Raw genomic sequence first — 144,179 nt, 5'->3', positions numbered from 1 at the left:
TCCCTCAAAAGTAATTAAAACTGGGGCACCTGGCAGGCTCAGTCAGTAGACTGCACAACTCTTGATGTCGGGGTTGGGAGTTTGAGCCCCACACGGGACGTAAAGATTACTTGAAAGTAAAATCTTTAACATGTAAGTGATAAACCCCAGAATTCTACTTCTGAAACCAATATTGCACTGTGTGTTAACTAACTGAAATACAAATAACAATAAAAATGCAAAAGAAAAAAGCTTAAAAGTATGTGCAAAATGCAAATTTTAGAGATACACAGAAGCAGAAGGAAAAACAGAAATTCTTGGGATGTGTAACATTCAATGATGAGCTGTGCTTGCAGTATTTTGCAAAACGTGTTATTATTATTTTTTGTTTTGCATTCCACAGGAAAATATGGTAGTATTCAGGTCCGCTTTTTTTTTTTAATTTTTTTTTCAACGTTTATTTATTTTTTGGGGGACAGAGAGAGACAGAGCATGAACGGGGGAGGGGCAGAGAGAGAGGGAGACACAGAATCGGAAACAGGCTCCAGGCTCTGAGCCATCAGCCCAGAGCCTGACACAGGGCTCGAACTCACAGACCGCAAGATCGTGACCTGGCTGAAGTCGGGCGCTTAACCGACTGCGCCACCCAGGTGCCCCAGGTCCACTTTTTAAAGCTCCTGAAATCTTCTGGTGAATTAGTTATGTAGTTTTGCATTCCTTGAAATCGTAGAAGCAATAGCCTTCAATTCACTAGTTAATATAGCGCAGTTATAATTAGTTAATATAATAAATAAGACATATAGTTAAAATATAGTTCTCTAAAACAGGTAGTTGTATGTATATAGACACAATACAATACCATGTACAATATATGAATATAACAAAGAGACTCAAAGAAACATCCAGAACTTTGCAAGAAGGTTTAGGGCTCCACCTTCAGGTAAGGAAAATGAATTTAAAGGACCCAGTGTGGTGCATAGGTATTTATGGGTGGATGCAAAATTCACCATCGTAACCACATTCAGGGCACAGCTCAGTGGCACCGAGCACACTTCACGCTATTGTGCAACCGTCCCCACCATCCGTCTCCAGAACTTGCCTTCTTCCCAAACCGAGACTCTGTCCCCGTCAGTCCATAACTCCCTCCATCCCCCTCCCCCAGCCCCTGCCCCTACCATCTACTTTCTGTCGCTGTCGATGTGACTCCTCTAGGGTCCCCATGCACGTGGAATCACACCGGATGTGTCCTTCCGTGAGATGGCACCCTGTCCGCAAGGTTCACCCATGATGTAGCAGGTGCACAACATCCTTCCTTCACAAAGCTGAGTCGTACTCCATCGTGCGTATAGACCGCATTCTGCTTATCCATCCATCCACCGATGGACACTTGGGCCACTGCGACCTTCGGTCATCGTGAGGTGTGCTGCTATGAACATGGGTGTGCCAGTGTTTCTGCGGGATCCCGCTCGCAGTATTCTGGGGTATACACTGAGACACAGAGTTGTTGGGTCTTGTGGTGGTTACACATTTAATGTTTTGAGAAACCACGCTGCATCCCACAAGAGCGCCTGTTCCCCACCACTGATGCCCGATGGACCCAGTCTTTCCACATCCTCAACAACACTCACCGATTTCTGGTTCTTTGGTAGCCCGCATCCCAGCGGGTGTGAAGTGATGAAGCTTATGTTGCAAGGCCAAGGACACTGTGCAGTAAGCAACTGTAGGCCCGCACTGGAGTCCAGACACATCACTGGCACACGACCCTTCAATCGGACCACAGACATCTGGCTGAGGAGTCTTCCTTCTCTCAAGAGAGACGAAGGCAGATGTGACCACGTGGTGGGAATGTGGGCAGTCGGCCCACACTGACTTCACAACTGGTTAGGCCACTCACAAACCATCTGCGCAGAAAAGGACCCTGTGGGTTTCCTGAGTTGTTGCAGACGTCACACAGCACAACCTGAACCCCACTGCTCTCATCAGAGACCAGACCACCAGGAGTCCCCAGGGACAGATAGAGCTCGTCCTGTCCAGCCGTAAATCACTTGTATCTTCCACAGTGGGTCACATGGCCATTCAAAACCAGTAAGATTGATCAAGCCCAGAGTTCGTGAAGATTATTTCCTGTCTGCTCCGAACCCCAAAAGATGTGTGGAAGGACACCGCTTGTGGGGCTCCAGGCGTCCCTGGCTTGTGGCCACGTCCTTGTCGTCTCTGCCTCTGTCTTCATGCGGTTCCTCTTCTGTGTCTCTGTCTCCTCTTCTGTCTCTTAAAAGGACACCGGTCATTGGACGCAGAGCCCACCCTAAGTGCGCAATGGACTCATCTCGAGATCCCTGACCAGTGCCGTCTGCAAAGGCCTTATTTCCAAACAAGCTCACATTCCAAGATTACAGGCGTGCATGTATCTTGGAGGGAATCTTCTTGAACTCAAAACTTTGGGAATTCAAAAGGCGCTGAAGTGGAGAACCCATTCATCAACAGTAAGGGGACCTGCGCTCCCCCTTCAGACACCGGCATCTCGGAGACAAGGCAAACAGACCTCAGCCCCCAGAAACAGTCTGCTACGCCCATCCCGTGAAGGGGCAGTGGGTAGCTCCTGTCTTCTGGACAGCAGAGTTTCATCCCTCACCCGGGGCACTCACGTCTAAGAAAATCTCTTAGTTTTGCATTTTTCAACAGCCTTTCCTGCAGCAATACCTTTCCGCAAAATAGCGGCACTAATTTAGGGAGCTCTGGACTCTTCAAGACGCTGGAGAAGACAGACAGAGCTACTGGTAAAGACGATTGCCCGTTGGCAACGTTCCCAACCTACAGGCAGATGACACTGTCCCCGTGCTTCTTTCTTGAGGGGCAGCGTCAGACCAGGAACATCAGCTCTGTAACAGGCTCCTCCCCCGTGACACTTGGCTAAGTCGATGGCCACACGGGCTGGTGACACCGTTGTTCCCCAACAGCCCTTGAGGCGGTGAGAAATGCACAAATGAAATGAAATGGCGTCGAGAGCACTGCCCTCCTCGTTTTCATGAACTCGTGTTTAATCCTGACCGGCAGCGAGCCCCCTGCTGGGATCCACGGACCCTCCTGAGTATCAGGAGACTCTTTGTAATCAGCAGCTCCTGCACAGAGAATACCAAGTCCCTGATTAAAAAGAAGAAGAAGAAATTAAAGAAAAAACATAAGAGTGCCTCAGAATTAAGGACGGCACTCAGAGCAAGCTTCTAGAGCTCAGAAATTCCTTCATTATGAGGTGTGGGAGTGGGCTGGGGATGAGGCCACATGCACAGACTGTCACCTTGGATCCCCTGGGCTTCGAGGCAGGCGTATGGTCAACCACACTCAGGGCATGCGTAGGGCCCGGTTTTCCCGTCATTCACAGCCCTCCAGTTACTCTGTTAGTGTCATTTAAACAACACAGCTCCTCTGCTGTCACGGAAATGGCTGGAAATTGTCACTGCCATCTAGATGATCATACACATGTTATGTTGTCAAAAGAAAGGGGATGGGGAGGAGGAGAAAGCTTTAAAAGGACAGAATCATCCCACCGATGCAACGGCATGTATTAGGTGAAGACTTCACAGCATTCGGCATGAATACGTTCACTCCATTGGACCGTGAATTTTCAGGGCATATTTTAACCCTGGATTTGATTCTCCCCAAGTGGGTGTCAATTAGCACCTTAACATTTCCATTCCCATCATCTTATTCTACTCTCTTCCCAAGGTATTTGGTGGCAAGCATAGGTAGGTAGATAGATAGATAATAGAGAGCAGATATAGATAGATAGATAGGTAGACGGATAGACAGAAGAATGGATGGATGGATGGATGGATACATGGATGGAGAGATGATAGATAGATAGATAGATAGATATGATGGATGGTTGGATGGATGGATAGATAAGACCAATGATAGACAGATGATAGAGACATAGAAGATAGATAGATAGATAGATAGATAGATAATAGACAGCAGATATAGATAGATATATAGGTAGACAGATAGATAGAAGAATGGATGGATGGATGGATACATGGATGGATAGATGATAGATAGATGATAGAGATAATAGACATAGATAATGTATAGGTACATGGATACATAGATAGATAATAGATACATAGATGATAGATAGACAGACAGATAGATAATAGATAGGTCGATGATAGATAGATATCCATTTTCGATATTATTGATCCAAAGGCTTCTGTGAGCATCGCAATACTTCCCTGAGTCTCAAATCAATATGATTCCCAAGGAATCATATTCCAGATATACCTGCACACTTCCGGTCCTCTGTGAATAATTAAACATACCCTAAAAGACTTTAGACCTAGGAACGTGCCCCACTCTCACGCACAGCTCATGGGTGTGAGCATTTCCATGACTGGAGAGCACTCAGCCAACAGTGGGATCTTTTTCCACCAAAAGACATGCACGGAAGTGTTTGTTGAATCATTGGTCCTTGTAGCCAAGAGCCACAAACAACCCAATGTTCACCCACAGCAAGTGGATAAATACAGTATGACATTTTCATCCGCAGAAAGATTTCATAGCAGTGGAAAGGCGAGAGCTCTTGGGTGCATCCACCTCTACTGGAAAGAAAACAGGGCTACGTCTCAGAAGGATATGTTGAGGCAGAACCCACAGTGCCTTTCTTATGTTTCCACTTATATGAAGTTTAAGAACCAGCAAAACGAATCCAAGGCTGTAGTTTATTTATTTTTGAGAGACAGAGAAAGACAGAGCACGAGCATGGGAAGGGGCAGAGAGAGAGGGAGACACAGAATCCGAAGCAGGCTCCAGGCTCTGAGCTGTCAGCACAGAGCCCAACGCGGGGCTCGAACTCACGAACCGCGAGATCATGACCTGAGCCGAAGTCGGACGCTTAACCGACGAGCCATCCAGGCGTCCCATCAATCAATAAGTTTTTTTAATGGAAACAAACAAACAAACAAAACACAGAAAAAATAGTGTTCCAAATTCTGAAAGAGAGAGGTGAGGGTGAATACTTCTGAGGACTCTGAAACCCATTCTATATTCAGTGGAAGCAAGTAATACCCAGTCATTCTATTCATAATACATATTATTAGTGAATGTACAAATTACTAATGAATGTAGACACACATTGGCTAATTCTTAAAATCTGTCCCGTACGGTAATGATTAACTTCACGTCTCAATTTGACTAGGTCATGGGGTGCCCAAATAATTGGTCACACATTATTCTGGTTGCTTCTGTGAGAGTGTTTTTGGATGACATTAACATTTAAGTTGGTACACTGAGTAGATTTCTAGCCCTACAGTGGGTGGGCCTTGTCTAATCAGTTGCAGGACTGGATAAAACAAGTAAAGGGAAATTCTGCCCCTCTTTGGAAACAGCTGCTCCTTCTGCTTGTGAGTCTTTTCAGAAGTTTCACTTGTGAAATTCCAGGAGAATGAGAAACTCCCGGAACAGGATGAGAAACACACCCGGTCCCACACTTGGATGTGTTGACTGCCTTTCCAAGACGAGCGTCCCTTTGGAAAGCTGGTTACACGACAACGAGAGATCCACACCACGCAAGGTCAGCACGGCCCTTCACTGTGGGGGGACCCGGGAGAAGCTGGGCGGGATGGTCAGAGCCAGAATGGGAACGTAACTATTTTCCTAACGACACGTTGTTCCGAAACCCTACGTGCATGTGTGGTTCACGGACCCACAGTGACCTCCGAGGGTCGCTTGTGGGTCGTGTAACCCATCTGGGGAGAGAGTGTCCTGAAATGGACTTGCTCACGGTCCACGTAAACCCTGAGTGGGCGGGCCACCACCACGAACGGCTTTCCTTTCACAGACCGCGAGGCTCGACTTTCCTACCGTTCCCGGGAGAACAGAGCAGGAAGGCAGTGTGAATGAGCCACACGGCACCAAATGAATTCTGCAGAATTAACCCCATCTGGATGAAATTCCCTTCCCTTCCCTCAAGCGGACGGACCCTTCCCTCCTACACACACGCACAAATTTAAAGAAAAAAATCTATTTGCCTCCTTCTGTCGGGAAGTGGTGGCTTTTACGCTCATTATGCGCCACTGGTCGGGACGTTGTCTGTGAGGTGGTCCTGCGTGGGGGGAGCCACGGGCCCCCCGGCTGCCGAGACAGAAGCTGGTCAGGCACTGTGTGTGTTTTCTTGCCGTCTGAGGACTTACTTCTCCATGAAAACCCTCACTGTTTCCTCGGAGAAGCAGGGAAATGACCAACGTTTGAGATCCGACGATGAAGCGTTTTTCCGGGCAACCCAGACAACTGGGCAGGGGCCCACCATCCTCGTGACCATCGTCATCACCAACAGCAGCTCAGGATTAATGGTCTCTTGGCGATTTTTCCATGCTACTCAGGAACCAGCACAGAAATCGTCTCGAACAAGTCCGTTCAGCACCACAATCTCCAAGAGCAGTTCCAAGCAGGTGATGCCTTGACAAAAACATTCCCTTTTCCCCCCTGAAATGAAGTCCTTTTGTGTTTCAAAGAGAATACTGCTTTTTGGATTTTTTTTTTGGTTTGTTTTCTTGGTGTTTTTATTTTTGTGGGGCTCGTGGTGGCTCAGTGCCTTTCTGGGTGGGGGGCGGGTGCGGGTGAAGGATGTACCCGATAAACGGGCTTTTGTGTTTCCCGGCTCATTAGCCTTCATAAAGTAGCTTAGTCTGAAAAATGTAACGTTCCACCTTATTCGGATGAATAGTGTTGGACAAGCCACCTTCCTTCTTGAACCACATTCTGGGGCACGATTTACGGATTCTGAAACTATTGGAATAATACCATTGGTTATATTTCTATAACTATTAGACATATATGTATATTAACCATTATCAATGGTATAATCATAAGCATTGTCAATAACAGAGACTCAATAGATTTTTGCTTCTATGGGCTTTGGGTCTCTCTCCTTCCTTCTGCTGGTCGTACAACACACGCCATCCCTCTTCCTTCGTACGGTCCTCTCCAAGACCAACCTGTGGGTGACCGTGACTCATGGGGTTAGACCCCGGATCCGAGACTCTACTGGAACGAAGGCATCTGGGAAGTTGGTCCCACTTCAGATGCAAACGCTCACCAGCAGGTGAACACTGTGTCCTGGAAGAACGATGCTGGTCTCACGGTTGGACCGTGTCCCAGGCCAGGTCGTAGGTGCTGTGGACCATGAAGACGTGAGGGATCTCAGAGCAGCGGTGAGATCTTCCAGAAGCTTCTCCACTGCAAACCTCCACCCTCACCACATTCCCAAGCTTTGTGGTGAATAGTAATAATAATAATAATCTACAAAGTCCCCTAGAAGAAGAAGAAGAAGAAGGAACTACTCACGAAACCTTCTCTCCCCCTTCCCGCAGGGGTACGGACGGCTAGTGTGCTCTTTCTACTGGGTCACAGGCTTCTAGCCTCAGCCAACATCCGAAAGCAACTTCAAGGACCCGTGACATGCATGGTCCCAGGTGGTGAGTTTCAAACTTAACTCATTTGAGCGTATTGAAAAGATAAGTTTGCCAAACATGGATGGACACACACACACACACACACACACACGAAGGGTGGAAGAAAACCCAACACCTTGGGCAATGCCCTCCGAGGCTCCTGGGGGAGGAGTCACATTTAGGGAGGCAGAAAGTAGAAGGCGGGGCCAAGGGCTGGGATCAGCGATCAATACTTAGCATCTCATGGGGACAGACCTTCCGTTGGGGAAGATGGAAAGTTCTGGCGATGGACGGCCTACTTTCTGCCTCCATAAATGTGAGTCCAGCCTCCCGCCCCTGCCCCCCACCTCCCTGGCCCCACTCACCCATCGCTGTCGGCACAGCTCCCACCTCTCCCGGGAAGCCTTCCAGGATTGCACCTCCAACACGGTGCGGGTTTCTGTCTTGTGTCAAGCACCCCTTCTCGTTAACCGTGAAGCAGTGTCCTGGGTGGCTCAGTCAGTTAAGCGTCCAACTCTTGACTTCGGCTCAGGTCATGGTCTCCCGGTCCGTGGGTTGGAGAGCCCCGCGTCGGGCTCTGTGCTCACAGCATGGAACCTGCTTGGGATTCTGTCTCCCTCTCTCTCTGCCCCTTCTCCACACTCTGTCTCTCTTTCTGTCTCACCAATCAATAAATAAACGTTAAAAAAAAAAAAAGAATGTATGGAAACATTTAAAAAAAAGAACCAAAAACACGGCACTCCAACACTTCAAAGGTGACTGGAAAATTTCCCGTGCAGAGATCTTTAAACCGTGATCTACTCCCGTGCCCTGAGAGCCCATCACCCCCGTGATTAAGGGCACACAGGGTCGCCTGGGTGGCTCGGTCCGTTGAGCGCCCGACTCCGGCTCAGGTCATGATCTCACGGTTCCTGAGTTCGAGCCCCACGTCGGGCTCAGAACCTGGACCCTCCCTCCTTCGGGGTTCTGTATCTCCCTCTGTCTCTCCACCTATCTTCTACTCACATTCTGTGTCTCTCTGTCTCTCTCTAAAATAAATAAAAAGTTTTAAACCTTTTTCAAAAAGGGCACTCACGATACAGAAGCCGAATTGCAGGGCGATGTGGAATTAGCAGAAAACCCCCAGGTGAAGCTTCATCTTCATCCATGACACCGTGGCACTGGTCTAAGCCCGGAGGAAGGTGCTGGCCGGGGCCACACCCCTCCTGTCCCTGCAGAACCAGTCAAGGGCTCTTGGGGAGGTGGGGATCCCCGGAGAGATGTCTTAGGTGACCCAGGGGAATCGGAAAAAGGAAAAGACCAGAACTTTTTTTAAAGCTTATTTGTTTATTGGGGGGGGGAGGCAAGGAAGCGTGGGGGGGGGGGGCAGAGTGAGCAGGGGAGAACCAGGAGGAGAGAGACAGAGAATCCCCCGAGGTGGGGCTCGAACTCACAAACCATGCGATCGTAACCTGAGCTGAAATCAAGAGTCAGACGCTTAACCTTGGTCACCTAGGAATTTTCTCCGGGGATGCCCGCCTCCCCAAGCCACGTCCCATCCCATCCCATCCCACTCAACCCTGGGACTCTGACTGCCTTCCTTCAGGCCCCACAGGGGACCTTCCAGGAATTTAGTCCCTGTCCCAGGACAGGTGCACGGCGTTTCCCGTCTGCGAAACAAGACTTGAACAGCACAGCCGGTGTGGGGTCCGGGACCGGAGAAAGGTGGGGAGCCAGCAGATTCCCTGGGGAGCTAACGCCCCGGCCGCGCTGTCCCCCCCCCCCCCAGCGCCCGGGCACAGGTGGGACACCCACAGCCCCCTTGTGTGTGACCCCATGGAGGGGAAATGTGCAAACCAGCTGAACCCCCAGAGAGGCAGCACAGAACCCCCAGAGAGGGGTCACCGGGGGCTGGGGGAGTGATGAGTACTGCGTGTGGGGCTTCTTCATGGCGTGATGGCGATGCCCCAACACCCACACGAGTGGGGCGCCTGGGGGGCTGAGTCGGTGAAGCGTCCGACTTGGGCTCAGGTCGTGATCTCATGGCTCGTGGGTTCAGGCCCCGCGTCGGGCTCTGTGCCGACAGCTCAGACCCTGGAGCTGCTTCCCATTCTGTGACTCCTTCTCTCTCTGCCCCTCCCCTGCTCATGCTCTGTCCCCCCCCCCCCTCTGAAAAATAAGTAAACATCCAACACCCGTGGGCGGCCCGCCTCCCCACATCCAGGCCAAGAGCCAAGAGCAAACAGGAGCCGCGCGCCCGCCCGCGGGGTTGAGCCTGTCCGGGCGCGCAGCACCTGCCCCGACTCACCTCCCTGTGCGACCCCGTGAGCCCCAGACCCTGCGCTCAGGCCTCCACGCACGTGTCCTCGCGTCCCCCGAGACGCCCAGGGAGCGGGGCGAGGACGGCGGCCGGCCGAGCCCCCGAACCCCCCCCCCGTGCTGACCCCCGGTCTGTGCCCTGGAGGAAACCCAAGAGGCCGCCCCAGAAACAAACCTGCGCAGCCTGGGATCCGCGGCCTGCCGCTCGGGGCGGGCGTGCTGTGGGAGGGACCTGGGCCACCCCTGTCACCTGCAGCGTGTTTCCTTCCAAGCCCCGGGGCTTGGGGGCGGGGACCCACCTGTCTGCACACAACCACGGGCTCTGTGTCCAAGGACGGATCCGCAGGCGGCAGGTGTTCAAAGGGGGCTCTCCAAAGAGGGGGGCACGGGGTCTGCCCTTTCCCAAAGCCCCCTGCCCCTCCGGGACCCCCGTGGGAGGGACCGGGGAGATCGGATTCCCCCCCGCACGGTGCTCGCGCTTTGTCTGGAAACCTCCCCGGGGAACCCCGAGGAGCCAGGCCCCTCCTCCTCGTCCCGTCTCACCTTTCGGGCCTGGGGCCGCCGTGACCTCAATTCAGGCCCAGTAACAGGAGCTCCTGCAACGCTGTCCACCGGGCTTTGCACGGCACAGCGGGGACGGACACGCACAGCGCCTGCCCAGAAACGAGCGCTCGGGCCTGAGCGTAGGACCCCCGCGTCCCGGGGCGCCAGGAAAAACCCAGCAAATTGAGCGCTTCTGCTCTCTCTTGCCCCCCAAAATACATAAATAAACATTAAGGGTCAGATGCTTCACCGACTGAGCCACCCAGGAGCCCCTGTTGGGCACTCTTCAAATGACGCCACTATAAGAAGGCACAGCAGACCAGTGTTGCTCAAGGGCTCAGGCAAGGGGAGGGTCTGATCATAAAAGGTAGGGTGAGGGAGTACCTTTTGCCAGACCCTGACTCTGGAGATGCTTGACACAATTCACACAAGCACAATTTGATGCTTGATCAAATTCCACAGGAGGACACACAGACCTTCACGCAAAAACCCAGTGAAAACCAGCCTAACGTAATTTAGCCAATACTCCCCTACCAACATCCGGTTACTGGTTTGCACCGTCTTCCGGGGCCCAGATGCTACAGTAGCAGGTAAGCTTGAGGGAGGGGCAAGCCGGGAGCCCTGCATTATTTTTGCAAAACCTGTGAGTCTCTGATTCTTTCAAAACCAAAACCTGAAAGCATTCACTGAGCCTGATTCCTAGTCTGTCCCCACGGGGTGAATCGTATGGAGCAGAAAATACAAACCCCCGGCGACACATTCTCAGGATGCACTGGGTCCCCCCCATCCCTTCCTTCACGTCCGGGTGCAAATCGAAAGCTTGGTGGGTGTTGCTGGCGAACTGTTACCGCGGGTGCTCGTTATTCACGGCAGTGACGGTAGTTTCGCTTCATTAAGTCCCCGCGAATGCCGAATTCGCGGAAACCGAGGCGTCCCCCTGAGCCGACGCGCGGGGTTAGGTCCCTGCGGCTTCCGGTCACATTTCGTCAGCTTCGGCGCTCTCGGCGGCCACGGAGAGCAGCGAAATCACCCACGGAACGCACAAAAACGCTAAAAAAAAAAAAAACAGGGCACCAAGTAGGGATGTGAAACGTGCGTTGTTGCGGGTGAGAGCCCAAACAGGCAGGCAGAGGGTCCCGTTGTGCCCCCTCAGCTGGGAACAGCAACTGACGTGTCGTGCCGCTGGGCGCGTGCCCACAAACGTGCCTCGAGCAGGTTCGACCCACAAAGGACCTGTATGTAGCGGGTGTTCAGATGCGCAAATACAGAGTCCACTAGTAATGAGGACCTCCTGCGCTTTGGTGACCCCGGATGAAGCCTGGCCTGTGGCATTCCTATCCCTGTCTCTGCCCCTCCCCAGGACCTAGGGTGGCCCCAGGACGCAATCCATCCGGGTCTGAGCAGGGCTGGGGGCTTCCGTTTTGGGGTCAGCCTCCGTGCCGTGAGATTGAAGCACCTTGAGTTGCACCCGAGGCACACCTTTGTCCTTGGAGACGGTCACCTTGACGTCCACGACTCCATGCCCAATCCCCAGCTGCTTTGAGAGGCATCGCTTTCAAGAAGCAAAGACACAAACTACCAGGCAGCAGGCGGAAACAGCCACCAAAGAGGGGCTGCGTTTTCCCAAATCCCACGGCGGGCGTTTCCCGCCTGGGTTCGGAAGCAGGTACGCGTGCCCATCAAAGTGGCACCAATGTGGCCCTGGGGCCGGTTCCTGTATGTGCCAAAGCCTCTCCTGTCAGGTTCTCTCCTGGGCTCAGAAGGGGCAGATATTTCCTCTGTGCCCTGAAGGTTGATCAACTCAAAGTAGGTCAGAGACGGTAATTCTTCCGGAAGGGACACAAAGACCCAGAATTAGCTCGAAGGGAGGCAGAGTTTGCCCACGTATATGTCTCGAGACGTGGTCAGCACAGAGGACACGTGGGCGTCTCGGGGCCTGGCACTACCAGAACCTTCAACGCACAGGCCCAGGCACGCGAGCCCCAAATCTGTTAAACAAGACCCAAAGCTCACCGTAATGACACGGGCCCCATCCCAATGAGAAACCACGTCTACACCCTCCCCTGGGCTCCAGAAATATATACTGGGAAACACAACAGCCACGGGTCACAATGAAGTCCAGGGCACGTTACTTACGCGGCACGTTCCAGAAAAGTCGTGGTGCACACCCTGAGGCTGTCCAGGGACCTTCGGGACAGCTCAGCTTTCCAAATAAGACCAGCAATGACGTCAAAGCCGCGTTGCTAAGGGAAGCCTGTACGTTGCTAAGGGAAGGGATGCTTTTGAAGTAAGGCACCAGAATGATGCAGGCTTCCTGAGGAAGTGAAGGAAAGACACCCGTGCACATCAGTGTGGACCAAATGCGTTAGGAGTAACGCTTGGGTCACTGAAACTCGAAAGCAGGCAAATGTCCCATGGCCCACACGCACCGCAGACAGAATGACCCACAGGCAAACTCACTATGCCTACAAGTGTTCATGAAAATGGTACATCAGAAGCAAGCTCGGAAGAGCTGGGAGAAGAATGAATATCAGGGGCGCTGGGGTGGCTCAGTCGGTTAAGCGTCCGACTTGAGCTCAGGTCATGATCTCGCGGTCCTGGGTTCGAGCCCCGTGTCGGGCTCTGTGCTGACAGCTCGGAGCCTGGAGCCTGTTTCAGATTCTATGTCTCCCTCTTCCTCTGACCCTCCCCTGTTCATGCTCTCTCTCTCTCTCTCTGTCTCAAAATAAATAAATGTTAAAAAAAAAATTAAAAAAAAATGGTACATCAGAATTCCTTCCATCCCCTTGCAACCGATCTCGGGGTTCTCTGAAACATCGCCAGGGAGGAGAAAATCAACATCAGACACATGTGTCTCTCTGAACACGGTGAGAGAGGAAAATTGAATAATTGGAAATCAATAATGGATCAATACTGACTGTGAGAATAGCTTTATTCTCTACCTCCTGGTGTGAGTAGAAGGTGATTCCAATCACCTTCGGGCATTTCCAGGGTCAGAACTACTCACGTAGATCACGGTGAACCATAGTTCAGTGCTCCCGACCGCAAACCAGATTCGGGGAAAGGTCAGGCAACTGCTTAGCGATTTCAAGAAGAAAAGTAAACAGTTGGCAGGGCCGGGTTGTGGGAACTCGTAACCCAGGGCGTCCCTTCTGACAGTCTTGTCACCTTCCCATCACCTTGGGGGCCCAGGGCACACAGAATGGATGCTGTGTCATTGAAGTCGCGTCTTCACAGATACGCCCAATCCCCACTACGCACGCAGTGCGAGGGCCGTGCAAGAGGAGGTCGGCACTGCACACGCTTGTCCACACAGCCAGCTGGGTTCTCCACGTAGGCATTCTGATCTGGAATATTCCATTAAGTCAGACAGAATGTCTCTGTCGCCTCAAATGTCACTTCTCCCATTGTCAACATGCACACAGTCTTCCAAAGGCTTCGCCTGATTAGGTCAGGCCCACCCTCCTTGTTGATCAACAGAAAGTCACCCGATTTGAAAGCTGTCGTTCCACACCTTTTGGGATGAGCACTGGGTGTTGTATGGAAACCAATTTGACAATAAATTTCATATATTGAAAAAAAAAAAAAAGAAAGCTGTCGTTCCACCTGCAAAGTCTTTTCGCCTGGTATATGCACCAAGGGGTGAGAATCTTAGGGACCATCTTAGAATGGGCCCAGCACACCACAGTTGTAACGTAGTCCTTACTGACCACCTATTAACAAAAGAACGCCCAAGGCCGAGCATTTTCACGTACCCCAAAACAAATTAACAAAAGGAGAAAAACTTAAGACATCGCCTGAATCACCACATCCACATCTTCTAGAAGTCTTTTCCTTCCCGTTCCCTCCCTCCCCCCACCCCCGTTAGCTAGGTAAGCCTCTAACTGGATGGAGGAAGGAGCCCTGAGCCCATCTGTCAGTTTTCTCTCCCTGACCTCACTGCAGGTGCACAGACACGAGCCTTCTTGACTGTAGTTGGCCCGTAAGTTAAAAGCACCCCTCCCCTTGTGGTTCCAAGCTCGTTCTGTGTCCCAAAGAAGCCCTGTTCTCTGTTCCCCAGATCTTTTTTGAGAATGGAAAGAAACCCAACCTCAGTCAAGTACCCAGAGTTGAAGCCTCTGCCTTGCTGAAACTTGCTGAAGTTTCTTTTATATTCGGGTGAATCTCCTCTTTAAAAAAAAAATAATGCGTGTTCATTTTTTAGAGAGACAGAGAGAGAGGCAGGGGAGGGGCAGAGAGAGAGGGAGACACAGAATCCGAAGCAGGCTCCAGGCTCCGAGCTGTCAGCACACAGCCCGATGCGGGACTCGAACTCATCAACTGCGAGATCATGACCTGAGCCAAAGTCGGATGCTTTACCAACTGAGCCACCCAAGTGCCCCCATCAGGGGAATCTCCTCTTAACTGACACCCCATCTGAGTTGGAGAAATGGAGGTCCCCCTCCCTGGGTCCCTGTGTTGACCTCTTAAGGGCAGAGAAAGCAGATGTGGAAAGCAACGATAATTCATCTCGGTCAGGAACCCACGTACAACAGACCGATGGTTTAAAATTTCGTTGAAAATGCGTCTCCACGTTATAGTCTCTGGTTCCCACCAACACCACTCTATTTTTCAGCGGAACAAGGAAACCGAAATCATTACTTACTCAGGACACATAATTGTACAGACAGCTCTCTGTCAGCAATTACAGAGATGCACTCCGTTGAAGGCCGTTTTGATCTATCACGGCTTCTTCCTGGGAGAAATTTAATTTCCTCTACATCGAAAAGGAAAGTGCACGTCAAAAGAAATGATTTTTCATCCATTTAGCCGAGTCCAGCCACCCTCAACGCCAGGGAGAGATCGTAGAGATAGAGAAGGTCTTCAAAAAGCAAGTGGATAATAGATAAAGTCTCCTTCACAGGAGCGCCTTATTGATTTTTATATGTATTGTGCTGTCCGTAAATATTCTCCGAGCTTAATGGAAAAGGAGTTGTGGCAGATACATTTCACGTATGCTCCCTGGGTGAGTCTCAGACAGGACCCACTTCTCCTGTCCTTTTTGCACTAACAACCCCAGCTCTGGAGAATCCACAGGGGCCCTCTTTCCAGACGGGGTGTGTTGGGGCCACAGAAAGCATCCCTGTGAACTTCCTGAGGACCCAGCCATTGGTCGTCACGCTCACCGCGGACGTGGAGAAATGAAAACATGCCCTACTGTCCGCCACGGCTCTGTGTTTTCCCCCATCCCTGTTCATCTCTTCAAGACAAGGCATCGATGGTCCCGGCAAACGTTCAGCCTCTCGTTACAGGAATTTCTCCAAACACCCGTCCAGTCTTTGATGGAAAGGATCCATAGACCATTGGTGCACTTAGATCCTTTGGACTCCTCCCATTAAAACCCTCCCCTTCCTGTTCCCAGCAATCCTAGACCCTCTGACCTCCTTTCCTCGCTATTTAAACCCCCTTGTCTTGATCCCATTTCCCGACTATCACTTTACGGTGCATTCCACTAGCGTTGAGGTTCGCCTCTGTGGATTCACCCCACTTTCCACCACTGCTTTCCGTGGGACTTTCGCCAAGCCCTCTGTCTCCTCCAGCTGATCTGTGCATTTCTGCCACGATTTCTCTCACGTACTTCTCTCCATTGACTCTACAAGGTGCAACCTCCAGCATCAACTCCTTAAAATTGCCTTTTCTTTGGTTTGCGTCAACTGTTTCTGCCCTCAGTTCACATGAGTCAGCCTCCGCCACATTATTTCTGCACCTTCCATATTTGATGTGGTCTAATTGCTTTTTCCTTGAGTTTAGTTATTTATTTTGAGACAGAGAGAGACAGTGCACGCAGAGGAGGGACAGAGAAGGGGGGGAGGGAGAGGGAGAATCTTAAGCTGACTCCATGCTGTCAGCATGGAGCCCAATGTGGGGCTCGAACCCAGGAGCCATGAGATCATGACCATAGCTGAAATCAAGGGTGGGACACCTAACTGACTGGCCCAGCCAGGCGCCCCGTCGGTCCACTTACTTCTTAAAGAAGGACTCATGTACAAGTGAGTACATCTTAGTTTTGGGATGCACCATGAGCTCTCTGTTCCATCCATGACACCTGCCATGATTCTATCATTCAGACCACAGGACTCCCCACCCCTTATCTGTGGAGAATACATTCCAAGATGCCCCAGCAAATGCCTGAAACCAGACAGTACCGAAGCCTCTATAGGCTATGTATTTATACGCACGTTTTTACGATAAAGACTAATTTGTCAATTAAGCTCAGTTAAGATACTACCAACAATAACTGAAGGTAAAATACAATAATTATAACAATATACTTCAATAAAAGTTACATATGCACATGTGGTTTCTCTCTCTCTTTCGCTCGCTCAAAATATCTTACTGTCCTGTACTCGCCCTTCTCCCTGGGAAGATGTGAGTTGGCAAGATGCCCATGTGATGATGGGACGAAGGGAGGGGAATGACGTAGGCGTTGTGACATAGGCTTAACCAACTACTGACCATCTGACGATCCGTCAGGAGGATTATCTGCTTCCAGACCACGCTTGACCGTGGGTAACTGAAACCACAGAGCGCAAAACCACAGATAAGGGTGAATTACTGTACATTCAGTAGATTCAGGTCAAATACTTGATATTCTCAGATTTCAACATAATTTCATCTAAAGAAATAGAAAACAGTATCTGTCGTGGATCGAATTTGGCTCCCCCAAAATATAGGTAGAAGGCTTACTCTCTGGCAATTCCGAATGTGACCCCATTTAGAAATAGGGTCTTTGGGCTCCTGGTGGCTCCGTCGGTTGAGCGTCCGACTTCGGCTCAGGTCATGATCTCGTGGTTCGTGAGTTCAAGCCCCACGTGAGGCTCTGTGCTGACAGCTCAGATTCTGTATTTCTCTCTCTCTCTCTGCCCTTCCCTTGTTCAAGCTCTGTGTCTTGCTCTAAAATAAATAAACATTTAAAAATTAAAAAAAAAAAGAAAGAAATAGGTTCTTTGCAGATGTAATTGAATTACAATGAGGTTATTCTGGGCCAGATGGACCTGTGGACCCCACGAGTGGTGCCCTCGTAGAAGGGGAAGAGAGATTCACACAGAGCAAAGTCAGTGTGCACACAGAGGCAGACGTTGCAGTGATATCTCCACAATCAAAGAATACCACGCAATGCCAGCAACACCACAAGTGGGAAGAGGAGAGAAGGACCCTCCCCTAAAGCCTTCTGAAGCCAACGTGGCCCTGTGACAACTTAATTTCAGACTTCTGCTCCCCAGGACTCTGAGAGAATATTTTTTTTTGTTATGGTAGTTTTAAGCCGTCCAAATGTGCGTTAATTTGCTATGACGGTCCTAGGAAACTAGCACAGTACCCAATAAACTTGAAAACTGTACTATGTGAAAACGCAAAATACTTTGCCCTGAAGATTGAAAAAAAAAAAAGATGTTTCTCAAGGAGTTTGGAGAATTGGTCACTTGAGACACACTCAACTTTATAGCATTTTCAATAATTCAGAAGCAAGAGGCAAGAGCGATTACATGGAGTTTTTGAACTTGCAAATAAAACATTAAATCAAATTATAGAACTAAATACTTCATCACACAAAGACAAAACGCCCTATCTATAAATATATGCTCTCCGGGGTGGGCCCGTGTTTGCAACATCACAACATCGTATTAATAAATATTTCATAGAAACACGCCTTTGGACTTAGGCAGAAGCGTTGTTCCCGGTAGTGGCTGAAAATGGTGTTGTTTTTTTTTTTCCCTCCCGTAAAGCACCACCCCGACATCACTCCTGGTGGCTAGAAGCGGGCATGGAAAGCCATTCTCAAAGCAAAGCAAGGCACCAACGTAGCAGGAGCAGGAAAGAAAGGAGGCGACCAGGCGATGGGTTTGGGATGAAGAGATGCATTTCAGGTCCCAGTACCGGAAGATTCTATTCCCCAAGCAACTCCGGGACTGTCTCCTCCCCAGGCACAATCGGTCCTGATGCTGAGCTCCTTTCCTTCACACCCACAATTCTGCCCGTGCTGTCCTTGCCCTGCAGTTTCACAAGCTGAGTCTCCCAATAACCCGCACTGCATGGAACGCATGGCCGAGTCAGCCCCGGGGAACCTCCCTTTGCCCCTTCCTGGGAGGTCCCCTCCTTTTCTTCTCCCAAGAACGGTGCCCCAGTTTCTTCCGTTTCTTCCTCGCCCGCCTCATTTGACAAGACAACCGTTTCCTTCACAGCACCGTCCTCACAACGAGCAGTCTCCCGTTAACCTCACTCCCCTGCACCTGCAACAACACCTTTCTCAAGAAAGCATCCCATTCTTCAGACTTCCGCACCCTCCCTCCAGCCTTGCTTAGTTAGCGCCCACCCTCCTGCCTTCAGGATTCGCTCCGGCCCGATGGGGAGGCCCTCCCCCAAATCTGAGAGAATCGCTCCAGATTCCCCTCGAGGGCGTTTCTGCATCGTTGACCTTCCTGGAACAGCCCACGGGAAGGCTTCGGTGTGTGCAACCAAGTGCACGCCATGTTTTGTCACGCTCGAGGTCTACACAGCAGCGTGAGATGCAGAGAAACCTTATTTACCCAAGCATCCAAAGGGACGTATTGAATCGCACACGCTCCCACAAGGAGCAAACTTTAATTCCCAAGTCGGGATGCCCTTCGCATAAAGAGGAGAACCATAGTTTTCATGGCCGAGCTCCTCTGGGAAAAGCCAACGCTAAAACAGTGCTTGGGGATCGGGGCTTTTATTTCCTCTCGTTCCCTGCCTCTGTCCGTTGCTTCCCTTCTAACCTCTAGGAAACAGGTGGCCTTCTGAGCCTCGTATTCGAAACGGGCTCCACTCGCTCAAATCTATTTCCGTTCCTTCAGATAAACACAGGGGAAGCTTCCACTTTGTCCCTCCAAGGACGCACTTAAGTTGCCAGTGGAAGACGACCCCTCAGGCTCAGACTGGGGACTTATCATTCTCTCAGTCGGACATGTAACAGGACGAAACTCTCCTTTGCAGACCCAGCAGCTCAGATGCGAAATCCTTGAGCACGTGGCACTCGACAGGATAACGGAAGACTGCTGTTCGGAAAACCTGTCTACCTCAGTAGAATATGTTTTCGGTTTGGGGAGAGAAAACATACCCACTCGTTAGCTCATTTTATACCACGATCACAGTGGTTAAAAAAGAATCACGAGGGGCGCCTGGGTGGCTCAGTTGGTTAAGCGTCCGACTTCGGCTCAGGTCATGATCTCACAGTTCGTGACCTCAACCCCTGCATCAGGCTCTGCACTGACAGCTCAGAGCCTGAAGCCCATTTCAGATTCTATGTCTCCCTCTCTCTCTGCCCCTCCCCTGTTCATACGCTGTCTCTCTCTGTCTCAAAAATAAAATAAAACATTAAAAAAATTAAAAAAAAAAAAGAATCACGAGACCTTCTAAGGCAGTGGTTTTCCAAGGGGGTCGTTGGGCCAGCAGCATCAACACCCCTGGGAACTTATTCCAGATACAAACCCTCAGGACAGACGCCAATCTCTGGACCCATAGAATCAAAGCCTGTATTTTCACAAGCCCCCTGGGCGTTTCAGGCACACAGTAAAGCCTGAGAACCACGCTTTAAGGGTGCTTTTCTCCTAAGTAGGTTAATATCCTATTTGGTGTCTGGCTTCTGGAATCACAGTCATGTTCAAACCAACCACAATGAGCAGCAGCCACTGTCCAGATAATGACTCTGCCGTCCGTGTGTCTGGTGAGATAGACCGAAACAGACCACCCGGAGGGAACAAATTCTCAGGGAAACGATACGTGACCTCTTTTAGAATACCGAGGCACATCAAATTGCTTTTCCCGTATGAAGTGTCATCTGGAACATGATGGGTTTGCCTTGGGCTTGTCTGCGAGGACATTTGGGATGACACATCAAGAACGGTCACCAGTATGGCCCCCTGAGCACACTCACTCCCCCGGTGAGCCGACGGAGTCTGCAGACTGGGTTAGTCTCCCTTGGCCTGGTTCCCCTAACTTCAGCCCCTCCTTTTAAATGAAGAATGCCGGGTGTATACCCAACAGAAGTGAAATATGGACCTCAGAGGGATATCTGCACCCCTAAGCTCGCTGCCCCATTATTCACAACGGCCACGATACGAAAGCAACGTGTCTACTGACAGGTGAATGGATCAAGAAATTGTGGTCTAAATACACAGGGGACTATTGCTATTCAGCCTCAGAACAAGAAGGAAGTCCTGCCATTTCCAACAACAGGGATGAACCTAGAAGGTGTTATGTTAAGAGGAATAAGCCACACGCAGGTGCCACTTACACGTGGAATCTAAAAACGTTGGACACATAGAAGCAGAGGGCACCATGGCAGTTGTCAGGAGCTGAGGCTACGGGAAACGGGCGACGTTGGTAAAGGATACGATGTTTCGCCCGCATAGGACGCATAAGGTCCGAAGATTTAATGGACAGCATGGTGCCCATAATTAATTAAACTGCACTGAATATTGGAAATCTGCCAGGGGAATAGATCTGAGGGGCGCTCATCACACACACAAAAATGATAACTATGTGGGTAGATGGGTGTGTTAATTTCTTGACCGTAATCATTTCACGACGTATAGGTCTATGAAAACACGTGGAACGCCTTAAATATATACAATTTTATTTTAACAAGAGGAACAAAAACATTTAAAACCTAAAAAAAAAAAATACAATGACTACAGAGATATCATTTGCATTTGGATTAGACTTAAAACACCACATCAACTTAGTATTTTGCATTTACCCCAAGATGATGGTTCCATTGGAGAACCTTCTCTCACCAACATTGCACGAAGACCCATCACTTTGGCCCCGGACCGCTTTGAAGAAACGATCCCATTGTCACCTCTTCCAAACCCTCATCGTGACTCCACTCTCAAAGGGCATTGAGGAAAGCGAACCTTCCACCAAATGGTGCTTTTCAGAGAGCTAAATTATTCCTTCAGTTCTGCTTAAAACACCCTCGAGTAGAAGCCATTAAGAGATATGTATCTTTGGAGACTTTAGCCCACAGAAACAAATGTTCAAATACACATTGGGTGACACATTCATATATTTTGTTTTATTACCTAGAAAACTTTCGCCAAAATGTATGTCGTGGGAGAGACACTTGAAATTTTAAAATTCTAAGAACATTTTCCCTGGAGCTGGAGTCAAGGTTAACATATGACTTAATAAGAAAAGAAAAGAGGGGCGCCTGGGTGGCGCAGTCGGTTGAGCGCCCGACTTCGGCTCAGGTCATGATCTCGCGAGATCTCGCGTGATCTCGCGTGAGTTCGAGCTCCGCGTCGGGCTCTGGCCTGATGGCTCAGAGCCTGGAGCCTGTTTCGGATTCTGTGTCTCGCTCTCCCTCTCTCTCTGCCCCTCCCCTGCTCGTGCTTGCTCTCTGTTTCCCTCAAAAACAAATACACATTAAAACAAAGTCTTAGGGGCGCCTGGGTGGCTTAGTCGGTTGAGCGCGCGACTTCGGCTCAGGTCATGATCTCGCGAGGTCTCGCGTGATCTCGCGTGAGTTCGAGCCCCGCGTAGGGCTCTGGGCTGACGGCTCGGAGCCTGGAGCCTGTTTCGGATTCTGTGTCTCACTCTCCCTCTCTCTCTGCCCCTCCCCTGCTCGTGCTTGCTCTCTGTTTCCCTCAAAAACAAATACACATTAAAACAGAGTCTTAGGGGCGCCGGGGTGGCACAGTCGGTTAAGGGTCCGACTTCAGCCAGGTCACGATCTCGCGGTCCGTGGGTTCGAGCCCCGCATCGGGCTCTGGGCTGATGGCTCGGAGCCTGGAGCCTGTTTCCGATTCTGTGTCTCTCTCTCTCTCTCGGCCCCTCCCCCGTTCATGCTCTGTCTCTGTCCCAAAAATAAATAAAAAACGTTGAAAAAAAAATTAAAAAAAAAGAAAAGAAAAGAAAAGAAAAGAATCCTACCATTCTGTTTCTACAAAAAGTAGCTTACGGTGAGGAATTGGTGACCATTTGTAGACCCGGGCGGAGTCTACGCTTAGTTCTACATTCACTAATTACCGGATACGTACTACCATCCCATGCGACGCTAGACAATGATTTTTGTCCCCGAAATAATCAAGGAGCTGAGATCCTTGCTTACCATCTTTCTGTTTCATTCAGCGTAGAGGGAATACTACACGGAAACACTACATGGTTAGCACAGTGATGGACATTGATGTGTTTACACTCAACACAACAGTGTTTCTCTCTCTTTTTTCTACTCCTGAAATTAACACACAGAGGATCCCAGGTGGACGCTACATCCTGAGCCGCCTGGCTTCACATGACTTACAGCCCTGAAAGATCCACATCTTATCCCCATTCTGCAAGTGGGAAAGACGGTGTTTCCTATGTGACTTCCAAAACCGTCCACCTTACGTACATCATTTCCCTCGATAATAAACCGCCTGAGGGGGTTGGGGCTCTCCAAGAGGGAAGCGCAACAGACCGGCTCCCCAAACCACTAGACCACACAGCACTTTGTCAGGGGACGGGGTAACATCTTCACGAAATGTACATTCTCAGGGTCCGGCTGTCATAATATTGAAGGATGCCTCCAGCTCTAAAGTGTTGTCTCTTTCCACTCAGCTACGAAAAAGTGCATCCTGCCAGCCTTTAAAATGATTCGAGGTACTTCTTCATTGCCATAACTATTGAGATCGGAAATCTCAGTGTGAAATTGCATCATTAAGGGATGTAGTTGTTATTAAAAACATTGGCTGTCTTCCATTGATCTGTGATTGGCTTCAGATAATAGCATCACGAAAGTTCGTCTTTCAAGGGATGGCATGTATTATTCTATGAGAGAAAAGGGAAATCTAGTCTAGGAAAGAAATTGATATTTCTTTAAATCGGCAACACGGACAAAATGAGCCACCTGTGAATGGCCTCTCACTGGATACCTGTGCATGAGAAGATGCTTCTCCAAATGAAAAAGCCGTCTGTATCCAACACGAGGTGGATTCAAAGAAATGTTTTAAGTCGTTCTATACAGAGTGACAGGTAAAACACCAAGTGTGACATGTGGTGCATCTCTGCAGAATTGAAGAAAAGAATAATAACATCACGTGGTATTGTAGTTAACTGGTTTCATCCAAGTTAACCGTAGTCATCGAATCCATTGATGCTATTCACCCTTTCCACAATGGTGCATACAATTTGGACTCCTGAGCACTGTCTGGCTGGCTCCGTCAGTAGATCGTGTGCCTCTTCATCTGGGGGTCGTGCGTTCGAGCCCCATGCTGAGCACAGAGATTACTTTAAAAAATAATTCAAAAAATAAATCAATAATTGTTTTGACTTCTGAGCACTCGCTCAACGATGAGATTGCTCTGACACACACAAGCGAAAACGAGTGAAGGCACAAACAAATGAAAATCAAACATCTATGTGAAAGAAAAGGCCTAACCATCTTTGCTGGGTGTCTCCCACGTGCCCTCATCATCCATGGGGACTCAGTTCGTCTGTCTCCACTCTGCTCCAAGCTCCCGGACAGTTCCTTGGATCAAAGTGTTCCCTTAGCTCTCGTTTCCAGTCGGTCAGAAGGCTGGGAGATACCAGCAGAAGGCAGGAGCGAGAAAGAAGGGGGAAATTAGTCCCATCCCTCCCGGTCGAGTGTCCTTTCCCACGCACCCCACCCAAGCGTCAAGATTGTGGTCGGTCTTCTTCCCCCTGCTCCTTTGTGACTCACTTTCCTGCACTCTTGCCTCGGGGTTCCCTACATCCTTCCCACACCCTTGCAACTGGTTCTTTTTATTTTTTTTTTATTTTTTATTTTTTAACGTTTATTTTTGGGACAGAGAGAGACAGAGCATGAACGGGGGAGGGGCAGAGAGAGAGGGAGACACAGAATGGGAAGCAGGCTCCAGGCTCTGAGCCATCAGCCCAGAGCCCGACGCGGGGCTCGAACTCACGGACTGCGAGATGGTGACCTGAGTTGAAGTCGGACGCTTAACCGACTGAGCCACCCAGGCTCCCCACAACCGGTTCCTTTTAAAACCCATCCTCAAATCACAAAACTGGAGCATGTCATGTGTTCCTGACCAGGACCCAGTCTGAACTCTACGGCTCTTTTGGAAGGAAATGTGGAAGTTGATTCAACTTTGCAGACCCAGGCTCCTACTGTTACTTTGGTTCTTAAGACCAACAGGTCAAAGGTAGGGATGTGAAACTTTTGACCAGGTGCAAGAACACTTGGGAAGACCATCGCTGTGAGTAGGAGGAAAACATATAGCACTGGACAAATTTGAACAAAGTTAAGGAACACAAGTATTTTCATGCTCTATTGTCAGAGAAGGAGAGCTCCTACTTAAAGAAGCTTATTTAAGAAAATAAGCTTACGCAATGATGAAATAAATAGTTTCTCATTCCCTCATGCAATGAACACTAGCAGGACCCAGCCTTTAGTTGATGTCACAGCCGCCATCACTCCTCACGTTGGCCCATGGCATTATGAAGGCATCTCATTGCAGGTGTAAAGACATGGGTGGAAGGTATTGGGGAAAAAAAGGTGCATTTGAGGAAAAAATTCCTCCTACAATATGAATGTAGCATAAGCAAAGTGTGACGTGTTGGTGTGATACGACCAATTTCATGTTATATAGAAAATGTATCGTTGAGTATTGTCAACATGGCTTGGGAATTTCCCAAATGGCCCAGATGTCAACTTAAAATACACATGAAATAATTGCCCTTCGGGTCCAGGATCACAATTTGAAGTGAGGTAGGAAAAAAGAAATGAAAATGCCTGCTCTACGACATGTTTCTGAAAAACCTTACGTTTTTCCTGACACGCAGCCGAACATTCTTATCTGAGGTCCTCACTTCTCTTCCAACATCCCAACATCAGCTGATTCAGGGCTGCTAACCTAAAGTCACCAACGGGAAAGGGAGACATAGCGGGGTTCGGAGACAACATTCTTCTGATTCTAGATGAAGTTAAAACTTACAGAAACCATCATGTTATTGGTTATTTTCAGACTCAGATTCGTTGCCTAACCAGGTTACTCAATCACTTCGTGAACCATCGGGATGTAATAAATCCCAAAAAGAATTAGTGAGGGACTTTATTACAGTGGATGGACACATACGATCCTCTCCCTCCAGGTCCTCAGCTCTTGGCTTTCAAATTTCTCTTCCACCCCTTGGCGACTAAACCAGAGGGAATGTGGATGACTCGGCACCTGCTGGTGTGGGAGTTCAGGAGTCTCGGGGCATCTCCGCTGCCCACTGAGCTCTGGGAAACCAAGAGTGGGCAAGAGGGTACTAGAAATAAGGTGAGTACAACAACTCCAGGCAAGGGACGCGAAATGCAGTGGGATGTATGTGAATGCCGAATTTCATATAGACGGTGGTAGGAATCCCAGGTCAAAATGCAAACAGCAGAAGGAGCAAAGTGAACGTGGAAGTGGGCAGATGGTAGAGAAAAACAGTAGGCAAGGGTCAGCATCGGAAGCCAGGCACCTGCTGGCAAAGAGGTGAGGAGGCCAGAAGTGTAGGACACACAGACAGACCATGGCCAGGGATCTTTCCAGAAAAATGGGATCTACTGACTAATCAAAAATGAATTATTATTTTCAAAATATGTGAAGAGGACACATAAAATTCTAGGCGAAGTGTTCAGCCAGGCTTTCTTAGAAAAAACACCAATTTAGGTGGAGTAAACCTGAAATCAGCCAGAGAAAACAAAACACGTGGGCTCCCCAACATTTAAGTGACCTCTTGTTTTGTTTGTCTTTGTCACTTCAAAAACAATAATGATATATTCCAAGGAAAAATGAACAGTAGGAAGAAAACAAGTTTCAAGCTTTCCACATTAAAAGTGAAATTTTCCCAAGTGATGATTTTAAAGCTCTGAAGCCACAGGCACATGAAGAGTCTGTCAAAAAGGCTGCCAAATTCACCAGATAGAGACAGTTTTGGCAAATGTCTTTTGAAAGGTCCAAAAAGTTCAATGCTTTGGGCTCCATGAGCCACAGGATCTCGTTTGAAAATACTGAACTCTAGAAAAGAACAGGAAAGACTGAATTCTGTCATTGTAGCAGGAAAACACCATGGACAGTACCAACATGCAAATGAATGCATACGGCTGTGTACCAATAAAAGTTTATTTATAAAAGCAGACCGTGGGCGAGATGTAGCCCTCGGTCCGTGAATGACTGACACCCGAAACAGAGCAATGCAGCCATTTCTAGAAGTCTATGTGGCAGTCTCATTTGAATCATCCCTTCCCCAAATTCTCAAAGCAGGTGTCTCTGCGTGCATGCCACACCTTCACCATAAATCTACTTAAATTTTTAATGAGGAAGGTTCTGGAGACCCTCCCAGATGAGCTTTGGTGGCCTCCTTTGTTTCTGCATTAGTGACCACAGTTTTTCCAATAGTCTTCTGGGACAACGCCCTGCTCATTACCAGAGATTGAAATGTCAGCTCTAAGTGTTTCGTATTGAGCAATTAAAGTAAGCCCCATCAAGGAAAACGCAGGCCTCTGCTTGTGCCCTGCTCATTCTCTGTCTCTGTCTCTCTCAAGTAAATAAATAAATAAACATTAAAATTTTTTTTAGGGGCGCTTGGGTGGCTCAGTCGGTTGAGTGTCTGACTTTGGCTCAGGTCATGATCTCACAGTCTGTGAGTTCGAGCCCCGCGTCGGGCTCTGTGCTGACCCCTCGGAGCCTGGAGCCTGCTTCGGATTCTGTGTCTCCCTCTCTCTCTGCCCCTCCCCTGCTCGCATTCTCTCCCTCTCTCTCTCTCTCTCTCTCTCAAAAAATAAATAAGCATTAAAAAAAATTAAGAAAAAAAATTTTTGGATTCCCGACAAGACTTCTATGTCGCCAGAGGACAACCCGTTTTAACCCTGTTAAAGGGACCATCCGTGACAGAAGTCTCCCCGGCTTGTGCTGAAGCCAAGTCTGCCAGGCCAGCCCCCGTTTCCAGCCCTGGCAGCTGGTCCCCACCCTCGGGATGGAAGGACACCACCACGGATGGATGCGTGCTCCTCTCTGTGAGCCTCGCCCATCAGCAAATGAATGGCTCCCATCAGCATGGGTCGGGCTCTCGTTACATTTCCTCCTTTCTAGAACCTTGGATCTTAAGCACCCGGGTTATTGGTGCCAAAGACACCACTTGACTGGTCCCCTTTGTATGACTATCGCCCCACATCGATGATCTTCCTCAAAGACTGTGTGGCATCCCACAACCACACAACATTCACAGCAACAACAGGGCAGACCAGAGTCAGCAGAAAACCGTCCATAACAGGACCCATGGATAGTAGTCTACACCACCCCCACTGCCAAATCCCCTTTAGAGAAATAGTAGACACCCTGCATTTGTTAATTTTCTCATGCCAACAGCAATTATTGGAGTTGGGGCTGAGTGTCTAGGACTGCACCTGATGCTAGGAAATATAACAGAAACAGCTCAGTACTCCAGGAACAAAGTTCAGATAAAGAACCGACTTTTGTCCACTGCTTTTGTCTCTATCTGTGGTGTTTATCATCTTCTTCATAAACAAGAAACTGGACACTATTTTCATATGAACTCGAAGGACCAGCTATGCACAAACACACACAAACACACACACATTGAGATATACATGAGATGTGTGTATATGTAACTTTTATTCTTTTTTTTTTTAAGGCTTTGCGGACCATTCTTTTTTTTTAACGTTTATTTATTTTTTCAGAGACACAGAGCCTGAGTGGAGGAGGGGCAGAAAGAGAAGCAGACACAGAAGCCAAAGCAGGCTTCAGGCTCTGAGCTGTCAGCACAGAGCCTGACGCGGGGCTGGAACCCACGAACCGCGAGATCATGACCTGAGCTGAAGTTGGATGCTTAACCGACTGAGCCACTCAGGCACAACAATATGTTCTTGAGCACACATTCTTTTATCTGTATATGTGTGTGATATCTATGTGTAACTTGCATCCATGTGAAACACATATATATGGACAAAAGAGCGAGTGTTTGGGGACACCTGTGTGGCTCAGTCACTAGGGCATGTGGCTCTTGATCTCATGGTTGTGAGTTCAAGTTGAGTGTAGAGCTTATGAAAAAAAACATTGATTCAGATATAGATATAGATATATAGATATGTAGATATATATACATATTCATAATATATATATGTAGTACATATAAACATATAAAAGAATAGGTTTATATACATGTACATATGCACGCATTCTTTTATATATTTATAAATATTATACATACACATAAAGTATTTATAAATGAATATATTAAATAAAAATAACATACATAAAAAGAAACATGGTAGATACGTAGATAGATGGATCGATGGATGGATAGACAGACATGACGTATGGGTAGATGGATGGATGGAAGGATGGATGGAAGGATGGAAAGATGATAGATAGATAGATAGATAGATAGATAGACATGACATATGGGTGGATGGATGGATGGATGGATGGATAGACAGACATAATGTATGGGTAGATGGATGGATGGAAGGATGATAGATAGATATATAGATAGATGGATATGATAGATGGATAGACAGATATGGATGGATGGAGAGATAGATAGATAGATAGATATGACATATGGGTGGATGGATAGATAGATAGATAGATAGATATGATGGATGGATGGATAGAAAGACATGACGTATGGGTAGATGGATGGATAGAAGGATGATAGATAAATAGATAGACATGACATATGGGTAGATGGATGGATGGATGGATGGATAGATAGTCAGCTAGATAGAACCCCTCGTTCTAGGTGAGGCATTCTCAGCCTGAGCTGGGAGCTGGATGACAATGCCACGTGGGGCCTGCTGACCACTGTGGCATGTTTTGCAGCATCCCATGGTATCTCCCCACCCCATGCTGGGAACACACATTCAGATTTTGCTCTCAAACCAAGGAGTCTCTGGAACCCGCCCTGGTGTGTTCATGTTCTTCAGTGCCCAGCGTCCACCCTGCCATCAGCCATCAGTGTGTTAACAACCACTGTCATCTCTGTGACAGTGACACCAGCACCCCGCTTTGCAGAGACAAGGAGACCGTGGCAGAAGGGGGCTAGGGTGCCTTCCAGGGGAACCTAAACTAGCCAGGATTGCTGTACAGATTCATTTGGTCTCTCTGCTTTGCTATTTTTTTTCCTCCAGGGTGAGATGTCATTCACTCAGAGCTGCTCAGGCTCCTGTAGAGGCTGGCTCTGTAAAAGGGGAACAAGTGTCCCAAGTGGTGAGCGCCCTTGAAAGTGGCCATCGTTCCTCGGCTCCTGAGCAGAAACTCTGAGCTCACTCCCAGCTCCCATCTGCCCTTGAACCACCAGGCTTCCTCGGCAGACAGGATACAGCTGTCCTGTCCCCGTCCCAGCCTCACTTTGGTCCTTCATGGTGCAGGGGGACGGGGGAGGGGGCAAACTGAAGGAAGAAGGTCGGGCCGGATGAGCCCAGAGCCAGCTCACGGGAGTGGACAGACTGCGCCAGGGCAGGGGACAAGATACCACAGCGACTCACCAGCAGGGCCATCTGCCCTCGGCCAGACCAGATCGCTCGCCAGCCGCTGACATCAGCCACGAGAGCAGCGGCTGCCTGCAAGTCCTGGAACACCGACAGGCAGAGCTGAGGTGGCCGCAGACAGCACCCGGCAAGCTGCCCTCCTTGCCCCATTCTAGAAGCCACCGAAGTCCCCTAGCAGAGCCCAGATGTCACTCGGGGACGGCGGGTTCCCTGACGGGATTGTGTCAACGCATAGACTGGACTAAAGTAACCTCATTAGTGAAATTCTAATTCTCTTGTGCATCTAGGATGGGTCACCCAGAGACACACATGTATGCATGCATATACATGCACACCACACACTGCACACATGTGCGTGCACACACACGCACACCATACAATGTGTGATGATGTGTGGATAAACAGGTACACATATAGATGATAGATAGTAGAGAGAGAGAGAGATGGTAGATAGATAGATACGATGGATAGATGGGTAGATGGATAGATAGAGGTAGATAGAGACAGAGACAGAGACAGAGATAGAGAGACAGAGAGAGAGACAGAGATAGAGATAGAGACAGAGATAGAGATAGAGATAGATGGATGCATGGATGGATAGATAAATAATAGATGGATAGATAGATAGATACATACATACATAGATACATAGATACGTAGATAGACATGATGGATGGATGGGTAGATAGATATGATGGATGGATGGATGGATGTAGGGATGGAAAGATGGATAGATGCATGGATGGATGGATGGATGGATAGATGATAGATAGATAGATAGATAAATACATACATAGACACGATGCGTGGATGGATAGATATGATGGATGGATGGGTAGATAGATATGATGGATGGATGGATGGATGGATGGATGCAGGGATGGAAAGATGGATGGATACATGGATGGATGGATGGATGGATGGATAGATGATAGAGAGATACATACATACATACATACATAGACACGATGCATGGATGGATAGATATGATGGGTGGATGGACAGATTGCATCCACACACTACACGTGTGTGTACATGAACACGCATGCAGACACACATACATACCACACACTGTACACACATACGTGCACACATGCACACCACAATGCATCCAGACATCACAAGTGCATGCACACGTACACGGTAATCCACGCTGCCCATGTATGCACAAGCACGGCACATATGTTTGCACACCACACATGCGAGCTGTGCGTGTACCACATGTGTGCATACCAATGCACACACCACAAATGCAGGCAGACGCCACAACACGCGCGTGCCCACCACAGATGCATGCACGCACACACGATCATGACACACCACTTGCACACACACCCCACACAGGCACATGAGCACATGAAAACACATGTTCCACGCACACGTACAGAAATGCACACACATACACTGGCTCACCGCTCGTCCCTGGGAGGATCACATGATCTCATCTTGCCTACACATCTGAACACTCCTGAGCAAACACAATGACGGGGGATCTGTGAGTAACGCAGCCTGAGTCTTCCTTCCTCATGACACAGAGGACGCTCTTCTGAGACGCTTCCCTCCTTGTGAAAATCGATAACCACGCTGCTATGCCTGCAGTTGTGAAGACATGACTATACCAACTAATGTCAAGCAGTCTTGAGCCTCATGTTAGCTTTTCTTTCTTCTATGTAATCCAAACAGAAGATTTCACGGAACGATCCACATTACCCATCAAAAATCATCTTTGTGACTATGCTCAATCCTAGAACCCTCGAAAGCACATCCTAGAACCTCGAAAGCACAGGCTAGAACACTGAAAAGCACATCCTAGAACCCTCGAAAGCACATCCTAGAACCCTCAAAAGCACAGCTTAGAACCTCGAAAGCACATCCAAGAACCCTCAAACGCACAGCCTAGAACCCTCGAAAGCACAGCCTAGAACCCTCAAAAGCATATCCAAGAACCTCGAAAGCACATCCTAGAACCCTTGAAAGCACAGCCTAGAACCTTGAAAGCACATCCTAGAACCCTTAAAAGCACATCCTAGAACCTAGAACCTCTAAAGCACATCCTAGAACCCTCAAAAGCACATCCTAGAACCTCAAAACCACATCCTAGAACCCTCGAAAGCACATCCTAGAACCTCAAAATCACATCCTAGAACCCTCAAAAGCACATCCAAGAACCTCGAAAGCACAGCCTAGAACCCTCGAAAGCACGCATTCAATACATACACAAGAACCGTCGTTCACTAATACGTTACCTGTCCTCAAGGCTGTTTCTCCTGCTTGGCAGATGAAACACCTCTAAATGCAAGTTCTATATTTTTCCATACCCACATAACTCATCTTGTGTTGCGGGTGCAACATACAAATACATACAAAACCGTGAGTTACTTATTGTAAGGATGTCACCTGAATTAAAGCACACACACACACACACACACACACACACACACAGCATTTGAAAGTGCTATCTCGTCCAGAGCTACAATGACAGCAAGCACCCAGACACACAAAGCCACGCACGTTTCGCTTGGGCATATTTATCTTGCCCACGTTGGGGACTCAGGCCTGATCTCCATCTGCCACGAGCACCCGGCAGACCCAACAACAGACCCCCGCCCAGCAGGGCTGGTGCAAAGGCTCGCATTTCCATCTGCCGCGTGGGCACCAGTGTCAACAATGGGCAGAGAGCCCAAGGCCCGCCTCAGTGACAAGGCAGCGTCCCATCGCAACCAAGGCAGCGAAAGGCAGGGACACAGGCTGTGGCAGAGTCTGTGTGTTTCGTGTTCTCCCTCATCGGGCGTTGGGACGACACCCATTTACCGTGATGGATCGAGATCACTTCATTCAACATCCCGATAACACACTTCAACCTCATGGGCAATTTTGTATAGATTTAATTTGTTTAAAACCAAAGACAGTAAAAGATCTGTGCTTGCCAGGGATCCTGGGGACCGAAGGACGAATTAAAAAAAAAATACAGAGCAGGTGTTACCTGGTTGGCTCAGTCCGGCGAAGCGTCCGACTCCTGCTTTCCGCTCAGGTCATGATCTCACGGTTCATGAGTTTGAGCCCCACGTCAGGCTCTGCACTAAAGAGCCTGCATGGGGTTCTCTCTCAGTGTCACTTTCCCCCATCGTGCGCTCTCTGTCAAAAATAAACATTAAAGGGGCGCCTGGGTGGCGCAGTCGGTTAAGCGTCCGACTTCAGCCAGGTCACGATCTCGCGGTCCGTGAGTTCGAGCCCCGCGTCAGGCTCTGGGCTGATGGCTCGGAGCCTGGAGCCTGTTTCCGATTCTGTGTCTCCCTCTCTCTTTGCCCCTCCCCCGTTCATGCTCTGTCTCTCTCTGTCCCAAAAATAAATAAACGTTGAAAAAAAAAATTAAAAAAAAAAATTAAAAAAAATAAACATTAAGAAATAATTTTAATAAATGGAGCACAGGAGAATTTTAGCACATTGGAACTATTCTGTACGTACAATCATGGCGGACAGATATCAACATCCATTGTTTGGAGCCCATAGGGTATAGAAGACACAAGCGAGGGACCCTAGTTAATAATAGTGTAGCAATTGTACCACATGCACCACACCGATGCAGATGTTAGAAACAGATAAAATTGGGCGTGTTTAGGAAGAGGCAGGGCATATGTAAACTGTCCATACTTTCTGCTCAGTGTTTGTATAAATCCGAGCTCTGTCGATAAATAACACCTATTATTTTTTTTTTTTAATTTTTTTTTTCAACGTTTATTTATTTTTGGGACAGAGAGAGACAGAGCTTGAACGGGGGAGGGGCAGAGAGAGAGAGAGAGACAGAATCGGAAACAGGCTCCAGGCTCCGAGCCATCAGCCCAGAGCCCGACGCGGGGCTCGAACTCCCGGACCGCGAGATCGTGACCTGGCTGAAGTCGGACGCTTAACCGACTGCGCCACCCAGGCGCCCCAACACCTATTATTTTAAAAGTCGAATAAAGCTTTAAAGTAAAAATAAGTAAGTCATCCTCTCAATCTCTTTATTTGCCCTCACAAAGCTTTGATGTTGAAAGGAACATATTGGATCAACACAAGAGAGAAGAAATTGGAATTCTGGGTGATGATGGACGTTCTCCACATTAACTGTGGTGATCCTTTCTCAAAATACACAAATACTGAGGGGCGCCTGGGTGGCTCAGTCGCTTGAGCATCCAACTTCAGCTGAGGTCATGATCTCACAGTTTGTGGGTTCAAGCCCCACATCGGGCTCTGTGCTGACAGCTCAGAGCCTGGAACCTGCTTCGGATTCTGTGTCTCCCTCTGTCTCTGCCCCTCCCCTGCTCACACTCTGTCTCGCCCTGTCTCTCAAAATTGAAAAAACATTAAAAATTTTTTAAATATACAAATATTGAATCATCATGTTATACAAATGTAACTCATACAGTGTTATAGGTCTATTACAGCTTGATAAAGGGGCATCTCTTAGTTAGCAAATACATGAATTCTCTGCAAATGCTGCTATTTCTTTTTTTTTTAATTTTTTTTTCAACTTTTATTTATTTTTGGGACACAGAGAGACAGAGCATGAATGGGGGAGGGGCAGAGAGAGAGGGAGACACAGAGTCGGAAACAGGCTCCAGGCTCTGAGCCATCAGCCCAGAGCCCGACGCGGGGCTCGAACTCACGGACCGCGAGATCGTGACCTGGCTGAAGTCGGACACCTAACCGACTGCGCCACCCAGGCGCCCCGAAATGCTGCTATTTCTAAATACTATCCAGTTATTTTTTACATTCAAGTCTCCATGAACTTTAAAAGAAAATGTGCTCAGCACACAACATCCTTAAATTTCCTAAATGGTGTTCCTCGTACTTAAAAAAAAAAAAAAAAAAAAAAAAAAAAGATCTATTTTTTAAATTATCTTTTTCTATCCAGGAATGACAAAATGCTTAAAAAAGGAAAAACCTAAAGGATAGTGATCTAAAATGATTACGCCCGCCCCCCCCAACCAGTCTCCTTTATTTCCACACATAAGTAGAATGTGGGTTTCAGGGACCTTGAAGGGGCTCAGATATAAGTACAGATTAATGAGGAATAACGTTTGTAGTTCTGTAACGCAAAGTAATTTACCTATGCACGTGTTAACGTTTCTTAAGAAACAGGAAGTTTCGGGGCGCCTGGGTGGCGCAGTTGGTTGGGCGTCCGACTTCAGCCAGGTCACGATCTCGCGGTCCGGGAGTTCGAGCCCCGCGTCAGGCTCTGGGCTGATGGCTCAGAGCCTGGAGCCTGCTTCGGATTCTGTGTCTCCCTCTCTCTCTGTTCCTCCCCCGTTCATGCTCTGTCTCTCTCTGTCTCCAAAATAAATAAAGGTTAAAAAAATTAAAAAAAAAAAAAAAAAGAAACAGGAAGTTTCCAAGCAACTCACAGTTGATCTGATCATATTTGGCATAATTAAAAAAAATTGTTTTTAATGTTTATTTATCTTTGAGAGAGACGGAGTGCAAGCAGGGGAGGGGCAGAGAGAGAAGGGGAGACACAGAATCCGGGGCAGGCTCCAGGCTCCCAGTTGTCAGCACACAGCCCGACGCGGGGCTCGAACTCACAAACCGGGAGATCATGACCTGAGCCGGATGCTTAACCAACTGAGCCCCCCAGGAGCTGCGGATCCTCACTTCTACATAACAAACAAACAAACAAACAAAAACAGACCACATTGCAGGAAGTTAGCAAGGCAAGGCGTAGAAAGAGAGGCAGGCGTCATGCCTGCAGTAAATGACTCGCCCCAGGGAACTCAGGGTCAGGGTTGCACAGGCTTGTTCCAAAGTTGCTATCGGACGCGGATCTGTCTCTTAGGGCCACACGCCCCACACAGGCTCAGCTACAGCCTTCATTGCATTGAAGAAAGCAATGTTTGTGTCCAACAGTGGCACAGGTCACGTCTTCAGGAGAAAGAACCCAGAGGAAACACTGCGGGGGGTCCCCGTGGGCTGGACTCCTATGTTACCCATGACTTATTATCATGCCGCAAATCCCTTCTGAGCTCACGGGTACATCAGGACTCATCCACCCCAACTCACAAGTACATGAGGGTTTTTAAACACAGCCTCCCGGGACCCTCCAACCTCCTGCTTTATCTGGCTTTGTGCTTTTTAAGATGCCCCGCAGCTGTCTTCTTGGAACTTGCAACTTCTAAGTGCCTGGGTCTGGGTCCCGGATGCCCCTTGGAAGACCTTGAACACATGACAGTCTCTCCATGACTCGTTTCCTCTGGCTGGAAAATGGGCATCTACTAATACGTTATGGAACGACATTATTTGGCATGGTGTTGTGTGATCTATTATATTCCACGGGTCCGTGCCTTGCATGTGATCCCTACTTTCCGAGCACCGGGACTCAGTTTTGCCGTCCCAAGAACCCCTCCCCCCCCAACCGAGAAGCTTCTCACCACTCTCGCCGAGCAGCCATCCTGCTCCCTGCATCCCTTGTCTCCCTCATGCTCCCTCTCTCTGTCTTCTCAGACTGCATCTTCCAGTATATTCCAATCAATTGCGCAGGTGCAGGGGAGGTTCCACCCTGAGGCGGGCATCCTGCACCCGAGAGACCAGCCGCCTCTGTCTCCTGGGGAGCCCCTCCCGTGGCATCACCGGGCTGAGTGTGCCGTCCCGGTGTTTGCCCTGCAAAACGGTGACAGCATTGACTGTGGACTTCGGGTTTCCAGCGCCTCTGTCCCACAGTGCAATCCCCTGTTTCTTTCTGGACTCTTTGCACGAGTCTTTGTCTCTCACTGCCTATCATTCCAGGTTTCCTTCGGGCCCTGAAAGGCCCTTCGCGCCTCCTGGCGAGGCAGACCCCCGGGCGTTCTCCTCCATTGCAAGACTTTCCAGACATTCTCCTGCTTCCACTTCCATCACAGGTACAGGCAACCTCGTTGTACTTTGTCTAATCTTCTGGGCAGCAAGGTCAAGGGGTACGAGCCACAGTTGGACCTCTGCATACTAATTAGGTCTGACGTCTACGGATGGCGCCCATCCATCTAGGGAACACGTTCTGATGGCGGAGGTTGTGAGGCTCCGGGGGGACAGGGCGCGTGGAACCTTGCAGGTGCCCTTGTCCCCCTCTTCGTCTGTGAGAAATTATGGGAAACGCAGGTTTATAACCAGAAAAATGGGGAGCTGCTGTATTAAATGCGGCTGCTTAATATTTATTCCCTCTCTCTCCGTCTTGCAAAACGTACATACGTTGGCATTAAAGAGGAAACTGAGGACAGACGGAAGGAATGTGTGAGGAGGTAGCAGATAATAGATGATCCCGGGAAAGCTATAGCACGAATTGGACCCAGGGCGGTTGTCAAGGTGCCAACCGAGGCTGGGCTGAGAACAAGGGAACTTGCTTGAACCTCCCCCACCCACGCTCCTTGCAGCCAGGCGAACACGTCTTTCCAACTTTGGCAAACTACATACAACGTGTTCTTTGGAATCGAGGACAACTAGGCAAGGATATGGACAAGGAAAGAAAGCCCGCCCCTCCTAGGTAGATGCGTCCACAGCACTGAAAACAGGGTCTCTAGCAAGCACGCACATACATGCATATTCGGAGCAGTGGTACTTGCGAGACGCACAAGGTTGAACCAAGCCAAGTGTCCATCCATGGATGAATGGAAAAACTCAGTGTGGTCCATCCGAGCTGTGGAATATGACTCAGCCATGAAAAAAGGAGCAAAGGCCTCACACCTGCTACCACACGCACAGACGGACCTTGTGGACATGGTGCTCCGTGAGAGACACGGGACACACAAGACAGCACGGTGCATGACTCCATTTATATGAAACATCCAGAAAATTCATACAGTGAGAAAGATTAATGGGTGGGCAGTGTCTGGGAAACAGGGCACAATTACCTAACAGATTCCTGGTTTGGGGTAGCGATACGCATTTTCTGGAACTAGATCACGATGGTAGGTGCCCAACACTGTGATTGTACCAAATTCCACACAATTGCTCACTTTGTAATGCTTACTTGTACGTCATGAATTTCACCTAATGAAAGGAAGACAGAAAGGCTGCAGATTGCACGTTGAAATACCCTGTCCCCTCGTCCTCCTGGGCATTCAGAAAGCATTTCTGCTATGAGTTCCTGCTCGAGGAAGTGACTGACCCATAGTGTTCACTACGAATTGGACAGCAGTAAAAGAAAAAGAATGGAGTATAAGAAAGAGCTCTTGGAATTTATAACGCATGGCAAAAACAAGTATTCATAACATGTCTGCATGATAACAAATAAGCAAATCATCTAGAATAAAAGGAAAGAAATAACACACAGAGACACAGAAAGTCGGAAAGAAGAGAAATCGAGTTGGCCTCACATCTGAAAAATGGGAGTTTCAGGGAAAAAAAAAAAAGAAAGAGGCAACAGAGAATTGGAATGATGAATTTGACAGTCCAATAAAATATTCCAGAATGGAAGGATTTGAGTGTGGACTCAAGGGGCCCATCGTGACAGAGAGGAAGTTAGGTGCGACCCGGAGCAGATGGTAAAGAGAGGTCCAGGCGGCCCCCACCCAAGCCAGAGAGCCCGCATCACCTGCTCCACTGGGACAGAATCCCATTCGAATGCTTAGAAATTTGGTGCAGAAACAGCGTTCACTTTTTTCTGCTTCAAACGAAGGCAGTTCAAGGTGGAAGACAGACAGTGAATATATCCCCTTTGGTGAGATCTCTGTTTTACCCAATTCAAGATATTTCAAATAAAAACAACCAAAAAAAAAAAAAGGATGAGTTACTTGGTTGCATAGGCGTCTCCATATTTTCAAAGATTAATGCGAATAGAGTCTATCCGTGCAGCGTGTGAAGAAGGTTGCTTACATACAGGCCTCCGTTCCCAACAACATGGAGGCACCAACGTGTCTGTCATCGTTCTCAGAAATGTCACAGAATCCCTTGGAGAAAAGTCTCTGCTGAAAGTTGCTTTGGTGTCTCTCGTTCGCCAGTAAGGTGTTTGTGTGATTTCATCAATAATAATAATTGTGTTACCATCCAGCCATTGCACGGGCAGCGGCCTTTGTAAATGAAACGAGGGGACAGCCGCTCTATAGAACGTGGATCCCAACACGGATGCAACCCTCCAAAATACAAGTCCCTGCCCACACGTCAAGGTCTGCATGGGTTTCAGACCCAAAGACTCCATGGGGTTCCCAATCTGCCACGGGTGACTCAGCACCACCCACCCAGTGTGACCCAGCAGCGTTTGGGTCTTTGGAAAAGTACCAACCAACCAACCAACAATAGACCAAGTCTGTAACGACCGCCATGTCATTTTCCAGCGTGTGACTCACAGGTCTGATTGAAATGCAAACGTGTCTCCAGCTCAGGACAGAGCCTGTGACCAGGGCCTGCCTGTCCTCACGGAACCAGATGCTTTTGTGGGTTGTCACATGACCATATCCCCAAGATCTAAGAACAATAATGGTGTGAGCTATGGTCAGGGCGTGTTCCAGCCCAAGGAAAACACCAGGGGATGGTTGTGGTGAGCACAGGGGCATAAGCCCAATGTCGTCCTGCCCGGAAGATTGAGGGCAGAGATAAGGAAAGAAAGGTTCACATTTGAAAGATCTGATAAACACAAAGTCAACAGGATGTGGTAGTAACTGTGTTCTGAAAACTAGAAGACAGAGATCACTTCTGAGTTAGGACCCGAGAGGTTTAAACAGAAATGTGTGTTTTTTATTTGTTGTTCTGCTTTTTAACAACTGAGAAAGGGAACCAGATTGGTCAGGGGAAGATGGGAAGAAATGAATTCACTTTTTATTATTTTCTTACTCTATAAAATCAATTTTAGACCCTGAGCACGTGGAAAGAAATAATAAGAAGAAAGAAAATCTTGGAAGCACATTCTTCTTGCTGTAATGTTCAAGAGTCAGGTTCCACCACGACCACATAATATGCTCCGTTTTGGGTATTCGCTGAATTTTAGGTTATCTTATTAACAGGTGGAAATAATGCAAAAGTGCACTTATCAAATGAACAGTGAATTGTTTTCACTTTGACAAAGCCAAAACACTTCTAGACGAGCTCATGACATGAGGTCGGCTTGACTTCTTGCCTAGAGAAAGATCAAAGTCAACACACTTGACAGATGTCCAGTCGCATGTGGGGTATGTTGAAAGATTTAGTCAGATTCCATTAATTTCATTTTTTTAATTTGTTCTTTAAGTTTCTTTCTCTCTCTCTCTATTTTTTTTTTTTTTTTGAGAGAGAAAGAGAGAGAGAGAGAGTGCCAGGAAGGGGCAGAGAGAGAGACAAAAAGAAATAATCCCAAGCAGGCTCCACGTTCTCAGCATAGAACCCAATGTGGGACTTGATCTCATGAACCATGAGATCATAACCTGAGCCTAAATCAGACCCTTAACAGACTTTGCCAGCCAGGTGCCTCTTAATTTGTTCTTAATTTCACGAATCGTCTTTACTATCTATTACTCCGTTGTGTGGGTATTACTCAATGACCATTTGGATGGTCTTTGATCTTTTGCTACTACGAACATCGAGGCCATGAGCGTATTCCTATATGCTTCTTGGCACACCTTTTAAGAGTTGTTAGGGATAAGTCATCAGCAGAATGGCTCGTCCTCACTAACGAATGCCACATGGTTTCCCCAAAGCGCCGTACCAACGGGCCCATCTATAGGCAGATTCTGTGAGTTCCCTGCCTCCACGTGTGTGCCCTGCTTTGCTCCTCTCCAAATTGGCACTTGGGGTTTCACTTTTGTATCCCCTGCCTACCACCTCTCAGTGAGGCACGTCCATCTACTGGTGATTTCCACTTCCTCTTCTTTGAAATGCCAATTGGAGGCTCTCATCTTTCTGCAACTGGGCGGTCTTTTCACATCGACCTGGAGGAGTTCTTTATGTACGAGGAATACTAGCCTTCTACTAATTCTTTACAGCAAATATGTGCTCGCAGTCCATGCCGTGGTTTCACTCTTTTCCTGGAGTCTTGAGGCAAACAAATTCTTAACTGTCACGCAGTCAACCATATCACTCTTTCCAGTGGCTTCTCCTTGTTCGCCCTTGGTTGAAGAAAGTCTGCCTTAATGCAATGTCAGAAATGTTATTTGCCTGTCTTCTTCTCTACCAGGGTTTGACTTTAGCCTCTCATACCTAACAGCTCAACCTGGATAGCTGAGAACTTTAAAGCTTGGTCCTGGTCCCTCTGGATAACCCACTGTCCAAACGCCATGCTGAACAGCCCATCGTCTTCCCACCAAAACACCAAAATGCCTTCCAGTAATGGTCTTTAATCCCAGCCACCCATGCTGCATCACAATCAAACGATGGCTTCTTGAATGGAAATAATACCGGCCGTGATAGTCTCCACCTGATTTTTTACGTATTTTAGCAGTATTGGCTATTTTATTTTATTTATTTTATTTTATTTTATTTATTTTACTTTTTAAGAACTTTAAGTACTCTCTACACTCAACATAGGGCTCGTACTCACTACCCAGAGACCAACAGTCGCACCCTCCACCCACGGAGCCAGCCAGGCTCCCCTGCATATAAATTTCAAGGTCAGATTCTCAAGCTTTGCAAAACAATACTGATGTAACTAGGATTAAAATGACAGAAAGAGACAGAGAGAGGGTGTCCCCATCTTTATGTGTCTTCATGCTACTCAATTTGTCAAACTTTGAATATGATATGTTTCAGCACATTAAGTAAAGAGGTTTGTAGTTTTCTTCATTTGTTCTTACATTTCTTTAGCTAGAATAATCCCATTATAGTTATTATACATTGCTTATTTTCTATTATAAAATATAATAATTATTATCATTTATATTACATACTATAATATATCATATATAAAATAACATAATTATATGTATTACATAGTAACATAATTACGTTATAATTATGTATAGTATATGTCATATATTGTATATAATTCTAATTATGTTATATATTATTGTATATTATATATTGCAATATATAATATAGCATGTATTATATAATATTACACTACATATTGTAGTATACGATTATATATTATATAATATATTATATGTAGTATAGTATATGATGTATTTTAATTATATTGTATAATATATTATATATTACAGTATAATTATATATAATCTAATATTATCTTATACTAAGCATTCTTGTGTGGCTATATTAAACGGAAATTCACTTTATTTGATGATTTTATAAATGACAGTTTGCTAAACTCTGATTAATTCTATGTTTTATCTAGAAGTTGATTTGGGGGGGTAATGGTTTATACACATATAGAAAATACCTTGTGTAAACAGGTATTTTCCAACTGGTGATTTCCTTCTTTCCAACGCTTGTATTTATTGTTTCTTGTTCGGTCTGACTGCACCGTCTACAGCCCCCAGGACAGCATCAGGTTGATATGATGATAAGAGCTATCCTTGAACTGTTCCTTACTTTTAAGGAGATCGCTTCCAAAATTTCACTAATATATGTTGCACAATAAGTTCACTGGTAGAAAGCGTTTCCCCAAGTTTTTTGGATTTTTGTGCGTGTGTGTGTGTGTGTGTGTTTTTACTGGGCTTTGGTGTAAAAGTATTTCCAGCCTCATAAAATACCGTGGAGATGTTATTTCTTTTTCTCTCGCCTGGAGGGGTTCAGATAATACTGGCATTTTCAGCAACCTGATGAAATCACCCAGGGCTAGCATTTTCTTGATGGGTAGCCTTTTAACCACTGATTCAATTTATGAAAATGCCATGATACTATTCTGGTCTTATATATCTCCTTGAGTCAGTTTTGGTTGGGTCAAGTTTTTAAATGTACCGGGACACTTACCAGTAACATTATCTCATTTTCCTTGTAAACACAACTGCCTCTCAAGTTATGTCTCCTTTTTATTCCTGGTATTATTCATCGGCACATTCTATTTTCTTTTTCTTTTCTTTTTTTTTTTAATTTTTTTTTTAACGTTTATTTTTTTTTTGAGACAGAGAGAGACAGCATGAACGGGGGAGGGTCAGAGAGAGGGAGACACAGAATCTGAAACAGGCTCCAGGCTCTGAGCTGTCAGCACACAGCCCGACGCGGGGCTCGAACTCACGGACCGCGAGATCATGACATGAGCCAAAGTCGGCCGCTTAACCGACTGAGCCACCCAGGTGCCCCGTTTTTCTTTTTATTTTCAATATTGCCAGAATGTTGTTGCTTCCACTATTTCTAACTTATTTACTATATTTTAATTTTTATGACAAATTAAAATTTCATGTGAAAATAAAACCAATCTGTTAAAAGTAAAATGTAAAAAAAAAAAGAAATTTAAAAAAACTTTTAAAAATGTTTTTATTATTTCTTTTTGAGAGAGAGAGAGAGGGAGAGAGAGCATGTGAGCAGGGGAGGGGCAGAGAGAGAGGGAGACACAGAATCGGAAGCAGGCTCCAGGCTCTGAGCCATCAGCCCAGAGCCCAACGCGGGGCTCGAACCCACGAACCGTGAGATCCTGACCTGAGCCGAAGTCAGACGCTTCGCCGACTGAGCCCCCCAGGCGCCCCCATGTTATTAAAATTTTGTTTAATTATTTTAAGTATCTTCTTCGGAAACCAAGCTTGTGTGCGTAAATACGGGGCACATGGGGTCTAAATGATAAACATTCGCCAGGTGCCACGGCCACTCCATTCCACCTTCTCTGCGGTGCCTTTGGAAAGAAGGGACGCTTTCTCAGGCTTTCAGGAAAACATGTGGGCACGGCGGCTGGAGGCAGGGACAGGATGCCCTGAGTCCCTTAACTCACGGGCACTCCTGTCACTCAGCGAGAAACCAGCAGACAGATGGATCTCGGCGCCTTTGGCTTTGTGCTAAAAGTATCTGTCACCGTGTGGCTGAGGGACCCGAAATAGCACCAGCAGGACCCAAGTGGGAGAACGCTCCAGAAGAGAATTAGCCTCCCTTCCTGTGGGTTCCAGCGCTCGGGGGAGACGCTCCGTGCCCCCAGCTTCCTCCGGGTGGAGGACAGGGGTCCCTGCTGGCTTCCAAGGGGGACCGTGGGGGCAGAGGGCTGCAGGAAGGGGCCCGGGCACAGACCACTGCAGGGAAGCTGGGCTCAGTGTCCCCGGGAAGGTCCTGTCCATCTTCGGACTGCTGCAGCACCCCCCACCTGTGCTTCCCCAGCAGCACGAAGGCACAGAAGGAACCAGCCTGGCCCAGCATCCCGTGTGGGTACCGATCCTGACTTTGGATCCCCACGCTGGCTGGGGGCTCCTTCTGCATGGACTCGTTGCTTTGTTGACATCCGTTCTGAGTCTTCGTAAAAAACATCGCATTAAATACAACCTGCAGGGGGGCGCAAATCCTGGGGGGACGGGCAGGTGCACCTTCGGTGGGGAAAGACATCGCGCCCGCGATGCTCATGCCCCTTGAGCCCAGCTTTGTGACGACACTCGGCACGTGGTCCAAACAGCGGAATAAAGGACGGCGAAACCAACCAATAAATCCAAAACCAAACAGGCAAAGAAAAACAAAAAAACAAAAACAAACCCCTCTCCTCCCCCCCGCCCCCCACCCCAGAAACCATTCTCACAACACTGTGATTGCTTTGTGAACGCCGGGGACACAGCTCGACTTCCTTTCCTCGCAGAGAACGTGCTCCCTTTATCTGGAAAACTTCTGATTATATACTCATTAGATTCGTAATGGCACTTGCATTATGCGCTAGATTAGATGGTTCGCGTAATTATAGCAACCGTTGAAATCTGTATTAAAACCATGTAATTGCTTGGGAAGGGCCACGCGGGACCACAGCCGATTCTCTGGGAAAAGTAGATACTGAAGGAAACCCTCCCCCACCCTCCAGGACGCCCGTCCCTGACACGATCCTTTCGACAACAGAGGAGGGGTCTCAGCAGTGGCACACTGCCCAGAGGAGACTTTCCCAGTAAAACAGGAAGCAGGAAGAAAAAAAAAAAAATTGGCGGACGGCAGAGCTCTGTGTGCGCGTTTCGAGTGTTTGGGTGGTCGCAGAGAGTCAAGCAGGAGGCTGGGCTCTGAGTCTGTTTGAAGAAAGCATCCGTGTATTTTACGCGTTAGTGGAAATGCACGCTGCAGAAACACGTTTCTGCTTCCTTGTCAGCAGCCACACCGAAGGCAGAGGGTGTGGCCAGTGGAACCGTTAGAGGGCCCCATGTGGAGGGTTGAATGCGTGGCCCCCCAAACGTATGTCCCCCCGGAACCTGGGAACGGAACCTTATTTGGAAACAGGGTCTTTGCAGATGGGAGTAAGTGAAGGATCTGGGATGAGCCCATCCTGGATCACGGGGGACCTAAATTCGATAGCAGGTGCTTTAAGAGACAGAAGGGGAGAGACAGAACAAAGAAGCCACGTGAAGAGGGAGGCAGAGACGGGAGGGAGGCGGCCACAAGCCCAGGGACGCCTGGAGCCCCAGAAGACGGAGAGGCAGGAAGGACCCTCCCCTGGAGCCTCAGGAGGGAGCACAGCCCTGCCTGGACCTCAGGGGTCCTGCCCCGCCTAGGTCTCAGTGGTCCTGTCCCTCCTGGATCTCAGGGGTCCTGCCCCTCCTGGATCTCAGGGGTCCTGCCCCTCCTGGATCTCAGCGGCCCTGCCCTGCCTGGATCTCAGGGGTCCTGCCCCTCCTGGATCTCAGTGGCCCTGCCCTGCCTGGATCTCAGTGGCCCTGACCCTCCTGGATCTCAGTGGCCCTCCCCTGCCTGGGTCTCAGCGGCCCTGTCCCTCCTGGATCTCAAGGGTCTTGCCCTGCCTGGATCTCAGTGGCCCTGCCCCTCCTAGATCTCAGCAGCCCTGCCCCTCCTGGATCTCAGTGGCCCTGTCCTGCCTGCATCTCAGTGCCCCTGCCCTGCCTGGATCCCACTGGCCCGCCCCTGCCTGGATCTCAGTGGTCCTGCCCCTCCTGGGTCTCAGGGGCCCTGCCCTGACTGGATCTCAGCGGCCCTGCCCCTCCTGGATCTCAGTGGCCCTGCCCTGCCTGGATCTCAGGGGCCCTTCCCTGCCTGGATGTCACTGGTCCTGCCCCTCCTGGTTCTCAGCGGCCCTGCTCTGCCTGGATCTCAGCGGCCCTGTCCCTCCTGGATCTCAAGGGTCTTGCCCTGCCTGGATCTCAGTGGTCCTGCCCTGCCTGGATCTCAGCAGCCCTGTCCCCCTGGATCTAAGACGTCTGGTCTCCAGAGCTGGGAGACGACCCATATGTGGTGTACCCTCTTCCTTCTTTTCTCCTTCCCGTGTACTTGTGTCTGCCTCCCAACAACGTTGTGCCCGTAGCATCACACGCCAGCTGCCCTCTGTATCTTCCGCACCTTGGAGTCTCCCAAGTGGCCTTGTGTGGAGAATGCTGTTCCCCCAGTTCGAAACCCCAACCGAAACACAAATAATCTCTTTTCCTCTGTTGGGGATAAAACCCCCACAGACTGGGTGGTTTCAACACAGAAATTGACCGCCTCCGGGTAGAAATCCCAAATCAAGATGTAGCTTGCACGGCTCATTCCTGCTGGAGGTTTTAGGACACAATCTATCCCAAGCCTGTCCCCAGCTTCTGCTGGTTTGCAGACAACGCCTGGCGATTTTCAGCTTGGACGTGCCTCCCCCCACACACCACCCCCCATCTCCTCCTGTGTCCTCACAAGGGCCTCGCCCTGTGTGTGTGCGCGTCCCTGTATCCAGGGCCCCCTGTTTATAAGGACACCAGTCCCGTTGCATTGGGGGGGGGTGCCCTGATGAACTCACTTGAACTTATTACACCTGCAACAGCCCTATTTCCAAATCACGTCACCGTCTCAGTAACTACAGGTAGGAGCTTCAACATACAACCATGTGGGGAAGCTAGGGGGCAGGGGGGAGACGCAATTAAGCTTATAACATACCCTTTGATAAAGAAACCCCTGACGTTGACATAAGCAGGCTGTCAGCGACCCAGGAGCGAACCCTCTTCCGGAAGCTCCTGCCACAGGGAAATATCCCCAAACCGAAAGCCCCAGCAAGGCAGCAGATGGCCTCCTTTGGCCGTTTCTTCCAGCTTGTACATTCCAATCGCCCCGGGGAGCTTGTTAAACACAGCAGCCTGGGCCTCACCCCTACTTCTATGGAATTGGAAGGCCCTGGGGTGTGGCTATTTTAAACAAGCCCCAGCTGTGAGCTCCCAGGTCTGAGCAGCAACCCCTCTCCCACCCCCGGGTGGAGCGCCGTCAGTTGGGTGAATGATCCCGGCCTGGAGACACCCGGGTCATTGCAGGAGGTGGGACATATAACGAGACGTACAGACCAGACGTGCCTCTTACCTGGGGCCTCCGGGTTGAATTAGCGGCTGCTTGATAGACAAGAAACAAACACCGTTGCCACAGAAATCCAAATTTTCAATCGGCGAGGATTAAAAAGGCCTCACTTGCGGGATGCGGTGTTAGAACCTGTTTCTGTTCATTTCCTATCGTTTGGAAGTCGGAAAGAGGTGACCCAGGCTGTCACTGGGTCTGAGGTGGACGGGTGCTCTCGGCGTCCAATTCCCTGCTCGTCGATCACGTGAGAACCACGGTCCCTGGTTCAAGGGCCGGTGAGCCCACGGAAGAAGAAAATGCCTGTAATGTGCTCGGGGCCGAGTCAACAGGGGTTTCCTCCTCAATCGTCGGCTTTTTCCTCAGTGGACCCTGCGTCCCTTCTCCGTCTAAGAGAATCCCAGACAGAAAGAAGCCCACATCTGTTCCACCGGCAGCCTTTTTGTCCAGACAATCTGTTCTAGGCCATAATCACAAGGAAACGCAGAGTTGCCCGATGATGGACACCCACGTGCGGACATGGAAACTCAGGGATCTTGAAAGTTTGCCCAAATGGACAGCTTGTTGATTTCTCAGCAAATGCGTTGGCAAATGCCTTTGCCCGATGTCACCGCACCCACCCCTAGAAACCACACCTGGACCCACGCCTGGACCCACATCTAGAACCCACCCCTAGAAACCACACCTGGACCCACACCTAGAACCACATCTAGAACCCACACCTAGAACTCACACTTGGACCCACGCCTAGAACCCACCCCTAGAAACCACACCTGGACCCACGCCTAGAACCACACCTGGAACCAGGTTCTCCAGCACATCTCCCTCAGAAAGTGTCATGCCCAACCCCACACCTTAGGCCTAAGAGCAGGTAAGAACACACTCCTTCCTGACTTAGAGTCAAGCTCTGTTGAGGGGCTGGTGCCCCGACCTATTTCCTTTCACACGGTTCTTTGTACTTTGTCCTCATAGATGGCGCAGTTCGCCCATGGCCCTGGTCCAGCTCTGCGTGCCTAATCTTCTAGACCCTGAGTGCCCTTCCTGCACGGCCTGTCTTATACCTTCTTTCCAGATCTCAGTGTCCACAAACTCAACACCTGCTGTTTTGTTCGTCCTTCCCCAATACACTGCCCGACACAAAAATGAAAGGAACCAGACATTTGATTAAAATGCCCCCAAGAACACCACCTCTCCCAGACGGGCGGCATTGGTTCCCTCCCTACAAAAGCTGTGGCTCAAAGCTGACAATCCCCAGTTGCCACGGAGATATATTTTACCCACATCACTTCTTGACATATACCTCTTCCAATTCTGCAAGCAACAAAGGGTCATAGAAACCCTCTGAGAACATCGTAGACAAGATTCCTAATCTACCAAAACCTGTGTGTTCTAACAATTCTATGCAACAGAAATGGAAACACAGGTTCATGCACAAATTCATCCATGCATGTCCATAGCAGTACAATGCCTAATAGCCAAAGTGTGGAAATCACCCTAGGGTCCATCAACGGACGCATGGATAAGCAACACGTGCCCCATCCGTACCCCGGAATATCATTCAGCCATAGAAGGAATAAAGTTCTGTCACCTGCTACAATACGGATGAACCTGGAAACCACGATGGTCGGCGAAAAAAAAGCAAGTTCCAAAAATACCCTGTGACATGTGTCTAGTAATATGAAAGCCTGGAATAGGACAATCTGGAAAAGCAGAACACAGAGTGACGGTGGCTTTGGGCTTGTGGGGATGGGAAGGTGGTAGCTGAAGTGCAGCATCGGTTCCGCGCAATAAAAATGTCCCATATTGACGTTTATTTATTTTGGAGACAGAGAGAGACAGAGCATGAATGGGGGAGGGTCAGGGAGAGAGGGAGACACAGAATCGGAAACAGGCTCCAGGCTCTGAGCACAGAGCCTTATGCGGGGCTCGAACTCACGGACCGCGAGATCATGACCCGAGCCGAAGTCGGCCGCCCAACCGACTGAGCCACCCAGGTGCCCCAAAAATGTCCCATTTTGGACTGTAGTGATGATTGCTCATATCTGTGAAAGTCCTAAACACCAACCAGTTGTGCACTCTGAACAGGTGCATTGTACAGAATGTGAAATACAGTTCCTTAAAGCTGTGTTTTAAAGAAAGCTTTAGGGGCGCCTAAAGTTGGCTCAGTCAGTTGAGCCTCCGACTTCGGCTCAGGTCACGATCTCACGGTTCGTGGGTTCGAGGCCCTCGTCGGGCTCTGAGCCTGGAGCCTGTTTCAGATTCTGTGTCTCCCTCTCTCTCTCTGCCCCTCCCCCACTCACACTCTGTTTCTGTCTCTGTCTCTCTCTCTCTCAAAAAGTGAATAAACACTGAAGAAAGAAAGAAAGAAAGAAAGAAAGAAAGAAAGAAAGAAAGAAAGAAAGCTTTAAAAAAAGCTTAAAAGAAATATATACATTTTGGTCTTCATTTCTCCCCCCACCCTCCTCTGGCACAGAGCTCCTAAAACGCTTGGAATTTCTAAGTGATAAGATCGGAAGGTGTCTTTTGTTATGTGAATAAGGTGACTTTTGGAAAGGCCCCAGGGATGGGGGCCGGTTGCCAGGGGAACCAATTCTAGGATTAAAGGCATAGAACTTTCTGTCCCGCCTGGTGGGAGGGAGGGGCTGGAGGTTGAATCAATTACCTGAGGCCCAGGATTTAATCAATTCTACCTACACTGGATGAAGCCTCCAGAAAAATCCCAGAAGGACGGGGTTAGGAATCCTTCAGGCTGGGGAGTCGGAATGCTTCCACTCGTCTCTGTGACCGACCCCAAGCTCCATGGAGACAGAAGCTGCTTTGTTCTGGACCTCAGCCTGCGGGTCTCTGCATGGGGCAGCTGACTGTTACCCTAATAGCCTCTGTCCCTTTGTATTAAACCAATAGATGACCTACTGGGTAAATGAGCTCCCTGAGTCACTACAGAATTAATGCAACCCACAGAGGGGGTCTTGGCAAAGTCCCATCTAGAGCTCCAGGTAGACTGGGTCACATCTGAGGTGCATTGAAGATCCCCAGCCGGTGTCTGAGAGCCGGTCATCTGGGGAAGCCGTCACCCCACACGTAGGAAACGGCAAGGATTCTTGTGACAGGTGTAGTTGATGATGGGGTTTTGGGGTGATGGTTGGCAAGGATTCTTGTGACAGGTGTAGTTGATGATGGGGTTTTGGGGTGATGGTTGGGGGGGTTCAGAGCCAAAGGCCAAGAAAGAATTCTTGAAGATGTCTTTGGTGCAAAATGTGATTTTATTAAAGCACGGGGACAGGACCTTGGTGCAAAATGTGATTTTAGTAAAGCACGGGGACAGGACCTTGGTGCAAAATGTGATTTTAGTAAAGCACCGGGACAGGACCTTGGTGCACAATGTGATTTTATTAAAGCACGGGGACAGGACCTCGGTGCAAAATGTGATTTTATTGAGGTTCTTGTAGGAAGGAGGGTGGGGCGAGGGCGTCATTAGCAAAAGGAAAGAAAGGCTTGTTCCGGACAAGGTCAACTTCTCCCAGGGGACGGGCAGGGGTTTTATTACCTGGATCACCTCACCTCTCTTTGGAGGGGAGCAGGACGGAGAGGGCCCAGGGGACAGATGCCCCCCTTGCTGTTTGATCAGAGAACGCATTCCCAACGGACCAGTTAAGACTTCATTTCCAAGGGAGGTTGCAACTGGCATCTGGACAGGTATTGAGCCCCAGTTTGGGGACTTGGACGAAATGGCTCCATGCGGGGCTTTAACAGAAGCGTGCCCCAAATATCAGCTGCCCCGTGGCCACGGCCCCGGCAAGAAGACACAGGTGAGAGACAGGAACCCAACCAGAGAACCGGAAACCCGCCCCCCACAACCCAGGTAACTCAGCTAGGATCAGAGGTGATGATTTTCAGATACTCTGAACATAGTGCTCACCTCTCCAGAGCAGTTATTCACAACCGAGGCTCATTTTGCTCCCAGGGACACTGGCAAGGTCTGCAGGTGTTTTCGTTGTCACAACTATGGGGGAAGGGCGTGTTCCTGGCTTATGGTGGGTGGAGACCAGAGACGCTGCTCAGCACCCTGGGATACACAGGGTGTCCTACAGCAGAGAGCACCGCCCCCCCCAATCTTCACAGCGCTGAGGTTAGCACTGACTCACACGCTGCGCTCACCTCCTTCTGCCAAGTGCAGTGTTTTAGACCTTCCTGTCCAGAGATAAAATGTCTGTGCAACTTTCTCCACCGCTCCCTACAGAACAAAGACAACACTGGGGTCATAAGGCGCCTTCCACAAGGACCATACAAAAATACTTGAAATGTGTGACGCTTAAGCATGCACAATTTAGACTTTTTTTTTTTTTTTTTTTTTTTGTCCGTTGCTTGATTTGTTGGAAACATTTGATTCCACTCGAACATCCAAACTGTGTTTTCGGAAATGCATTTGGGTTTGCAAATGAATTTTCGTAATAAGGAGAAGGGTGTCTGAGTAGAGCTCACGAATGTATTTCTCTATGCAAAAATAGACAGTCAAGCCACTGGGTGAGATCACACAATTTTTCCCTCATTAGTCTCGCGGCTATTAAATAATTTGGATGAGCTTTTGAAATTCCCAGAAATAAAACATTAGCTCCAGACAGTTTTGTAAACAACACCAAACACACTCTCGATAAAAACAGACCGTTTCAATAGGTGCAGAATATTTTCACAAAAGCCAGAATTATTTTATGAATATCATTCTTAGCAACCTCAGAGTGGGAAGGACCCTCTTCATCCAGTAATCTAGTTTTCTTTTTTCTTTTTATTTATTTACTTATTTAAAAAAATTTTTTTTAACGTTTATTTATTTTTGAGACAGAGAGAGACAGAGCATGAACGGGGGAGGGTCAGAGAGAGGGAGACACAGAATCCGAAACAGGCTCCAGGCTCTGAGCTGTCAGCATAGAGCCCGACGCGGGGCTCGAACTCACGGACCGCGAGATCATGACCTGAGCCGAAGTCAACCACTCAACCGACTGAGCCACCCAGGCGCCCCTAGTTTTCTTTTTTTTTAAAGCAATCATTTTCCTTAATGGGAGGGCCATTATTCAAATCGCTTCTAGGTAATCAATACCTAACTGGGGGGCTTGGCCGGAAGCCCATCCCTGTGCTATCTGGTGGTGTCCACGTTACTTCAAGCACAGTCTCCACGGCGCAGTTGAGGTTTCTTCAAGTTAACAAAAAAAGAGAGAGTGTTTTAAGAATATTTGAATGAATACTGGAGTCCCAACAATCTCAGACCATTTGAGAGGATAAAGCCTCAAATCCGGGTTACAATCCCAGTATGCCTCAATTCTACCTTCTTTACTCAAGGAAGGAGTATCAATTGTAGCAGCGAATTCCATACTTACCACACCATGTGCCTCCGTTACCCCCATCGTAACTAAAGTCCACTTAAATAGCAGAGTCCAATCACACATTGTTCTATGAGTAGAAGTGCTTTATTGCAACCATCGGCATAATAACCACTATTGAACACAGAACTACTAAGCCTTGTGTTTCTTCCTCTAAAAAAAGCACGTTTCAACAAAATATTAAATGAATGTAGGCAGCAATGTCGCTTTGCGCATAGAATTTGGGACTGCTTTTTCAATTTGTGGCATGTGCACATGTGGCAAGGATTTCCAGGTCAATAAAAGGCAGATGAATGAGAATGAATAAATGTTTCCAGCTGCATCATGTTGGGACAAGCAATCCTGTTAGTAACTGTCAAGGCTGTGCACAAAACCATCATGATGCCCAGGATGTGTCCACTGGACACACGATCCCACTGGAATCTCGTTCTACAGACAAGATCAGAATTCCATGGGATGAACTTGACTTTGCCTTTCAGTGAAGTCGCTCTACCCATCCACCCATCTGTGCATCCATCCATCTGTGCATCCATCCATCCACCCATCTACCCATCCACCCATCCATCCATCCATCCATCCATCCATCCATCCATCATATCTATCACCTCTCGTCTCCATTCATCCATCCATCCATCCATCCATCCACCCATCCACCCATGCACCCATCCACCCATCCATCCATCCATCCATCCATCCCCACCCATCCATCCATCATACCTATCACCTCTTGTCTCCATCCATCCATCCATCCACCCATCCACCCATCCACCCATCCATCCATCCATCCACCCATCCACCCATCCATCCATCCATCCCCACACATCCATCCATCATACCTATCACCTCTTGTCTCCATCCATCCATCCATCCACCCATCCATCCACCCATCCACCCACCCATCCACCCATCCATCCATCCATCCACCCATCCACCCATCCATCCATCCATCCACCCATCCATCCATCCATCCATCCCCACCCATCCATCCATCATACCTATCACCTCTTGTCTCTATCCATCCATCCATCCACCCATCCATCCATCTATCATATCTATCATCTATCATCTCCATCCATCATCCATCCATGATATCTCTCTAACCATCATCTATCTATCTATCTATCTATCTATCTATCATCTATCTCAGCCTCAAAGTCTAAACACCTAAAGTGTATTCATTATCTTGCTTCCACTTCATGTTAAGGTGTTCATTCATACAAAGGCAGCATATATTTGCAGCAAATTATTACTTTGGAAAGAGCACTTTCAAGGTTTTCCACCTGCTGTTCCTGGAGAAAAGCTGCATTTGGGGATTCCTTTCCAAGACATGTTCTTAGTTTCTGCATTAGTCTGCTGATGTTTTAAGAAACTGTTGCTATGAGCTTGAGAAAGCTGTCAAGGAACAAATCCCATAAGTTTCTCCAGCTTCTCTAAGAAACCAGACCAAGGCAAGGCATTCCCATATATGCAACGCTGTAATCATGCTACTCACATGGTTACAAACGAAAATAAGTTAAAATCAGAACAACTCCTCACGCCTACAGAGCTTTTACGACTTAATACAAATGTGCCACAGTTTTTAATTTTTGTGCTTTTTTTTTTTTGCCACTGTGATTTCTGTATTGGATTTCTCACTATCCTATTTTCTGTACAAAAATAACCTCATCTTCCTGGAATGGAGTTTCTTTCATGGATTCACAACGCAAAGGAGAGTTTCACAACTCGTGGCCAGTCTGCATTGTCAACTATAGACTGGAAAAATTGCTTCATTGGGTTTTTTTTTGTCACAGGACACATATGTGGCTACTTGCTCACTTTGTAAGATTATTATTTAAGATTAAATGGAAACCAACCCACATTAGGATGTGTTTTCTTCAAATGGAAATTGTAGCCAGATTCAAAAAGGTAAATATGACCCTATCTAAGAAAATATGTCTAATATATAATTGGATTAGAATTTTCTATCTATCCATATGTATCTATCTATCTATCTATGATATTTATGTATCCATCTATCCTTTCATCCATCTATCTATCCATCATCTATCACTTATCTATGTGTGTATGTATGTATGTATGTATCTATCCATCCATCATCTATCCAAACACTTATATATACACACCCACACATATAAATTAGGTCTATGATCGGTGTTGGATGTAAATTATACATTGTACTAAGACAGTGGTTCTCCACCAGGGACAACATCCTTTCCCTGCAGGGGCCATTTGGAAATGTTGGGAGGCATTTGCTTGTCACAACTGGGGGTGGGAAGATGCTACCAGCATCTACTGAGTGGACACCAGGCATTCTGCTCGACACCCCACAATGCACCGAATAGCCCCCTGCAGCCAATATTTATCTGTTCCCAAATGTCAATAGTGTCAAGGTTCAGGGACCCTGGGCTAAAGAGTAGGGAGGAAGCATTCAGCATGATGCATTAAACACACATGGAAACATAACCCCATCTACTCCCTATCTTACATGAGAAATAACAGACCGTCCCTAAACAATTTTTAATGAATTTCTAAATAAACGAATGTTTTCTTTAAAACCGTTTTTTAATGCCTAAAAACAATGAAACCCATCCCGAACCCCCAAAACCTCAAACCACACCTTGTTTGCACATCAAGAGATGGGTTTGTCTGCACACAGCAGCAGGAAGTGCTTGGGGTGGGGTTGGCTGTAGGTGGCAAAAGTCCCGGTGCGTGTGGCTTTGACAACTCTAGGAGGTGACGTTCTGGAAGGTGGACGAGGGGAAGATTCTTCTGGCTTCACTCGTGCAGACTTCACTGTCTTCACTGATCGAATGCATTTTGACGTAGTGTGAGTACTTTACGCAAACTATGACTTGCCACTGTCCCCTGGAAAAGAGGCATGTGGAAGACAGCATCCCTGACTGTCTTTCCCAGAGAGGACCTGACATGTCCCATGACACACGTTCTTCTCCTGCCCTCCCCAATTAAGAAGTGGGGTCAAGTCAATGTCCTTCCCCCGGACGTTGAGTCGGCCTCACCCTGGCCCCCATGGGTGATCTCATTTCAAGATCACTATTGACATCTACAAAGACCCGTTTTCCAACTAAGGTCCTATTACCAGGTTCCAGGTAGGCACATCTTCTTTTTGGGGGGGGGAGGGGTGCGGGGTGGGCTAGGGAGGTATCCACGTTCAGCCCAGAACATGGTCTATTAAACACAAGATTCAGAGCCCATGTCCATTGACCTTGCAACAACATGGCAGAAGGCCGACGTTTTGGCGAAGGATTGGTGAATCCGTAGTGGGGATTCACGTTTATGCAGAAGCCTTCGGATTCCTTAATAACGACACTGTAGGCATTGTAGACCGCTCAGAAGGGCTTTCAAATTCGATCTATACCCACCCCGCAGTCGAGATGGCTTCCTGGTCTGCATTAAAATGCCCCCTGTCCTCTCATAGAAGGCTAGGTCCATTGACAGACCAGTTTCCCCCAAAGTGTGCGACTCAGTGCACTGAACGCTGTTTTCAGTCTTGAGGAAATCTGAGTCTCTTTTCACGGTCTCTGGACAAACCCACAGATACCCTTCCCGTTTCATAGCTAAAGCCCTGCAGTACAGAGTTTTGTGAACTCCGGCCTACAGAGCAGATAAATCCATTCCTAAACCTGTGTTTATGTCCGTATTCCTCAGGGATGTGACAGCACGGAAATTCCTTATCCCATGAAGGTCTGTTCTCTTCATATTTACCCAAGCTTCTCTGCAAAGCTTGCATCATCTTTCTTCCAACGCCTTTGGCAAAATCCCAAACAAGATACACAGCACTCCCCAGCACTCGTTTGTATAATGAGCTGCTGTTTGTTATGTAAATGCATCCTGCCCTTGGTGGTGCTGATGGCCCCGATATATACACATGAGGCACAAACTTTGTTGTCCCATATCTGGGTTTGATTCCAGCCGTGAGCTACGGGCTGATGCGGGATCTCTCTCTCTGTTCTTGCGAACGATGGGGTGGGATGTTTTCAGGGCACCTGTTGGAAAGTTCCAGTATTATCTGCATTTATTGAGGACTATGCCCCTGTTGCCTAAGGCTGTCCTGAAATGGACTTCTCGGGGGTCATACCGACTGCCTAACTGTGGTGCACAGGGACACCTCAAAAGGAAAGAAAGCAAATCCCTTCTGTATCTGCCCCCTTCTGCAGAGAACACTATTTCAGACACAGGGACGTCTTCCAAGATGCAGTCAGGGTCTCAGCCTTCCATGGGGGTGCGGGGTGGGGGGCTGAGTGTGGACCCTTGTGGTAACAGTGACCCCCAGAAGCGACCTCATCCCAAACAGGCTGTGTGCCATTGGCAGGGTCTGTGTGCTGAGAATGCAGATGTCCACAGTCTCGTGGCCCTTGGCTGCTGGACCACGTCCTTCATCTTGGACACTGGGACTCTCCCCACGGTGCTGTTGACTCAGGAATACGTTCAAGGTGCTTCTTCCCTTCCCTCTTCCCAGACCCGTTTCTTGTGGGAACTTGACTCTGGACGGGGAGGGCTCCAGAGTTTCATTTCTGCAGTCCTGAGGAAGCTTAACGTTTCCGCAGCTCTATCGTATACCAACAAACCCTCCCTGCATCCCAACACGCGGCTGAGCTCCGTGGGTCCCTGGCCTCGGCCCCCAGGTCCCACCTGGGACACACAGAGTTGATGTCTTTCACACTCTTGCGCAAGAGCACCCTTGGGCATCATCTTTGACCCCAGCCTGGTGCGTTCCTGAGGAATACGTTACCTGCAACGTCGTTTCGTCTAGTCCTTACGAATCTCAAGGCATCTTACAGTGACAACTGTTGTTATAAATGCAAAAAGAAAGCAACAGTAATTAGTGGCATCAGATATTCCCAGCCCATCATCTGGAGCCCCACGTGGGTTGCTCTAATTACACCCAAGAAGCCACAAAACATCGGAGTGGGCAGATGTTTCTCTCCGTCGAATGTGGGACCTATCGCGTTTGCTACAGGGGCCTTATTTTTTGTTTTATTATTTTATTTTATTTTATTTTATTTTGTTTTATTTTATCATTTTATTTTATTTTATTATTTTATTTATTATTTTCTTATTTTAGTTTATTTATCGTTTGATTTTATTATTTTATGTTATACTATTATTTTGTTTTATTTTATCATTGTATTTTATTATTATTTTATTTTATATATTTTATCATTTTATTTTATTTTATATACTTTATCATTTTATTTTATTACTTTATTTTATATATTTTATCATTTTATTTTATTTATTATTTTGTTATTTTATATTATTTTAGTTTATTTATTCTTTTATTATTTTGTTTTATTTTATCATTGTATTTTATTATTATTTTATTTTATATATTTTATCATTTTATTTTTTATTATTTTATTTTATATTATTTTATTTATTATTTTCTTATTTTAGTTTATTTATCGTTTTATTTTATTATTTTATGTTATACTATTATTTTGTTTTATTTTATTATTTTATTTTATTATTTTATATTAATATTTTGTTTTATTTTATTTTAGTTTATTTTATATATTTTATCATTTTATTTTATTATTTTATGTTACTTTATATTATTATTTTAGTTTATTTATTGTTTTATTTTGTTATTTTATGTTATACTATTATTTTGTTTTATTTTATTATTTTATTTTATTATTTTATTTTATTTTATTGTACATATTTATAATTTTATTTTATTATTATTTTATTTTATATATTTTATCATTTTATTTTATTTATATATTTTATCATCTTATTTTATTATTTTATTTTATATATTTTATCATTTTATTTTATTATTTTATGTTATACATTATTTTGTTTTATTTTATTATTTTATATTAATATCTTGTTTTATTATTTTATTTTATTTTATTTTATTTTATTTTATTTTATTTTATTTACTTTGAAAGAGAGAGAGAGCAGGGGAGAGGCAGACAGAGCTCGAGAGAGAGAATCCCAAGCTGGTTCCGAGCTCAGTGTAGACCCCCTGAGATCGTGACCTGAGCCAAAATTAAGAGTCAGATGCTCAACTGACTCAGCCGGCCAGTCTCCCCTCAATTACTATATTTAAAAAATAATTACACAAGAACATCTTCTGTTCAGAAACTCAAACTGAACAGAAGTGGTTGAGTGTAATCCCTCCCACCACCCTGAACTGATTTACCCTCCTCAGAGCAAAGCCCTGTTTTTCAGGATCCATTCAACACTGTCTGCAAAAATCATGTACGAACCCCAGAAACGCTTATGCTTTTACACCCTTATAATGAAAGAATTGTTCATTGTTTATTTGCAATTCACACTCAAGTGGTTATGTAGTAAGTACCTCCCTAATGCCGTATTCTGCATTATACGGAAACAATTATTAACTGTTTACCTGAAATGCAAATTCGTCTTGGCGTTTAGCAAGAGTATGTCCCAAATATTGCATGGGCACATATTTCATACATATATTATCTGACATTCAGATTTAAGTGGACATCCTGCATTTTTTAAAGATTTTATGTTCTTTATTTTTTTAAGATTTTTATTTTTTTTTAAGTAACGTCTACAGCGAAAGTGGGGCTCGAACCCACAACCCCGAGGTCCAGAGTCACACGCTCCACCAACCGAGCCGGCCAGGTGCTTCTCATGTTGTACTTTTGTTTGCTTCTAGGGACACACCTTGTGTGTGTCCCTGCTACCCTCCAAGGTCAGGCCACACTGTCCCTGTCACTCCCCAGACAGGTGCTCACGGACTCCCTCCCTCCTTCAGGTCCTTGTTCAAATCCCAGCATCTGGGATAGACACACACGTACGTCCCCCTCTCTATGTGGACATATTCCCATGTCTCTGCACACACAGAAAACCGTATGATACATACGATTACCATACACTTATATCCATGTAATTATATGTACCCAGGGCATCTAGGCGATTCCTGACTTGCAAACCCTCCCCTCCCCCTGGCTCTCCACCTTGCTATTTCTGGTTTTCCAGCCTCCATGTCACATCCTCTAACCATCCATGGCTGGCCAGTGGAATCTGACCCCATGAGACGGGGGGATCTTGGCCGGCTCACCTTGGCTTCATCCAAGTGCCCACATCAGGAGTGCAATCTTTTTTTTTTTTTTTAATTTATTTTATTTATGTCGAGAGAGCGCAGAGAGCGAGGGAGAGACAGAGAATTCCAAACGAGCTCTGTGCTGTCAGTACAGAGCCCAACGCGGGGCTCGAACTCAGGAACCATGAGATCTCCACCTGAGCCGAGATCAAGAGTCAGATGCTCAACTGACTGAGGCCCCCAGGCGCCCCCAGCGTTTGGAACTGGAAACTCTGTTGCGGTGGCCTGTCTCCCCCAGACACCTTCACGCACCTGGGCGCATATCCCCACACGCAGTCGGACGGAGCAGCATCTTATAGTCCTACACAGCGCCCCGTGTAGGTTGCGTCTCTGGGGACCACCACACCTTCCAAGTCACAGTATGGGATTGAGGGCAGCAGAAAGGGCAGAAAGGTACCTTTCACGTTAACATTTGCCTTCAAAATTGGCTTCTGTACTTTTAGGGGCACCTGGGTGACTCAGTCGGTCAAGCCTCCGCCTCTTGGTTTCGGCTCAGACCTCCCACGGTGCGTGGGTTCAAGTCCCACATCGGGCTCTGCACGAACTCCCCCCCCACCTCAAAATAGGCAAAGGAACTTAAAAAAAATAAGTAAAAGGAGCTTATATACTTTTAAATTATGTATACTTCAAATGATTATAAATATAGGTGTAAATACATATATACCAACCTAAATATGTACAAAGATGTGTACTTGTGGCTTTATACATATTTAGGTTGTTACAGATTTATGTATGTGTACATATTTGTCTACTGTGCATACATATATGTATATAATATACATAATATACATATAATATATAACTATGTATAAATCATATATGTATATACTATGTATAAACTATACATATAAATTATATATAAAGTATATATATATACTATGTACATATAATATGTAACTGTATAAACTATATATGTATATACTATGTATAAACTATACATATAAATTATATATAAAGTATATATATGTACTATGTACATATAATATGTAACTGTATAAACTATATATGTATATACTATGTACAAACTATACATGTAAGTTACATATAAAGTATATATATATATACTATATACATATAAAATATAACTATGTATAAACTATATATGTATATACTATGTATAAACTATACATATAAATTATATATAAAGTATATATATATACTACATATAATATATAACTGTATAAACTATATATGTATATACTATGTATAAACTATACATATAAGTTATAGGAAGTATATATATACTATATACATACTATATATAATATATATACACTGTATATATACTACATACAAACTATATATAACATACATATACTATATATGCATATACAGGGCTCCTCCTGTTTGAAAACTTGAAATCCCCACGCCCTGGCCCGCATAACTCCAGAACAACGCCTTTCTCAATATCTTTTCAGCTGCAATACCAAACTATTTTTAAATTTTTTTTAATGTTTTTTTATTTGTTTTTGAGACAGAGACAGAGCATGAACGGGGGAGGGTCAGAGAGAGGAAGACACAGAATCCGAAGCAGGCTCCAGGCTCTGAGCTGTCAGCACAGAGCCCGACGAGGGGCTTGAACTCCCGACCGTGAGATCATGACCTGAGCCGAAGTCGGACGCTCAACCGACTGACACACCCAGGCACCCCACTAAACTATTTTTAAAGTCCCCGCTTTATCGGGACAAAACCTCATGCCCACGTCATGACAGTTCTCCGTTTCTCAGAAACCGAGAATCCTGGCTCTCACGCGGGTTCTTGCTCATAAACATTAACCTCTGTTTGCGGGTTGTGATGCACGCTTTGGGAGGACGATGCTGGCCCATTCCGGAGGCATTACACTACCGACAAGGCCCGGGAGGTGTTTCTCTTTACTCACACCTCTGGCACGGCCATCACCCCACTTCTCAAGTTTTCGTCCTTATGAGTTTTGCCCTGATAAGTCCTGCAGACTGAGTGAAACCATCCAGTTTGCAGACAAGCCCTGATGGCCCTCCTGGAAATGGTGATTAATTGTAAAACCACAGCTCCTGACCAAGGCCCAGGGTGACTACATGCACATCTATCACTTTGCAAAAACTGGTTTCCAAACCGCTCCTATTTCTTCTCTTAGTCCGCTTCCTCATTACAAGGAAATTTGGGAAACATTGAAAAAAATTATAGAGAAATTATAATCCAGACACAAACTTTTTGACATTTTCCTACCTTTTTTTTTTTTTTTTCAGGTCATTTTGTTTTGTGACGAAGATTGGAGTATGTGATAGCATTTAGATTACCACCTAGATTACTTAAAATTACTTTTTTTTTTCTATTTATCAAGGGTGTGATATTTTTCTCTATCGTTAAAAAACTGCCTTAAATAATGGATGTGTTAGATTGCCATAACAGAACACCACAGCCTGGGATTAACACAACACACATATTGTCTTGGGGTCCTGGAGGCTGGAAGGTTGAGATACAGGCAGGGCTGAGGCTGGGAGTCTGAGGTCCAGGCAGGGCCGAAGCCGAGAGGCTTAGGTCCAGGCAGGGCCGAAGCTGGGGGTCTGAGATCCAGGCAGGTCTGAGCCTGGGGGTCTGAGATCCAGGAGGGGCTGAGGCTGGGGGGTCTGAGATCCAGGCATGGCTGAGGCTGAGAGTCTGAGATGCAGGCAGGGCTGAGGCTGGGGGTCTGAGACCCAGGCAGGGCTGAGGCCGGGGGTCTGAGGTCCAGGAGGGGCTGAGGATGGAGTCTGCGATCCAGGCAGGGCCGAGGCTGAGGGTCTGAGATGCAGGCAGGGCTGAGGCTGAGGGTCTGAGACCCAGGCAGGGCTGAGGCTGGGAGTCTGAGATCCATGCAGGGGTGAGGCTGGGGGCTTGAAATCCAGGCAGGGACGTGGCTGGGAGTCTGAGATCCAGGCAGGGCTGAGGTTGGGGGTCCGAGGTCCAGGCAGGGACGTGGCTGGGAGTCCGAGGTCCAGGCAGGGCCGAGGCTGGGGGTCCGAGGTCCAGGCAGGGCCGAGGCTGGGCGTCCGAGGTCCAGGCAGGGCCGAGCCTGGGAGTCTGAGATCCAGGCAGGGCTGAGGCTGGGGGTCCGAGGTCCAGGCAGGGTCGAGGCTGGGGTTCTGAGATCCAGGCAGGGCTGAGGCTGGGGGTCCGAGGTCCAGGCAGGGACGCGGCTGGGAGTCTGAGATCTAGGCAGGGCCAAGGCTGGTTCCTACTGAGGCCCTCTAGAAGTTTATGTCTGTGTCCTAATGTTCTAAGGACACCAGTCCTATGGGATCAGGACCCCCCACCTGACCTCATTTTACCTCAGTCCCCTCTTTAAAGACCCCACCCCGAATAGAACCACATCCTGAGGTGGCTTCCACGTGTGAATTTTGGGGGACGCTATTCAGCCCATAGCCACGGGTATCTTTGATCACAAAGCTTTCGACGTTCTCCAAAATTTAATTTTAAACATAAATTTGTAGACATAACATGACTGGGCCAAAATGTATGGTCATTTCTAACTACATTTCTACATCCTTCTGCTAACGGACATTACAGCTAAAAGTGTGTGAGAATTCTCTTGTGGGCAGGGAGTAACCCATGCTTGTAGTATTAGATGGATTTTCAAAATCAGCCGCCACGTTTGTTGTTTGATACATTTCTTTTTCTCCCTCTGTGAATGCCCCTTATCTATGCATTTCTTGGGGGTTAATTGTGCGTTAATACCCTTTGACCACATATCAGTCGGCTTACGTCGCGTATACGTTTTTAATTTCATTTATATTTCCATAACTTTCTTACGTGTTTGGGTGGTCATATCTTTTTTTTTTTAAATTTTTAAATTTTTTTTTTAATTTTTGTTTTAAATGTTTCTATTTAGTTTTGAGACAGAGAGAGACAGAGCATGTGCAGGGGAGGGGCAGAGAGAGAGGGAGACACAGAATTAGAAGAATGGCTGGTTGAAAAGCGGGCTGTGTTTTGCAGGGGAGAGCAGGGCGGGCCGGGCACGAGGGCCAGTGCGGTGACCCCAGGGGTATGTCGACGGTATTTTCAAGTTCACAGTTCTTCTCATGTTGCTTTGTCAGACTCTCGAGTTACTTCAAAGCTTCAGCGACTAGCCCGGGAGCAAGGCGTCCAGGCAGAGCTATGTGACCCAAGTGATCAGGGCAGGCCGTTGGTTTGCATTTTGCCAAGCGTTATGCAGCTCTGTGCGCTCCACAGCACGGCTTAGATTTTTCCAGAAGCGTCTCCAGCATCTGAGGACCGAAACCTCTCACGCACATCTCGGGCGAAGAGTGAACTCAGCAAAGTCTAATTCCAGGCTGGTGCGGCCCAGACAGCGTTACCCCTCTCTGCGCTTCCTCTACGGTTTCCTTTGAAATCACTTTCTAGAAGCCTCGGACTAAATAGGCACGTTCAGAAGCGTTATTTTTAGAAGTGTGCGCTCCATGCAAGAATAAGCCTGTCTGCTCAGATTTTTAACTTTACTTTGGAGAGACGGTGCCTTAGGGTTTGGCTTGACTTTAGTGATTGATGATTCATTGATATTACTTAAATGCCCAATTATCGGATTGCTCATGTTTCTACCCAGTGAGTTAATTGCTGTGAGCCCATTTGGAACTCGCGACCTTCCTGCCCAGGGAAGGGTTTGTGAGGTCTCCAGGGTGAAGCTTCATTTCCATCACCAGCCTGGGTATTTATTTCTTTTTTCTTGTTTTTGTTTTTCATTTATCTTTAAAAAAAAAAAATTTTTTTTTTTTTTTAATGGGTATTCACTTTTGAGAGAGAGAGGGCAGGGGCACAGAGAGGGAGACACAGAATCCGAAGCAGGCTCCAGGCTCCGAGCTGTCGGCACAGAGCCCGACGTGGGGCTCGAACCCACGAACCGTGAGATCGTGACCCGAGCCGAAGCTGAACGCTTACGTCACTGAGCCACCCAGGTGCCCCGGGAGTGGCACTTCCAGATCATTTGGTTTCAAGACATATGTTGGGCCAGGGCGGCATTTCTGATACAAATGTGGGTGTAACATGGGGTCCCCCGACCCCCGAGAGCCAGCTACCGAAATACAGCCCTGGGGTGTCTATGCAGGCTGCTTGCGGAAGATGGTGACTCAGCGGGGCTCACACTGGAGCAAGCCTCCGTGACTGTGGCCACACATACAATTATAAAGCAAGTGTCATCATGTCTGATTCGTCACCAAGGGTCCGCCTCCATGCACACAGGCCCAAGTGTCCGGGGTGGTAAGAGAACATGGCCCACGAACTATGAATTCCCATGAATTCCCAACGCATTAAACCAACACAGACCCCCCAGGGGCCGTCCAGTGACCGGGAAGAAACCAGAAGCAGAAGATTGCAAAGCTAAGAGCAGTAAATTCTGGCCAGTCCTGGAGACCCTCCTTGCTGGCCAAAGGGTCATCGGTGACCAGCGAAAACTCGCAAACCCCGATACATGGCTTTGCCACAGCTCATCTGAGAAAGTGGGGAGCAATGTACTGACGATGGAAAATGACCCTGTTATATTCCTAGTAAACACAGGACACCTGGTACAGGGCCTCGCCTGACTTACAGGAAAATCTAGCTGCTGAAATCTGAAACCCTAATCCCGTAGCTAAACATCCATCAGAATTTTCTGCCTGCCCGCAAAGAGCAAACCTAAGTGGGCATATTTCCAGGCATCCAGCGATAGAAATATTTTCATCCCTGGCTGCGTCCACATTCAAAGCATTCCTACGTTGTTGAAAGGATTGCTTTCCGGAAGTCCTGGGAAGGCTTCTTCCAAGCATGTATTAAAACCCACCTGTATACTTCCAAAGTATGAGTTTACCTGAGTGAGAGACGCTATACAGACACGTATTTAACTCAAAAGTATAAATATGTATTTTTTGCATATATAAATATGCTTATGAATATAGACTGCCATTTCTGTAAAGGAATGCTTGTTGTTTAGAATATATGGATTAGAATTTATAGTAAAATACATTAGAATATATATTAAATTTTTTTTTTTTTTCAACGTTTATTTATTTTTTTGGGACAGAGAGAGACAGAGCATGAACGGGGGAGGGGCAGAGAGAGAGGGAGACACAGAATCGGAAACAGGCTCCAGGCTCCGAGCCATCAGCCCAGAGCCTGACGCAGGGCTCGAACTCACAGACCGCGAGATCGTGACCTGGCTGAAGTCGGACGCTCAACCGACTGCGCCACCCAGGCGCCCCTAGAATATATATTATACAATATTAGAATACAATGTATAATACATATCTAACATTATATATAACTTGTAACGTCTGAAGGCAGCTGAACATGTTTTTTTACTTGTTTAACTATCAATTTATTTTTTATTTTATTTAAAAAAATTTTTTTTAACGTTTTTATTTATTTTTGAGACAGGGAGAGACAGAGCATGAACAGGGGAGGGTCAGAGAGAGAGGGAGACACAGAATCGAAAGCAGGCTCCAAGCTCTGAGCTGTCAGCACAGAGCCCGACACGGGGCTCGAACTCACGGACCGCGAGATCGTGACCTGAGCCGAAGTCGGCCGCTTAACCGACTGAGCCACCCAGGCGCCCCTCAATTTATTTTTTAAAGTTTATTTATTTTCGAGAGAGACAGAGCGAGTGGGAGAGGGACACAGAGAGAGAGAGAGAGACAGAATCTCAAGCCGGTTCCAAGATGTCAGCACAGATCCCAATGCAGGGCTTGGACTCACGAACCATGAGATTATGACCTGAGTGGAAATCAAGAGTCAGACGGTTAATTGACTGAGGCACCCCAACGCCCCTGAATATGTTTCTTAGAATAGAAATGTTAGAATGTATAATAAAATATATTAAAATATAAATAATAAAATACATTAGAATATATTACAGAATGTTAGAATATATATAATACCCAATATTATATATATATATATATATATATATATACATACATATATATATAATGTATATTTATGTACATACAAGTTGTAAAGTCTTTGAAGGGCCATAAGCATGTCTTTTAGAATATACATAGTAGATGGGGCGCCTGGGTGGCTCAGTCGGTTGAGCATCTGAATTCGGCTCAGGTCATGTTCTTATGGTTCATGAGTTCGAGCCCCGTGTCGGGCTCTGTGCTGACAGCTCAGGGCCTGGAGCCTGCGTTGGATTCTGTGTCTCCTTCTCTCTCTGTCCCTTCCCCGTTCATGTTCTGTCTCCCTCTCTCTCAAATATAAAACACAAAAACATTTAGAATATATATAGAATACATGTCATAAAACACATTAGAATACATATTATAGAATATATCCGAATATAACATACACAGTATGTAATATAATAAGTATAAAGCCTGCAAAGGTAACAATATACCTTTTAATTAAAACAAAATTTTTTTTAAGTTTGTGTATTATCTTTTGAGAGAGAAAGACCGTGAGAGCAGGGGAGGCACAGAGAGAGAGGGGGAGAGAGAATCCCAACCAGGTTCTGTGCTGTCAGTGCAGAGCCTGATGCAGGGATCAAACCCATAAACCGTGAGATCGCGACCTGAGCTGAAACCAAGAGTCGGACGCTTAACCGACTGAGCCACCCAGGCGCCCCCGTACTTTTTAATTTTAACTCACTATCTCTACACTCATACACACACACATCACACATACGTAAACACACACATATGTACAAGTATAATACCTAACTCTTCCAAAAGAACGACACGTATCTATACTCCCGCTGGCTTAGAAAACTACACATTTATTCCTCTTGCATTGAACACCTGGACGGGGTGCTGCGTTAACCTCACGGTTCACGGGACTAGAGACAGGACCTCCTTGTTTGCACATGACAGAGTTCAGTGTGCCCTCCCCGCACCCAAACGTCATGGCGCAGCCCAGAGGCTGTACTGACTCCTTAATGCCTAGCTTACAGGGTTTTGTTTTTTTTCTTTCTTTTGTCTTTCCGAGTCATATGCTGTGGTTTCTGAAGAACTTTTATGATCGTCCCGGATGAAAGCTGCTTTTGTACAGCAAGGTGTTGCCGAAGCTGGCCAGGATATTTATAGGAAGACGTAGGTATGTGGTCAGGCTCAGGGGTGGGAGAGGACCGAATCACGTCAACTGGGCCACCTGGCCTTATAATGATCCTGAAAGTTTTTCTGGAACCCTTGCTGCCTGGGTGCAATCGGAAAGGAAAAAAAGCATGTCCCTGATTGACCCAGACTTGACCACCAAGCTTAGTCCCCTAGCACCATCGCAGGGGCAAGTCCCCCGGGGACCATCCTGAACCCCCCAACCCCTCCGCAGGGCAGGGCCAGGCAGGACCTGGTGCCCAGAGCCCCTCCTAGTTCCAGCCCGGTGCCCTCGGCCTGCTCAGGGCGCGCATTTTTTTTTTTTTTCCACCTCTCTGGCAATAAGCGACCAGACCCAGCGCTCTGCCTAATGCCCTGGGGAAAATGCCACCCACAAAGTGTAGACGAAGGGTGGGGCGAAGCTGGCAGCCCGGGGCCAGAACACCACACCCAGAGCCGGGTTCTGGTTTCCTGTCGCCCCTCCCACTTGGCCAAGCCCGGCAGGCATGGCCTAGTCTCGGTGAAACGCTTCGCTTCTGACTTAGACGTGGCCTTGCCTTCTGGACCGGCCGCCCCTGCCCGCCCCGAGCGGACAGGGTGGCCAGACACAAAACAGGACGCGCCGTGACATTCCAAGTTCACATACACACTAGTCGTTTACTCTGGAAGTGTGCCCACATGGGATCTCGGACACGCTTAAACGGGGGCGGGTGGGTGGGAGACGGAGCTGTAAATGCAAATGGCCTGGGGCGCCCTGCCTTCCTTCCCCACACTGTGCCTGGTGTCCTGAACACGGGGAGCCATCAGAGTTGGGGGCACTGCCTTCGGGCGTCCTAGCTCTTAAGTCTGGTTCTGGTTGCTTTTGTTTGGGAAATAATCATGAATTGTTAGCAAAGCTTACGGGAAACTCACGGGGGGGGGGTCCTGCGCGCTCGCCCCCGTCCCTGCCCACCCCTTCCCCTCCACTCCCGCCAGCATCTTGTACCAGTTTGGCTCCCCCCCGCCCAGGAACCAGGAAGCCGACCTGGGCGGGGTCTTAGGATTCGCCAGACCCGGCGAGCGCCCCAGGGGCCGCGCGGGCCGCGCGCCCTGGGCGCACTCAGCTCCGGCTCCAGTTGGATCTTTTAAGTTTACTTTCGTGCCGGCCACGCCCTCCCGGTGCCCAGCCCGCCCCGCCTGCCAGCCTTCCGGGCGAGCTCGGCGGGGACCCCGGCCCCCGGGGGCGCGCGAGGGGGCGCGGCCGCCACCCCAGCGCCGCACGCCCGCGCGCCCCGGCCTGGCGGGGGCGGCTCCGGGGCGCGGCGGGGGCGGAGCGCGGCGGCGGCGGCGGCGGCGGCGGCAGCGGGGACGCCCCGGTCCCCGGGCCGGGCGCGGGAGGGCGGGAGAGCGCGCGGCCCCGCCCAGGCCGCTTCCGCCCGGCCCCCCCTCCCTCGGCGCGCACGCTGCGCCCGCGCGGGTGGCCGCGGACTCGGGCGGCGAGGGATGAACCGGGACCCCGCGTCGCCCCCGCCGGCCCGGGCCGCGCCCCCCGCCTCGGCCGCACCGCCCCCGCCCCCGCCCCCGCCCCCGCCGCCGCCGCCGCCCGGGCCCCCGGGCCCGCCCTCCGAGGCCGCCGGCTACTCCCACCAGCTGCTGCTGCTGCTGCTGCTTCAGTGAGCGCCGCCCCGCGCCCCGCCATTGTCCCCGCCGCTCCGCCGGGCCGCGGGGGACGCGCATGGGTGGACGCCGCTGATGCCGCCGCCGCCGCCGCGCCGCCCTCCGAGGCTGCGTCCCGCCGAGCCCGGCCCCGCGCGCTCCCCGGACTGGAGCGCGCCCCCATGGAGGCGCCCGGGCTGGCCAAGGCGGCCAAGGCGGCCAAGGCGACCGAGCCCGAGGCCCCGGGGGGCCGTGCCGACGCCCCCGACGGCGCGCCCGCGCTCTGCCCCAGCCCCGAGGCGCCCTCGCCGGAGCCCCCCGCCTACCGCCTGCAGGACTTCGACACGCTGGCCACCGTGGGTGAGTAGGGCGCGCGGGGGACCCTGCCCGGGGGGACGCTGGCATCAGACAAAGGGCGCGCGTGTGCCGTCGCCCGGCCGCCCCCCTGACCGGCCCTGGCCGCTCGCGTCTGCGCGGGGAGTCCCGGCCGTGCGCCCCTGGCCCCTGTGGGCGCCCCGAGACCCGGAGCCAGTCCCCTTCCAGCCCCCCGCGAGCCTCCCCGCCTGCGGGGCGCCCGGGCCCCGCGCCCCAGAAACCCCTTTAGGTAGGACTCCCGTCCTCCCCGGCCGCCCCAGGTGTCCGTGGCACCCGACGTCACGAAAGTTCCCGGGGGGGGGGGTCACCTCACGTTGGGGTCGTCGCCCGCCCTCCCAGCCAGGGGCCCCGAGCGACCGAGGCGGCGGCCACACGCACCTGCACAACTCTTTCTGGGCAGCGTCCCTGTGCCCAGCGTCAGGATGCTTCCGCGTAGACCTCACCGGGTGCTTGGCGGGGACAGGTGCCCCGGGGCGCCCGTCACGGGGCGGGCGGGGGGCGGCGAGGGACACGGACGCCTTCAGCGCCTGAAAGTTGGGGCTCCTTCCCGGACACTGATTTCCCTTTGTCCCGTCCCTTTGACTTGCATGTAATTTCCAGCGAGTTCCTTGGGCGCGCGGATCCCCGGACGCGCTGGCTTATGGGGCCGCCCCGAGTGGGGTCAGAAAACCCCGACCGCCCGGCGGTGCCGGGTTCAGGTTGTGGACACCCATCACCTGCCTGTGGCTACTTAGCACGTCTTTCCTGCCCACAGGGTTCGGGGGACGTGCGCTTTGTCAGAAAGCGCGTGGGGAAGGGGCCGTGTCGCCCTGGGACAGGGTGTTCGGGGACTTTCCTGGGTCCCCTAAGCCTGTTTTGGAAAGGAGGAAGCTGGGCGGGGAATCAGGAAGCCGTGAACTCGAGGTCGTGTGGCCTAGGGTCGGTCACGCCGGCAGACGCAGCCAGACCTTCTCTTTTCCCTCCGGGGCCTCCCCCTGCCCTGTGCACTCGGCTGTGAGGAAGGGTCTCCAGGAAACCCGATTTCGGGCGGACGGCCCGGGTGGCACGTCCTCTACCTCTCCTTGCTTGCCTGTCGCTGTTTCCCTCATCCTTCTGTCTGTCTCTCTGTGCCCGTCTCCTTCCCTCCCTCCCGGAAGCCGGCTGGTGGAAAAGCGGGCTGTGTTTTGCAGGGGGCAGCAGGGCGGGCCGGGAACGCGGGCCATTGCGGTGACCCCGGGGGTATGTGGAAATCCGAGTGAACAATGGAAAGTTGCTGGGGGACCCGCGGAGCCTTGGCACGCAGAGCCACCCATTGTATTGCTTCTGGGCACAGGCATGGCTCTATTGTCAGACGGGCCCGGGCCACGGGCCAGGACCCGCGGCAGGGTGTGGGCGGGCTGTGGACCTGACCTCTCCTGCCGCCTGCAGTCACGCGGGGCCCCGTGGGCATAGGTGCCCAGCCGGTCGTCTTGTCCTTAAAAATAGAAGGTCGCCGCCTTTGGGGATGGAGAGGGGCGGCTGTGGGAGGGTGACTGCTTCCCTCCAGCTGCCTCTTGGCCTCTCCTACTGGGGACGAGGCTCCTTCCTCAAGGATAACTTCCTGCGGGCTCCAGGGGTGTGGACGGAGAGCTGGGGGCGCGTGTCCAGCTGTCAGGTTACAGAGTGTGGTCAGGGGCCCAGGGGTGTGTGTGTGACAGAGAGAGACAGACAGACAGACCCAAGTATGTGTATGTGAGAGACCCAGGGGGGTGTGAGTGATGGAGGTGTGTGTGCAGTTTCTGTGGTGTAGTAGCTAACCTTGTGCTTCAATACTGAGGAACGTGAACCTGAGCCCTCTCGGCCCCGGAGACTAAGCCTGGAGGGACCCCCCGGCCGTCCCGCCCCGGCCGTCCCACCCCGGCCGTCCTGCCCCGCAGCCCGTGCGTGTCCCTTCCAGCTCCCGACGTAAGGTGCAGTGGGTCCCAGGGGGACGAGCAGCTGGGCGACCTCACGGGGCCCCAGGCCACACGGGCACCCATAGACCATCTCTATGCGCTTTTCCTCGTGAGAGAGCAGTCCTTCGTGACGGGAACCCACCCTACACCCTACACGCGGAGGGAGCGCTCCCCAGACACCCCCAAGCCCTCCGCACCTCTGTTTTCCACCACCGTGCCCACGCCCAGAACCTTCTGTGCAGGATGATTCGGGACGGGAGGGCACAGCCCGGCTCCGCCCCGGAGGAGGTTTCCCTTCATGGTCGTGGCACACAGTGTGGGTTCCCGTTGCCCGTCTCCCCTTGGGTGTGTGACTCACTCTTGTCCTCCCCCCGACCCTGCCGTGTTTTCACCCGTCACTTGTGCCTGCCAGCTGGGTGCTCCGGGGGGGCCGGGGGCGCCCACGGGACAGGACTGCCGAGTCCCCGTCGCAGGTCTGACTTCGGCTCAGGTCATGATCTCGCGGTTCATGAGTTTGAGCATCAGGGCTCCGTGGTGACAGCTCGGAGCCTGGAGCCTGATTTGGATTCTGGGTCTCCCTCCCTCTCTGCCTGTGTCCCGCTTGCCCTCTGCCTCTCTCGCTTTCTCAAAAATAAATAAAACAATAAAAAAGTAAAAAATATACATACGTTTTGAAACAATTATACACTCGCAGGGAATCCCCAAATCCGTCCCGTGCACCCTTGGCAAAGCTTCCGTGCATCCTGATTGGCCCAAGATCCCAACCAGGATGTTGCCTTTGGTTCAGTCGGAGAGACCGTGGACCCTGTGCAAGGCGTCCCGGTTTCTGCAGGCACGGCTTTCAGATTCTGCGGTGGATGCATTTCTCTCCAGTTTTACCCTGTGCGTTTATTCCCCTATTTATTTATTCATTAAAAAAATTTTAGTGCTATTTTTGAGAGAGAGCGAGAGCAGAGGAGGGGCAGAGAGAGGAGACACAGAATCCGAAGCAGCTCCAGGCTCTGAGCTGTCAGCACAGAGCCGGACGCGGGGCTCGAACTCACGAACTGTGAGATCATGACCTGAGCCGAAGTCAATGCTTAACCGACTTAGCCACCCAGGCGCCCCCATCCTGTGCATTTCTATGGCGACCAACACCCCCAAGTGGAGGCCAGAGCGAATTCCCTTCACACAGCCTGGGGGCTCATGGTCACCACCTGCTATGTGCTTAGTTCACACGTGGCACAATCACAAAGTTGTATTTCCTTAAGATCGAGGAGACCTTTGTCCGTGAATCACTGACTGTAGGCGGATCTGCCTAAAGTCCTGGCAATCATTTTGCTTCCCCACCGATAGGACTTTCTCCCGCGCTCTCGCTTCCCCCAACTTGGCCCTATCCCGCTCCCGCTGCCCTGGGCTGTGTGTCTCCCATAAGGGAGCTCATCGCAGCCCCGGGGGGACCCCAGCGTCACAACCTCGCCTAATCTTAAACACATTCCGAAGGCCCACCTGCAAATGTGAATGCCCTGACGCTGGGGGGCACGGCGGGGACACAAACATTCATCTGCGTCAGTGCGTAACTCCCTCCATCCCCCTCCCCCAGCCCCTGCCTCGGGACGGGGGGGACGTGGGAGGTCATAGACGACTCAGCACGGCGCTCGCTGCCTCTCGAGTTTACGCTGCGCTGAGACGGGTGCACGGTGGGTACCATTGGCGGGAGGAGAGAGCAGCGTCGTGGGATCGGGGCCACGGCACGCGGAGGGCACCGTGGGGTCCGCCGTTCCCAGGAGGAGATGTTTGATCGTGGCTGGTCCTCAGGCTTGGACCGCGTCACGATCCCCTGCAGGGCCGAGGCCGGCCCCGCCCTGGAGATTTTTCCTGGGTCCCCTCCCTTGAGCCGGAGCCTGTGACTCTGCATTCCTCACAAGTCCCCAGCGATGCTGCCGGTCCAGAATGTGCTCTGGAACCCCAGGGCCACGTCGGGGCCCCGTGCACGTGTTCCAGAAGCTCTCAGGAGGTCACTGTGGCCGGTGTGGGGCCGGGCAAGCCGGGACCGGGAGGCACAGAGCAGGGCTGGCTGGGTGTGAGCACTGGGGGAGGGGCTGCAGGATCTTGAGCTGTGACCGCATCTCCCGTGGGTTCAGAGGTTTTTGTTGGGGCTTGTTGGGGGCAGAGGCTTGGGAGCATGCACCCTTGAGGATGTGGTGGATGGTGGTGTTTAGAATCGGGGACATCTTACCAGGTGCTCAACTTCTGGGACCATTTGGAGGTTGAACCCAGACGATTTGCTGTGTGAAAGTGACCGTATTAGCCCAGTAGAGCCGCTGGGAGACATTGCCACAGAGTGGGCGGCTTAAACCGCAGACCTTGGTCTCTGGAAATTCTGGAGGCTGAAGGTCTGAGGTCAGGATGCGGGCTGATTGGGTTTCTGGTGAGACTTTGCTTCCTGTTTCGCAGATGGCCATTTTCTCATCGTGTCCTCACGTGGGCTTCACGTGCAAGCAGAACGGGTAGGGGTGGGGACAGGGTGCGTCCTCCCGTGTCTCTTCCTACAGGGACACTTAGAAGGGGTTCTGTTGGGTGAGGACCTCACCGTTAGGACCTCATTTCACGTTTGTTTCTTCCTTAGAAACTTCGTCTCCAAATACAGTCACACTGGGATTTATGTCTCAAAGATGTGAATTTTGCAGGGGGGGAGGGGACGCAGACATTCCGTCTGCAGCAGTGACTTAGAGAACTAAGTCATGAGTAGCTTCAACTCCAAGGTTTTTGGGTTAAATAATGGGAAAGCTGGTGCTGCATCAGGCAACGCAAGGTGGGCTGTGGATACATCTGTGTTTGAGAGAGAAGATCACCACGTCATCACCATCACCTCTGTCTATGCTTGTCCCTGACACCTGCCCACATCCTACCTCCTCCATCATGTTTATCATCTTAACCACCACCATCGTCACCAACACCATCATCATCATGGCCACGGTGACCACCAACACCAACCCTATCGTCATCATGACCATCATCATCATGGCCATGGTGACCACCACCGCCAACCCTATCGTCATCATGACCATGTCACCATGACTCACGACCACCACCACCAACCCGATCATCATCACCAACACCATCATCGCCTCCATCGTCACCAACACCATCATCCCCACCTTCCCTTCAACACCTGCCTGCATCCTCCCTCTTTGTACCCTCTTTGTCATGATCACCGTGGTCCTCGTCACTTCCGACACTCATGAAACTCTTTTTAATTGAAATTCACGTGACATAAGATAATTTGGCAGTGAACAAACCCGAGAGCATTCGGCACATTCCCAATATGCAACCCTCCCTTCTGTCTTGTTCTTAAACAGTTCCGTCGCCCCAGAAGGACACCTTCTATGCATTCAGCAATCACTCTTTGTTCCCCTTCCCCCTGCCCTTGGCAACCACCCATCTACTTTCTGTCTTGATGGGTTTGTCTATTCTGGACGTTTCATGTAAACGGAATCATACAGGATGGGGCCTTTCTTAATTTGTTTCTTTCACTTGCATGATGTTTTTGAGTTTCGTATGTATAGGTAGTATATTTCAGTATTTCATTCTTGTTTATGATCAAGTAATATTTCATGGGATGGATAGACTACATTTTTTTTTTTTTTTTTTTTTTTACCCTGTCGTTTGAGTTTGCCTAGAGAAACAGCACTGCAGATGGGCGGCTTCAGCAACAGACATTTATTGCTTCACAGTCCCGGAGGTCCCAGAAGTCCAAGATCCAGGTGTGGGCGGGACCGGTTTGTTTTGAGGCCTCTCTCTTGGGCGTGTAGACACCATCTTCTCTCTGTGCCCTTACATGGCCTTCCCTCTGTGTGTGTCTACGTCCTAATCTTCTCTTATGAGGACACCTGTCCTACGAGGTCAGGGCCCGCGATACTGACCTCCTTTTACCTGAATCCCCTGTTTTAAGACCCCATCTCCAAATACAGCCACCACAGCCCATCAACCCTCAAGGTGCCTTGTGCATTCAGGTAGCACCTCTAGCAAAACTCTGCATGGGGTGTGGACGTTCTTTAGTCCTTGGGAAGGGATGGCTGGTGACAGGTGTTACTGGTTCCCGGGGACCCTGCGTGCCACTTGTGGATGTGGGATGCTGCGTGTTCCAGGGGCTTTCCTGGGGCACTCTGTGGGTCTCCTTCACGCTCCACCCCATCTGGTGGGATGTCTGTGGGACCTGGTGTATAAATCTGGGTCCCTCCACGTCTTGGGAAGTCACCTTCCGTGACTTCCACGCCGTGTGGTTGGGCAGCCCAACTTTCTCATTCTTTTTTTTTTGTTTTGGAAAACGTTAAATTTTTTATTTTTTATTTTTTTTAATTAAAAAAATTTTTTTTAATTAAAAAAATTTCTTTTTTTTATATCTATTGTCTTCATGTTTATTTATTTATTTATTTTATTTATTTTTTTTAGCATTTGAAGTTTATTTTTTTTATATATATATATATATGAAATTTATTGACAAATTGGTTTAAAAAAATTTCTTTTTAATGTTTATTTATTTTTGAGACAGAGAGACAGAGCATGAACAGGGGAGGGTCAGAGAGAGAGGGAGACACAGAATCTGAAACAGGCTCTGGGCTCCGAGCTGTCAGCACAGAGCCCGATGCGGGGCTCGAACCCACGGACCGCAAGATCATGACCTGGGCCAAAGTCGGACGCTCAACCAACTGAGCCACCCAGGCGCCCCTTTTTTTTATTTTTGAGAGAGAGAGACACAGAGAGAGGGAGACACAGAATCGGAAGCAGGCTCCAGGCTCCCAGCCGTCAGCGCAGAGCCCGCGGGGCTGGAACTCAAACCGTGAGATCATGACCTGAGGCCAAGTTGGACGCTCAACCGACTGAGCCACCCGGGCGCCCCTCTAATTCTTTTTTTTTGAAAAAATTTTTTTATTATAGTGATATAACATAAAATTCACCATTTTAACCAATTTTAAGCGTACAACTCAGTGGCATTAAATTATTCACAGTAGGATGCAACCATCACCACCCCCTACTTCCAACACTCCCGTCGCCCCCAAGCGAAACCCCACACCCATTAAGAAGTCACGCCCTCGTGTCTCCCTTCTTGAGACCCTGCTAACCTCTTCATCGTTTTCTGTCCCTATGAAACCCCTGTTCCACGAACTTCCTATCAGTGGAGTCCTACGGGGTTAATCCTCACGGGCTGCTTTCTTTCTCTCAGTGTAACGCCTTCAGCGGTCATCCACGTTGTAGCCTGTGGTAGTGCCTCATCCATGCTTTCGCCCTGCCTGTCTTCTTCTTTCACTACTGGAGAGTGGTCAGTGCACTTACGAACCAACAGTGTGTTAGGGTTGGCGCTCAGGGTCCTGGGCTGAGTGACCGGGACAGAAACCATGCCTCCCCAGCACCGTATTCCCAGCTCCGTATTCACTAAATGGGGTAGAGTTTCCTGATGCCTGTGGACCTGGCTCTTCATCCCCACATTTTGCCCACATGGTCCTCGAGCAGGGGTCAGTGAAGGGCTGGGACGCTCCGTGGTCGAGGCGGTCACGCGCCAGATTCACTTTTTCACGTAGTGCGGTGGGTGTGTGTTGGGTTTTATTGTGTCCTCTGAGGAGGGCTGCGGAGCTTCAGCCATGAGCACGAGTGTCTGCTGTACTTTGGCATCAGCTAGGAAGTAGGCACGCCTCACCAAGGCGAGCATCGCCATCATCATCGTGGCCATGATCATCGTGGCCATCATCATCGTGGCCATGATCATCGTGGCCATCATCATCGTGGCCATGATCATCGTGGCCATCATCATCGTGGCCATGATCATCGTGGCCATCATCATCGTGGCCATGATCATCGTGGCCATCATCATCGTGGCCATCATCATCCTCATCATCGCTTCCCAAGCGTGGTGCAGGCTCGTCATTTCAGGGACGGGTGGTGGTGGTATTTGTCTGGATTTGGAGCTTGTGCCATTCAGTAGATCTTGAATCTTCCGCATATGCTTTTCTTGAGGCCGCTGAAGAGTCTTCACCACCACCCCCTGCCCCGCCTCTTTGTTCCATCTCCTGGTTTGGGAGTTGGGGTGCGGGGAGGGGTCCCAGAAAGCCCACCGCAAGGTCATCTCTGCTTACTCTCCCATTGTGATCACTCTCGGGGGCCTTGTCTCTACATGAGTCTTCCATGACTGCTCTAACAACTTACTTCACACTTAGTGGCTTAAAATAACACGCATATTTGGGGCGCCTGGGTGGCGCAGTCGGTTAAGCGTCCGACTTCAGCCAGGTCACGATCTCGCGGTCCGGGAGTTCGAGCCCCGCGTCAGGCTCTGGGCTGATGGCCCAGAGCCTGGAGCCTGTTTCTGATTCTGTGTCTCCCTCTCTCTCTGCCCCTCCCCCGTTCATGCTCTGTCTCTCTCTGTCCCAAAAATAAATAAACGTTGAAAAAAAAAAAATAACACGCATATTTTAAATCCCACAGCTGTGCAGGTTAGGAGTCTGAAGGCGGGTGCCCCTGGGTTCACATCAAGGGTGAGCGGGGCTGCGTTCCCTTCCGGAGGCTCCAGGGGAGAGTCCGGTTCCTTGCTTTCTACAGCTTCTAGATGCTGCCCGCCTTCTTTGGCTCATGACGCCTTCGTCATCTTCTAGCGCAGCATAGTTGGGTCAGGTCTCACGGTTCCGTGTCTCCGGTTGTTGCTTCCCCGCCTCCCTCTTCCACTTGTAAGGACTCACCCACCGCACCGACGATCATCTCCCTATTTCGAGTCAACGACTTAGCGTGTGTAATTAGCACCGGGAAACTCAGTTTACCCTCTGCCATGTAAACTAACATTCACACGTTCTGGGGATTTGGGTGACAGGTAGCACGTTGGTGGTGAAGGCATTACTCTGTCTCCAGCACCCGCTTAAGTCGCACCGCTTAGAGAGTGGAGTGGGGTGGGGCGGCTGTGCTCCTGCCTGGCCTTCCCCCTTCTCCAGTCGCACCGACTTCCCTAAATGGACAAACCGCATTAACAATAAAAACTCTTCCATTAGGAGGAGAAATGCTAGGTCTGATTAGCTATGCATGACGTTCTAAGTGGGGTGTGTGTGTGAGTGAGAGACGGGGGCGGGGGGGGTGGAGAGACAAGGGATTCATTGAGTTAATTGACCATCTTACCTCTGTGCCCTCCTCTGCCTGGACTAATTGCCACCTCTGTGGGACCCGTCCCCTGCGCTGGGCAAGCAAAACCAGTTCTCCTGTTACAAGGGAGCCTTGGTGGTGGCGTTGCTCAAAGCGGAGGTGACACCACCTTCCCTTCTAGAAGCTTCAGTCCGGTCCCGGATGCACAGTCGGACACGCAACTCTGAACCGGACGGAAGGCTCGCCACATGGCATCCCGGAAGCAGAGCTGGTGTCCACCTGGAGGAGTGAGATCAGGAGCACAGACACGATTGTTGGCGAGGAGTCTAGAGCTGCTTGACTGATTTGATAACACGGACACTTCTTTTGGCTTCACTTGCCAGGCTCTGTTCTCCAAGTTAGCTCGTGAGACAGTAACACCACCAACACGAGGAAAGCCTGTAAGGAGCTAATTCCGGGAGCCTTTTCCCCTGCTTCCTGTGGGTAGGGGTCTCCGCGTCTATGCCGGGTGGGATGGACCCCATGGGCCATTTCTGCCTCAGCGTTAGGGCACTTACATGGGAGTCCAGTTGGCATTCGGATTCCATTTGGAGAGGAGACAACGCGGTCCTTAGCCGCCCGATGCCTTCGAAGTTGGCCAGCGATTTGTCCTTTCAAGCCTCCCGAGCTCCGAGACGCGGCCCAGCAGGGCACCTGTGTCAGGGATGTAAGTGGTGCACATTCCGGGGTGCAGATGCCTCCCTGCTCCTCCTGCCCGGACGAGGCCAAGCAGAGACGTTCTTCAGGGTGGGGGGCTGCCTCCAGCCCCGCGGGTCAACCGTGTCCGGGTGTAGGAGTTTCCTGTGGGACCCTTCTGGGCGATCCTTCCAGCTCAGGTGTCCCGTGGGCTCCCCAAGACCTGCTTGGAGCTTCCCATGCCGCTCAGGGCGGGAAGCCTGCCGAGGCTGGACCTGGGGCGTCCCAGGACACCTCCCACCTGGGTGGTTCCATGCTTGAGACAGACATCCACCTTGGGTACAGCGTGTTCTGTGCCACAACGCGTGGAACTTCAGGGACATATTGAAATTCATACTGGCCTTTCCGCCAGTAGCCGAGGAAGGGTACCGTCCCCCAAGATCCCTGCCGAAACGGACGAGTTGCTGCCCGCCCGTCGCACCCGCTGCCCCATTGTCTTGCGCGGCTCTCGTGTGCGGAAATTACAGTCCTCGCCTTGAGGTGGTTCGTTTGGACATATTCTTGACGAGGCAGCTCATCCAAGCGGTTCGGAGGGCAACCCCCAGAGAGTTCTTTTAAAGTGGTTGACGATTAATTTGGCGGATGATTTCATCCTGTTGCATCATTATCTCGGGAGCCACTCCACGGAACAGAGGGCCGCGCGCATGTGGGGCCGGGTGTGGCCAGCAAGAGCTGGGGCTCCGAGAAAGAGGGCCTTTGTCACGCTCGGGGCCCCCGGGATGGGACTGCGGAGGGCGGACAGAGGCAGGACTGTGTGTGTGCCCGGGCGTGCCTGCTGGGGGGGCGTGTAGCTGGGCCGTCGGCCGGAGGATTCTGGGCCAGCTTATGTTTGGGGACAACCTCAAAGGAAATCATTCTGGAGAGTCGGAAAATCCAGCTGGGAGTGATTACTCCCAACCGAAAGGGCGTTAAAATGGTAACGTGTCCAGAATTTCCTCTTCCTGGGCCCCGGATCCCGTTATCCTTACACTTTCAAGAAAAAGCAAGGGTATGTACAGAAATAAAATTGGCAATGAATGGGGTGCCCGTGTGGAGGCGTTGGATAAGCATCTGACACTTGATTTCGGCTCAGGTCGTGCTCCCGCGGTTCATGGGTTCGAGCCCCCCCCCCCCCCCCCCCCCCCCCGCGTCGGGCTGTGCTCTGACAGCTCAGAGCCTGGAGCCTGCTTCAGATTCTGTGTCTCCTCTCTCTGCACCTCCCGTGCTCATGCTCTGTCTCTCTCTGTCTCTCAATAATAAATAAACTTAAAAAAAAAAAACCCTAAAATCAGTAATGACTCCCCAGTCCCCGAATAGTCGAGTTATATTGTCAGGTGATTTTACTTATGAAGGCTTTTCTGTCTTTGGTCGGTATCTTTTTTTTTTTTTTTTTTTATTTATGATTCTACTTATTTATTTATTATTTTTTTTAATTTTATTTTTTTGGTTTACATCCAAGTTAGTTAGCATGTAGTGCAACACTGATTTCAGGAGTAGATTCCTTAATGCCCCTTCCCCATTTAGCCCATCCCCCTTCCCACAACCCCTCCGGCAGCCCTCTGTTTGTTCTCTGTATTTAAGAGTTTCTTATGTTTGGTCCCCCTCCCTGTTTTTATATGATTTTGGCTTCCCTTCCCTTGTGTTCATCTGTTCTGTGTCTTAAAGTCTTCCTATCGTGAAGCCGTATGACGTTTGTCTTTCTCTGACTAATTTCACGTCGCATAATACCCTCCAGTTCCCTCCACGCGGTTGCCAACGGCCTTTGGTCGATATCCTTAAACAGTTCAGTCTTTTATTTTGGGAACAGAGCCCAATGTGTCCATTGTATTGATCTTTTCCAAGAACCAGCTTGCTTTTTCTTCGATTCCCCGCCCCCCCACAGTCGACTTCCTGTTTTCAATTTCATGGATTTCTACTTGCTTCTTGTTACTTCTTTTGTCTGCTTGGCTTGTCTTTCCTCTTCTATCTGTTGTTTTCTTTCTTCCTTCCCGCTTCCTTGATGGCTCTCATTTTTCTATGTTCTCTCTGCTCACCCCAAGTGTCTTCTTTTGATCAAGATTCTGGGCTGCAAGAAGATTGCTGGGAAGATTGCTCAGAAATGCCCAGCCCTTCCTGGATTCACACCGCCTCCCGGGCAGCCCCTTGGTGCCCCGCCTCCTGTGGGGGGCTCAGAGTCTGCTCCTTGGAAGCTCGTGGCCCGTTGGTTCTTTGCACGGGGCCGTGCGTTCTCGTGGGGCTCGGGGTGTCCCTCCCAGCTGGGGCTGGCGTCGGCCTGGCTTCCTGCCACCACACAATTAACCACCCTCTGCTGCTTCCCCCTCGCACAAGCCGCGAAAGGGGGTGTGAGGAAAACAAGTCAGCGGCCACCTGCTCCAGAAACGTGTCCCCAAATGCGCTGCATCTCAGGACAGCTGCTCTGAGTCCCGGGGGGCTTATCTTCCTTCACAAGGAAAAGTAGAGGGGCGCCTGGGGGGGCTCACAGTCAGTTAAGCGTCTGATTTTGGCTCAGGTCAGGATCTCACGGTTCGCGGGTTCGAGTCCCGCGTCGGGCTCTGGGCTGACGGCTCAGAGCCTGGATCCCTCTTCGGATTCTGTGTCTCCCTCTCTCTCTGCCCCTCCTGCACACACTCTCTCTCTCTCTCTCTCAAAAATACATAAACATTAAAAAATTAAAATAAAAAAACAAAAGAGGAAACAGTTGAGTAACACTGCCATCCGGCTGGAGTGAGTCTAGGCGTGAACTTGAGAACACCGTTCAGAGCTTGCGATGTTGGCGGCAAAGCCATCAATGGGAAGCTTTGACAGGTGGCTCTGTGGCCTGGATTCTTTACCTCTTGTATCAGCAGGTGGGGGTTCCCTACCTTTAAAGGTGAAAACCTACCGTTTTTTGTTAAGTTGGGTTAGGTATTTTGTGGCGTGTTTTTCTTCTCACGTTCGTTAGCGCACGGGACGTGTGCACACGGTCTTGAGTGGAGGATACGCAGCTGGAAGGGGTTTGGCTGATTGGGTGACATCCCTTCGGGCACTCGGACATACTGTCCTTCTTCGGATTTTGGCCAACAGGGCGGCTCCACCGAGACCGGCTGCCACATTATATGGGGAAGCAGCGTCCGGCTCCAAAGCTGGGTGCCCGGGGTTCTTCCTCAGCAGAACAGGTGGTCCCCTGCTCCCCCCCAAAAGGTGGCTTGGAAATTGTGCCTTTGGACGGTCCTTGTTCCCGAAGCGGTGTCCCATACCACGGCTGGGCATCCGGGCTTCTTCACTGAACGTCACACGCTGGTAGGAAAACATACAGCAGGAGTTTGATAAAATTCGCCATTCGCCAAGGGAATGAATAACTCCGTAGTGCAGAGAGCAGTCCTATTCGATGCGTTTGCTTGACAGATGGCACATGTCACGGGACGGGGGAGGCGATAAGACCAGGTGAGTGGGCATATCCAAACTCTTGAGGGAATTGGGATATTGTCTCTGAGAGACGGTTGTGAGGGGGACGTATTTGCATCACATTCTCCAGGGGCACCTTTGGTCCCGGAGGAAAGGTTGTGCTTTGACGCGGGAAGCCTTGGGAGCACTCTCCGTGGAAGGCATCCTGCATCCGGCTGTGATACGTCAGGGCGCGTGCTGTTTGCTCGAGACTTTCTGAATGCCCGGATTTCGTGCGTGGGGCCCTTTGACGATCGCCACGGACGTGTTACCGCAGGGTGACAAGGGCGCATCGTAAAACCTTACAAACGTTTGTGTCCTTTGCAGAGCAGAAACTAACCGATATCGAACATATACCTTCGTCGTGTTCGCAGTACTGTGCCGTGTGCAGAATACTCCCATTTAACGCCCCTTGGAGGACCTTGGCGGTTGCATGATGGGTCGCCATGGGGAGCCCAAGATAGTTTTCCAAGTGGGGCCCGGGGACCCGCGGGGCTCCCCTGAGAACGTCTCAGGGAAGGGCATGGGGTCACGCCTCCGTTCATCATAGCACGAAAATATCCTTTGCCCTTTTCTCTCTCCATCTTGCCGGGGAGTGTCTGGTGGTTTCCGGAGGCTTCCTGAAGGGTGCTGATGTCATCTCTGGCCACCAGTGGGGTGCACTAGGTCGCTCTTGTGTTTTCTATATTTGTTTTCCTCGCTGATATGGTTACGCTCTCCAGATAGTAACACCCGCAGGCCAACAACGCAGGCATCGTTTAGAGTCCTTGATCTGTTGCCAGGGTGCCGAAGAATCCCGAGATCAGGGCGTTTGACGACTGCTGTTCCAAGCCAACGACCCGGTCTCAGAGGATCTTGAGTGGGCACCGGATGCAATGACCGATTCATGGCGATTTGCGTATCTGGTGACTCTTCAGAACATGAAATGCTTCCTTGCGTCCAAAGAACGTGCGTTGAATTTGTGGGTTACATCTTCCGCCAACCAGCCGACGTGGTCACTGGTGCTCACAATTGGATCCTACCCGATTGCGTTGCTTCCTTCCAGCCCTGGATGTCCCCAATGCATCGTAGGTTTGGAGTTCGCTTCACAGAGGCGTTACTTAGAGAAAGCGGTTGTTCGCACGTCCTTGTCCTGCGTGCAAGGAACCGTAACGCTTCATTGGGGGACGCGAAAACACAGGATTTCAAGAATCGCACGAACGCAAATAGCTCTAAGAAAAGGTCAGTGTTGGAAGGATTATAATCAAGGTGCCAAGAAGGAGCTAGCGATTTGATAACACGTGTTCAGTGCCGAGTAGGATCTGGGTAAACACGACCGCGGCGGGGACGCAGGGCTTCTGGGCGCTCCGAGATAATGCTTTCGCTCTGAGAGCCACCCCCGCTCCCCATGCGCACTCCCTTGCGGAAACTTTGAGAGTCACTCTCTCTGGTATCGTCTCATTCTTAAACGGGGCGGTGGAGGAGGGGGGGAGACCGCAGACCTGATGTTTATCAGCAGGTTGCACTGTGCGAGGCATTAAGATAACAAAAGACATGTGATCCCAGCAGAAGCCCATCATTCAGGGAACCCAGGAGAAGCTTGATTAAAACAAAAAGAGGAACACGGGAGACGTTTGACACATGAGACTTACGTGGAGTCCCCCTTTTAGAGAAGTTGAAGATACTGTTCCCATCAGCGAAAATAGGATGTGACCGTAAAAGAGAAGCAGCTTTAAATAGGATGGCTGAAAATTTAAATGATTAAAGAAGAAAAGTCTCAAAGATCGAAGGGTGATCTTGGCCATGCTTGCGACTTCGGTCGGTGGGAGCCGTGGGCTCCCAGATGCACACCTGTAACCTACATCTTTCTCTTGAGTGAGCACTGGACTGGAGAGCGTGTGTCCAAAGCAACGCCCGTTGAGGGGTCCTTGTCTCCCCGACATCCAGGAGTGTCTTCCTGTGGCCCTCCTAGCAAATCACTGCGAACACACAGATTTGTGTTCCCACGGTTGTGGAGACCAGAAGCCTGAGATCCAGGCGGGATAGGGTTGCGGTGATCCAGGCAGGGGGGCGGGGGTGGGGGGCAGAGATGCTAAGGTCCAGGCGGGGCAGGACCACAGTCCCTCCTGAGGCTCTAGGGGAGGGTCCTTCTCGCCTCTTCCAGCTTCTGGGGCTCCAGGCGTCCCTGGGCTCGTGGCCGCGTCCCTCCCGTCTCTGCCTCCCTCTTCCCGTGGCTTCTCCTCTGTGTCTGTGTCTCTCCTCTTCTATCCTTTATAAGGACACAAATATTGGATAAGTGCCCACCCTACTGGCGTCCTTTGATTCCATCTGCTCCTTCCCTTCCTCCCTCACCCCCTTCCCTTCCTCCCCCACCTCCTTCACTGCCTTCCCTCACTTCCTCCCTCACCTCCTTCCCTTCCTCCCTTGCCTCCTTCCCTTCTTCCCTGTCCCCCTGCAAAGCAGCCTCCAGCCAGAGCCACCCTCCTCTTTCCATTTTGAAACTTGACTTCCTCGAAAGGGAATGTCTTTTCTGACCCCTGACCCCAAGGTAAGTTCCATCCTTTTCTTCCTCCCACACCTGTCTGACAAAGTCACAGAGCCTCCACAAGCTCAGGAAACCCCAGTAAGCTCATCAACGTTATTATTGCTATTATAGCGAATGTTTGCTGCCTGCCCGCCCGGCCTTGTTGTAACTAAACTGAGCGAACGCAGGAACCGCCTTTATATTGTGCCTTCCTGCATCAGGGGCGTGTGAGCGTCTGACACACAGTGAAATACGAACCGCGGTGGAAACAACAGCTGGCCTCCTTGTATTGACTCTGTCTTTGTTCAGAGACCTAGGTTGTATTCATAACACGGGTGAGCTGAATGGTAGAACTTTATTATTCTTAAATAGTTATTTATTTTTGATACAGAAAGACAGAGTGTGAGCAGCGGAGGGGCAGAGAGGGAGGGAGACACGGAATCTGCGCTGATAGCTCAGAGCCTGGCGTGGGGCTTGATCTCATGAACCACGACATCATGACCTGAGCTGAAGTCAGATGCTTCACCCACTGAGCCACCCAGGCGCCCGTGAACGGTGGAGCTTTAAAGCAGTCCAATATGGTAGCCACGAGCCACATGCAATACAATACTAGCATGGTCTCATCAGCTGGTCTCAATAGCCACATTTCAGATCCCCAGTAGCCCCTGTGAGCTTGTGCCTTCTGTGGTGGACGGCAGGTTGTGGAAGGTTCCTGCCCCACAGAAAGTCCTACCTGCCAGTGCTTGCTCCATGGCAAGGGTTCGTAACTAGGGGCACTTCCGTTCCCCCTGGACACTTGGCAATGTCTGACCACTATTGGTTGTTACGACTGGAGTTTGGAGGGGGTGTGGCACAAGCGTCTGGTGGGTGCAAAAAAAGGGATGCTTTTCAACATTCTACAGTACTCAGGACTCCCCAGATATCATTTATGCCAAGGTGGAGGAAACTGTGGCTTAGTGTGAGAGATTCTCTCTCTCATTTGTCTGCCTATGTATGTATGTATGTATGTATCTATCCATCCATCCTATCTATCCGTCCTATCTATATCTATCTATCTATCTATCTATCTATCTATCTATCCATCAATCTATCTATCCATCCATCCTATCTATCTGTCCTATCTATATCTATCTATCTATCTATCTATCTATCTATCTATCCATCCATCCATCCTGTCTATATCTATCTACCTATCTACCCTATCTATCCATCTTATCTGTCTATCCATCCATCCATCCCTATTTTGATCTATCTATCATCTATCTATCCATCATATCTATCCATCCATCCATCCATCCATCCATCCTATCTATGCATCCATCCATCCCTCTGTCTATCTACCTATCTATTGATCTATCTATCCATCCTATCCATCATCCCTCCATCCTGTCTATATCTATCTACCTATCTATCCTACCTATCCATTTTGTCTATCTATCCATCCATCCCTATTTTGATCTATCTATCTATCTATCTATCCATCATATCTATCTATCTATCTATCTACCTACCTACCTATCATCTATCTATCCATCCATGTATCTATCCTCTATCATCGTAATCATGTATCATGTGTCTATCATCTATCAATCAGTGGTGGTTGTTTTCAACCATTGGTGCTTTCTGTTTCTCCACACACACTTGACAATGTCTGGGGACATTTCTGGTTGTCACACCTGGGTATAAGGGTTGCTCCTGGCATCTGGTGGGTGGAGACCAGAGATGCTGGTCAGCACCAAATGGAGCACAGGACGCCCCGCCCCATAGAGTTGCCCAGCCCCAAATGCCAAGATAGTCCTGAGGCTGAGGAACCATGATCTATAGGGCTGTACATTTGGGGGCATTTGAGGGGTTTCTCTGACACACGCCCATCCCGTCCTGGATACAGGTTAGGGCTGCGCCTTTAACCTGGCCAGCTTGTATTGTGAACGTGTGAAGACCGAGCTTTGTTCATCTTGGTACAGACTCAGCCGAGTGACATTAAAAGCTGCAGATCTCCTGCTTATAGGAGCACTGAAGCCGAGCCAGGAATTCAAAGCATTTCCCTTGTGGGACATTTGCTCCGGCTGGGGGCGCGCAGGAACTTCCTGTGTTTCTGTTTTCGTTCGTGATTACCTATTTTGTGTCTTTGATGGGGGAGAGGATAATTTAGTAAACAATTTGTAAATAGGAGAATTGTGGTTCTAAAATGTCTGTTCTATTTTTATCTTTTAAAATAGAACAATGTGAAATTGAACGTGGCTTGACTCAGCAAAGTTTTGAGGGAGTTACTTGTTTAAAAACACAAAAAGCTGTCTAGACAAGCGATCTCGCAAAACAACCCCCTCCCGCTCAGTGCTGAGCTGAATTCGTCCAGTTTTTTTTTTCTTTTTTCAGCTGATCTTTGAAGTAAATATTCCAAGTTAAAACAAAGAACCTTCATGAGATTGTCCAAAGTACACCTTTTCTGTAAGTTTGCATACTGAGAGATACATAATTCACAGACCATAAGAGTCACCCTTTCAGAGTGTCCAGTTCTGTGTTTTTAAGTTAAATCTCAGAATTAGCAGACATTTTTTTAAGGGCTTTTTTCCCCCATAGAACAAAAGTCTGGCTGTACTTGTCTGCAGCAGTAATTTTCAGGATTGCCTTTTGAAAGGAGAATCGCATGCGTTAGACATTTATTATTTCATACATTGTAGCTTATAATCTTTTCTGATATTACCAAGAGGGGGAAAATGCAAAAAGGAAAGGAAATGGGTTTTGTGATGATAAGTTCATATATTATGATGTAGTAATTATAGTTGACTCTCGAATAACATGGGTTTGAACTGCATGGGGCGTCTTATATGTGATATATATATATACATATATACGTATATATATATTTACAGTAAATTGAGTACAGTACTGTAAATGTATTTTCCTTAGGATTTTCTTTTTAAAAATTAAAAAAAATATATTTATATATTTCTGAGAGAGAGAGAGAGAGAGAGAGACAGAGTGTGAGCAGGGGAGGGGCAGAGAGAGAGGCAGACACAGAATCCAAAGCAGGCTCCAGGCTCCGAGCTGTCAGCACAGAGCCCGCCGTGGGGCTTGAACTCACAGACCGTGAGATCATGACCTGAGCCGAGTTGGATGCTTAACCGACTGAGCCACCCAGGCACCCCTTCCTTAGAATTTTCTTAATCACGGTTTCTTTTCTCTAGCTTACTTTATTGTAACAATATAGTATGTCATACATGGAACATACAAACCGTGTGTGAATCAACTGTATACGTTATTGGGAAGGCTTCCAGTCAGCGCTAGGCTATTAGTAGTTAACGTTTTGGGGGAGTCAAAAGTTGCACGTGGATTTTCAACTGCATGGGGGGCGGTCCAGTACCCCGAGCCCCCGGGGTTATTCAAGGGTCAGCTGTATTTTGCAATAATTACTTAATGCATCAATTTCATGTAATTGATCCTTATGTAGATAAAACGTTTCTATACTTTGAGAATAAAAAAGAAAAAACTAAGAAAATGAAACTGTGAAATGCATCTCTGTTTTTGTCCCCGGTCTGTCCTCTCCCGTGACCCCCTGGTCCCCATCTTAGCGTCCTGTATCTTTTCACAGACATCCTTTCAACACATAGAAGCCACCAACACTGTAAAGCGGGGACAGATATTTTAATGACCAACAGACTGAATGCTTTTGGCCTCCTTAGCAGTTGTATGCTTTTCAGTTGCTTTACACATTCCCAAGCTGGTTTCACCAGGTCCAAATAGAGTTCCGCACTTCCCGGTACAGGAGGACGCCGCTAACTGGCTCGTGTGGTGTCCCCTGGTGGGAAGGGACCCTCCCCAGATTTCTCAGGATGTCCAGTGACTCAGGTGAGTCCGAGATCCTTCCCGCTGTGTACCAGCCTCACGTTAGGAGTCTGCTGAATTCCTTCAGGCCACGTGGCATGCCGGGTGAATTAAGGGTGCATCATGTGCTGCCACGTCCCTGTCATGCACACTGGCTGCATCTGGGGGACACAGGGCCTTGAGGACAGGGGTTTCTGATCCTCAGGCAGTCTTGGGTGTGAAGCACAGTCCAGACCCTCCTGTAGTTGCTTACGGTGGGGTGGGGGTCACCCAGGGAGGTTTCTGGTCGCTGCTCCTCAGTACATACCCCCCTGTATCATCCCATGTACCTTAATGTGCTGCGTGGACGGATGAGGAAGGAACGTGTTCCCTCCCAACCCAGCGTGTGCCATAACTGTCTGGAGTAGTTTGGACTGTCCCAGCGTTGTGTGGGCTGTTAGGAAATCAAGTTGGACGTTATGGGTTATTGCCAGGTGGGTTTTGGCAAAGTTTTATTTTCTATTTGGGAAATAAGCTTACAAAGTAAATAAATGTCTAAAGTTAATTAGTGTCTATCTGTTCATCTTTCTATCTATTTATCTACAAAGCTAGTATCTTTCTGTCCATCCATCTGTCTTATCTATCTCATTTATCTTCTCTATTCTCTATCAATGTATGTATCAGTAATCTATTTATTATTGGTCTATGTCTGTAGAGTCTATTTATTTATGTGCTAGCTCTCATCTATCTCATCTGTCTTATTAGATCACTCATGTGTCTACCTATCAGTCGTCTGTGTATCATCTTTGTGTCTGTTTATATCTATCTGTCCATCCATCCATCCACCCATCCACCCATCCATCCATCCATCCATCATACCTATGTATCCATCCATCCATCCATCCATTGATCTATGAATCCTGTCTGTCTGTCTATCCATCCATTTGTCTGTCCGTCTGTCCATCCATCCATCCATCCATCATACCTATCTATCCATCCATCCATCCATCCATTGATCTATGAATCCTGTCTGTCTGTCAGTCTATCCATCCATTTGTCTGTCTGTCCATCCATCCATCTATCTATCCATCCATCCATCCATCCATCCATCCATCATACCTGTCTATCCATCCATCGATACATACATCCATACATCCATCCATTGATCTATGAATCCTGTCTGTCTGTCAATCTGTCCATCCATTTGTCTGTCCGTCTGTCTGTCCATCCATCCATCCATCCATCCATCCATCCATCCATCCTGTCTATCTATCTATCTATCTATCTATCTATCTATCCATCTATTATCCATCCATACATCTATGCATTCTATCTATCTGTCTATCTATCTATCTATCTATCTATCCATCCACTTACCCACCTATCCAGTCATCTATCCATCTATCTATCATCTACCCATGGATCTGTCTACCTATCATTTACTGTGCATCTATCCATCTTTAACTCCTTTTGTGACTCTTCTTGCCTTGGGATCAGGGAACACATATCCGTGTTACCCAGTCAGAGTCTATTTCATGGCACAGAATAAAACTGTATTCTCATATCCCAAGTAAATAAATAAATGAAATGGGATTTTATATTTGGGTGTGCCTTTGGGGAGGAGGCAGGAGGCCCAAATACAGACACATTCACATCAAACCCAATGTCCAAGTCCGTCTTTGTCTTTGTTTCAAAGGAAACGCCTTCATGCAATTACTTGTTTGAGTGTGAATACTTTTATACAATTGCAATTGGTACTGTTTTACTCTTACCTGTGTGGGCTGGCTTGTGGGTTTGTTAGTTCCTCTTGGGACCTATTATTACCTTCTCCTTGTTCTTTTCCACAACGTTTAAATGGTGAGGTCGTGGCTTAGGTATTTGACATTCTGTGCCAGGTCTGAATGTGCTTACGGACCTGTAGCGTTTTGTGGTTCTTGTGTGTCTGTTTGATTATGAACTCCTTAAGAACTGAGAAAACCTCCTGTTTGTAGTTAGTTGTATGTTTGTAGCAGAAAACACCATGGGGTGCCCATTAGTGAGGAAACTTTGTGTAAAGGGAGGCTGGAGAGAACACAGTTCTGTCTCCAGGAGCGTGCGTTGCGGTTGGGAACGGAATTTCATTTCCCTCTGTTTTCTTCATTTTTACGATCACCAGCAGTCAGTCAAGTTTAGTGGCACCAGGTACGATGGACCCGTCAGTGGCATTGGCTTAAAAACTTACAGGGTCAGCATCAAGGACATCGTTAAGAGTCTTTTAGAGGAAACTACAAGAAATGCCTCCTTTCAGTGCTGTCAAAAAACGGTCAAAAACCGAAGCAGAACAAAACAAAAAACAAGTAAAGCAAAAGTTAGAAGAAATAAAGTAACCGAAAGAAAACTATCCAGGAAGGAAAGAGTCACAGCTGGCCCAGTCACCTCTGACAATCGCTGGATTCTAAGGAAGCAGACTGAACAGATGACTTTGGAGGAAGAGACCTTCTCACAGACGCTTTTACCAAAATATCTGCGGGCGAATCCTGAACCTGTGCATTTAGGGTGTAGGCCTTCTTGAATATGGTCACACAGGATACTCAACTTGGGTTTAAGGTAGAGATGATTTTTCCTAAAATTTCTTACAGGAAATAGTCCGACTCTCCATAACGTAAGACTCTTCAGAATTTGTGAAATAGTGGACAGGAGACTCCCCATGTGCCCTCACCCCCAGGGATAATATCTTCCATAATCAAAGGACATCCGTAAAACCAGGAACTGGCTTCTCTGTGATCCCATTAACAACTGTGTGGACCTTCTTTGCGTTATTGTGGATGGACTTCCTCAATTTTTTTTTTTTTTTTTTTTTTTGGCAAATATATGGAGGTACTTTAAATATTCCTTGTTGCATTCCCTGTGGAATCGGAGCTATTTAGGGCCAAAGGTGTTAGTACCATACACAGGCCTGAGATGCCACCCTGGGTTGTCACCTTCTCCTCATTCCTGCTTCTCAGTCTGGGCAGGCTTCTCTCACTTTGTCCACATTTATCAAAGGACTTTCTAGTCTTCTGTCTTCCTGTAGCAATAGATTTGTTCCCAGTTCCCATGCCCTGTGTGGGATCCTTTCCCCATGAGATATATTCTACCTTTCAATTGAGGGTTGACGGATGTCTGTATCCAGGGCCCCAAAGAATAATGGGTGGAAACAAATTCTATCTCTGTTTCATGGAGCTTACTTAAAAAAAAATCTGTCTCAGCCCAAATTTTTTCATGTGGGGGTCAGTGTTCTTGAGGTATAATTTACAACACAATTCACCCATTTTAAGTGTTTGCATTGATGAAGCGCTCTCTCTGTCTCTCTCTTTTTTTACACAGATGGAAAATTCATTTATTACATTGGTTGAGATGCTGTGTCGTGTGCCCTGTGTGTGTTATTTTATTTAAACCCTGTTGGGGTAGAGTTTTGTTTTTGTTTTTGTTTTTTTCAGTTTTATTGAGGTGTTATTAACAAGACTGTATTAGTTTAAGGTGTATAGCATTATGACTTGAGAAATACATATATGTTGAAATAATTGCCACTAACTAGTTAACGTGCGTCTTCTCATACAGTTAACCAAAATTCTTTTTCTTGTTACGAGAGCTTTTCGGATTTACTGTCTTAGCAACTAGTACCCTGCAATTGTTACGTTGACCGCCTTCAATGCACAGAGCACAACGACAACGTGAGTGGTGTTGGCTATAACTCATAAGGCCGTTCTTACGTACAACAAAGCTAAAAACTGGAAGTTTTACTTTCTTCTTTAAAAATTTTGTTCTTGTTTAACATTTATTTATTTATTTTTGAGAGAGAGAGGGAGACAGAGCAGGAGTGGGGGCAGGGGCGGGGAGAGAGGGAGAGAATCTGAAGCAGGCTCCAGGCTCTGAGCTGTCAGCACAGAGCCCCACGCGGGGCTCGAACTCACAGCCTGTGAGATCGTGCATGACCTGAGCTGAAGTCGGACGCTCCAGGGACTGAGCCAGCCAGGCGCCCCTGGACTTTTGTGTTTCCTACAGGCAGACACTGAGAGCTGGCGGTGTATGTTGGTGAGCTTCCCAGCACCAGGTGGGAAAAGCCCTGTTTGCCCATTTCTTCCCACCACCTTGATGAGTTACAGCCAACACCACTCACATGGTCGTGTGTTCTGTGCATTGAAGCCGGTCAAGGAAACAATTGCACTGTAGTGGTCTCGTCCCCCTCGAACAAGACTGTTTACTTGGTCCTGGAATCCGATGGCGTCCGGGGACTGCCCGCGTCCAACAGGGTGGCATGGGCTTTGGCTGTCACGCAGAAGTCCCCCGTTTTGAGTTCTGTGTGTTTATGGCTGACACCGCTCAGAGGGAGCTTAACGCAAGTGGCCGGGAGAGACACAGAAAAATCTGGGTCATAGCTGGTGTGTTTCACGTACGTGCGTAGGCACAGACAATGTCCAGGTGCAGATCCGACTCAGGTGCTGAGAAGCCAAAGTATCATCTAGTAAATGCAGTCCAGGGACGAGTAGGGTTCTTCTCGGGGGCAGTGGAGAAGCATGGGCAGAAAGCACGGTAGCAGAGTGTAAGATCTAGGCACGCAGCCTTCTTTCCATCATGGGCGTCTACCCAGTGGTGTGGCTGTCCTTTTATGTTCCCCTGAGGGCTACCTGTCCTGTTGGGGAGGTGAACAACAGAGGCCAAAAAGGATTAAATGTGTTTGTGCGAGTTCACGGATCACATAAACGGCGAACCTTGCATCTGACCCAGTGGAAACATCAGCGTCGTCCTAAAAACGAGTCAGCATTGCCAGTTCACTCTCTGTACAGCCTTCCTCCCCACACGCTTCGTGCTTTTGTCTGGATGGTGCAGAATTTCAGCAACACGCTCCTGCCTTAGTTCTTTACAGTTCTGTGTTTGCTTCCAAATTCTTCTGATGAGCAAATCTACTTTGAAAGTGGATCAGCCCCTCATCATTTCCTTCTTCTTACACAGCACTTTCTTTTCTTGGCTTTTGTTGATCACTTTCTGTTTCTCCCGTGGTCAAATATTCATGATCGGAAACTGCATCTAAAAGCCAAGGTTACTACTCACTGTGCCTTCTCCGACCCCCACGAACCCCCGCCCGGGGGGGCGAGGAGATTTATTTCACAGCTCGGCAATTCTAATGTGTAGAAAATGCTAAAACCAAATGTCTTGCCTGACTGGGACTTTGTTCTCTTTCTCACGTCACCGTGTGCGATTCCAAACTCTGTAGGACAAAAAAGGAAATCTGTGGCTGTGTGGTTATGTTGGCGGAGAGAATCCCTTTTCTTCTCAGCATGCCTTGAATTTCTTTCTCCCTCTTACCACATTAATTGGCATTATTCCAACCAGAGAGCCCCAACTGTTGGCCTTCTTCCCCGGGAAGACCCCTTCCTCCTCATTATTGCCTAGACAGACATTGATGGAAAACACAGCCGCCATTGATAAGCTCCGTGGGCACCAGGTACCTGGAGGCTCACAGGTACAGATTTCCATTTTTCTCTCCCATCTTTACATCTTTTCTGGCTGTCGATAAAATGCCCTTGGATCTTTGATGTCATATTTGCATTAAGTGGTTGCCAGCCTGGGTGAGGGCTCCAAGGTGGCCACCATGCCCCCCTAGGAATAGAAGGGTCTGGAAGGGCCGGTGGAGGTTGCATTTGGGTTGGGAAGGTCCTGCCAGGGTATAAAAGGTTTGATTTCCTTGCATATTAGTAGGGATTGCAATTTTTAAATTTCAACCCGCTCTCACACTCTAATCCTTTATATCCTACCTGAATACGTATATATTCCCGTATCCTATTGGTATCTGTCCCATATTCCAATCCTCTGCATATTTTAACATAAAGACCCAGCTGATGAGTGTCGCGTGCCCGATCCTTTGTCTTTATTCAGAAAGTCTTGAAGAGGAAAAAACACGTTGAAGAAATGCCTTTACTGAAACTTTCCCTTTTTTTTTCTATTTCATTTTATTTTATTATTTTTTTTAACTTTGTAATTTAACTTTATTTTTTTATTTTTTAAAATTTACATCCAAAGTAGTTAGTATTTTGAAACTTTCCTTTCTGTCTGTCCCCGTCCGTGTGCGTGCGTGTGCGTGCGGTCTGTGGGATGACTCATCTACAGAAACGATGGCCGGCTTCCCCACCCCCCCTCTCCACCCCACACTGTCCCCCCGAATTACAGAACATTTCAGAGGCAGGTGACTGACTGTATGCACGTCACATGTGCCCTCCCTTGAAGCTCCCAGAAGGCAGCTTGTCCTAGATTCTCAGCCCTCCCGCTGTATCCTCGGGTCGTGAGCTTTGAAGCTACTGGAATTTCCTCAAGGTCCTGATGCAGCCTTGTGCGCTGTCCCCCCTCCTCCAGGCACAGGGACGTTCGGGCGGGTACAGCTGGTCAAGGAGAAGACGGCCAAGCACTTCTTCGCCCTGAAGGTCATGAGCATCCCTGACGTCATCCGGCTGAAGCAGGAACAGCACGTGCACAACGAGAAGTCGGTGCTGAAGGAAGTCAGCCACCCGTTCCTGGTCAAGCTGTGAGTCCCTCCCCACCGCCCCCTGCCGGTCCCCACCCTGTCTCAGATCCCAGGTGCTGGGCGGTGAGGTCACAGCTGGCCCTCAGTCACCTGCTCAGCCTCATTCGTGCAGGCCACTCGTTGGGTTTCTAGTGGACGATTCTGTGTCTCCATTTAGATGCACCACAGACCCGTCCAGTTGAGCATGCCCAGCACTGAACAAATACATCTCTCTCCTCTCATGCTCTTTGCTAGCAGAGGGTAAGACCATTCTGCACCCAGGTGTCAGAGGTGGGATGCCCAGACGTGGCTGTCTTTCCATGCGGCACCCATGGGTGTGGGTACCTTCCAACCAGCGTCCATGTCTTCCTTTCTGTCGTCTTCCTCTTGCTCCTTCTTATTCCCACCCCCCGCCCCTGCCTGATCCAGGCCCCCTGTCTCTTCCCTGAGTTTTGACACGGATCTCGCAGCAGGTTTTGCCCTGCAGGGCCTCCTTCCCGCCAAGGCGGTCTCCATCTCACAGCTGCGGAGGTCGTCCCGAGAGAGCTCTCTGGTGACCTTCGTTGGCACCTGCAGATCCTCAGGGAATCCTGAGGTCCCCAGAATATGGCCCCAGTGGCTTAGTGTCCCTGAAAGGCTCCTTGTGCATGCACCTCTGGCTTTCCCTTCTGCTTGCTGTCTCTTTCCTACACCCTGTCGTCCCCTGACCGATCGCAGAGCGCCGCCTGCAGGAGAAGGGGTCCACGCCATCGCTCCCCCGCGTCCCTCGGGCCACCCCTCCCCTGCAGTGCCTCCTTCCTGTGCATCTCCCCTCTGGACACCCCTGCACCTGAGCAACTCCTGCCCTTCTCTGATACACCTGTCTGCACACAGACACAGGAACCGTTCGCCACGGCTCCAACGTTTATTTTTATTTTTGGGACAGAGAGAGACAGAGCATGAACGGGGGAGGGGCAGAGAGAGAGGGAGACACAGAATCGGAAACTGGCTCCAGGCTCCGAGCCATCAGCCCAGAGCCTGACGCGGGGCTCGAACTCACGGACCGCGAGATCGTGACCTGAACTGAAGTCGGACAGTTAACCGACTGCGCCACCCAGGCGCCCCCGCCACGGCTCCAAAGCATCTCGTGTGAATCCCGACTTAGGGACGGACGCCTCCAAGCACGAGGCCGCCAGGGCCCCGTCCTCCAAGCCCAAAGTGGCACCTTACCCAGAACAGGGCCATGTTGCGTGTTTAACGAGGAGGAGAATGGAACCGGTTGATTTTTTTTTTTTTTTTTGGTTTTACGTTCCTTTTCTGGAGGTGCAGGTGATTCTGTGCCGATGCGGAGGGCTGACTACCATCTCGTGGTTTCAGGTCACAAAAGTCACCAGTGATTCAGGGCACTCAGTGCTGCCCATTCAGTCAGTGGTGAGCCTCCCATTTGGTCCTCGGGGCCAGAGCGGTTAGAAACACGAACGCACGTCGATCTTCCTCTGGGATTAACGGAAGCTTCCAGTTCTGTCCCTTGCATAAACGAAAATAGCGATTCCCGGGAAGAAAGTTTATTTATTTATTTTTGAGAGAGAGAGAGAGAGAGAGAGAACACAAGCAAGGGAGGGGCAGAGAGCGAGAAAGGGAGAGAGAAAGAGAGAGCATCCCAAACAGGCTCGAGATCACGACCTGAGCCGAAATCAAGAGCCCGATGCTTCACCGTCGGAGCCACCCAGACACCCCTAAACAAATATTAGGGAGACCTGCACTCCTTTATCTTACTCCCGGGCTGTTCTCCCGTGTCTTGGGCTTCCTTCCAAAGGTAGGGAGTTTCCAACCAATCTTGCGGTTCACGGGATGCAGGGACCATGTGGGGACGCGGGGAGCAGCCTAGATACTCTGGGGTCTGGACTGGCTTTGCGACTCGAGAATCTAGGTCAGGGGACTTCCCAAGATGGAATCCTCGAACTTGCGGAAATTGAACAAGCACGCGGAAAGACGGGAGCTCGCACGACATAGCTGTCTTGAGTTCTTCCTGCCTCCTCCTTTCACCCCTGACTTGTTTCCATCACACATTCTAGAAGCCTAGATTTCGGCGCAATACAGGCTGATCCTGGGTTATCCAAATAGCCTTCTTTTGCTTTTTATGGAGTGTGATTTCTCAACAGCCCAGGAACAGGTCACACAGTCAAATGTCGTCTTTTTATTTTTATTTATTTATCTTTAAACATTTTACTTTTTAAGTAATTTCTACACCCATTATGGGGCTTGAACTCACGACCCCGAGATCAAGAGTCGAATGCTCTATGCACTGAGCCAGCCGGGCGCCCCCAAGTGTGGTCTGCGTATGTCAAGTTCAATGTCGGGTGTGGCTGAGAAGAAGGGAGTTCTTCCTCATCTTTAAATCTACGTGGAATTTAAGGAACATTTAGATATTCGTCTTGGAGGGCTTAAACTCACAGGTTTGGGGAAAAGGTGGCAGGGCCTCATTTAAAAATCTCTCTACTGGTTTCAGTCAGTTTTGGGGTTTTCCCCACAGTCCTGAGATGCACAAGACGACGCCCGTTGTCGTGTGGGCTCTCCTGGAATGCTCAGGATCTAGAGAAACGATCATTAGCGGTGGATCCCCTCAACACGTAATAGCAATCCAGATTTGCAGGCGACCCTTATCAAGAATTCTAGAGAATAAGTGTGTGCGTTTCTGCTGCCATGGCGTCATCACAGATGGGGTGGCGTCATCAAGGGACGTTTATTCCCTCCCGGACCCAGAGGCTGGGAGTCTGACGTCCAGGTAGGGTTGAGGCTGGGAGACCGAGATCCGGGTTGGGCTTAGGCTGGTTCCTCCCGAGTCCTCTCTCCTTGGTGTGTAGATGCCATGTTATCCCTGTGTCCTCACGTGGCCGTCCCTCTGTGCGTGTCTGTGTCATCATGTTCTAAGGACCCTAGTCCTGTGGGATCAGGACCCATCCTTCTGACCTCATTTTACTTTAATCCCCTCTTTAAAGACCCATCTCCAAATACAGTCCCATTCTGAAGTCCTGGGGTGAAGGCTTCAACATGTGAATTTTATGGGGACATCATTCAGCTGTGACACCTACTTAGTGAGTTGCTAAGAGTAGGTCTTTAAGAGCATAGCACAGAGGGCACGCTGTGCCTGGATGGGAGCCACAGGGTGTCCCAGGGCCACGTGATGAAGGACATGTCTTCCTGGGACAGACCATTAGTGGAGAACGGAGAACGCATTGAAGCCCTCCAGCTGGGCACTTTCTCTTGTGAATGAGCGTCGCGTCACCCAACATCTGCTTCCCATACTGTCGGGAAACACGGAGGGGGTTTTGCTTGCATGTCTGGAGGCCGCGTGGAACACCGTCTGGCTCCAGATATCAGGCTGCACAGCGACTGTTTGGAGTCTGACGTTCCAGCCGAGTGGTTTGGCAGCTTTACCCGTGGCATCGTCCAAGTTCAGTATGTGAACTGCTCCTTCGGTATGTTTGAGAAGAGGCCAGGGCGTTCATTAAATGCACATTAGAGAACACGTTCTATTTGGGGATAAAGCCCTTCTGAAGGCCAGCTCAGCCCGTGGAGATAATTCTACAAGAGCTGAGTAGCTCACTGTCCGGGGTGCAAAGTCAAGATTTCCCTGAGACCAAGGCTGGGGGTGTGCCCAAACACCAGCGTCCCGTGTCTGCTTCTCATCCTTTTGGGCATATAGAAGTCGCTGGGGTCCTAGAGTTGTCTGACCCCGGAACAGGGGTCCTCCGTCTCGGCACTGTTGACATTGGGGAACCAGATCATGCTGTGCGGTGGGGCTGCTGGTGTGTGTGCTGTCGCATCCCTGTCATCCTTCCTCTCACTGCCCCTGTAGTACCCTGTCCCCAGTGGTGACAACCAAAAATGTCCCGAGACATTGACAGAAAACCTCCTATGGGGTGAAATAGTCCTGCATTGCAGACCACCGCCATAGAGCTATAGACAGATACTAGATAGCGATGCATAGATTTGATGGATGGATGGATGGGGGAAGGAAGGAAGGAACGGAGGAAGGAAGGAAGACAGGATGGATATATAGGATAAAAGATAAATGATGTGTACGTAGATAGGTATTTGATATAGAAAGATTGACGATATAGATAAATATATGGACAGATAAACAGATGATAGATAGATAGGTGATAGATACATAGGTGTGTAGGTAGGTAGATGATAGATGGATAGATAGATGATAGATAGGAATTTGATAGGTGATTGATAGGTAGATCAGTCGATAGAATGATAGATAGATTACACAGAGATACATCATAGGGACATAGGTGGGGAGGGAGGGAGGTAGATAGAGAAGGTCCCATGCTGAGGAAAACTTCTCAGCTTCCGCACTGCTGACATTTGGGGCCGGTTGACTCTCCCATGTGGGGTGTCCTGCATGCTCTAGGGGCACGAGCGGCGTCCCTGGTCTCTCCACCCTCTACATGCCAGTAGAACTCATTGTGACACCCAAAAACGTCTCCACGTTGCTGAGCGTCCCCTGTGGAGAACCTCTGCCCTTGGGAGATTGACTGCTACGAACCCGGTCACCGCAAGGCGATGGGTTAACCGGAAGGCCACTTGGTCAGGGTCCAGGAAGACAGAAATCTGGGGAGGGTTGACTTCCCTGCACAAAGAGTGGGTGCCAGCAGATTAAGGAGGGCTCTCCTTGCCTGTGGTGACCGGCTTGGTGAGACAGGACTCGGGGACATCGTCGTGACAGCAACCGGCTGAAGCTGCCATGTCTGCTCTGGGAGACACCTCGTGAGGGACGCCCAGTGAGGCCAAGCTGGCCTGAGGCTGCCCCCCGGTCATGCACCTGCAGGGGACGTGAGTTGTCCACTCCTGCACTGAATCCCCGAGGCCCCCCGGGTGTCCCTCCTCCCCCCCTGGTTCAGGATGTACCTCATCCTGCGGTTGAAGTCGATCAGCTTGAGGTTGGTCAACTCGCTTCTCATATGGAGTCTCTAAGTTCTCTTTCGGAAGTGCTGTGCAACGGACCCAAAATTAAGACATGGTGGCACGTCGTAGCCAGAAGCTCTTCCCTGACACCTGTTGACCAGCTGAAGCAGGTCGGGGACCACAGGACACTTGTCTCCTGCCAGCTGCCTGCCCCTTTCTCTGGCCGATGCTGGTGCTAGCTTCTAGGTTCTCAAGTCTACTGCGTCCCAGGACAGGGTCCTCCCTTCCTTCTGGCTCAGATGCTTGCTCTGCAAAGAAGCTTCCAGCCGGACCGGGCCTGGGATGACCCCACTGGATGCCTCCCATGTCCCTATTGTGTGCCACCTCCAGTGATCTCCACAATCTGCTTAAGTACTTGTATGTCAGATACAATTCCAGTGAAGGCATTAATTCCGAGAAATCAAGTCAAACCAAGGAGTAGCTGGCTTTTTAAGAACATTGACTTGATGGAAGTCAGTGAACATATAAGAAATTCAGGACAGGGGTACCTGTGGGCTCAGTCAGTTGACCGTCTGGCTCCTGGTTTCGGCTCAGGTCATGAACTCACAGCTTCGTGAGTTGGAGTCCCACATCAGGGTCTGTGTTGGCAGCATGGACATTGGGATTCTGTCTCTCTCTCTCTCTCTCTCTCTCTCTCTCTCTCTGTCTGTCTCCCCCCCTCCCCCACTTGCACTGCCTCTGTTTCTCTCAAAATAAATAAATTAAAAAAAAAAGAGGGAGGCCCCTGGATGGTTCAGTTGGTTAAGCATCCAACTTCGGGTCAGGTCATCATCTCCTGGTTCGTGGGTTCGAGTCTCACCTCAGGCTCTGTGCTGACAGCTCGGAGCCTGGAGCCCGCTTGGGATCCTGTGTCTCCCTCCCTCTCTCCGTCCCTACCCCGCTCACGCTCTGTCTCTCAAAAATGCATCAACATGTAAAAAAGTTGTTTTTAGGAATTCAGGGGGAAATTGCATGTTACCTTTGGGTGCCGAGCAGTCTCTCTTTATACACATGTGATCGCGCAGAGAATTCAGCATTATTAAGTAGTTGGCGGAAAGGTACCTACCTCCCGCCAGCCTGCATCTTGCTGGGATGTGATGCTGCTAAGGTCTGGCCCTCCTAAAGCTATGTAGGGAGCAGATGTCCATGCCAACCGAAGTAAGTAATGTAGCTCCCATAGGGGGCAGCGTGTAGGGGCTCTGGAGGGAGACTTGGTCACGCTCCTCCCCAGGAACCCCGAGAGACACCGCAGGCAGACGCGGGGAAGGGAGCTTCCCTGGACCCTCACTGTCCATCTCTCCTGCCCGCCTGTCTCCTGCTAGCTCACCAACCCTCAGACGTAGCAGCTCACTCTCTTTGTGCCTAGAAAGGTGTGTGGCCCATGGCAGGTGTTCAGACTCAGGGATGTTGAGTACGAGGACGGAGTTGGTGGTGGGGGTGGCATCCTGGGTACGTGAGACATCACGATCCCGACGACCAGAACAGAGAGGCAGATTTGAAGGGATCGACTCTCTCAACTGTCCGACTGCAAGCTGGTGACTCAGACAGGGTTTTTATATGGTAGACAAGTCCACAGGCAAAAATTCCCTCTCCCTTGGAAACCTCATGATTTTTTTTTGGGGGGGGTGGGGGCGGTGGGGGCTCGTAAGGCCATCGACTGATTAGACGAGGCCCACCCATACAAGAGAGAGTCATGTGCTTCTTCTAAAGTCAATTGACACTAGGTGTTAATCACGTCAAAAAAAAAAAAAAAAAAGAATCTTCATAGCAATATCGAGGCTCGTGCTTGATCAAATGTCAGTTTTGTCCTGGTCCGTTCCGCCCCTCGGCTGGTCCTCCCGCGTTCCCTCCCCGGCCAGCGTCTTTCAGGCTGCGTTCTATCCACGCCCGAGCCACAAGGGCTCATTCTCTCGCCGCCTTCTCTCGGATGCCTCGTGCTCACGAACGTGGTTCGGATCTGCTTACACCTCCTCGTGGGGCATCGTGGGGAACCGTGGGACAACGGTGAGCGGTCAGCGAGCAGGGATATTTGGGACGGTGCCTTCTGCCCAGCTACAGGTGTGCCGTGCTGTCTGCCATTGCACGGAGTCAGGCTTGCAGACGGTCACGGGGGGCTGATTCCGCCCATTAGGGGCATTATTCCGGAAGCCTCTTTCTGATGCTTGCGTCCTGTCTGCCGGAATGGGAAAGAGTGCATGGCACGGCTCGAGGGCTCCGTCCGTCTTTCCCTCTTCTTTTTAAATGTTCACTTATTTGAGAGAGAGAGAGAGAGAGAGAGAGAGAGCGCAGAGTAGGGGCTGAGCGAAAGGGAGAGAGAGAATCCCAAGCAGGCTTCGTGCTGTAGAGCACAGAGCCCGACGCGGGGCTTGAACTCAGGAACCGTGAGATCACGACCTGCCCCGAAATCAACAATGGATGCTTCACCGACTGAGCCCCCCAGGCACCCTGTCTCTACCTCTTCTTCTTAGTGGTCCCGGGGCTTGGGCTTTGTCCCCATGACGTTGCTGCTTCTGGATTGCTCCGCCTGGGCACTGCTCACATCCGGGGGCGGATGGCCGTCTGACCTGGGGCTTCCTGTGCCCTGTGGGTGCTGACCGACATCCCCGGTCTGCACCCACTGATGGCAGTGTCCCCTCCTTTCCCAGTCGTGAGCATCACAGTAGCCCTGGGCGTTTGCAGGGAATGCTGTGGGCCCCCTGTGCACTTGCCGGGGACTGGCTTCCAGGCAGCCCCGGGAGGCGGTCACCCCGTCTCCGGCTGGCAGAGTGGTGTATTTGGGGTGGGCACACGCCGAGCAGGGTGGGCGGGTGATGCTGTAGATGCCACTTTGCCGACGAAGAGGACGCAGCTGTCTCTGCACGGAGGAGGCGCTCAGACCCCTCAAGGTGCCGTCAGACCGAGCCACCGAGGGCGGGTAGGGGACCCTTGGGGAACAGAGCTGGAGGACACCCTAGGCTGGGGGATGAGGCAAGGTAAGGGTGCCTCGGGGCAGGGCTGGTTGCCATGGAGCCTGGGTGGAAAGTGGAAGGAACTTTCCAGAGCCTCAGGTTGCACAGAGACATGAGTCCAAAGGGCTAGGGTGATGCCCAGGGATGGTGTCTGCTTTTCTTGTTTTCATGGTAGAAGCCCAGCTTTATACCTCGGCATCGGGAGACAGGACGACAGCCGTTGTTAAATGAAGAAGGCTGACTTTCGAATCGGCTACGACGGCCACACGCTTTGCAAGGGAAAGACGGTGGGGTGGTCGGTGTCAGAGGTCGAAGGTGTTGCTGGGGGTTGTGGTCAGGGTCAAGCTGCGTTTGCTTTTCGTAGATTCCCACGTTCTCTGGAATGCATTTCAAAACGATCATTTCTTCATTGCGCTAAAATGCACCTGAACCGAAAATTGGCCATTTTACCTATTTTTCAGTGCACAGCTCAGTGGCATCGAGCACATTCACGCTGTTGTGCAAGCATCCCCACCAGCATCTCCAGAACTTTCCATCTCCCCAAACTGAGACTCTGCCCTCTTAAACACTGGCTCCCTTCCTTACCCCCAGCCCCCGGTCCTACCATCTACTCCCATCTCTATGGATGTGATGCCTTCAGGGACCCCGTATACGTGGAATCACGCAGAATTTGTCCTTCTGTGTCTGGCTTATGTCACTGAGCATCAGTTCCTCAATGTCCATCCTTGTGGCAGATGCAGAACATCCTTTTTCAAGACTAAGTCATATTCTACTGTGTGCATGAACCATGTGGTGTTTATGCATCTGTCCACCCATCCATCCATCCACCCATTTTCCATCCATCCATCCATCCATCCATCCATGCATTCATCCATCCATCCATCCATCCATCTGCCAACCCAACCACCTATCCTTCTATCCATCCACTTACCAACTCACCCATCCATCAACCCACTCATCATCCATCCATCCATCCATCCATCCATCCGTCCATCCATCCATCTGTCCATCTCTCCATCCATCCATCCATCCATCCATCCATCTGCCAACCCAACCACCTATCCTTCTATCCATCCACTTACCAACTCACCCATCCATCAACCCACTCATCATCCATCCATCCCTCCATCCATCTGTCCGTCTCTCCATCCATCCATCCATCTATCCATCCATCCATCCATCCATCATCCATCCGTTCATCATCCATCCATCCATCCATCCATCCATCCATTGACACTTGTGTTGTTTCCACGTTCTGGCTCTCATACTTCGTGTTAATGCCAAGTATCTGTTCATGTACCTGCTTTAACTGCTTGGCTGCATTTTCCGTGTCGAGTTATATCTCCTTCCTGTTTGTGGAGGAGCTGAAGCATTTTCTCTTGTTGGTTTTCTTTTCTTTTTCTGCTCCCCTTGTGTAGGGCTTTCCTTTGTCTCTTCTTCCCACCCTCCTTCAGTGCCAGGTAATCACACGGACAGTCTGATACAGATCTTTGTGTCCTTAAAGCGCACACACACACACACACACACACACACACACACACACGACTCAGGCTCTGTGCTGTCAGGGCAGAGCCCCACACGGGGTTTGAATTCAGGAGCCATGAGATCATGACCTGAGCCGAGGTCAAGAATTGGACCCTCAACCGACTGAGCCACGCAGATGCCCCTACATACTGAATTTTCGACCCAGGAATGCCTCCTTTTCTCATCCCACTCGTGATAAACCCACTTAGTTCTTTTTGCTCTTGCATTTTCATTGTTTTTTAGCCTCTACTCGAGGCGCGGAGCCCCGCAATGAACTGGTATTAATTAACAAGCGGATTGGCCGACATGATTCATCCTGTTTCTCCTTCTCTAGGCTCAGATTTTAAGTCGTTTGTGGCCACCTGGACCCCTCGTCTCTGCCCGCAAGCCCCAAGGGATGACTAAATACTTGACATTGTGTCTTTGAATATTGTGGCTCTTATCAGTAACCCCCCACGCGTTGCCCATTCTCTCCATACGAGAAAAGCCTTAGTAATGGAGGTTTGAAGGAAAGATGAGCCAGGGGCACCAGGGCCCTCAGGATTTTTTTGTTTTTTTTGTAGCCTTGTTTTTCGACTACTTGGGGAGTACTCCACAGCACACTTGATATATAGTGACTTTCGTAGGATTGTTATTGATGCTTTGTTGGATCTTATTGAGAGATTTGTGGGACAGATGTGTCTCCATATATCCATACACACCACTGTCCTGTGCCCCACCCAGTCGTTAGTGTGTGACATTTGTCACTGTGATGTTGGGATTTTTGGCAAGAAATAGATGTTTGCTCTTTGTCCCTGGCACCGAGGCCCTAAAACCCTTGGAATTTCCTAAGTGAGCAGAGTGACAAAGGTGGCTTTTGTTATGTGAATGAGGTGACTTTTGGAGAACCTCCCCGCCCCCCCCCCCCCAGGGCAGAGGGCTGGTTGCCAGGGAAACTAATCCTGTAATTGGAGGCTTGGGCTGCTCAGACCCACCCCACATCTCCGGGGAGGGGAGAGGGGCTGGAGCTCGAGTTAATCCCCAAAGGCCAATGATTTCATCAACCTCGCCTACTTGATGAAGCCTCTATGAAATCCCAGAAAGACGGGGTTTGGGAGTTTCCGAGTTGGTTGGTGAACTTGGGGAGATTTGGAGGAGACTGCTCACCTGGAGAGAGCACGGTCGGTTCCCCACACCTGACCCCCCGCTTCTCTTCCATCTCGGCCATTCCTGGCTTCTATCTCTTTATCTTAAGCCGGTGATTTACCTAGTTACGTGTTTCCCCTGAGCTCTGTGAACCACTCTAGCACATTAATGGAACCCAAGGAGGGGTCTTGGGAACCTCTCGTCTCTAGCGGGTCAGTCACAAGCACAGGTGACAAGCCGGACTTGGAATTGGCGTCTGCAGTGTGTGTGCTGGGCCATTGTTTTAGGATTGCGCCCTTCTCCTGTGGGATCTCTGTGGTCTCCAGGTCGACCGTGTCAGAATTGAGTTGAATTGTAGGATGCTGGGTTGGTGTCCCAGAATCACTTCATGGTGTGGGGGAAAGAACAGCGATGCGTGTTCAAATTGGGAGCAGAAGGGTAGACACTAAGTCCTATCTTTGCCCAGATATGTCTATATCTCAACCTACTCGTGCCCCAAATTGCAGTTCAGCTGGAATGCAAGTGACAGACTGCTATCGTTGACCCACTCCTTCTGCCTGGATCTCCTGGTCTCCACCCATACAGTCCTTGGGTGTATGCACCTTCCACTTGGCTGATTAATCCCAAAAGCTCCCTTTCATTCCTTACCACTGGCTGTCTCTTGGCCCTGTTCTAATCTCCCCCATTGTGAATTCTCTCCTGTGCCTTTGAAGGGTGAAATCAGGTTGCATGAAAACATGGCGATGCATTGTTCTCTAGAGCTGAGAAACGATCTGCGTGGATTTTGATCCTGGCTGTGAATCGTAGGAGCGACAATAGGATGTATCCACAGAATGGGTGCATACTAATTGATGAAGAGACTGTGTGCGCATGTGCGTGCACATGCATGCACGTACTTACGCATTTGAGAGGTGGGAAGGTAGGGTTCTGCGTATTTTTTCAGCTTTTCAACCAAATTCACAGCTGTAGAACACGCTAGTGCCGTGACCTGTGTAGTTTTGGCCACTTGGGGTCTTTTCAAGGGCTGAGCGCCATGCCCAAACTCCGGAACACCATGCTTTTTCCGACGGGTTCTAGCCAAATTTACCACCCGTCCTGTTCCAGAGAAATCCAGAACGTCAGGGGCTTACATACAGGTTTCATTCTACACGTGTACCACCCAGGTGCTATCTGGAGCCCAGACCATATTTGCCCACCAGAACGGTGGATTCATTGTTGGATCCCCACGACAGCAGAGTGTGCCTGCCATATGCATTTGTGACACCGAGCCTTGGTAGTGAAGCCTCCCCGGAAAGAATGTTCTTGCTGTACTAATCAAGAAGTCAGTCGGTGGCCCAGTCGGTTAAGGGTCCGACGTCGGCTGGGGTCATGGTCTCGAGCCCCGCGTCGGGCTCTGTGCTGACAGCTCGGAGCCTGGATCCTGTTTCAGATTCTGGGTCTCTCCATCTCTCTGCCCCTCCCCTGCTCATGCTCTGTGTCTCTCTGTCTCTCAATAATAAATAAACCTTAAAAAAAATGAAAAAAAAAAAGAAGTCAAGGGCATGTGGCCGCAAGGAAATACTCCTCTGGACTTTCAACGCTAGAAAGAACGTGGCCGTCTGGTCAATCTGGGTCACTGCAAAAAGATTTCTCCAGAAAGTCTGAAGAGCAGCAGAACAGGACCCCCGCCCCCGCCAACACCGTTCGCGCTCCCCGTATGCCTTCACGCCTCAATCCCGCACATCATGGGCCTCCCAGCGGCAGGAAGCGAGAAGGGGAAGCAGGAGACCCGGGCTCGGCTCTCAATAAGTGAAACGGACTTCCTGCACGTCCTCACGTCCGCACTCCCTGTACCAGCTTGGAGAGAACACGGCATCCGTGCAGAGGCCGCGAGCGAACAGGTGCCGTCCCGAAAGGCATCCTCACCCCGAAGGCGCTGTGCGTTTGCACACGCATTTCATGGACGCCTTTTGTGTATACGACTGTGGCTTGGTAGCACGTGTACCCATCAATGGTCAGCAAAACGAACATGCATTTTAATTTTGATTTCATTTCTTATTTTTCTAACGTTCGTTTATTGTTGAGAGAGACAGACAATGAGCAGGGGAGGGGCAGAGAGAGGGGGAGACACAATCCGAAGTAGGCCCCGGGCTCTGAGCTGTCAGCACAGAGCCCGATGTGGGGCTCGAACTCACGAGCCGCGAGATCGTGACCTGAGCTGAAATCGGACGCTTAAACGACTGAGCCCCCTGGGCACCCTGGTGAGCTCATTTTACCTTAATCCCCTCTTTAAGGACCTTATCCCCTAATACGATCACATTTTGAGGTCCTGGGCGTAGGGCTTCTGCATATAATTTTGGGTGACAGAATTCAGCCTGTGGGACACTTTGTTATCACAACATGCTCTTGGGGCTCAGTTGGTGAAGTGGCTGACTTCAGCTCAGGTCATGATCTCACAGTTTGTGAGTCTGAGCCCCTCATTGGATTCTCCGCGGTTAGCACAGAACCCGCTTCGGATTCTGTGTATCCCTCTGCCTCTGTCCCTCTCCCGTGCGCGCGCTCTCTGTCTCAAAAGTAAAATAAACAGCAAAAAACAAACAAAAAACATGGTAACAGATTACATCTATATATGCATATTCAAGCATCTGTTCCCCTATATGAATATCTCAATATCTAAGTATATGGCACCTTCCCTTTTTTAAATTTTATTTATTTATTTAGAGAGAGAGAGTGGGGAAGGGGCAGAGAGCAAGAGAGAGAGAGAAAGAATCTGAAACAGACTGTTTACTGCCAGTGCAGAGCCTGATGCAGGGATCAAACCCATGAACCACGAGATCGTGAGTTGAGCCGAAATCAAGAGCTAGATCCTTAACCGACTGAGCCCGCCCCGCGCTCCTGTCCATATGGCATCTTACTGTCCGTTCACGCCCGCGCCCTGACGTCTGTGTGTCCCTGGCGCAGCTCTGACTCCCATGTGCCGTCCCGCAGGTTCTGGACGTGTCACGATGAGCGCTTCCTGTACATGCTCATGGAGTTCGTGCCTGGCGGTGAGCTTTTCAGCTACCTGCGGAAGCGAGGCCGCTTCTCCAGCAGCACCGGGCTGTTCTACTCCGCGGAGATCGTCTGCGCCATTGAGTACCTGCACTCAAAGGAGATCGTCTACAGGGACTTGAAGCCGGAAAACATACTGCTGGACAGGGATGGCCACATCAAGCTCACCGACTTTGGGTTCGCCAAGAAACTGGTAGACAAGTAAGTGACCGTTTTCACGCATTTCAGCCCGCTCGCCCGGTGCCGCGTCCGGAGGCCAGCGTTATGTGCTCCGTGGCCGCGAGTGTGTAAGTGACGTCCTGCTCTCTTTGTCTTCTGTGCCGGACTTCCCTTCCTTGCATAGCGGCCTCAACTCCATCCGTGGGGTTGCAAATGGCGGGACCTGCTTTTTCGGGGCTGAATAATACTCCCCCTTGCACCAGGGTTCCCCTTTCTCCGCATCCTCGACAACACCTGTCCTGTCTTGCCTTTTTGATTCCAGCCCTTGACAGGTGTGCGGGGGTGTATGTCGAATTAGTGATTCTTTTTATCACAATCATACAGGTGCATGTGTACTGTGCATGGAGCTCTCTCCCCTCCCCCACCCCGGCCATTTCTTTTTTTAAAAAAAAATTTTTTGAATGCTTATGATTTTTGAGCGACCACGAGAGTAAGAGCACAGATGCTGGGTCGGGGGTGAGTTGAGTTCCAGGAGCAAACAATTCTATAAGGTGAAATCTTACGCAGTTGGGCATACCATGCCTTTTTTTGTGTGTGCTTCGCCCCACGATCCGCAGTGCTCCATTTAGCTGAGGACATGTTTGGACCTAGTCTGTACGATTATAGAATATACAACGTATAAACGTCCAGCCTTTAGCGTAAGTGAGGCTAATGCACTTGTAACGCCCGTGTGTGTTGATTTCCACGGGTCTTTAAGTGCCGCCAATCACAGAGACCATATTCTCTCTCCGTGAGGAGTAATTCAGCCTTTATAGATACAATTCAAGGCAGACAGTACCGTAAATCCCATGCATTTAAGCCCGGCGCATTCGTGGCATATTTCATCAAAGATATCTCATCAGATATTTCATCAAAAATATTTCATCCAAATAACCTGAAAACAAAAGAAACAAAAAAACCCTACAAAACCGATGTGCGATGTGATGGGAGTGTCTACACAGCGTGAAAGAAAATTTTCCACACCCGTCTCTATATCCTTCCGCCTCACGTGCCTCTTTGGACTCAGAATCTAAAATTCTATCCAAAACCAAACCTTTAGACCCCGACAAGCCCACACACTGAGTCACCCAGGTGCCCCAAGAAGCCTTGTTTTAAAAAGCAAAATTTTAATAAGATAGCATACTTAACCCACTGCATCTCAAATATGATTATTCCAACACATAACCCGTGCAAACAGTTGGGCGCGTTTACGTGAATTTTTGGTGCATCTCAGGGTACTACGTTTTCATCAGAAACACTTGCTCTGTGCTTTAACCCATAAAATTTACAGTTGGGAAGATAGATGCACGTGGCCAGGCTTTCCAAAAATACTGGAAACTTTCTCAGCAACTGTAGTGAGTATTGGGTTTTAAATTTAAGTGTAGGGGCACCTGGGTGGCTCAGTCGGTTGGGCGTCTGACTTCGGCTAAGGTCATGATCTCGCAGTTTGTGAGTTCGAGCCCCGCGTCGGGCTCTGTGCTGACAGCTCAGAGCCTGGAGCCTGCTTTGGATTCTGCCTCCCTCTCTGCCTACTCCCTCCCCCGCTCGCACTCTGTCTCTCTCAAAAATGAATAAACATTAAACAAGTTTTAAGTTTAAATTCATTAAAAGTGGATTAAAATTTCAATTCCATAGTCATTCCAGGTCATGATCTCAGGGTTGTGAGTTTGAGCCCCATGTTGGGTGTAGAGATTACTTACAAATAAAATCTTAAAAAAAAAAAGAAAAGAAAGAAAAGAAAAATCTCCCCATATTTTTCCATTTCTTGATGACGTGGGGATGGCTAAGGTGATAATTCTATTCCTCATGTTGTGGAAACGTCTGCATTTATGAGAACGTTGATTTTGGTCGGGAGCAGTTTTGCACGTTGTGATGCGGTCAACTTCCATCTGATTATCCCCTGTGGAATTTCCCGTGTTCCCTTTGTAAGAATAAGGCCCATAAAAGCAAACTGGTCTTCCATACCCCTGTGAACGGAGACCCTATTAACACATCGTAGCTGGTTTAGAATATTGGGGCCGTCCCCCGTTGGCATCACGTCGTAGAAAGTCCTTACACCCCCTTCTCCGCTTTTCGTTTTGTTTAAGTCCTTTTATTTGGAAGTCTGGTTCCAACCATCCCGCCTTAAAATGTTTCACGCATTCGCTTGCTTCTAAGTTTGGCGAGCGGTGTTCCTCTGCAGTTAACCCATCGTGTCCATTTAAGACTAAATGGATGACGGTGGTGTTGTAGATAACGTCACGCAGTTAATTTACTTAAGACGTTGAGTTCGGGGAAAGAAGGCCTCATTACCATCTCGATCTATTGCTTTGACAAACAACTTCATTTTTTTTTTAATTTTAATTTTTTTTAACGTTTATTTATTTTTGAGACAGAGAGAGACAGAGCATGAACGGGGGACGGTCAGAGAGAGGGAGAGACAGAATCGGAAACAGGCTCCAGGCTCCGAGCTGTCAGCACAGAGCCCGACGCGGGGCGCGAACTCAGGAGCTGTGAGATCATGACCTGAGCCGAATTTGGACGCTCAACCGGCTGAGCCACCCAGGCGCTCCTGCAAGAATGGTTTTGAACACATAATGTGGAAAAGTGTGTTTCTCTTGTCTTTTTAATAACATCGCGTGCAGTGTGGTTGAGCACGTAATTCGGTAGTCCATCTGCTTTCGTAGTGACTTAATTTTTTAAGCTTTCCCTCGGTTCTCAATAGCAGGTGTATTTTTTCCCTCCTGTGTCTTAATTTTACAGAACTCTTATTTTCTTAGGGTGAGTTCTTTTTACACTGGTGTTTCTTATTGTTGCGTGAAACTATTTATCACACACTTTCTATTATGCACGTAGCCTTCCTAGCAGATGAAGGGGCATGCTAGAATTATTTTCCAGTTTCTGAAGTGATCAAAAGACAATACTGACACATTTACTTCAGTTATTCTGTTGTAGTTTAAAAAAAATTTTTTTATGTTTATTTTTGAGAGACATTGAGAGAGAGAGTGAGTGAGGGAGGGGCAGAGAGAGAGGGAGACACAGAATCTGAAACAGGCTCCAGGCTCTGAGGTGTCAGCACAGAGCCTGACGCGGGGCTCGAACTCACGGACCGCGGGATCATGACCTGAGCTGAAGTCGGACGCCTAACCGACTGAGCTACCCAGGCGCCTCTGTAGTTTTTAAAATTCACATGTTTCATTGAGTGCCGTCCTTTGGATTTTCGTGCCTGACATCTTGCTAGTAATAAGTAACATTGTTCCCAGTCTTTTACAATAGTTCCTTAACATTCTCAAACACCCACCAGAGGGGAGAGAATTGTTGACCTTGAATCCTGTATGCCTCTCACCCAGATTCAGTGGGCATCAAACCTTTGCCACCTGATTTGAGGGTTTTTTTTTTGGGGGGGGGGGCTTTATTTATTTATGTTTTTTATTATGAAATTTATTGTCAAATTGGTTTCCATACAGCACCCAGTGCTCAACCTGATTTGAGTTTTTACCTCTCCCACATTTTTGTTTCTTACATTATTTACTTTTTATTTTTTTAAACTTTTTTTTAAGTTTATTTATTTTGAGACAGACAGAGCAAGTGGGGGAGGAGTAGAGAGAAGGAGAGAGAGAATCCCAAGCAGGCTCTGCTCTATCAGCACAGAGCTTGACTTGGGGCTTGATCTCATGAACTGTGAGATCCTGATCTGAGCCAAAACCAAGAGTCAGATGCTCAACTGACTGAGCCACCCAGGCGCCACTGTTTGTTACATTATTTTAAAGTAATTACTCACCACGCTATCTCTAATGGAGAGTGATTTAAAAAAATAACATCAATACTTTATCACATTTTTTTTGATGTTTGTTTATTTTTGAGAGAGAGAGATAGCAGGTGAGGGGCAGAGGGAGAGGGAGACACAGAATCCGAAGCAGGCTTCAGGCTCCGAGCTGTCAGCACAGAGCCCGATGTAGGGCTTGAACCCATGAGCTGTGCGATCATGACCTGAGCCGAAGTCTCACGCTCAACCGACTGAACCTCCCAGGCACCCCAATGCCCTGAGGATATTTGCCATCCATTGCTTTGCTCATCGGTGAAGTGAAAATTATTCCTACTCCTTAGGATTGTTGCTAAGAATGGATGGATCTGCTAATTGGAAAGTACATACTTAGGACAGTTCCAGGCACATAGTAAGCACTGAGCATACATATGTTGCTTCTGACTTTATCATCCCTGCCATCAGTATCACCATCATTATCACTATGACCATCCATTGTCATCACCTTCATCACCATCACCACCATTATCATCATCACCTTGACCATCATGACCACCATGATCACCAGGATCACCACCATCACCATCACCACCATGACCATCATCACTATGACCACCATCATCATCACCTTGACCATCATGATTACCAAGATCACCGTTGTCCCCATCACCACCCTGACCATCATCACTAAGACTGTCATCATCACCCTGACCACCATGACCACCATGATCGCCGAGATCACCACCATCACCATCACATCCTGACCATCACCACCATGATCATCATCACCTTGACCATCATCATCACCATGACCATCATTACTGTGACCGTCATCATCACCTTGACCATCATCACCGTGACCGTCATCATCACCTTGACCATCATCACTGTGACTGTCATCATCACCTTGACCATCAACATCACCATGACCGTCATCATCACCTTGACCATCATCACTATGACCGTCATCATCACCTTGACCATCATCACCATGACCGTCATCATCACCTTGACCATCATCACCATGACCGTCATCATCACCTTGACCATCATCACCATGACCGTCATCATCACCTTGACCATCATCATCACCATGACCATCATCATCACCTTGACCATCATCAATATGACCACCATGATCGCCGAGATCACCACCACGACCATCACTGCCATGATCATCACCACCATGACCATCATCACTATGACAGTCATCATCACCATCACCATCATCATCAATATCATCACCATCATCATCACTGTCCTCACCATCACAACCATCTCCATCACCACCATTACTGTGCACTGAATTATGTCCCTCCAAAATTCATATATCGAAACTTTAACCCCCCGAAGTGACTGCATTTGGATACACTGCTTTTAGGAGGTACTTGAGGTTAAACGAGGTCAGGAGAGTGAGATCCTAGTATGATAGGATTGATGGCTGCCTCCTCACCGTGTCCTCACATGGTAGAAAGAGATGTCTCTGTCTGTCCCCCTCCTTATAAGGACACCAGTTACTGAGTTAGTCTGTCTTCATCCAATATGACCTCGTCTTAACTTGATTCCATCAGCAAGATCCTATTTCCAAATAAGATCACATCCACGGGCTCTGGGGTTTAGGACTTTTGGGGGAAGACCGTTCACCTCCGTACAGGTGCCATGACGAGCGATTCGAGGTGCGCTTTGCAGAGTCGTGTTTTTCTTCCGTTAACGCGCCCACGGCAGTGGAAGTGATAGCCGTGCTCAAACTGAGAACCTCGGGTGTCCCCTTGCCTTCTCTCCGAGAGCCGAGTGAGCTGAGAGACATGAGACCAGGTGCATAGACAATTCACAGCCTGCGCCGGCGGTCTCTGCATAACATCCAGGGCTGTCTGTCTGTCTTTACCTACTTACTGAGGTCCGAAGCTCTCTGTTGCTATTTACGCCTCTCTGTGCAGCCAAGAAGCACTAGATGCTTTAGCCGGAGGCTCTTCCTCTAGAGAGGTGTCCGCCTACCCCAGGCCACTTAGAAATTCCTCTGTGCCCCTTACGCTAGGACAGAGCCAGAAAGATACTCCCCTTTCCAAGTGGAAGTGGAGACGCTGTACCTAATGTATATATAATGCGGCCACCTGTGCATTTAGGAGCTCAGAGCCCGATTGCCAGCTGGCCTCAGGCAGCCTTGGGAGCCCGTAAGTTGGCAAGGTGGGCAGAGGTGTTCTGGAGATGGGCTCAGGGTCTCACGTGTCAGAGTCTTAGTGGGCGAGGGGTCGTCAGCCATCCAGCGAGACCACGTGGGAGTCAGTATGACCGTCTTCTGGACCTCCAAACTTGGGTTTTCAGAGGTTTTCTGTTCCCTGCCATCAGTTGGCTTATGTTCCCTTAGACGACACACCGTGTCCCGTAGAACGTGCGGGTCCAGCCCGCAGGTGTTTCAGAAGGAAGGTTCTGCGTGTGAGTGGCCGGCGTGGGGAGTGCGTGCCTTTCCCACGGCTGCCGTAACAAAGCACCGCGACCGGGGGGCCTCGGATGACGACATTCTGCGGTTCCCTCACTTCCAGCCCACGGTCCTCTGCGCGGGGCTAGAAGCTAAATTTTTGGCAAGTCTCACCTCCTCTGTGGAGAAAATCCTTCCCAAAGCCCCCCCTTGCTCCATTTCAACCCCAAATATCCCAGGGTCCCTTAACCTCAGGATTTCTAGAAGCCACTGGGGAGAGTAAAATGACCTTGAGCCCACAGACACCTTGAAAACACGTCAGATCTTTTCGGGAGCAGGTGGAAAGTTCACAGCATTTCCTCCCTGAGGCCAGAAGTACTTTGTTGCTGGGGGCTCTTGATGGGACCCCCAAGACAGGAGGTTATGAACGAATTCTTGCATTTGTTTTCTGTATCATTGCCTAGGAAAACCGGTACTTGTGGCTTTTTTGCGTTTCGAGTAATAATGGTGAAGCGACAGCCAACGGCGGGTGGTGGTCATACCGAGCGTGTATTTTTGCTTGTATCGGGATAGATGAGTGTTGGTAAGGGAACGAATCCTGGTCCACAATGCCAGTATGTCTGTCCAGCGCGGTGTGTCTGCGGGATGGGGAGGGACATGGCTGTGATGGCCGAAGCCATTGTCACGCGTGGTCCTCCTGAGACGCACACGTTCGCCAAGCACAGCTAACTCTTCTGTGCGTGCTGTTCTCTGTCCCCAGGACGTGGACGCTTTGTGGCACGCCCGAGTACCTGGCCCCCGAAGTCATCCAGAGCAAAGGCCACGGGAGAGCTGTGGACTGGTGGGCGCTTGGCATCCTGATATTTGAGATGCACTCGGGGTGAGTAGGGCTCCCGTGGAGAACAAGGAAGTCCACTTGCTGACGGGGTACCTCCCTTTCCTGCTTCTAGAACCGTGCTTTCCGCTGGCAAATACCTGTGCCGGTTTCCCAGTCAGTGCCAGCATGACCACGGGGACCCACAGGTAAGTGCGCTTTCGTAAGAGCAAAAGCGCCCACCACAAGCACCGGCCGTTGGGACCTCTACCCTGTGTCTAAGTGTTCCCGCCTCCCGTGAATATAATATGAAATCTTCCGCTTGGACCCTTTTGGAGCAGTGGACAGAGCTAAGCAATTAGAGCACGTTTCGGATGGAAGTAAATAAATCCGCATGGAGTTCAGGACGTTATGAAGGGGCAGCGAGCCAGTAAGCAGAGAGCGTGCCCATGGTCGCTTCGCGTGAGGTTTGCGAAGTCACCCTGTCCCGTCGTCCGGATGCCAGAGGTGTGTCACATGTTACCAAGGCATCGTCATGGTGAAAAACTCCAGTCTGGCTTAGGCGTGGCGCGGGTGTGATCCTCTTTTACCAGAAGCCTAAAGCAAGCATCGCACGCTTAGCAAGTGTGGACGTGGGGATTCCTCCTGGTCCCATGGAGGAAAGCTCTTCTCTGATGGTGCGGACGACGGGCATCCGGTGTGTCAGGTGCCAGGAGACTGGCCGGGGGCTCCTGGATGCGCAGGCCTCGCTCCCTGTCCTTTGTCCTCTGTCTTTAGCTTGCTTGTTTCCTGCTGGGGAGGTCAGCAGACGCTCGGCCAAACCTGGACCCCATTCCACACCTGATATCCCTGTAGGGCAAGACCAGAGCTTTTTGCCTGGAAACCTTCCCCTTCGGCTTGAAAAAAAATGATGGAAACGGGTGTATTTCTGCACGGAGGGTGTGGCCAGCGTGGAATCTGTGAAAGCCTGAATTTCTTTGTGTGTCTATTGATTATCTCAGTATTTATCAACTGTTTACCCATATATTTATCATGTTTTAGCTATCATATGTCTGTCGTCTATGATCAGCTCTCTATCTACTAGTCTATCCATTCTGTGTATCTATCCTATCTGTTTGTGTATCCAATCCACTTGTCTCTATATACCTACCTGACTGTCTGTCTGTCTATCCATCCATCCATTTATCCAGCTCTCCATCTATATTTATCTATCTCTGTATCTATCTATCATCTATCAACGTGTCTATCTGCCTACCTATCTGTCTTTCTGCCTATCTATCTATCTATCTATCTACCTACCTACCTACCTGTCTATGTATCTATCCGATCTTTCTGTCCATCTGTCTGTTTACCTGTCTATCATCTGTGTATGTATCTATCTATCCATCTATCTCTCCCATCTCTCCATCCATCCATCCACCCATCCATCCATCCATCACCCATCACCTGTCTGTCATTTATCTGGTCTTCTGTATTTTCCATTAACTCTTCGCTCAGACGTCTCTAGCAAATCGCGCAGAAACAAATTTCTTAATAGACACCCAGCCCGTGAAGTGCCAGGCAGACCAGAAGGTTAATATGAATCACACACAGGGTTCATCCGTCAAGAAGATAAAACGGTTGTGAATATTTATACGTCCAAATTCATCAGATTCCCCTCAGATGGCCTGCAGCATATATTCCTTCCTTCATAGTATTGACCGCTAGAGGTCACCATTGCTTAACAATAAATGAACCTTGGCGTCCAGGGCTTTAATAGATGAGGTTACGAGCAAGGTTTTCTTTGTATTACTAGGTACGTGCTATTAGGATACATTCTACTTACAGAATTTAATAATGGGAAATATTGTTAGTAAGTACAGTTTTGGAACATATTGTTGGACTATAAGGAAATTATTGGAATTAAGTAGAATAAAATAAAATTAGATTATAATAGGACATATTCGAATGAATATATTAGGATAATTATGTAAATAATTATTGGGATGATTAAAATACTATTAGGATATATATAATCCATTCAAATATTAGAAAACACTGTATTAGAATATTAGAAAATAGAACGTTTCTCTTTTTAATGGAATATCATCGATTTCTAATATATTTCTAATATAATATCAGGAGTAGAATAGAAAATAGTGCAGGTACGTATGCGTTTACATTAACATATTTCTGTTTTACACATCTCCAGTTGGAGTGAGTCTGGGTTTTCTGGAGGGATTTCTTTTACTTTTCTTTTCTTTTTAATATTTATTTATTTATTTATTTATTTTGCTTATTTATTTTTGAGAGACAGAGAGAGACAGAGCATGAGCATGGGAGGGGCAGAGAGAGAGGGGAGACACAGAATCTGAAGCAGGCTCCAGGCTCTGAGCTGTCAGCACAGAGCCCCACGCGGGGCTCGAACTCACAAACCGCGAGCTCATGACCTGAGCCGAAGTGGGACGCTGAACGCACTGAGCCCCCCAGGCGCCCCTGGAGGGATTTCTTGACAGTGATGAGTGTCTGTGCCACAAGCCTGGCTGATCCCTCCTGGGCATTCCTCGGTCCCTGCAGTTGTACGAGAGTCCGCCCTCACCTGGACCCGTTCTGAATTTCCTCCTTGCCCCCTCCAGCTGCTCCCTGTGTTGGCCAGGGGACATTTCCCTGGCAGGAGCTGGAGTTGTCCCCCCCACACACCAACCAGGGCACCACTGCTGGAGTTGTATGGGGAAAACAAAAACAAAAACGTATGCACATTCAGCTCTGCCGTCAGAAAAAAAAGGCCATCGCAACACTCCTCAAAGACGCTTAAGGAACCCTAGGGTTCCCTGGGACCCCATATTGAGAATCGTGGCCAGCCGGCTTCACCGAGTGCCCCTCAGACTCTTTCTTACCCTACACTCGGCCCCTCACCCCCTCACACAGCCCAGCTCGTTGTCTTTGCCCCTTTTGCTACAGGACGCACGTTTTACGTTTTCTACGCAAGTCCCGGGTCTTTGAGGAAAAGCAGCGAAAAGAATGGTGAACGGGTCGCACCTGCCCTTTCTGTGTTCTCTGCAGAAAAGTTCTTTCTTCTTGACAGACTCTTGCCTCGAACCCATGTCCCCCAGGCTCGGCCCCAGTGTGGTTTTCTAAGAGGGTGATGGGGAACGTGACGTTGGCACGATGTGGTGCCTCTTTCTGGACGATCCATTCTACTGGAAGGTGTAGGTGGCTGGGTCGGATCTGGAAAAGGCATCATGCAGCGATGATCTTCTTTTTCCGCTTGTTAAACTCCTGCTGACATAGCTTCCCGGTGACGCGGTCCTGTAACGCCTGCTTCCTGAGAACACTTTGTTTCATGCCGTCCTTAAACGTCGTTAGGTACGTATGACACATTTTCTCCTGGTGTCGGACGAGCGCGTTTCCCCGATGAAATCATACGGCCCGGTGTCCTCAGATGGGCCCGCCACCCAAGAACGGACGACGACGACTCTCTCAACCCTGGTTACACAAAGCATCTGGCAGACGGGGGAAGGTTGACTCGGGAGCTGTTAACTTGATAGGCGTAGTCGGATGGTGAGGCCCGACTGAGAATCTGCGTGCGTGTAGACCTTTCCTCCCGAGCCTGGTCTGGCCGGGTTCTCAGTACGAGGCAGCTCGTAACTCTGGAAGAAGCGGTGGTCGGAGGAGTTGGAATCACGAAACCCTAATCACCGGCCGCTCCGAGACACGGCGCTTGTCTGCACGACGCTGAGTCTCTGTTTATGGATCTGGAACGTCACTTCAGAAAACAACGCGATTTCATGCCTGCATCACCCACGGCCACACGTTCACCTTTATGCAGCGTTTTCCACGTCCCCTTCTCACCTGCCTCCTCTCCCTCAACGTGCCCATTCATTTCCTTTTTTTGTACGTTCTGTTCTGTTGTTTTTTCCATTTTCCACTTCTCTGGAATATACGTGCAGAGGTAATGGGTCTATTCTGTGCATCAGTAGCTGGCAAGACAGATGGCTAAAACCAAGGTGGCTTGGGATAGGAATTTATCGTTTTTCCGTTCTGGAGACCCGAAGGTTGAGATCCAGGCACGGGCAGGGCTGCTGAGATCCAGCAGGCTCCAGGGGACGGTCCTTCCTGCCTCTTCCAGCTTCTGGGGCTCCAGGCGTCCCTGGACTCGTGGCCGCGTCCCTCCCGTCTCTGCCTCCCCCTTCACGCGGCTTCTCCTCTGTGTCCGTGTCTCCTCTTTTGTCTCTTACGGACATCTGCCGTTGGATTCAGGGCCACCCTCAACCAGGATCGGCTCATCTCCGACCCTTCACTTACCCACATTTTCAAAGAGTGTCCAAATAAGCTCATATTCACAGATTGGCAGGGTAAGAAGGTGAAAAAAATTGAAAAAAATAAAAACAACTGTACTCTTTTGTTTTCTGTCATTTGTTTTTATTTTTTTCAATTTTTTGTTTATTTTTTTAAATGTTTATTTTTGACAGAGAGAGAGAGACAGAAACCATGAGTGAGGGAGGGGTAGAGAGAGGGAGGCACAGAATCAGAGGCAGGCTCCAGGCTCTGAGCTGTCAGCACAGGGCCCGACGCGGGGCTCGAACCCACGAACCGCGAGATCCTTAACCACTGGTTGTTTCACTTAATTAGAGGTTCCACTTCTAAAGAATCCAATTAACGGTTATACTTTTGAGTTGAGGGTCTTAGCCTTGGGAAGGAACTATGAGCCCGTATCCAAAGTACAGCCTGTGCCTCGGGCATGTAGGTAGGGATCTGGGATTTATTTCTTGATTAACTTCTGGATTTTCTTGGATTTTTTTTCCTCCTTGCAGTTTTAACTATATTTCTTATTTACTTGTTTCAGATTTTTTTTTCTATTTCAAGATATTAGAGAAGATACATGTTGCTTTCTCTTTTTATAAATTAAAGAAGGTTTTTTATGTTTATTTTTGAGAGAGAGACAGAGAGATAGAGTGTGAGCAGGCGAGGGCCAGAGAGAGAGGGAGACACAATCCGGACCAGGGTCCCGGCTCCGAGCTTTCAGCACAGAGCCCGACGTGGGGCTCGAACCCACGAACCGTGAGCTCGTGACCTGAGCCGAAGTCAGATGGTCAACCAACTGAGCCACCCAGGCACCCTGTGATGGGGTGACATTTTTAATGCCAGAGAACGACCCCCACCATCGATCACGTGTGTCCCAAGATTCCGGCGTCCCCAGCGCGCAAGGAAGGAGTCCATGTGCAACAAATTGTGCCCTGCATGTGTGTTGAGTGGAAATCGTTAGGAAGCAGGATTTTTTCTGTGCTTGCTCCCCGCTAAAAATAGATGTTTATTTTTCTTACAGGTTTCCTCCGTTTTTTGATGACAACCCATTTGGCATTTATCAAAAAATTCTCGCGGGCAAAATAGATTTCCCCAGACATTTGGATTTCAGTGTAAAGTAAGTAAACCGTTTTCCCCCCTCCTGGTGGGGGTGGTGGGGGCGTGTTGATTTGGAAAGGACATCAGATTTCCCAGACACGGCATCTGCCCAGCGGGATAGCATCTTGCATTATGAATGTGTCGTGACACAACTCTTTGGGTCATTCTCTTTTCCCCTGGAAGGGAAAACGTTGTCATTATTCTCGTATAATGATGCTTCCCCTTTTCACGACTCTTGGCCGGATTTTATGCCTTTTGAAAGAAATGACATTTACAAGTAGCCAGTGAAGGCATTTGTTAATTGCATTTACTAAGAGAGCCCTTCGGGTATTTGACGAGAAGGGTCCCCCCTCCCCGTCCGGCGCCCCCCCCCCCCGCCTCCTCCTTTAGCTAGTTTTACGGTTGGCAGAAACATGGATGGCTTTAGCAACGTTTGTCTTTTTTTCTCCTGCTTGAATTATTTTCCTTCCTAAATTCTTTCTTTCACGCTGAAATTTAGACTGATGAACATCTGCTGCAAGAACTTTTCTGTGGGTTCAGTGTTAGTAACTTTGGGAATGCATTTCATGAAATTTGTGGCGGTGGGGTTGCGGAAAACTCAGTTTTTAAAAACACAAGAATGGTTTCTTTTTAAATTTACTTTTCACGTTTATTTATTTTTGAGAGACAGAGACAGACAGAGCGTGAGCAGGGGAGGGGCAGAGAGAGGGAGAGACACGGAATCCGAAGGAGGTTCCAGGCTCCGAGCTGTCAGCACAGAGCCCGACATGGGGCTCGAACCCATGAACCGTGAGATCGTGACCTGAGCCGAAGTCGGACGCTCAATCCACTGAGCCTCCCAGGCGCCCCTCCAGGCAGGCTTTAAAAGACTAGCAAGAGGAGGTTCCATTTAAAAATACCATCCAGAAGGGGGACACCCTGTGCCGTGAATACGAAGACACGGAGATGCCAAGACAGATACAGCACGCAAAAAGGTTTCTTTTCTCTCGAAAGAAATGAAAAATATTGTATAGAATTTCCATCCCATGGTCCAACCAGGGACCCTGGGGCCCTGGACCATTACATAGATCACCACGGGTCTTGGGATCTCAGCCGTCCCAGCTGGTCACGGAGCCCGGGGTGCGGTGTGAGTCTGGCTATGTGCTCCTGAGCCCGGGACATCAGGCACATCAGGAAAGCTTAGTCACTGAAAGCTGCATCATGGAGTTTTTGAATCTGGGCTGTGGGTCTTTCGATTGGCCTGGGGGGTTTCGATATCTGTTTTTTTTGCGTGTTATATTAAAAGGCTCATTTTCTGCACAACGATTTTTTTAATGTTTTGAATGTTTTCTTTATTTTTTTTCATAATTTAAATCCAAGCTAGTTAACATAGCGTAATAGTGATTTCAGGAATAGAATTTAGCGACTCATCACTTAACGACACTCAGTGCTCGCCCCAGTAAGTGTCCTCCTTAAGGCCCATCATCCATTTAGCCCATCCCCCACCTACCTCCCCTCCAGCAGCCCTCAGTTTGTTCTCTGTATTTAAGAGTCTCTTATGGTTTGCCTCCCTCTCTCTTTTTATCTTAATTTTCCTTCCCTTCCCCATGTTCATCTGTTGAGTTTGTCAAATTCCACATATAAGTGAAATCTTATGGTCCTTGTCTTTCTCTGACTAATTTCGCTTAGCATAATACCCTCCAGTTCCATCCACGTGGTGACAAATGGCAAGATTTCATTCTTTTTGATTGCCGAGTAATACTCCATTGCGTGTGTGTGTGTGTGTGTGTGTGTGTGTGTGTATACACCACATCTTTTTTTTTTTAATTTTTTTAATGTTTATTTATTTTTGAGAGAGACCGAGACAGAATGCGAGTGGGGTGGGGCAGAGAGAAAGGGAGGTACTGAATCCGAAGCAGGCTTCAGGCTCCGAGCTGTCAGCACAGAGCCCGACGCGGGGCTCGAACTCACGAGCGGTGAGATCATGACCTGAGCCGAAGTCGGATGCTCAACCGACTGAGCCACCCAGGCGCCCCCCACATCTTCTTTATCCATTCATCCATCGATGGACGTTTGGGCTCTTTCCATACTCTGGCTATTGTCGATAGTGCTGCTATAAACATTGGGGGGCATGTGTCCCTTCGAAACAGCACGCCTGTATCCCTTGGATAAATGCCTAGTCGTGCAATTGCTGGGTCGTAGGGTCGTTCTATTTTTAATTTTTTGAGGAGCCTCCATTGTGCTTTCCAGAGCGGCTGCACCAGTTTGCATTCTCACCAGCAGCCTGCACAATGATTTAATCCACGTTTCCTCAGCCCTGTGATCTCTGTGTAGCCCACCCAGCTTTGCATACGTTACTTAGAAGCTGATAATCGGTTAAGAAACAAGGGCTAGAAAAGGTTGAGGCCAAAGGGAAATTGATCCTCTCTCCAAATGCCGACCGTGTGGCTGTGGCCATCCTGTGCTTGCCCGGTTCCATATCAAGATGTGTATACTTTCTGTCTCTTTCCCCCCAATAGGGACCTCATTAAGAAACTGCTGGTCGTTGACAGAACGAGACGGCTCGGAAACATGAAGGTCAGTGTTTGTTTCCGTACATATCACCACTCTTTGCCCCGTCACTTCTCACCATACATCCCTATGTATGGAAACAAAGGCACGGTATTGGTGTTTGATGATTGGACAGATTTCAGATCTGGGTGTCTGGGTGTGCCCCGTCCGACTGGGTCTACACCCCATCCCATTTCTCTCCCAACGAGGAAATGACTCAACCGTGATCTCGCGGCTCTCGGTATTTTGCTGGTTTGTTTCTGCTTTTCGAATAGCGTTACTGACCTACACGTCACATACCGTATGCAGCCATCACCACATTCAATGTTACAGAAATTTCCTTCATCTCAGAAAGAAACCCCATACCCTTCTGCTGTCGTTACGCTATCCTTCTGTCCCTCCTGCCCTGAGTAACCACTAATCTACTTTGTGTCTCTGTGGATTTCCCCATTCTGGGCTTTCCTGTAAATGAATCACACCATCAGTGACCTTTTGTGTCTGGCTTCTCTCCCTGAGCGTCACGTTCTCAGGGCCCATCCGTGGGCTAGCAGGTGTTAGTGCTTTATTCCGTTTTATGACTGAGTCACACCCTGATCATGGATGGACCCCGTTGTGTTTCCCTATTCGCCTGTTGATGGACACTTGTGTTGTTCCACCTTTGGGCTGTTGTGAATGGCGAGATAAACTTGGGTGTGCACATTTGCGTGCGAATTAATCATTTGAGGTGGACCTTGTGTACGATTTCCACACGCTTTTCATGTGGAGGGCAACGTATTTAAGGGATTGTTGCATAAAGGGTATGGTATCTTCTATGCATGTTGTGGTTGTGTTATGGGATCTCCGAGCCTAAGAGAGTCTGTGAACATCTTCTTAGCTATTTCTAGTTCTGGATGTCCATGGAGGAGCTTAAACTTGGGCCAGGGCATTGGCCTTGTCTGCTCTAATCTTGGAGGACACAGACCCGTGTGTGAGGCTTGGTCTCCAGCGAGCTCTCGGGATGCTCTGTGTATGTGGGTGTATTTGTGTCACTGTGGCTGCTGCAACAAAGGACCAGAAGTTTGAGATCCAGACGGGGCAGGACCACTCAGATCCGGGCAGAGCAGGGCTGGGCACCCTCCTGAGGCTCCAAGGAAGGGTCCTTCCTGCCTCTTCCAGCTTCTGGGGCTCCAGGCCTCCCTGGGCTTGTGGCCGCGTCCCTCCCATCTCCGCCTCTGCCTTCACATGACTTCTGCTGTGTGTCTGTGTCTCTCCTCTTCTGTCTCTCATAAGGACACCTGTCACTGGATTTAGGGCCACCCTGATGACCTCGTCTTAACTTGTTTACATCTGCAAAGACCCTATTTCCACACAGTTACACTGACAGGTACCAGGGCTAGGACTTCGATGTATCCCTTTTGCGTAGGGCACAATTCAACCCATAACAGCGGTGTCATTTGTCCTTCACATCATTCACGGACACTGGCTCCTATGTCCACGTCTCCAAGGAGGGTCTTAAATGTTAATTTATGGGATGTTACTGGTGCAGGGAACACATCCACGAAACGGATTAGTTCTCCGTTCGATCTTACTGCCGTTTTATGACAAGTCGTATGAAAATTGTCTGATGGATTCACAGCTAAGCTCCAAGACCATGCCTTGCTAGAATTGCTTGCCATGTGATTTCTTTACGTTGCCCGATTAGAAATGGTGTGATGGGCTTGTGAGGGGTGTTATCCATAAGAGGCTAGCGCCTAGGACTCTAACTTGAACAACCAAGAACCCGGCCACTGCACGTGGTAGTCGGATGCCACAGCCACAGAGTAGTAGTGAGGGGAACCCTCCAGGATCAGAAGCTCTCCCTACTCTTCCTCAACCTGAAGTTTTAAAAATAAATGTTGCTTTTTCAGAAGAGTTTTAGATGTGGAGAAAAACTAAAAAGATAGTACAGAGAGCTCCCGAATACTCACACCCAGTTTCCCTCATTCCGAACATCCTACTCCAGCGCGCCATGTCTGACATGATTGGCTAAAGTCCAACTCTGTTCGATGTTGTTCAGTCTCCCCCAATGTCTTCTTTGTGTTCAGGAATCACATCGGTATCCCATACTGCATTTCGTCATCATGTCTCCTTTGGTTTTTGTCTTTTTTTTTTTAATGTTTATTTATTTTTGAGAGAGAGAAACAGAGCGTTGGTGGGGGAGGGGCAGAGAGAGAGGGAGACACAAAATCCGAAACGGGCTCCAGGCTCCGAACTGTCAGCCTAGAGCCCAACGCGGGGCTCGAACCCACGAACCATGAGATCGTGATATGAGCTGAAGTCAGTTGCCCAATCGACTGAGCCACCCGGGCGCCCCTCCTTTGGTTTTTCTTGACCGTGGCCCCTTCTCAGGCTTTCTGTGTTTCTGAGGATCTTGAGAGTTTGAAGACTTACCAGTTATTTTGTAGAATTCAGCTCTACTGGGATTTGTCACATGTTCCTGTCAGGATTAGCCTGGGATTATGGGATTTGGGGAAGATTTCTCCCACCCAACTAAAGACCCCCAAACCCACAGAGATAAATTGGATTTTCTCTGTTCCTTTCAGTTCCTATAATTTCATGTCATCACTTTGGTCTGTCACATGCATTTTGGAGGCGGGGGGGGGCGGATATTGCCTGTGTTTGTGTTTTCAAGGAGGCTCCTCCCATGCGAGGTGTAATTGACATAACATTGTGTTGGTTTCGGGCATGCGTCATAACGACATGACGTTTGTTTGTTTCCTGTAAGGAGCAAAGATAATTCTTTCACGTGGACATCTCGCTAAAAACGTAGGGGCGGCGTGTTGTGTGTCCTAGAAAGTCTTCGGGACCTGCTTCTGTGTGTTGACATCCAATCAAACACAGCTCTGGTGACGGTTAAAATGTACAATGCATGTGTCACTCGCGTCCCTGGTGCGCCGCATCCAAATAGAGGTAGAGGGGGCTGGCCTGCTGTGCTTCCCTAGGTACCTTGGCCCCTGGGGAGGTGAGCCGGCCTGCCTGCAGCAGTTTGGGTTTGCAGAGAAGGAGGCACAGAGCTAGGCCATGGGTGCTCCGGGCTTTCATCTGAACCCCTCCGTCCGGGAATGCGGTCTGGACGTGTCCTCGCAGCAGCCTCTTCTTACGAGTGGACACGTGCCGTGGTAATGCCACAAACACGCAGCCAGGAGCAGGGTCCTTGGCCATGACTTCAAGGACGACGCAGATGCCCCATCGGTAGAACGTGACGGGGGGAGCTCAGTGACCACACCAGGCCTCCTGGGATGTTCCGACCTAGGGAATCTGGAAAAAGCACACACAGACATCCAAGCTAGGACTTACGGTCTGGGTGGGGTTTCGCCATGTGGACACTGGCTGGAAGAGGCTACAGAGACTGTCTCATCAAAATGAAAATATGTTCCCGAGTAGTAAGCGGTCTAGTGCAGGTTGCGTGTAGATGGACGTGTGTGCTTTCGCCAGGCTGACCGTCTCTCCCTTCTGCGTGGTGTTGTTGTCCTTGTCAGGGTGTGTCCCTGCCTTCCGGGATGGTGGTTGTAGCTTCCCGCTGCACGTGTGCCCGTTGTAGGCTTTCTCCATCCACGCACTCATTTGTCTATGGAAAAGGGCGTGTGTTCCCAGTGTAGAGCCCAAGGGCCTTAGCTTGGCGTTCACCGGCCTCCTGCTTCCTCCCCAGCTCAGCTTAGGGTGCACTGATCTTCATGGTGCAGCCTCGCGCCAGCCGTGGTGGGCTAATCACCCCTCCACACAGCTTTCTCCGTGTTCACTGCCCACCTTGCTGGTTTTCTCCTGTTAATGCCCTTTATCTGCACTCTTTCTTCCTTGTGTTCTACCTGTCTCCCTGTCTGCCTATTTGTCTATCATCCACCTATCCATCTATCCACCCTGTATATCTATCTATCAATCTATTATCTGTCCATCCATCCATCCATCCATCGTCTATCAATCAGTCATCTATTTACCCATCATCTATCCTTCCATCTGTCCATCCATCCATCCATCCATGCATCCATCCATCCATCATCTATCAATCATCTATTGATCTATCATCCATCTATCTATCTGTCCATCCATCCCTCATCTATTTATCCATTATCTGCGTATGCATTCATCATATCTATTACCACCTATCTATCCATCACCTGTCATCTATCTATTATCTATCCATCATCATATCTATCTATCCATCCATCCTATCTAACTACCTACCTCTTTACTTATCTCTATCGATATAGTATAATCCGTTACCACCCATAGTAGAGTTTCACTTACTTGAGAGTAAACTTCCAATCTTACTTGCCTTCTCTCCACATCACTCACAGTAACACTCAACAGGTATTTGCTGTTTGACTTAGAAGTGAAGGGAGAGTATTTTTTTCCCAATAGGGAAAGAGGAATGGTTGTCAAAATAATACGATTAGGAAAAAAGTGGAAACAATTCACATCACCATGTCTTTCCTTTTGTAGATACAGTAATTGAGAGCTTTGTTGTTTGAGGATGAAAAATTGAAAAGGTTAAAAATATGAGCTCTACACTGTAAAACATTTCACAAACGAAATGTTACATTCAGATCCACTGGCTTCTTCCCGTGTCACAGAATTCGTGTATTTCTCCCTCCGCAGTTTCCAACATTTAATCGATTAAAAAAGTTGCTCCGAGGACCATAAAAAGGGAGAATAAAGGGAGGGTCGAAGGCCGGACACTTGGGAGGGGTTTTCAGAGGCCATGCTGCCGTCGGTGTCTGCAACGTGGCCATCGGATCACACTTGAGAAACACACAGGCGTTAGCACACCATTACTAGTCCGCAAACACACTAAGACTCTAATTGGAAGGTACTGCTGAGTGGGTGGCTGTTCACGATCTCTGAAGTTGGACATCGTGGGTTTGAGTCCTAGTCATGTGACTTAATAGCTTCCCAATACTGAGCCAATTACATCCTTCAGTGAACCTTGGTTCCTATGTCTGTATGATGACGATACTAAATACCAAAGAAAATCATCAAGATGAACACAGGTGACAGATTCGGAAATGACTCTGTGTCTCTCTCTTTATCTCGGGAGCCTGAGCTGGCATCACACGTTCATGTGTGGTCCAGAAGTTTCTGCTATGAAGGAAAGTGAACAAAACACAAAGGGCTTCATTGACGGGTGTCCCCCTCATAGCATATGGTCCAGGGACAGTTACTCAAAACATAGCAAACTTTGTGTGTGCGTGCATGTGTGTGCCCGCACGCACTAACCTAAGTACAGTAGACCTTCTCTGGAATATTTTCTTTCCTGTCCTGTCAAAATTCTGTCTGCTGATGGTGCCTGTTTCTTCTGAAGAACGGAGCAGAGGACGTGAAAAGACACCGGTGGTTCCGAACTGTGGATTGGGAGGCGGTCCCACAAAGGAAACTGAAGGTACAACATACGTAAGCGGGTGGGTCTCAGCTTGGCGTCTTTTACTTGTCGTCACCAAGGGGCACAGAGTGACCCTGTGACTCGTTTGTTTGTGGCTGACACCTTGTTTAATTTGTGTAACAGAGCAGAGCATCTCAAATCGTTAATACAACAACATCCCAGTTCGGTGTTGAGTCTTAGCGATAAAGAGACACCTGGAGGTCACGGGTTGAGACCCCTGGCAGTAGATTAGATGAGGAATATTCTCTAGATCGTTCTTTGAATTGAATATATATATATATATATATATATATATATATATATATATGTAATTATAAATACTTAAATAAAATGAAAATAAATAATAATAATAAATAAAGTTAAGTAATTACTTATGTTTTTAATGTTTGTTTATTTCCGAGAGAGAGGGAGAGAGCAAGACAGGGAAGGGCAGAGAAGGAGGGGAGCAGACAACCTGAAGGAGGCTCTGAGCCGACAGCAGAAAACCTGATGCAGCCCTTGAACTCATGAACTGTGAGATCATGAACTGTGAGTTCAGTGCCTTGAACTCATGAACTGTGCAGTCCATGAACTCATGAACCGAAGTCAGATGCTTAACTGACTGAACCACTCAAGCGCCCCTAAACTGAATGTAGTTTTGAAAAAAATTTTTTAAGTTTATTTATTTATTTTTGAGGGAGAGACAGAGAGAGTGACTGGGGAAGGGGCAGAGAGCAAGGGAGAGAGAGAGTCCCAAGGAGGCTCTATGCTGTCAGCATGGAGCCCGATGTGGGGTTCGAACCCACAACTGCGAGATCATGACCTGAGCCGAAAGCAAGAGTTGGACGCTTTACCCACTGAACCACCCAGGAGCCTCCCTAAACTGAATGTACTTTTGACACGACTCCTTCACAGTGACATTCTCAACCTTATACTTCTTGGACTCGATGGAGAGACCTAAAAAATGCTAATGCTTGGCCCCCCCAACCCAAAAGCTAACATTCAGCCCAGACCACCAGTGTCTCAATGAACTGCTTTTAACTTCTAAGTATTTTATTGTCTTAACTGACTTACTTTTTCCAATTCAATAAGTAACATATTTTCGTTGTTCAAAAACCAAATAGAGGGGCGCCTGGGTGGCTCAGTCAGTTGGGCGTTACGTCTTCGCTCAGGTCATGATCTCGTGGTTCGCGATTTCGAGCCCCATGTCAGGCTCTGTGCTGACAGCTCGGAGCCTGGAACCTGCTTCCGATTCTGTGTCTCCTTCTCTTTCTGCCCCTCCTCCACTCATGTTGTCTCTGTCTCAAAAATAAACACTAAAAAAAAAAAAAAAAATGAAAAAAAAACCCCAAACCAAATAGATATTAGAAGGTATGCATTGCCATGGCTGAGTGTTAGTCTCTTACTCTATTTCCTCCTAAGCCCCTTGCTTATTTTTTTAAATTCTCATGATTATTTATGTATTTTGATAGAGAGACAGAGACAAAAAGAGAGCTCACGTGCGCGCACGTGGGGGAGGGGCAGAGGGAAAGAGACAGAAAATCCCAAGCAGGCTCCACCCTGTCAGCTCAGAGCCCTGCGTGGGGCTTGAACCCACGAACCATGAGATCGTGACTTCAGCTGAAATCAAGAGTCAGCCACTTAACCTACTGAGCCACCCAGGCACCCTTGCCCCTTGCTTATTTTTATAAATAAAGTTTTATTAGTGCACGGCCACATCCCTTCATTCACATTTTGTCTGAGGCTGCCTGACCCTGGAGTGCCAGAGCTGAGCGGTCACAACAAATTCTACAGCCGGCAAAACCAAAAATATTTACTCGGCGGCCCTCTACGGGAAACCTTGGCCGACCTCTTATCCAATGCCGATCACCTCATTTTACCCACGCAGGACTGAGGCTTGACATCTTTCTGGGATTTTCCCAAACTCTGGCCACTGGACCAGCTACCTCAGAATCCCTGAGACCGCGGCTGGCCTGGGAATCTGCATTTAACAAGCCACCTGGGTGGTTCTCCCTCTAGACTTCAAGGAGCAACTGCTGGGTAGCGTGTTTCCTCTCTCCGTGCCTCAAACTGGCACCGTCTCAGATTCGAAACCTCCCACGTTCGTAAGCAAAGGAAAGACGGCTTGGGTTCTCTGTGCTTTTTATTCTTGTTTTTCAATCCCTCTCCATTTTTACGTAAAGCCGTAGACACGCTGCGACGCACGTCCCTTCCCGGTGCGCCTTGTTCCTTCCTAACCGTGCCTTTGTGTCTTGCCGGGGCCCCACAGCCACCCATCGTGCCCAAGCTGTGTGGCGAGGGCGATACCTCCAACTTCGAAGCGTATCCCGACAATGACTGGAACGCGGCCCCTCCCGTCTCGCCGAAGGATTTGGAAGTCTTCAAGAATTTCTGAGGACGCGAATCCACACGTGGAAGGTATATCTTCTTCTCCGTAATTGCACTCCAGTGAGGTTGACACGTCCCTCATCAAGGGGATGTTGCGTCGACCAAGACGGGGGCTTCCCTCATCCAGTGGGACACGAGCGGGGGAGCAGAACATGACCTGGTCCTTCCAAGCATCAGCTTGTTTAAGAAGCGTTCCCCCACCCCCGGCCCCCCGGGGCATGTCACTCAAGGTTACTCAAGGTGTCACTCAAGGTGGCCCAGAGACAGTACTGCGTCCCACACCCTCCTCCCCAGACAGACCCGAGGGGCACAATCCGTACGTCTGAGTAAGAGCCCTGCAAGGTGTGTGCGTGCCCGAATGTAGAGACGCATGCCTCCTTCGTAAAACTCCCTGCGTTCTCGACTTTTCTGGAAGCCCTGAGCTCCACTCCACTTTCCCCGTAACACTTACCACGTATTTCCAAAAAGGTATTTTTTTTTTTAGGTTCCTTCTCACCAAAAAGCGATCATACCAGCTTACCCCTCGTATGAAATGGGCTAAGCTCAGTGTGACATTTAGAAGGGTGGGTTTTGAGCCTGTCCTGTCTTGGAAGCTGCGAAGGTCTCTGACTCTGCGTCTGTGGAATGTCTGAGTTTATGGCTTCTCACGTCAAGGCAACAAAAATGATGTGAAGGAAGAGAGGCGACATATTGCCAGCGATATGCCTACGTGTTGACTTTCCTTGATTTTCGTATTTTTTTTAAAGTTTATTTATTCTGAGACAGAGACAGAGAGAGAGAGAGAGAGAGAGAGAGAGAACATAAGCAGAGGCAGAGGCAGAGAGCAGGCGAATCCCAGGTAGGGTGCGAGCTGACCGTGTAGAGCCCAACGTGGGGCTTGATCCCTGAGATCGTGACCTGAGCCGACATCAACAGTCACACACTTGACTGACTGAGCCATTCGGGCGCCCCAACGTTTTAATCTGTCTCCGTCATTTTGCACACGGGGTGGAACAGAGATCCGGCATTTTCCGCGCTCAGTCATCAGGGGTGAGCCTCCGTGCAGGAAGGCATTTCTTCGGGAAACGAAATGGTCTGCCACGGATGAGAGGCAGGCTCAGGGTGAATACTGCCCTCCAGAGCTGACTGATAACTGTTTGTCTTAACTGTTCATCTTCGCGAGTGCCTTCTCCATGTTTTTTAGCCCAAGGAAGACGATGTTAGGACAGCTGGAAGGGAGATACCTTACACTTGAGCTTTTATTTGACCTCAGAATAAAACGTGTTCTGTCTAACTAGAAGGTTCTATGGTGAAGCCCATCGAGACAGGATCGAGATTTGCTTGTGAAATCCATGTGATCTATATGCATGACACCATCATATCACATTTGAGACCCACCTTTAAAAGAATGCTTAGTTTGGGGGCCCCTGGGGGGCTCAGTCGGTTCAGCGTCTGACTTTAAAAATTTTTTTTTTTTTTCAACGTTTATTTATTTTTGGGACAGAGAGAGACAGAGCATGAACGGGGGAGGGGCAGAGAGAGAGGGAGGCACAGAATCGGAAACAGGCTCCAGGCTCCGAGCCATCAGCCCAGAGCCCGACGCGGGGCTCGAACTCACGGACCGCGAGATCGTGACCTGGCTGAAGTCGGACGCTTAACCGACTGCGCCACCCAGGCGCCCCTCAGCGTCTGACTTTAGCTCAGGTCATGATCTCACCGCTTGTGGGTTCAAGCCCCGCGTCGGGCTCTATGCTGACAGCTCGGAGCCTGGAGCCTGCTTCGGATTCTGTGTGTGTCTCTCTCTCTGCCCCTCCTTGTCTCACGTTCTCTCTCTCTCTCTCTCTCTCTCTCTCTCAAAAATAAATAAACAGTAAAAATTTTTTTATTAAAAGACTGCTTAGTTTTGTTGTGTTTTGTGTTATTAAGCATCTCACACCCCTTACGATCCCTGCTTGTGGATGTTTGGAATAAGAATTTCATTGAAAAAGTTTCCTCCTGTGTGTGCGTATCGTTGAGTTCCTTTTGAGTTATTGCTGTTATTACAAAATTGACCCCGTTATTTTGCAAACTAACCAAGTCCTTTATCTTGTCTCCTGGGAGAAACAGGACGATTTGAACCTGCCGGGGACACTGATTGCTCAGAAGAAGGGTCGTCTACGCGGGATAAGGACGTTTCTGTATTTCTATATATCTGGATGTATATAAAGAGCCTGGAGACCCGTAGAAAGTCATGGACCTGGCCTTATTTAAACAACTGGAAATCTACTGCACAGTAGGAACTTCTGGAAAATTGTTTGGTTGTAGATTTTGTCTTCTCTCTTAGTGCGATGAACCTACTGTGATATCTCGGTTTTCCTCCCAGACTTCACTTTATAAGTTTGAACTCAACGTGTTCCGCCGTCACCACAGATGGCGTGCGTGTGCGTGTGTGCGCGTGTGTAAAAAGACTGTATGAGTGGCGTGCAAATCGTGCGTTGATGTCCATGTTCGTACTTGGCACAGCCTGTGATTTTTATTTTTCGAGTCGCTCTTTCAAGAATCTGTTTCCTTGGGGACAAAACCTAAAACGGATACGGTGTGTGCATTTTGTGTCGTCTTCTGTGCATTTCGTAGGTTGTGAAGAAAATTTCGTGTGGTGGGTCCGCGTCTCTTGTCTTTAGTGCGTCATACCTGGTGACGTTAGCTCTTGAAACCAGAAGGGCAGAGACACATCTAGCAACACGGTGAAAAGGCAGATGTGGAGTGGTCCACACTGAGCGTGTTGCTAGATGTGGTTCTTCCCAGGACACGGGACGCGCAAAGACGTCCTCGGGGTCCGTGCTGTCCGTGATCCATGACCTTCTGCCCTGTGTTTCCGCTTCCTGATTCTGAACTTTGCTGTACGGACCTCACGGGATTGCCCGTTCCCCCCTGGCTGTGAGTGTTCTGGAAACGCAGAGCTCCTCACCTCTGTCCGTGTGACTGGTCGTAGGGCTCAACCAGGACCTTCTGCTGCAGGGATGTCTGTGCACTTAACTAGTAGGTTCCAGAGCCTAGGGCGACGCCAGGAGGACACCTCCACAGACGTCCAAGACCCCTCTGTACCCTTCCTTTCTTCCCATGCTCGCCTGGAAACATCCGTGTCCTCGGGCAGCCAGGAGGGGAGCTGCGCATACCCTGGGAGGTGTGTTGGAGAACGTGGGTGTGGGGCGAGGGTCGCCTGAGGACCCTCTCAAGGTTTCTGCAGCTCAGGTGTTCTTGACTCACCTGCTGGGTCTGCACCATCGGAGACACTTTCCAGTGCTGCGCTTGCGAAAGCCTTTTCTGTGCATGGAACCAGTCTTCTCATTTTTTTTTAATGTTTATTTATTTTTGAGAGATCAAGTGTGAGCGGGGTAGGGGCAGAGAGGGGGAGACAGAATCCGAAGGAGGCTCCAGGCTCTGAGCTGTCAGCACAGAGCCCGAGGTGGGGCTCGAACCCACGAACCGTGGGATCATGACCTGAACCGAATTGGGACGCTTAGCCGACTGAGCCACCCAGGCGCCCCCTCCGACCCCTTCTACAGCTACATCTTCGGGTGTAACGACCTGCCCTGTGGGGAAGTCAGGCATTTTTCTGAAGCAGCAAAGTGTCAGAGGCCATGCAGTGGTCTTTCAGGTCCGGCCAGATGCCACTCACACGCCCAGGAGGCCGGGGCTGTTGGTACTTGAATGTAGAGTGAACAGCACATAAAAAAGCTTTTAAAAGACCGTGAAATTCAAGGCGTCCAGCGTGTGCCCCTTTCCCGTAAACGACCTGCTCTTCAGGTAGACCTCCGATGAGAAGGTCAGAGTGAGTACAAGATTTAGCAAAATAAACTCTTTATAATGACGAACTCGACAATTCTTTTCAAAGGGTGTTTCAAAGTGGTGCTTTCAGTCTGTGCTGAGCGATCCCCATCCTATTTGGACAAAGGAGAGGGTCCAGAATGGGCCACACATCCAGTGGATTCTAAACTATTTCACCATTGAATGTTCCAAAACGGAATCAACAAAGTCACTTTGTACGCTCCGATACAAACCCACAAGGGAGAGCAGAGATCTCGCCTTCTCTGACGTATAAAAATAAATTATTATTATTATTATTTTGGAGCTTTGTGCTTAAGAAAAATAAAAATAAATGAAACACTTTTCTTGAACACGATGAAACATTGTGCGGAGATACATGGACCCATACGCCTATTTTTGGGTTTCGTGCTCACCGTCCCGGATTTAATATCTGGCATGAAAATTGCATCAAGATAGCACGGAACGCATTGCCTTAATTTTGGACAGATACGTACACACACAAAAACAACCCAACGTTGGAACGCTTGGATCACACGGTTCTTTAAAAACATTGTCATCCGCCATCAGCCATGCAAAGCAAATTAAAAATTAAAAGGAATTCCAAGAATACCAGATGGTGTTAAGCTCAGTCTTGCCATTTCAATATTCCAGGTGGCACAAGCCATGTGTTAACTGCCCGTGGCTGGGCTGTAAATGAAGCAGGGTGATGTCATACAAACACTGGCTTAATCAAAATGAGTCCCAACCCCCCGGGACCGTCACTATATATAACTGAAAAATAGTTTACTTGGTGGGGGGCACTCTCAAATCTTCAGGGATCAGATCAAATATCCGTGTGCAAAAAAAAAAAAAAAAAAAAAAAGCCGTGAAAAAACGTCATGGAAATGTTCGCAAAATTCGCACCAGAAACAAAACCGTACAGTCCTTTTGTCCTATGCAATTTTATGACTTGGCAATATTTTCTGAAATACAAACACCGTTAAAAAAGCATCCTCAGGAAATGAATATTTCGCAAAGAAGTACGTAGGGGTGGGTGTCGTTTTTTTTTTCTTTTTTTTTTTCTTTTTCCTAAGGGGATGGGCCCCAGCCCGCCTGGATACACGTCTTCAAAACTGAGAAGGTGATAAAGTCGCAACTGGCCGTAACCGCATATCCTACATATTGTTCGATGACATCCAGCCCCTTCTTGCAGAACACGGGTGGGAACCCTCCGTGTCGTGCACAGGTCTGTTGAGGCAAGGGCCACATCGTGGTTTCTGAGGCTGGAGTCAAGACGCGTCGAAAGAGAGCCCAACTCAACGTGTCAGCCGCGTGCCCCGCTCACACCATCGTGAGGCTCTCACATCGCTCTCCCCACCCCTGCCCAGCCACCTGTGAGTAAGCATCTGCTGCCCTGCTGTGTTTCACTCTCTTTCCGCTCTACTCAAAGGCTCCCGTGGGTGTTCCCACCCCCAGAATCCCCACTACCCCAGTCGTGTCATGTGGGACGCATTGGCCCTTTCTCCGTATGACCTGAGTTGCCTCCGGATTTTGGACCACTTTAACTGTGAAAATATGAATCCGTGCCCTCACCTAAAGACCCCAGCACCCCACCCCGTGGGTCCCCAGGGCTGCCCCCGCCCTGGGAGCGCGTCACGCCGAGTCCCGTCCCACAATGACTTCAAAATTGTCATCCCACCTACGTGGTTATCATAGTGTGGGAGAAATACTCGGTTGGATTTTGCTTTTCCAGCCAGTTGATTTTACATCCGGAAACAAATAAGTTCACAGAAGCCCGTGATGGCTCCCACAGCAGGAATCCCGGCATGGGAGGCTTGAGTTCTTTTCCCGGAGGTCCGTCCACCGAGTGTGGGTTTCGTCGGCGTGGGGCCAGTCCTGTGTGCCGTGTGCCCCATTTTCTCACGGAGGTGAGAAGATCCTTCTCATGATGCCGCCTTCAGGGGGCGACATCCACCTACCAAAACCAAGAAGACAAGCACACGACCGCTGGTGTTAATGATGCGTGCGGGCACTTTGGTGTGTGTGTGTGTGCGTGTCTGTGTGTGTGCGTGTCTCAGTGGTGGTGGAGGGCAGGACGTGAGTTTTCACCAAGCGTCGCGTGTTCCTATGGAGTCTGCTTTTCGCATCCCAGGGAACAGACCTTCACAGTAGAAGGCAAGTCCTGTGTCACAGTTCCCTATAAATTACTGTGTTGTAACCCGTTCTGTTGCACTACCATGGGATCTTCCGTGGTCGGCCCCTGTGTTTAGAGTAACGGAGAGAAAGTGTCGTTCCGTGGGTGCTTTAGCGGGTGGGAGCTGTGGCCTTCTGACGCTCAGCGCGCCTTGCGCTCTGAGATGGCTTTTCAGCTCTGGGTGACGACTGTAGCTTCCTTCTCTCTTGCGCTGCGCTTAACGGGGCCACCTGGCTGGGTCGCCCGCGCATCACGGGGTCCCCGTGCCGGTCCAGCGGGGTGGCCGCAGACACGAGACGGAGTGCCTTTGCGGGTGCGGTGCGCCCCGGCGAGCCAGCACGGGGATTCCTGGGTGGGGGTGGGGAGGGTCATCGCAGCTTCCCACGTGGAGAAAGAAAATAGCCTGTCGCTAATCCTTTCGAATCTTGCACAATGAAAATCACTGTGATTTGTATATATACCCTAGGAAAATTTTACTGCTGCCTAATTTATGTAATAATACTATTCATTCCAGGATTGTTTAATAAAACTTTGTATCTTTTAAGGAGTCTGCTTCTGGTCTGCTTTTTCCAGTTACAGAATAAGCTTTTTTTTTTTTTTTAATTTTTTTTTCAACGTTTATTTATTTTTGGGACAGAGAGAGACAGAGCATGAACGGGGGAGGGGCAGAGAGAGAGAGAGGGAGACACAGAATCGGAAACAGGCTCCAGGCTCTGAGCCATCAGCCCAGAGCCCGACGCGGGGCTCGAACTCACGGACCGCGAGATCGTGACCTGGCTGAAGTCGGACGCTTAACCGACTGCGCCACCCAGGCGCCCCTCAGAATAGGCTTTTCTATATTCATCTAGTTCGGGGCCAGCCCTGGCTCTTTTTCAACTCAACTTTTAATTTTTTTATTGAGGTATGATTGACATACGACACTATTTAGTTTCGGGTATACGACATAAAGATTGGGTGCCCACATATATTGCAGAAATGATCACCACGGTAGGTGTAGCCAACATCCATCACCACACATACTTACAAACTTATTTTTCCTGTGTGGACAACTTTTAAATTCTGTTTTCTTAGCAACTTGCAAATACACGATACAGTATTATTGTATCATTTTTTTGCAAAGGACCAGATGCTAAATGTTTTCAGCATTACAGGGCACACTGTGTCTGTCAGCGAGCGCGAAAGCTTCCCTAGACAATATGTGTTCCAATAAAGTTTTATTAAAACAAAGCACTGTTCAGGGGCTGGATCTGTTGTTCAGGCCACGCTTTGCCAGATTCTTACCTGGTGCTTGAGAGTGACCGTGCACATTGCCTTTGCCGCTTGTTAAAAATGTGCCTCCGTCATCGTTATCAAGAAATACGTTATTTGATTGCACGTTCCCTCTACTCACGTGGCTTGACCCTTGCTGCTTGGTAAAAACATCCTGCCTTCATCACTGAAGCCCACTCGTGTATAGTTGATAACACTGATGTCACTTGCAGCCGGGGAGCAGAATGTCGCGACCAACTGAGAGTCACACAGAAGCCTGTTTACCGGGTGACCAAGCTTGTGCACCCCTCTCGTGGAGACCCCTTGGAAGAGGGAATCTTTCAGGGACAGGCAGGCCAATGTAGGCTCTGGTTCCACATCTTCCGGGCAGGGACTGTTCCAGAATTTCTGTAGAGTCGCTGCATACTGTGTTCATGCGAGTCTCTTACCGTCCTTTTGCATTTTTGTGAGAAGGATCCGATAACCTTGTCCCCAGAATGTTAAGGAAAACTTAGGCGCTTCTGTGTCACATCTCTTTTATCCATTCATTCATCGTTTCCATATCTTGGTTGTTGTGAGTAAATAGTGCAGCAGTGAACAGAGCTGTGCACACATTTCTTTGAGATGCTGATCGAAACTACAGTGAGCTATCACGTCCCCTTGTTAGAATGGCTCATCAAAAAGACAAGACGTAACCAGCGTTGGCGAGGGTATCGAGAAGTTGGAACCCTTGTGCGCTGCGGGTCGGAATGCCAACTGGTGTAGCCACTCTGGAAAATAGTAGGAAGGCTCCTTTAAACGTTAAAGCATAGCCAGCAATCCCACTTCCGGGCACACATTATCATCTGGGACTTAAATACTGTGAACGATAGGATATGTGTCCACTTGAAAGGTAGCAGAATTGAGCCTGAGAAAGACTAAGTCATTTTTTTGAGATCTCGCAGTTAATACGTCACGGAGCTCAGATTTATGCTACATCTGGTTCCTCCTCATTCCAGTGAACCATGTGACCCTTCCATAATAAAACTAACGAGACGTTCATTAAAGAGGCTAAGAACCAGATTCTCTGTGTTCCTTCTCCTGAAAACACTGGACGCTGGATAAAACTGTCAAATGCTCAAGACCTACAGTGACTGTGTTTATGCGAGAATTTGGCATTTGATGCTTTGTTTTGTTTTACACAGAAAACTACCATCTCCTTAAACCCCCACTCAGTCTGCCGGTCCCAGGGTTTATTTGAACAGGCACGTTTCCTTCCAGAAGTGCATGCGAGAAACGGTCTTGTAAACCCTGTGAACTTGGAAGCTGAGATAAGCTTTTATTTTTTTTCGATGGTAAGAAACACATAATAGGAGATCGACCATCAACAAAATGTTCAGTCCGCTTTACTGGGTTGCTAGGTATATGCACGGTGTGGGACAGTACATCTCCGAAAAATGTTCATCTTGCGTAACCCAGACCTCATACCCACCAAACAGCGACTCCCCATTTCCCTGTCTCTTCCCCAGCCAAAGACCAGCCGAGGCGGAGACCTGCCGGCCTTGAGTTTCATCCGAAACGATCTTCATTCTCAAGGACATCGCGGAGAAAAGACTCGGGCTTTCGTATCTCGTTATACACGTCTGGCTTCCAGCCCGGTGCAGACTCAGCTCTTACAGTCCCCTCGGGAGCAATGTCTCAGAAAGCCACTGGCCAAAGAACGAGTCTTAATAATGAATCAGAATTTGTGTGCAGGACGCTTAAAACCAGCGCCTTGGGAAAAGGGGGGAACCCCACAACGGGCAAGGTTTACAACGTGGCATCAGTCCAGTAAGTGGGAAATGAACAAAGGTCAGAGATCTGAGCTCTTGGCGTTATAATGCCCTGGAAATACCCGTTTTGCCGTGGACAGAGTTTGGCACGTGACAGAGTTTCTACACGTGACACTGTGCTCATCACATGTGTAGCCACCATGGGCCATCATACTGCCACTTTGTTCTCTGCATTTATGGGTCTGTTTCTGCTTTTTGGTTGCTTGTTTATTCATACGTGTGGCTTTTCAGATTCCACGTGTGAGTGAAATCATAGTGTTTGTCCTCCTAAGTCTGACTTACCTCACTTAACGTGATACCTTCTAGATCCATGTCTCAAATGGCAAGGTTTCATCCTTTTTGATGGCCGAGTAATGCTCCATTGTATATATAGACCACATCTTCTTTATCCGTTCATCCATCGATGGACATTTGGGTTGCTTCTGTATCTTGGCTGTTGTAAATATTACAACAGCTGTAAACGTAGGCGTGCGTGTGTGTCTTTTTGAATTCGCGCTTTTCTTTTCTTTCTTGAATTAACGCTTTTGTTTTCTTTGGTTAAGTACTCAGTGGGGGAACTATTGGATCGTAGCGTAGTTCTATTTCTAACTTTCTGAGGAACCTCCATACTGTTTTCCACAGTGACTGCACCAGTTTGCATTCCCACCAACAGTGCACGAGGGGTCCTTTTTCTACACATCCTTGCCAACACTGGGTATTTCTTGTCTTTTTTTTAAATTTTAGCTACGGAATATAATCTTACACAGCCTTGGGGCTTAAGAGGCGATCCCATAAGCTGTGATTTTTCAGACCCTCACTGTGGCGTCTTTGGCAGAACTATCTGGAACTCACACACACACAAACCCAAACCTGAAACCAAAGGTGAGCAAGAAATACTGACTTGTGCTAATAACATAGAAATGGTGTTCTCAAATGTGGCTTTATTAATGTGTAAATAGAACACTCTTTCATTTCAAATTTATTATTATTTATTTTTATTATTGTAATTATTATTTATTTTGAGAGAGTGAGAAAGACAGAAAGAGAGAGAGAGAGAGAGAGAGAGAATGCAAATAGGGGAGAGGGGCGTTGTGGGAAAGAGACGGAATCCCAAGCAGGCTCTACGTTCAGCATGGAGCCCGACCTCAGGGCTCAATCCCATGACCCTGGGATCATGACCTGAGCCGAAAACAAAACTCGGACGCTCAGTGGACTGAACCACCCAGGCGCCCCTTTTTAGTACTAGTGGGGACCCAGCGAATTGAATGCATGACCCACGCTTCCGTCTTGGTCCGTGTTAGAAAAAACACTGACTCTCTTTACTTTTTTGTGTTAAATCAGAGCTCGGTATTGGCGATTGAAGGCAGGATCGAAAGCCAGCTGGGGTCGAGAAGAAACCTGTTGCTGTCTTTCCCATGACATCTGTGAATCAAGAGTTGGAATCCATTTTTTTCCATTCCCATGATCCCACACGGCACACACCCACCTTCTGGCCGATATAGGAGCATTTTACAAGGCAGTTATTAATGGTCCGTCATTATGTAATATTTTCTTTTCCACAGCTCTGATTCTCAATCTCTATAAATTTATACTTTGACAGAAAACGGGTCCAACTTTTTTTTTTTTTTTTCCTTTTTGGTTGTTTCTGTTTTACAACTTTGGGTCAAAATTCCCATGGTCATTGGATATTGCCGTTACATTTTACAGTCTGCTTTGGGAATCCAGTTGGATGGACCTCCCTTCCTAATGGAGGTGGAATATCTTTGTCAGCTCTTGGCAGCTGGTGATGAGGCAGCCGGACCCTGCACGGACCTTTCCTAATTCTTGTGCACAATCTGCACAGGCGTTGGGAATTCTCGATACACTGGAGTGTTCTCTTTTCCAAGGAGAAAGAGGTACTGGGGATTTCCAGGCATTTCTCTTGACTGCTTCAGATCAGAGGTGTGGCTTCTGAGCCTTAAGAATCCAGCTTGTGCTGGGCGCCTGGGTGGCTCAGTCAGTGAAGCATCTGACTTTGGCTCGGGTCATGATCTCATGGTTCATGAGTTCGAGCCCCATGTTGAGCTCTGTGCTCACAGCTCGGAGCCTGGAGCCTGCTTCGGATTCTATGTCTCCCTCTGTCTTTGCCCCTTCCCCTGCTCATGCTGTCTCTCTCAAAGACAAATAATCATTAAAAGCATTAAAAAAAAAAAAGAATCCAGCTTGTCCTTGCCAGCAATGGAAGCCCCTCAAATACTTAACCATGTACCCTCTCTCAACCCCAGACTTTTATTTTCTTTCCTTGATCTATTTTCATTATTCCTGTTTTCTGTGCATGGGTCTTCTGAAAGTCTGCTTCTGCACTTTGAAGAACATTCTTTAAGTAATGATGAAGCACACTCATTGTAGGGTTTTGGTACAGTAGCAGATTTTGTGGATAACCCACTTTTAAAAGTGGATAACCCACTTTTAAAAATCTTTGCTTTTTTGAGGTGTGCGTTGGCCCCCTCACCTTTGTAATATTGAATATTTAAAATTAATTGCGGTAAAACCTTGGTTTGTGAGCATAATTCGTTCCAGAAAAATGCTTGTAATCCAGAGTGCTTATAGATCAAAGCGAATTTCTTCATAATGGTGGAAACTCAGATGATTCGTTCCACAACCCAAAAATAGTCGTATAAAAATGATTACAATACTGTAATGTAATACCAAATAATAAAATACAAAATGAAAACAATAAGTTAACCTGCACTTTCCTTTGAACACCTTCAGGGCTGGTGTGAGGGAGACAAGAGAGAGGAGGTTATTGTGTAGGACGACTTTCACTATCACTAATGGAATCACTTGTATCTATTGGCTCAATGGAATGTTTTTCTTTATGTGCAGCTTTAACAAGGAACCTATCCAGTGACACTTACCTTTGCGTCCTTTTGAGGATTTCTCAAAAATGTGACACTGCATTGATGATCGCCCACAATCCTGCAGTGACAGGGAGAGAGAGAGAGAGAGAGAACACCCATTGGCTCAGTTCTGATCATGTGCCATTCCGCATCAGGTGCCGCTTGTATTGTGAGACGTAACTCGTTTATCAGGTGAAAATTTATTAGAAATTTTTGCTTGTCTTGCGGAACACTCACTGAACAAGTTACTCGCAATCCAAGATTTTACCATCTTTGAACACTTTTAAGTATACTAATACATAGATAGCGTGATATTTAGTTAATGTGGTAAATATCCTATGTCTTAAACATAGCACAGGAATAAAACCTACTTAGCCATGCATAAATTCACACGACTGTCATCAGTGTCTACTCTGG

The 144,179-nt window shown here is 48.9% G+C and overlaps 1 protein-coding gene across 2 annotated transcripts; it reads left to right on the top strand.

The window, feature by feature from the left end:
- The first annotated feature begins 69,078 nt into the window (after positions 1 to 69,078).
- On the top strand, positions 69,079 to 134,242 carry PRKX (protein kinase cAMP-dependent X-linked catalytic subunit). 2 transcript variants are annotated; one of them, XM_047075861.1, is made up of 9 exons: positions 69,079 to 69,491; positions 95,334 to 95,502; positions 108,981 to 109,244; positions 116,160 to 116,279; positions 121,519 to 121,614; positions 124,094 to 124,151; positions 129,442 to 129,519; positions 131,768 to 131,916; positions 133,972 to 134,242. In XM_047075861.1, exons 1-8 carry the CDS (start codon positions 69,314 to 69,316, stop codon positions 131,891 to 131,893), a joined length of 1,089 nt encoding a protein of 362 aa, XP_046931817.1. In that variant the 5' UTR covers positions 69,079 to 69,313; the 3' UTR covers positions 131,894 to 131,916; positions 133,972 to 134,242. The 2 variants fall into 2 exon arrangements, with proteins under 2 accessions (XP_046931817.1, XP_046931819.1); XM_047075863.1 differs by having other exon boundaries at positions 133,966 to 134,242.
- The last annotated feature ends 9,937 nt before the right edge of the window (positions 134,243 to 144,179 follow it).

Source organism: Lynx rufus, unplaced genomic scaffold (assembly GCF_022079265.1).
Source record: "Lynx rufus isolate CCGP_SWC_20201006 ecotype Redwood Valley unplaced genomic scaffold, mLynRuf1.p SCAF_14, whole genome shotgun sequence".
NCBI lineage: Eukaryota > Metazoa > Chordata > Mammalia > Carnivora > Felidae > Lynx > Lynx rufus.
Note: the sequence above shows the minus strand (reverse complement) of the source record. Positions and strands in the feature narration are given on the sequence as shown.

Bases quoted from the DNA above. Each gene is read 5' to 3' on its own strand.
- PRKX (XM_047075861.1), top strand. From the start codon at position 69,314: ATGGAGGCGCCCGGGCTGGCCAAGGCGGCCAAGGCGGCCAAGGCGACC. The intron at 116,280-121,518 runs GTGAGTAGGGCT...TTTTTCTTACAG, and splicing joins ATATTTGAGATGCACTCGGG to GTTTCCTCCGTTTTTTGATG. The intron at 124,152-129,441 runs GTCAGTGTTTGT...TTTCTTCTGAAG, and splicing joins GACGGCTCGGAAACATGAAG to AACGGAGCAGAGGACGTGAA.